This window comes from Lytechinus pictus, chromosome 15 (genome assembly GCF_037042905.1).
Source record: "Lytechinus pictus isolate F3 Inbred chromosome 15, Lp3.0, whole genome shotgun sequence".
In the NCBI taxonomy this organism is placed as follows: Eukaryota; Metazoa; Echinodermata; class Echinoidea; order Temnopleuroida; family Toxopneustidae; genus Lytechinus; species Lytechinus pictus.
In genome coordinates this window covers 1,176,073-1,320,251 of record NC_087259.1, presented here as the reverse complement: position 1 = coordinate 1,320,251, position 144,179 = coordinate 1,176,073, and the positions used below count along the sequence as shown (strand labels likewise).

Here is a 144,179-nt window from a genome sequence, read left to right as displayed (position 1 = left end):
TCCTTATTTATATAATGCGAGCACGATGCGCGAGCAATTTTTTAAATAAAATTTTATGTATTTTTTTCCTAAAATTTGGACATTCTAGGCAATGTTTGTTATCCTGAAAAAAGATGTGTATGCAAATATACGAATGGACAATTTTAATCAATATTTGTAATCGTGCACAGATAAAATTCGAGATTTAGACCTAAAAACTGAACACGGCGCTTCATGTTTTGTAAATTATGAAAACGATGAGTAATGGGGGATCTTCCTACATTAATAATGCGAGCACAAATCGCGTGCAGATGCACGCGCGTTTTTCAGATTTAATCCAAGAATCTAGGCATTCTAAATACATCTTTTATCATGAAAATCAAAGCGAGCACGAAGCGCGAGCATGAAATATTTGATATCCCGATCTAAAAAAAAAGGTCAATTTCAGCTCTCTTCATGTACTTTGTAGGAAAATTGTGAGGTGGATATGGATCGCATTTAATAAAGAGCTGATATTTTTCATTATTATTATTTTGAGTTTTGACATAGGACCGGGACATCCTTAGGACATGTCATCATATGAAAACAATGACTATCTTTCGATTCCTCTTGCTAAGCGCGAGATGAAACAAAAGGGGCAATTTAATTATTAAATTGATATCTTATATTGACCATACATAACTCGCCATCAAAATGCGAGCGTGCACCGCTAGCTGATACGTTTTGACAATCAGACCTGAAAAGGGATATTTTGAAAACTTTATGGAATACACGAAAATAATCAGTACCTGATAAATCAAAATTTGCGAGCGCGCAGTGCGAGCAGAAAATGTTAATATTCAGACCATAAAACTGACATTTTCACAGAGCACTTTATAAAAATCAATTTGTAAAACCTCGGTCACATTTGCTCTACGGCGGCCGTACGGCAATTCGAAAACAGCCGTTTTTATTCATTTTTATTTCAAACCAGCTATTTGTAGCTGGTAAAAAAATGTTATAGCGACTGTTTTCGATTCGCCGTACGGCCGCCGTAGAGCAAATGTGACCAGGTATAAATCACACAAAATAATGAAAGTTCGATTTCCGAGGTGAAATATGCTTTGTACATTTACTTCCAAACTTGACATTTAAGCTTCATATTGAACAATTTATGTAAATCACCTAATAGGCAATGTGAGCGCGAAGCGCGAGCAAAAATTTCATTTATTGACATGAAAGATTTTTTTTTTTCCAAGTCTTCCCCTCATTTTATTTACTCATCTTTCTCCTCCTCCTTTTCTCCTCTCTTTTCCCTTTTTTCTTCATTTATTTTTGGCTCCGCCAGTAGGGGGAGGGGGATCCGCCTATGTAATGTAAATATGCCATTAGTGAGCATCCCCCCCCCCTTGGAAAGCGAGGACCCTTTTTTGTGGACGAAATGACCTTAAATTTGTGATGAAAACCTTTTTTTTGCCTGTCAAATTTTCCTCGGGAAAATGTGTACCTTCCTATATTTCTTCCTTAAATTAGGGATTTGTGAGGTGTCAAGTTCTTTTTTTTTATTCACACAGTATAAAAAAAAAATTCATCACTTTATGAAAACTAATTTTGCTTAGTACCTTGTGTTCATCAATCCTGGTGCTCACAATGTCTGCTTAATGAGATAAATAATCATGTTCAAGGGGATTAAATGGTTAAAAAACATCCCGTTTTCAAGTCAATATACACATTATATTTCCTCGCACTTTGACATGTGCTTCTCTTCATGAGTAGGCCTGCTTTAAGTGATTGCCCCCCTTTTAAGGTCTGAATATAATACATTCCTAGTCCGTGCTTACGTTCGCGTTAGTCTGCTCTTCATGAATTCCTAAAAACAGTCCTTAAAATGCTCCTTATTGGTCTGAACATCAAAAATTTTCAGCCGAGTCGCGCTTCGCGCTCGCATGGAATGCGTATGGTCTTAATGAATTCCTACAACAAACAATCCTTAGAATGCTCCTTTTCTGGTCTGAATTTCAGACATTTCTGGCTCGTGCTTCGCGCACGCACACTCTAAAAATTCGAATGTTAAATCAACAATTGAAAGGTTGGAGGAGTGACAACCTTTTCCAAATGTTACATCCAACCTTGTATAAAGCTGAATCCAACATTTTAAGTGTTGGGTAGAACCATTTAAAGTGGTAAATGCAACATTTAGAAAATGCTGTCACTCCTCCAACCTTTAAAATGTTTAGTTATCATTTCTTTTTTTAGAGTGCAATGGTTTTTAGTTGACTATGGTGAGATATGTATGCTCATGAATTCCTAAAAAATTGTCCCTAATTGAATGTCTCTGTTGGGATCAATACACACACAAAATTTCAGCTCGCGCTTCGCGCTCGCTTTGTTTGTTGAGTGAGACAGGTATGCATCATGATAAAAAAAATCTTTTAGTTATAAATACCCCCTTCAAAATTCAGCTCGCGCTCGCGTTATATGTTTAGTGAGATACATATCCGTTTAATGGCACAGTCCTAAAATGTCTCTAGTAGGTCCGTATACCTGGCTATCAGCTCGCTTTGCGCGCCCACTAAAGGGGCTTTCACAATTGCTCGTTCGATCGTTTGCGATCATTTGGTCACAATACATGTTGCACAGAATCGCAACGGTTGTAAGCAGTCGCACCACCTATTGTGAAAGGGGCTTAAGTGACTCAAATTTTTTGCTAGTGCCCCCCAATGCCGTGACCCACGGCACGCCACTGCTGTCAGTGCTTTAAGGTCATGGACACTTTTACATGGTATAGACCTAACTGTAAAGAATTCTCATTTAATTGACAAGAGATATAACTTCACCCTTGTAAAATCTGTAAATTGGGAAGTAAATTTCAATGCCCTATTGTTCTAAAGGGAATATTTGTAACAATCTTTGTTGATCAAGCGGCCTTAATGAATTAGTTTGGTTTATTCGATTGCATGCCCTCTGGAAATTAACAAAAATAGACACGAGATGGTGGATATAGCGAAATTTATATGTCACAAGACTTTTTAATATAAAAATCTGTTTTTGTGATAGATTTTGACGTGATATTGAAAAAAATGATAACACATTTCATCCTCTTCCTTTTTGGTCGTGAAATGTTTTTTGGGTCCATGGCCCCCAAGCCCCCACCCCATCTGTGCGCCAGTGGCTACGCCACTGATATATTCGGCATGTCCCAGGGCCCTGAGAACAATTTTTTGTAGTGGGGGTTCTGACATGGGCTGAAATCTCTCCTCAAAGGTGCATGGGGGGCGGCACAAGAGAGTTTTCCATATTGTTCTTTTTTATACAACAAGTACATATGAATATAAATATATATATGTATATGACAGTCAATTCTTAGCTTTATTCTTATCAAAGAACGTAATTAAATAGTGCGAGCGCAAAGCACAAGTTAAAATTTTATGAAATTTCATGTATTTTGTCCTAAAAATTGAGAACATTTTATGCCATTTCTGTGGTCTTGAACAAGATTTCGATGTGACAAATATAACGGGAACTGTCATTAAAGAAAACTGTTTGCAGTTATCCATAAAGACGATACGTATTTCAACAATCAAATAATGCGAGCGTGAAGTGCGAGTTGAAAATTTTGATATTCCAACCTAAAAACTGGACATTCTAAGCACATTTTGTAATCAAAAACAGGATAACTATACAATTGATGCAAGCGGAAACAAAACTGAGATCTCAGACTTAAAAACGGGATATTCCAAACACTTTTCTAATCATGATCAGGATAGGTATATAACTATACAATTATTGATGCGAGCTCGAAGCGTGAGCGGAAACATAATTGAGATTTCAGACCTAAAAACGGAACACTCTATTCATGTTTTGTAAATTAGGAACTTGAGGGTGGGTAATTGGGCATCATCCTACATTAATAATGTGAGCGCGAAACGCAAGCAGAAAAGTTTGGATATTCTTTTCTAAAATTTGATTATTTAAAGGTCAAGTCCATGCCAGGAAAATTTTGATTAGAATAAATAGAGAAAAATCAGACAAGCATAATGCAGAAAATTTCATCAAAATCGGATGTAAAATGAGAAAGTGATGATATTTTAAAGTTTCTTTATTTTTTGACAAAACGGTGATATGCACAATTCAATGACGTGCAATTGAGACAGACGATGATGTCCCTCGCTCACTATTTCTTTTGTTTTTTATTGTTTGATTTATACAATTTTTCATTTTTTTACAGATTTGACAATAAGGACCAACTTGACTGAAACTATAGTACTTAACAATGCCAATTCCACATGTTCAGGGAGGAATTAATTGTTGTTTCATTTGACCGAGAAGAAAATTAGAATATTTCATATTGCATATAATAAAATACAAAAGAAATAGTGAGTGGATGACGTCATCAGTCTCCTCATTAGCATACTGAATAGGATGTGCATATAACTGTTTTGAGAAATTAAGCGAAACTTTAAAATGTCATAACTTTCTTATTTTGCATCCGATTTTGATGATTTTTCAGTGTTATGCTTGTTGGATTTTCTCTTTTTATTCAAATTTAACTTTTAGTTGGGGTGGACTTGTCCTTTAGCACGTTTTAAATAAAAAAAAGCTGCGTATCTGCATTTTTTTTTAATTATGAAAATAAATCATGCAAGTGCGAAGCGCGAGCTGGAAAATTTGATATTCTGATCTGAAAAGGGGTGAATTTAAGCACTACTTTGCAGGGGGGTTCTTACAAAACGTCTCTCATTTTCATTACATTTCTTTCATTTATCATACCTACCAGATTTCAGGGGGTGCTGCCTATGAAAAAAAAAACACGCAGCACCAGCGGCGTACCCAGGATTTTCCTAAAGGGTGGGGGCAATGATTTTTTGGAGGATATTTCGTCCGCGAAAAAAATTGACAAGCCAAAAAAAAGTCTTAAACCACAAATAAAGGATTTCGTACCAGAAAAAAAAATTCACAAGCAAAAACAAAAATGGCATGTGCCTGTCCGAAAATGGAACGAAATACATTGTCAGCTATCTAATCCATTTTAGATTTTGAGTTAATTGCGTTATGGATCTCTTAAATAACAATTTTAGAAAGAAAAATGAGGAAAGTTGTGCTAGTGGTTGCAGTCCTACTGCTTTTACGAGATTAGGGCTGCGTTTATGCGACCTCAAGCCAGAATCATGATTTGAATCATGATTTGAATCATGATTCAAAACACAAACATGAATCACGATGTCAGAATCAGCGTTTAGACGACCTTCATTACAATGCTGTTTCTCCTCAGATTCGGGCCAATCCAGTGCGCATCACTGGTGCGCAGTTTGACAGAGGAAGTTTTTCGCACGTGTTTCGGCTCTCGAAAAATATTTTGCTTCCAGAATTCAGTCTATACCTAATTTTGTTTACTTCTATAGGGTCCATATGCTTCTATTCATCTTGTTAGTTTATCCAAAATGGTGTTCGGAAGTGAATTTCAGCGTAGATCCAATTTAATATTAACACTCTATACTCAACAACAACTGAGATCATTGTCTGTCCAGTTAATTCATTCACTAGAACTTGAAGTTGAAGACATGACCAAAAAATGAAAAGTAGTGGACGATGCGATGACCAACACAGAACTTGAACATGACAAGAAATGCATGCAGAGTAACCATGTACATACAATGAGCATATAGAGAGCCTTGAGCTTGGCAAGAGTCAAACCGAAAGTAGCCCGACACAGTGAGGTCATATAATCATGATTCAAATCACGATATCGTTTATTCGAACATTTTCATACGTGATTCTGTAGAAACGTCTTTCCAAACGCCCCTTTTTTCGTAGTTCATGTTTGTGATTCTAATCATGATTATATTCAATTTCGACTAAACGCAATTGTGATTCTGCAGAATCGTGATTTGAATCATGATTCAGATCATGATTCTAGGGTGAAAAAGTGGCGGATAAACGCACCCTAGGCCTATCCCAGTATCTCTCTTCAACATTGAGTATTACAATAGTGTTGAGCGACCCAAATTGAGTCATTTAACTTCAATTATGTTTCACCGTTCTAAATTAAATCAATTTGAAAAATCCACTGAACCGACTCTGTCTCCTCATATCTGATTAGAAGGAAAACTATGATACCTTTGGTAACCTACTTAAAGGTCAAGTCCACCTCAGAAAAATGTTGATTTGAATCAGTAGAGAAAAATCAGACAAGCACAATGCTGAAAATTTCATCAAAATCGCCAAAATAAGAAAGTTATGACATTTCAAAGTTTCGCTTATTTTTCACAAAATAGTTATATGAACAAGTCAGTTACATCCAAATGAGAGAGTCGATGATGTCACTCACTCACTATTTCTTTTGTTTTTTATTGTTTGAATTATACAATATTTCAATTTTTACGAATTCGACAATTAGGACCTCCTTGCCTGAACCACAAAATGTTACTATGATGGAATTTCACGTGTTCAGGGAGGAATGAAACTTCATTTCACATGACAATGACGAGAAAATCAAAATATTTCATATTTCATATAATAAAATACAAAAGAAATAATGAGTGAGTGATGTCATCAATTCCCTCATTTGCATACCGACCGAGATGTGCATATAACTGTTTTGTGGAATGAAGCGAAACTTTAAAATGTCATAACTTTCTTATTTTACATCCGATTTTGATGAATTTTTCAGCGTTATGCTTGTTGGATTTTTCTCTTATTATTCAAATCAACTTTTTGCTGGGGTGGACTTGTCCTTTAAAGGACAAGTCCACCCCAAATATTTATCCCCTAACGTATATTTATCCCCTAACGAATGGCTTGCATGTACTGTTTTGAGTGGCGGATTACGATTGACAAACTTTTCAAATTCCACCCCCTTCTGTCTTCTCCTCTTTCTCTTTTCTTTCATTTAAAAAAAATGTTTTCTCCTTCTTTCCATTTCCCTTTCTTTTCCTTTCCCCTCTACGGTGATTCGGCTTCTTAAACAAACAGTCCTATTCATTGAAAGATAAATGAATCGATTGAGTGGTATAGTTGCGGAGCTTCTTTACAAACTTCCCTATAGTTATGCAAATCACATTTTGGGGTTCTTATACATAGAAAGGTTTCTCCCTCCCCCATCACGGAATGTAAATCAACAAGAGACTATTGGATATTCAACCGTATAACCCTTCGTACAAAGTTTGAAAGCTTCGATCATTTTGCGATTTCGTTCTGTTCCTCTGTCGTAATATCACATTATAAACTCATTGCCATAATAATCATGCCAACGGTACGTAGTTTCACAAGCGTTTCAAGATCGGATTTGCCCAATGACTTTATGGTTAATTTCATAAATCAGCTTGGGAAAAGCTTAAACCGTGATCCAGAGGTAAGTTAAGTTCTTTTTCTCATTTTTATGTTATTTCATTCACGTTCCTTATACGTATTTAGCCCAGTATTTAGATTAGATTTAGAATTAGAATTTATTTCAGTTCAAAAAATGATATAATCGAAGTAACGGTGCAAATACGTGTTCAAAATATTACATATAGTTCATTGACATTTCATAACAAATATTGAAGTTGAATTAACTGAACGAAGGGACTTAATTGCCAAGAAAAGCAGAGCTTGTAAAAAAGGCTAGTCCCTAAACTTAGTTCCAATACTAATTAACATAACCTATATAACAAGAGACGGACGGAAAACGAACTTCAAATACGTAATCTATAAAATACAAAAATAGAGCGAATAAGCGACAACAAAAAATGAAAAGCAATTTAGATAATAATAATGATAACGATAATAATGATAAATTTTAAGTAAAACTTATAAGAGGGAAAAGGGGAGGCAAATGAAAGAGGAAAGGCGAAAAGGGTGGTGCAAATAAAACAGAAAATGAAAAGAGGAACATGGCAGGTACACAGGTCATTAGGCACTGTAGTGACATTATTTAGAATATATAATATTTGACATATTTATTAATAGTTAAAGATTATATTTAACTACTTTTAGTTACAATTATTATGTTAGCTTGACTTGTTGGTGTGGAGTATTGAAAAATTAGCATCCTTTTAAGTTTGCGCTTGAAAATATTAATGCTTGGTGATTCTTTAACATGTTTAAAGTCATTGGACAGTGAATTATAATTGGTCCAAAAAGACGAAATAGTTTTTGCTAATAGAGTACGGGTTGTGGGTAGGTGATAACAATTACGTTGTCTCGTGAGGTAATCATGTATGGAGGAATTTTTACAGAACATATTTGAAAAAAAAATTGTGGGGAGATCATCTTGACTTAGTTTATACATAAATTGGGCGAGTTGGAAAATATATAAATCATTCACTTTCAGAATATTATTTTGGAAAAAAAAGTCATCTGTGTGTGATCTGAAATTAGTTTGAAAAATTATTCTAAGGGCCTTCTTCTGCAGCAGCAGACTCCTTTGTAATCAGTGGCGTACCTAGGATTTTTAACAGGGGGGGGGGGCAAAACCGTCCGCCAAAAAATTTGACAAGCAAAAAAAAAAAAAAAAGGTCTTCAATCACAAATGAAGGATTTCGTACGAGAAAAAAATTTGACAAGTAAAAAAAAAAAAAAAAAAGTCTTCAATCACAAATGAAGGATTTCGTACCAGAAAAAAAATTGACAAGCAAAAAAAAAAAAAAAAAGATCTTCAATCACAAATGAAGGATTTCGTACCAGAAAAAAATTTGACAAGCAAAAAAAAAGAAAAAAAAAAGGTCTTCAAGCTCGTCAGGAGGGGCAATAAAGGTCTTCAAGCTCGTCAGGGGGGGGGGCAGGGATACGTCCTTTGCATGGGTTTTTGCTCGTCAGGGGGGGGGGCAGGGATACGTCCTTTGCATGGGTTTTGGCTCGCCAGGGGGCAGACTGCCCCCTCTGCCCCCCCCCCCCCCGTAGGTACGCTAGTGCTTGTAATTGTGTTTGGATTGCACAAACCCATAAACTAATTTGTTTACGATCGACATTGTCTATGAAGTTAGGGTGTATGTTTTTTCAAAGTCAATTATAAACAAGGCAATATGGATTTGACTAGGAGAATGCTGCCACGTCATTTTATTCTGATCAGACTGTCAGGTGTCCCGGTCAGAGAGCAAAAATTAAATAAATAGATAAATAGATAATTCAGATTCAGATTCAGATTCAGATATTTTTATTGTCCAATTGCAATCAAATACAAATGGAAATTCAATTTGTTCGCACAAAATAATTTAGAATATTACATGATACACACAGAAGATTACACGATACATATATTAAACATTATACAAATCAACAAGAAAAGATAAGAGAAAGTAAGATAAAGGCAGTGGGGTAACATAATTTCAAGTATGGCTATTAAATGCACGAATCGAAACTGGAACAAAAGAATTTACGAAGCGTGAGGTTCTGCCGGGAAGGGATCTCAGACGTTTGCCTGACCTCATCAAATTATAATATTTATGAAGGGCATGGTTCTCATTGGTCAGGATCTCTTTGGCTTTTTCAAGGACTCTACCTTCATTCTCGTCTACAAAGCACCCTTTTTCTTTAGATAAATAGATAAGTTAGTAAATAAATGAATGGATAAATAAATAAATAAAAAATCGAAAATGATTATCATCGTTTCAATTTAGTTAACCTTTTCTTTTTATACTGACAACGCTATTTCAACTGTTATTTCCTTCATTGATGTCAGAATTGTTTCGTTTTTTTATACATGCATCTATGTACATTAGTTTATCCAATTCTTGGAAGTTTTATACCAATAATGTGTGTTTTGTGTGAAAACTACACAATATTGGTTGAAAACTACCCAGAGTTGGATAAATTTGTAAACCAATTGTTGCCCAACATTTTAAGAGTGTATAACGTATGGAAAAGTTTATTGAAATTTATTAAATGACTATATAGAATGTCGCAAGAATTTTCTTTTAAAGAATTGTTGAGATTTTCCCCTTGACATACTTATGATGGGGTAGGGTGCCATACACATTTTTTGCTGACTTTTCAAATATTATTATTTAATTATGTATGTCTGACTTTTTAAAAGTGATTCTATTCCCCATACTGACCTGGGGCCCATTTCATAAAGGACTTACAACTGTTACAAATCTTGATTTTGATTGGCTGCTGAGCCCTGTTACCATGGTAGTTGTCATAATGGCAAAGTTACAACAGTTGTAAGTCCTTTATAAAACGGGACACTGGTTTGCTGTGTGGTAACGCAACTGCATTTAAAAATATTTCAATATAAACGAATATGTCAATATCTTTGGTATCGTATTTTTTTTCTTCATAGAGCGTTACGTTGCACATGTTCTGCGATCAGATGCTATGTCGGGGTACTACCAATGACCCAATGTGCTATGTTGAGATCTTCAATACTTGTGGACATGGTGAACCTGATGAGATACGTCAGAAGGTGATAGGGATCAGTGACTTTCTTAAGACTTCACTTAAGATCACTGATGGCGAGATGTAAGTTAGATTGTTGGTAATGGGAAGGGGACCATGCAGGGCCATTTAAGGGGGGGCTAACGTGAGGTCACTCCAGAGCCCCGTCTTACAAAGAGTTACGATTGATCCCATCAGTGTCATAATTTTTTTCTACAGCATTTGCAAAATGTCCTTATAAACAAAGGAGACCACACCAAATAGTCAAGAAATCAATTAATTTATGGATATTCATATCTAGAAAAAAATGAACAAACGTGCATTTTATATGTTGACTTTGCTGGCTTTCCATAGTTGCGATTGATCGGATCAATCCCAACTTTTTGTAAGACGGCTCCAGGTGTTTTAATCAACAGTTACATGAGCTTGTACAGTTTTTATGTAATGATATCCTCTTTTCTTTTTTTCTATCTATTTTACTTTCTATTACTTGTATATCAGGAATATTGTTTCTCACCTCCGCATCCTCTTATCGCCGTCTTTTCTCTGAGCATTGGTTAGAAAATTAAATTGTTCGTGGGTGGCGTAGGTGTCAGTGTATGGGGGTGGGGTGTCACACGAAGCTTTTGGGTGCTCATCCCCTCCATCTTTCTGGGAGAAACAGAAAGAGAAAGTAAAAATATAAGAAATGATGAATATTATATGTCAACCAGAATCTTAGTTCAGAATAATTCAATTCATTTCAATGCAAAAGTTTATTGATATAAAATCATGACATTGACCTAACATAACATAGTAACAATCAGTAGGCAAAATCATGGGATTCAAATTTTAACCTCCCCCCCCCAAAAAAAAAAAAAAAAAATCTTGGTGTTAAATAAGGTGTTAAATGCGAGGGAAAAAAGATCTATATATATATATATATAGATATACATTATACAATATGAATACATAATGCTATATACATATATTTCTATACATACATAATTATATGAATGCATGAATATACACACACAGATACTTCTATACAGATGTAAAACAATACATTTAAATATCCTTGGATATACCCCTACATGATATATATACACACTTATTGAATACTGACAATTAGTTGAAATAACACAGCAAAAAATGTGGTGTTAACCGGTGTACATAGAGGACCACACCAGTTATTTTACACCGGTATTGACAGTATTAGTTTAACACCTATAGGTGTTATTACAACACCTTTGGTTGCTACATTTGCACACTTTGGTGTTATGTTAAATCTCCAGGGTGTAATTTTGACACCTCATGGTGTGGTCCTCTTTTAACACCAACTGGTGTCAGTTTTAACACCACAGTTTTTACAGTGAACAAATAGGCCTATACGTCGGAAGTCTGAAAACTGCACAGAGAATACATACTTTAAAGCCGGCTTTAAAGAAAGAAAGAAAAAAAGGTATATGTGTACACATTTTTTCTTGTTCTTTTAAGCACCAATCCCCTGTTCTCTCAATCTCTCAACGTACATGTCACTGATTCGGACAACACAGAATTTGCTGATATCGATGTTATTGCTACCTAATATCAATTGGAATTCGTTTTTGTTAGTTATTCTCAAACTCCGGCAGCACATCCTTTAACTTGTTATTTAATAAATAATTCATTTCGGGGTTCTTCGAGGGCCTTACAGTGTGCAGTGAAATGGTATTCACCCTCTACAGAAGTCGTACAAACAGGGCATATTATACAGATATGGCCTACCTAGAGTTTGAATATAACATTTCCTCTCCCTGACGGAGTTATATTTTTCCCAAGGGATTATATTTTGCACGAAGCGCGCAGCGCTGAGGGAAAATATTATCCCGAGGGAAAAATATAGCTTCGGAGGGGAGTTGAAATGTTATTTATTAAAACGATAGACCAGGCAATATCTGTTATATTATATAGTCTATGTGGATTCGCCATCAGAATTGCATTCATCATCTGGCTCAAACCCGAAATTCTTGCTACAGCTCTAATCCATCTACGTCATAATATATTTTTTTTTGAAAATACATCAAGCGCGTACTTCATGCAATCGACGCGTTAACATTAGCGCGTACATCAATAACTACCTTGTTACGCAACTTGTATGCAGCGAGTGACGTCACCTTAGTGAATATAACGCCGCAATTGACAATACAACGCAGTATATTCCCTGAGGTGACGTCAAAACCTAGAATATAACAAATGCGATCCTCGCAGTTATGGTCACGTGATTGTGTATTGACCTATCACTGATTCGAATCTACATAACCTATGTAATATAATATCCTATCTGCTCTTTACATATTATATTGTTGTCTTCTGTGTAATCATTCAGCCTATTGTAAAGAATTCTGGCAAAGAGCTTGCCCAGACAACTCGTTAGAAAGATACTTATACTTAAAGTTATTAGGGTTATCGACTGACCCTGATTTAAATATTAGCTTAATCAAGTTCAACCTCCAAACTCTCTGGATAAATTCCCGTTTTTTAAATTGCAATAAAATGTTTGTTATTACGTCAACATCAAAATTACAGAAGATGATAAGCATTTTATTCAGGATATTATCCATGTTATCGGGCCCACAGGATTTGTTCTTTTCGGTGATTTTATGGCATTCAATATACTTCTTGTTTTATTACATTAAAATTTAAAACATTAATTTGTTATCCCTAAACGTAGGATCTGACTGGATGTTTTTACCTTGTTCAGTATACTGGTTTTCATAATTCGTGTTCATTAATTGTTTTATGTAGTCATACCATTCAACAGGGGATATATTTGAACTGGTTTTCCTTTCTTGTTTGTATTTTAAAATATCCACTAGGTTCCAGAAACTAGCTGTATCTTTGCTCTCTAAGTTATTTATTTTCTCTTATTCCTTTTGTAGTTTATATATACTTTTACGTGTCTCTTTTAAATGCTTTCCTTTCATGTAGGATTTTTAGTCTTAATTCTGTGTCCCAGTTTCAGTTTCCTACAGTAACTCTTAATCAATCTTATTTTATTTTTGCGTTCAGGATCAAACCATGGTTTGTTTTTCATTTTATTGTGCATCTTTTTTTCTCTTACTTCTTGAAATACCCCAGCTGCCTTTTGAAGCATATTTGTAAAACGATTCACACTCTGATCAATTTCGTCTTTTTGATAATTACACATGTTTATTTCGGGTATATCCCTAATAAGGAGGTCTATTTCGTTAAATTCTGATCTGCTCAGATTATTCTTAAACGTTCTTTTTGCATTTTAGACCATTTCATTACTGGTAAATCATATATTTCAATATCGCATTTTATTGAAAAAAATAATGTCTGTAGTGTGGCTATAACTTGGCAGTGATCAGAAAATAAAGGTTGGAAATCAGTTTCCTCAAAAGTAAAAAAGGATTGCAAGAGAGACTCGCTACATATTAAATAATCAACGATGGACGATCCGTGTTTATTAAAGAAGGTATATCTTCCCCAGTGTTCTCCAATTGAGTGTTCAAAGTTGTGCGCTCACGCACAAATCTATAATTTGTCTCCCACAACTATTTGTCGCTTGTTTAATTAATATACGCCTGAGGGTATTTCGCCTTGGGAGTATTTCATCAGGAATATAAGTATTTTGCAAGTATAATCTATGGATTCGGCATGTAATCAAAGTAATTCCTATTTATGTGAGCGTTTAAACTGATCCCTCATTATCATTTTATCTCCTTTTTTTGTCCATTTTGTTATGTTTTTTTCCCCAAATTGTCAAATATTTCTTTGTTTTTCCCAGTTCTCGCTATAAAAATATAGTTTGCGGGAGCGATGTATATAAAACATAAAAATATATTGCCCTCTAGTCCAAAGAAACGTTTATCCGGCCGTAACCAGATGTGTTCACTGCATGTCATATCCACAGTATTTTACCCCTCTCGTAATAATCGAATGCTTTATGTATATCCCCAACCCCCCTCTCGCGCTTCGATTGACAGAGGTACAATTCCCAAAATATATATAGTCATCGAGTGATAATCCGGGTGATAATGGTTCGTTTCTTTTGTGTTTCACACAGAAATATAATATCTGCCGTAAGCCTACTTCGAAAATCAATCTCATCAAGTTTAGAGAAACGTTGTCCGTCTATCCGTTGAAACAGACCGTTGACATTCCGTGAGCCAATAGTTAGTTGTTTGGATATTTTTGTACCCACTTTGATTATGATAAGATGTACCAGAAGTGATATATATATATTACATTTATCTTATCTTGTTTCTTATTTAAAACATATTATGAGCTAAAGTACATAAACGGATAATGTAAGCGAGTATTCCATAAAACATCAACGAAGATATGCATACTCCCTCAAACTAAACGAGACATGCAGTCAGAGCCAATAATTATATAGGGGTTTCCTTTTTAACATCGGGTACAATCAAACATTACTCTAATGAGAATAATGATATAAAACAATGATATAACAAAATATTTACATGAGTAGAAACGCCATCTGATATCTTCAATAATATAGTAGTTAAATAGATTCCCGAAACATTCCAGCCAAAGCCACTAGAGGGGAGAAATTCCTCTTTTTTCTTAGACGTTTGTCCCAAATGACGACAATGATTTATAAAACAAATGACAAGTGCAAAACTTTATAGGACATATTCAATGATGTGACATTGCATGACACACATTTTACACAGTATGAGCTAAATTAAATTGAAAATGAGAGAGAGAGTGTGTGTGAGAGAGAGAGAGAGAGGGGGGGGGGAGAAGAAGAAGAAGAAGAGAGAGGGTGGGGGGGAGGAAAAAGCATCATAGAACAACTTGATCACAATCGATTTCAAGAATGTTGACCTGGACAAGTAAAATTGCATCATTTCTCTTTTAAGTATCGAAGACCTAAAGTATGGGGTCTATGGAGACTTGTTTAAAGGGATAGAGTTAAATTCACAGAGCAAAATGCTGATAATTTCATCAAAATCGGATAACAAATAACGAAGTTATTAAATTTTATCAATATTTTGTGAAAACAGTCATAATGCACATCGTCATGGATATTTATTAGGTGGGCTGATGGTGTTACATCCCTACTTTCCCTTTTCTTATGTTATTACAGGAAATCATAATTCTTTCTTTTTTTTTTCATGCAAGTGTAAATGATGTGTCTCCATTATGATGAAATAAGTTGTGGCAATAAATAACTAATGCACATAATCAGTTGTCAATCCAATTGTTTTAGTTCTTGGTAAACAATTTTTGAATAAACCTAATTTCATATAACAAAATACAAAAGAACAAGTGGGGATATGACATCTTCAGCCCACCTAATGAATATTTATGAAGACATGCCAAGAACTGTTTCACCGGAGTAATGCAAATCTTTAAAATTCAATAACTTTGTTATCCGATTTTGATGAATTTTTTAGCATTTTGTTTCGTGAATTTTACTCTATTTATTTAGATATAAATATTTTTAGAAAAGTAAAGAGGAATGTAACTGAAAGTTGGTGTGGTTTATGGCGTCAGAAAGATAAAATTTCTCAAGATGCCAAGGTAGCATCCATTGGATTCTTAATATGCACTCTCAAACATAACCTTTGCATCAATTCATATTATACCTCACTTGTTTGTATGGTATGTTCCGCAATGTGTGTCTTACTTCATGTACATTTTGTAAGGCAATTTGACCTTTTATGACCTTAAATGACCTTTAACTGACCTTTGCTTAATTAAATGCCCAGTAATCCATATATTTGCATTTGATTTTTCATGAGCTTTAAATTGATACCAAACATGACATGTTCATTCCGTAAAATATTAAAATCACATTTTAAGAGGTATGTAAAAAAGTGGGCGTGGCCTCTGACGTCAATAAATAAAAATGCACAAGGGTGCTCAGGTGGCACCCGTCTGATTCTTGAAGTAGACACCGTATACTATACAACTTCCAGAAAAAAATGCAGTCATACCCAACTTGACGGTTATTATGTTGGGGTTCTACTTGACTAGCAGTCCAACTTGACGGTTATGTTAATTTGGGGTTCTACTTAACTAATTCCAAGTTTCCTTCTCATTCCCATTTCCATTTGACGTAGATTTTGATTTCACTTTTTCACTTTCTAGTGGCATTTCTTGTTCTATATCGTTCGAATTAACATTATTACTCACAGCTGCATGGATCCATGGTTTGGCTACTACTAATTCGGAAAGCGAAACTTCTTTCGTGGGCTATTGTTCTGTCTTTATCATTCAAATTCTCTTCTCATGTTTTCTGTGGATTGTTCTTGTTCAAATAGTCTTGCTACCAGTTTTACATTCTTCATTTCACAGCCTATATAGTTGTTGCATTGCAACTCTTCCATTTCTTTCGCACGATTTCTGTAATCCTATTCTGGTGATCAGCTAAAAGTTTACTGTTTGTTTTCTCTTGACTGTGGTTCTTTTTTCAAGTCATTTTTTTCTCTTTTTCTTTTAATTGACTTTTCACCAGCTGTACTGACGGTGTTGATTCTAGCTTCTCGTTTAACAGCACTATTTTTTCAATTGCATTGTAATTGTCTTCATTACACTTGGCCTGCTGCTGGGTGATTTCATGGGACAGTGATTTTGCGAGGTTTACGATAGACGATATTCCCGGCCGACCTTTCGTTGGAAGAACGCGAACGCCTATTTACGACGTTAGTTGATTTTAGAAGAGACTTTTGGGCCCGTCGTCATGGTCTTAAAACTCTGTCCTGCAATGCAAATTGTGTGACATGAGATTTTTTTTCGTTTCGCATCTGGAACGGAAACATTCAATTTGCGTTTCGTGTGCAAAATTCTGGTTGCTACTATGGTAACAGCGATATATCCGATTTAGGACGACTTTCCAAATCCACATTTGGTTCCTCCCAGAGCTCGAGAGGCCGCCCGGGTAGTCTAGTTCTAGACGATATTAAACGAATTTATTTGCACCGATATATACGTTCTATTCCGTGCGTACGCCCAGCCGAGTGTGCGCGCAAAACCGAGAACCTGTACTCCGAGGAAATATCGTCTAGATCAGTTGCTCAGCGGTGACGTCAGAGGTCAAAGGTCAACGGACGAGTGCTCATGAATATGCATGAGTTACTTGTCAATCTCGCTGCGCCGAACAGTGCAACGTTGTTTACGTTTTGCACACTCGTTATCAGCTGTGTGCATACATTGTGCACGTGGGATTGATGTAGTAGATCTATGCAGGGACGTGAGCGTCCGTGATCTATGTGATGTGAATACATGTACATGTATCATACGACAGTTTAAGATAGTTCATTACTTTTAAGGCTACAAATAGACATTTCATTGTTGGGAAATTACTGTTACATGCATAATAGTTATTTCACTCTATGTGCATATCTTGGTTAAATCTGTGGGTATGATGTTACCATCATGATATATGAAAGAAGGTGCTAATGTACCAAACTTCAAACTTCAAAACAATACAGACTAGTTTTTCCACTTTACTCAGATGGAATAATTAATGTACATGTTTGAATGATATATTTTATATTCTTCTTCATCTACACATGTAATTACATAAAGGCATTTTGTCTTAGTATGGGTATTGAAAATTTAGACTCATACAATGTAATTAAAGTCTCATTCTTGTGAATGGATCACATCACGGTACATTTTACTGTGGGCACTTGTAAATATATCATTTTCAAAGTCTTCTTCACACATTTCACTGTCAAAGACATGGGTGTCGATCACCGGGGGGGGGGGGGGGATGGGGGGATATATCCCCCCTAATATTTCAAGTGGGGGGATGGCCTGTATTATCATCCCCCCAATAATTTAGGGTAGAAAAATTAAATAATGATGATCAAAAATGAAAAAGTATGATCATGATAATTATAGTGATGATTATAGTATGCCATCAATCAGTTTGTTTCCGTCGCAATGTGTGTATATTGTTATTAAATAAGAACATTCTTTTCCAGGACTTTAAAACAGATGGGTGGAGGTTCAAGATGACAAAAATTTAAATGTTTATGTATATGATATTTTTTAACACATGACATAAAAGGACCCCGATGAACTAAAAACAACTTTTGTTGATAGGGTGTTCTATCCCACCAGGCATTGGTGAATAAATACATTTTAATAAATCAATTAATTCAAAAGGGTGGGAAAATAAACGGGTGGAAAAATAAACGGGAGTAAACAGGGAAAACCCCATGGACGTAAATCCCAGAGGGCCGCAATTTTGAAAAAGTACAAATAACTTTTCTCAGATTTACCCCTCCCCACATCCAAGTGCATGATGTTTGTTCCATTTAATCTACAACCCTTTTGAATATCATTTCATTTTTGAAGTTATGTAAAATAAGTAAATCGCCAGGGATCGCTGTCATAAAAAGTTATTTGCAATGAGGTCTGACATGAGGCGAAAGATTTTCGGACATTATTGAGACTACCTGAAATAGATGTTGTTCTATTTCACCTTTTTCTTATTCATTCCCAGAAAATTCAGAGAAAAAGAAAAATACCTTTGCGTTTCTATAGAGTATAGGCTTATCACTTCATTTATTTGCCTGGTTATACACACTTTACCGATGTATGTCATGGTAGTTATATATATTAAGTTCGGCATTCAGTAACTTGAACAAGAAAATATACCAAAAGCAAGATGTGCACAAAACGAAAGTCACCCCTACTTGTATATCCAAATACCTTGACTTGAACGATAACTTTTGGTCAATAATATTTTGCAGGAGAGCATCGATGTCCTCATTATCTATCTATGTGGAAATGAGGTGCCTATAGTCATGAAAGAGTGAGCCCACATCAAATGCAAAAATTTCACTTTAAAAAAAGTCATAATGGTCGTTTGGTGATCAGTAGCTCATATATGGTGCCTTTGTTGTATGCGGTTGGATGTAATTGATATTAAAACATTTTATCATGTGACCCCATCAGATACCTCTCATGAAAATATTGAGGTTCAGTGAGCTCAATATAATATGATCATATTTTTACAATTTTTTTAATAAGTGAAATCAATTGATGGTTTCAGAAAGAATAATCATTCATTCTCTCTAAAGCGGATATGAGGATATGAACATCGGATGTTTTTTTCATGTTATTCTTGTTATTGTTATGGACTTGAATAACTAAACTTGATTATTTTTTTCTTATTTTGGCAAAAAGAAATATCTTTTGAGTTTGGAAAGGGATGGCAGTTTTACATTCTATATGAGCACACTCATGCGGTACGTAAATTTCATTTTAACACATAATGTACATTAGCTGATATTACACACTGATGGTTCAAGAAAATGTTGGAGAAATATCATAACATGACAGTTGAGTTTTGATTGTTTTAATGTTTGTTTTTGTTTCATGCACTTATAAAGTATTTAAAACATGTTAAAATCCAGGGTTAAAATCGTCTAAGGAATGACGGTAAGCCCGATGGCACACGAGAAGCCACACAGTTTGTAATTTGTGCTAGTCTTATATTTTTTGTCCGAATGTGCATTTTATCATGATCATGCATTAAGAAGAAAAAAGATATTGCCAGTCGGGTTAGATTTAAGAGAGAAGTTGTATACATCATGCTCAATAAACATATCACTTTGTACATGGTCCAGACAATTTTTGTCATTTTTCTTTCGTATGGGTTTATAATAAGCTTACTTGTAACACAAATTGAATTTAAAAAAAAATTATATAAGTAAAGTACACTGCAACAATCCCCTACTTTTCCCCTACGTCCAGTGAAGAAACGCTAGTTCATGCTTTTTGCATTAAGCAATTTCCAAGAACACCATGCATATCAACCACTCTCAAATGTCCTAACTTGTAATTTTAGTGGGGGTAATGTTGAAAGATCCCCATCCACAAGAACATTTGTGTCAATCACCCCCCCCCCCCCCAACCAAGCATACCGATCGACACCCATGGTCAGAGAGTATGACAAAAAGGGTTGAGAAGTACATGTACTTTGTACAGATTAGTACAGAGCTGTGAAAGGGATAAGGAAAACAGAATAAAAATCATTATTGATTTTTAAAAGTAGATTAATCTCACAAATGTGGATTTTGATGCGTGCATTAGATTTTGGAAGAAAATCTTTACAATTGTCCTTGGAACTTTTAGTTTATTTATTTACTTTACATGAACATGTAGATAATGCGTACAATTATTTTTGTTGTTCAGCTACATTATTATCTAGCTACAGGTAGCCAGGAAATGATATTGCCAATGATGTACATGAAGCCTCTTCGATAAAGACCCTGACCGGTGTAAAAACAATCATATATTAAAATAAAGGTAATGATTCTTCCAATAGTTAAAAATATTAAATAAAAATCAAAGAAACTACTCCTCCAAAGTACGCTTCGATTGAGCACCCCCATGTCGCCTGGAAATGATGACGTCACGTTGTGTCAGGAGGGTTGTGGTTCCATAGGTTTGTGTACAAAAGCATTGGGTATTTTCTTCCATTTCCATGTTATGAATCCATTTTTTTTTCGTTTTCAGATGAAAATGGCACTCAAAATTATTCACTGTTCAAATTGTTGTAAACCTACAACTATTCACTACTTTTTTGTGATTTCTTTGTTTGGCTCTTATTGGGCCTAAATTGCTATGTCAGGAAAAGTTATTATACATAATCTAAATGCAGATAGAATTGAAATTTGCGCCAAGTAAGCAGGAAATAAATATGGCAAAAACTAGTTCAAAACTGTAGATTTCATAAATTCAAGCTTGTGGGTAAAAATATATGTGATATCCCTCTGTGATAGAAGTGTTTCTGTGTACAAACCTATGGAATCACGACGCTTCTTACACAACGTGACGTTAGGGTCTCGAGGCAAGTGAAAAGCACAATAAAGCCTATTTTCTAAGCGGGGTTCGAAGCCCGATAATTGGAATATTCTTAAGCAAAATACTCAGCTGGGAAGCGGTGAAAATTAATATAGCATACCTTGCTGTATTTAGTAGCTTATAAGCTTTCGATTGGTATATAATTTATGAATTTCATTTTCGGGTCCGGTCTGGATCTATAAATAAAGGCATCTTTTCTCATTACCTTTGAAGTACAGTATTTATGAAATATATTTTTTGCAGCCATTATGAAAGAGCATTATGTTCAGATCTACATGTACCTTGCCAGTTAATTAAATTGCTAGTAACTATTCCATTGCAGTGTAACTTTTACATGTAGTTTGCATAGGCGGATCCAGCTTTTGGCGAAGGGGGGGGGGACCGCCGAGCGGCGCACATATTTTTGCACTATAAATGAAAATGAAAAGGGGAAAAGTCAAATTCAATTCAAATTCAAATTCATTTATTTCACTTCCATCAAACAAAAACAAATTGTATACCATATATAAACATAAATATTTGTATCCGTTGCAAACAAAATTAATAATACATATGTTGTGAAAAAAACACTTAGACGATTTGGGCAACACATTGTAGGTTTTAAATATATATACTATTTTTCAATAGAAATTAAATTAAGATGGAAATGGAGGAACCCACTAAAAAGCAATGCTGGTACAATGTGGGCCCCTCAAGAAATAGATAACACAACAAATAACAAAATAACAAAGTATAAATACAGATAATCAAATGAGAAAAGAATGAATAAAGGAGAGGGAAATACTCACAAAATAAATACAAAGTAATAAAAAATATACAGTTTGGTGAAGGACAAAACAACCCGTCCTAAAAATATCTACCCTTCCCACCCCCCCCCCCAGAAAAAGAGAAGAAAAAAAGGGGGAGAATGCCCTGAAAAGATGGATGGGTGCTGCTGTACGTAGATAGAACACATGCCGTCGTGGACTCAAGCAAACTGGATTCAATGATGTGTATAAAAGGAGAAAAAATATATAAAATAACCTGGAAAGAATATAATGGACGAAAAATGTGATTGATGCCGTTAAAAAAATAACCGGTAGGAAGGCGGATAAGCGGAGAGGAGAAAATAGAGGAGAGGATAGACACAATAATGAGCACATCTGAGAAGGACTTGTGTCAGATTTTTTTTTTTTTTAAAGAAACAAAGGATAATAATTATTTTATGTTTTAATTGTAGTTTAAAGTAATAATGATGACTTGACAGAAGTCTGACCCTGTCAAATGCTCTTTTCAAAATGTAGGATTTCCAGTCATGCCATTTTGCATGACCACACGCAGATAATATTTCCGGGGGGGGGGGCAAATCTCGAACATATTTTTGAAAAATAAAAACGGACCGAGCTGCTCATGTGGCGATTATTATTTTTTTATAAAGTGTAAAATTTGGTACACATCTCACATTTGCACATTTTTCACAGTTTTCATGAAATGTTAAGGGAAAAAATGTGTTTTCACAACAACTGATCGGGAATTTGCCCCCCCCCCCCTTCCCCCTTGCTGCGTACGACCATTCTCTGAAGTCCACTTAAACATATATCATTACAACATAAAATATACATGAATTTAGACATATAATCTTTCTTAGACATATATAGAGAGAGATTGAAAAACTTATTAAAGAAAGAAACAAGCAAAAAGTAACACAAAATCTCGTGTACTAACCCTTTTATTGCGATGAGGCCGATACTTGTGTATATTAATTGAGATGCAATTTTTTTACTATATATACACAGGGGCGTCAATCTTTTTTTCACATTGGGGGGGCGGGGAATCATGAATCAACTTTCCAACGGCGCTCGATCACACAAAACAAACACACTCACACACACTCATATATATATATATATATATATATATATATATATATATATAACTGACATTTTTTAGTAAACTGACCTGAAAATAGGAAAAAGGTGCCTTTTAAAGACTGTTTGTAGTAACTCATGAGGAGAATACATATCTCACTACACAGATAATGCGAGTGCCGAGGGCGAGCTGAAATTTCTTTATATTCTGACCAGAAAGCTTGATATCCTCTGCATTTTGGTACCTATATGATTAAGATGGGTATCTAAAAAAGACAAAACATGCGAGCGCAAAGCGCGAGCTTAAAATTTTGATATTTCGATCTGAAAAAAAATGACAGTTTAATGGACGTTTTTAATAAAGAACAAGATTATATCCAACAAAATATTATTGCAAATCGAAGCGGGACTTCTTTTGAGGCTTAGAACTGAGAACGGGACATTCTATTCACCTATTTAATGATGAAAAGTGTGGGGTTTTGCTACAGAAATGGTGCGAGCGCGAAGCGCGAGCTGAAAATTTTTGTATTCCAATCTGAAAAGCGGACAATTTGAGCACGATTTTAAACAAAGAACGAGTTGTGTAGCTCAATATCGCTTGCTGATTTCTGTGTAACATTACTATCTTATTTTATTTTTGTACATGCGGAATTATTGGAGGAGGGGGGGGGGGCAAAACGATATGTTTGCCCCCCAATCATTTCTATTGGTGGGGCGAAGGACTATCTTGGCCCCCTGACGAGCTTGAAAAAATAGCCTTTTTTGCCCCCTGACGAGCTTGAAGACCTTTATTGCCCCCCCCCCTGACGAGCTTGAAGACCTTTTTTTGTTTTGCTTGTCAATTTTTTTTCCAGGTACGAAGTCCTTTATTTGTGATTGAAGACTTTTTTCTTGCTTGTCAATTTTTTTGGCGGACGGTTTTGCCCCCCCCCCTGTGGAAAATTGTAGGTACGCCACTGTTTAAAGTGCTATACTGTACGTACAAATATGACCGACTTGTGAGTTTTGTTTTGGTCATGGTTCTTTAGGATTTTTTTTGTTCCAGAGAGAGTTTACTCAGTCCACTTCAATATATGCAAAAGGGAGACAATTACTGTATTCTTGTTCTACTGCAAATTCCAATTATTGTTTGGTCAGCCATATTATGAAAGAACAGTAGGGGAAGGCGGGGTAAGTTGTGACACTTTTTGCATTTTGCATGATATAATTGATATGACTAATAATATTGTAGAAATAAGTACCTTGCCTTTAAATATGATTCTTGGGAAATCTTTTTCACCTATATACAACTTTCTACCCCCACACTGAAAGTCGTTGTGACCTTTGAAAAAAAACGATGTCAAGTGGCACAACTTGCCCCATCTATGGGGTAAGTTGTGCCACCTTCGAGGGTAAGTTGAGCCACAAAAACTATGTACAAAATGTATGCAGGAATAACCAGCATGTCAATTTTTTATTTAAAGTCTTTTCACTTGCTAATTCTCTAAAAATACCAACATTCTCTAAAAGTAAAAGAACTGTCCTGTGAATTTGCTCTTTTCTGCCTGCATATCGATGGCTTTTTAAGGTTTGATTGTGTTTTTGTTTACATTACCATAAGAATTACCATGGCTCAACTTGCCCCATGTTTGCTGGCTCAACTTACCCCAGTCCGAACTTAATGCGATAATTTCGCATCCACACATTTCTTATGTATCCATCATGTAAAAGACTGTGACAAGAATGAAGATCCATACCTGGACTGACAATGTTGTTCTTATGCTTTATTATATGTAAAGAAGTGTGTGTGTAAAAAACACTTATCTATTTCACACCCTTTTTTACTTTTTTGGCTGAAATTTGTATTTTTCCCTCTAAAAATATACTTTTTGTTTCAAAGTTGAAAACAATGTGGTGGGGTTAATGGTTATGTAATGGGTCATCAATACATGACACCACCATAATGTCTGACTCATTCATTATTGGCCTGGGGGCGGTGGCTCAACTTGCCCCTATGCTCAACTTACCCCGCCTTCCCCTACATTTCAGACCAAACTTGCCAGTTAAAGGACAAGTCCACCCCAACAAGCTGACTTGAATAGATAAAGAAAAATCAAACAAACATAACTCTGAAAATTTCATCAAAATTGGATGTAAAATAAGAAAGTTATAACAATTTCAAGTTTCGCTTAATTTTTCAAAACAGTTATATGCACATCTTAGTCAGCATGCAAATGTGGGGACCGATGACATCATTCACTTACTATTTCTTTTGTATTTTATTTTATGAAATATGAAATATTTTGATTTTCTCGTCATTGTCTGTTAACAAAGTTTCATTCCTCCCTGAACACATGTAATTCCATTATTCTAACATTTTGTGGTTCGAGCAAAGGGGTACTAATATTGTCGAATTCGTAAAAATTGAAATAGTGTATTATTCAAACAAAAACAAAAGAAATAGTGAGTGAGTGACATCATCGTCTCTCTCATTTGCATATCACCGAGTTGAGTATAGAACTGTTTTGTGACAAATAAGCCAAATTTTAAAATGTCATAACTTTCTTATTTTACATCCGATTTTGATGAAATTTTCACCATTATTCATGTTTGATTTGTCTCTATTTATTCAAATCATTTTTTTTCTGGGGTGGACTTGACCTTTAATGACTTTGCCATTATTTTCCTGCTATATATTACTGTCATGCGAACAAAAGAAGCAACTCTGTGGAACAAGTTTATGAGGAAATGTGTAAAATTGTCATTGTCATTTTACATGTGGAAATATAGAATTTCTTGCTTTTTAAGTGACTCCATTTATGAAACTTGGGGCCATGTGACTTCAATTAAACTGGCATCATGAAGAAATTACATAATTAACCCAAATCAAGGGGAGTGTCAATTTTGAAGGATATAAAGTCGCTACCCTCTTTCCATATATACCCAGTAGATATATTCAAGAAGACATCGTGGCCTCGGAGGAAACTTTCGAGAGCTAGCTTTGTTCTGTAGGATCTTCAAAGTCGTTGTTCCCAACTGTTTCGAAATGTGCAGGATGGAATCTCTGATAGAATGACGTTAATTTCCCGTCGCCATCACACCATATATGAAAAAAAACGAAGATAAGTGATCAATACTTGTCTGATTTGGTAAACACGCAAGAAACTGAATTTGGAAACCGCGCGCTGTATAATTATGTATAGGCCTACAGTACACAATACAACCAGGGAGTTGGGAGTCTCCCTAATACAACAGCACGGCAGACGGTACAGTACACAAGTCTATGGCTTATGTTGTGCTGCTTTGTGCGATCCGATTGATTATGTAATCCATATACGATAGTCTACGCTCGAAAACCTTATTGTAGGTATCAGGGGAAACATACACGATGCGATTCATTTATGATGTTTTTGTGTGTTTAATTTGATTTCTTTTATAAATTATTTACAACGAAAAGTCCTTTCTTAGGTAATTAATATTCATTTTATCGGTAGATCACACCATATTTCTCAACCCAGTAATCTTCCCTGCTGTTAACAAAGACTAACAGCTGAACGGGAGGCGTGTCCACTTTTAACGACTTTCCCTCAAAAATCTGAGGGAGTGACGTCACCGCTGAGCAACTGATCTAGACGATATTTCCTCGGAGTACAGGTTCTCGGTTTTGCGCGCACACTCGGCTGGGCGTACGCACGGAATAGAACGTATATATCGGTGCAAATAAATTCGTTTAATTTCCTCGGAGTACAGGTTCTCGGTTTTGCGCGCACACTCGGCTGGGCGTACGCACGGAATAGAACGTATATATCGGTGCAAATAAATCCGTTTAATATCGTCTAGAACTAGACTACCGCCCGGGGGGCCCACTTTCATTGAAGAGTAGATACCAGGCGCAACAACGCGTAAAAGGGAAAGAGTGGGTAAGTACGTTACGTATAGGCCTATGTAACGTTATAAAGGTGTAAAAAACGATGATTAAAATACTGAAAAAAGGGATATATTTCCAATACTTGTATGGTTTCACAGGCCAAATAATTGTTAAAAGATGCATTTTCATAATCTGGAAAAGATTTGCTTCCTAGCTTGTTTAGGGTACTTTTCGAAACCCCATGGTCGTGCCTGGTATCCACTCATCAATGGAAGTGGTCCCCCCGGAATTTGAATCTAACCCCCCATTTCTGGGGAAAGTATAACATAATACCCTTTACATCGTGTGCTAGAGGCGTATCGTTTGTGTAGAAGGAGTGAACAAAAGAAACAAAAGAAACCCGCATGCAAACGTATTGCATACGCTGTGTACATATGCGAAATGGGTTCGGCTAGAGAGGTGATCTGACAGATGGAATCAATTGCGAGAGATCCACCAATAATCCACATTAAATGCAATATCGATTCGATGGACTGTAATGATCTATATCTAAGCCTTAATTTAGTAAGTTTTTCCTCACTCAATATATGTACTCGATTTGTTTGAAAAAACACTTTCTTATCCATGTCATATTCTATTTTAGGTCCTGCATTTCGAATATCTCCAGTCATCAGTCGTAATACATGCATGTATGGCGTGTCGCGGGAAAGAATTTTGCACACGAAAAGCAGATCTGTAGGGCCTGTAACCCCCCTGTAACACAAATCTTAGCATTGATTGTAGAGCAGTTTTCTACGTTTGATTCTATTGACTATAATGTACAATCAATCTTAAAAATCAAGTGTATGATTAAGCGTCAACTTTTGTGTAAGGGGGCCCTAATATTAGCGTCCGTGATGATTGCGAAAGGTGGCAAATCCTCAGGAGGTCGTCTGTAGTATCATGCAGATTGTGTCATTAATTTTTCTTTACCATATCTCGACTAGACATGTTAGACAGGAATTCCTCCTTACTCCAGACATCGTAGTGTTTACCCTGAATAAGGATTTTACCCGTTGTGATGTAAACGATTATATTAGCCCATCTTTCTCGGATCCAATCCATTCTCTGGCAATGAATTCAATCTTCATTGGGTCACAACTGTTTATTGTCACTGACCAATCTGATCGCGATGAAAATCTTTGACCGATCGCTTTTATCCAAGTATCGTTTCTATTGTTGTAAAGCTCGTGCAATTGGCGTTCTTCTTTGAGGGAGCAAGGTCAATTTGCTCGAAAGGGACATTTCTCCCAGCTGGTTTCTTTTGATTAGAATTAGATGGTCCCTTAATTTGGTATCTCTGCCTTATTTCGTCGGTCGACAGGTCTGAAAGCGCCATTTTGAACTCTTGGTCTCGCATAATCCGACTGAATAACTTCGAAATTATGATGTCTATATATTCCCAATACATTCCTCGGATAAAGTTTTGCAGCACATACAGTGACCAATATGATACAGTTCCGATTCAGATCATTAATCAAGTGGAATGCCTCTGGCGGTCTCACCTGCATCACGCGATTCAATATAGCAGCAGTGCTGACTTTGAAAACTACTATAACTCGCACAAGATGTTCAGTGATACTTGGTTACTCTTACTTCCACGTTTTATGAACTAGACCAATACACTTACAGAGATATGATGGTAATTCAACAAATACCCCCAACGTGGCCAAAGTTCATTGACCTTACACAGGAGCCGCGGAACGGTTTTCAAAGTGGGGGGTCTGAGCCAAAAGTGGGGGGGCTGACCATGCAAAAAATCACAATCCTATGGTCATTTTTAAGTTTTTGTACACGGTTTTGGAAAAAAGTGGGGGGCTGAAGCCCCCTAGCCCCCCCGCTTCCGCGGCCCCTGTTACATGACCTTTGACCTTGGATGTTCAGTGATACTTGATAACTCTTATGTCCAAGTTTCACGAGTCAGATCCATAAACTTTCAAAGTTATGATGGTAATTCGGGTAATTCAACAGATACCCCCATTATGGCCAAAGTTCATTGACCTTTGACCTTGGTCATGTGACCTAAAATGCGCACAGGATGTTCAGTGATACTTGATTACTCTTATGTCCAAGTTTTATGAAATAGACCAACATACTTTCAAAGTTATAATGGTAATTCAACAAATACCCCCAATTTGGCCAAAGTTCATTGACCCTAAATGACCTTTGACCTTAATCATGTGACCTGAAACTTGCACAGGATGTTCAGTAATACTTGATTACTATTATGTCCAAGTTGCATGAATCAGATTCATAAACTTTCAAAGTTATGATGGTAATTCAACAGATACCCCCAATTCGGCCAAAGTTCATTGACCCTAAATGACCTTTGACCTTAATCATGTGACCTGAAACTTGCACAGGATTTCAGTAATACTTGATTACTATTATGTTCAAGTTTCATGAATCAGATCCATAAACTTTTAAAGTTATGATGGTAATTCAACAGATACCCCCAATTCGGCCAAAGTTCATTGACCCTAAATGACCTTTGACCTTAATCATGTGACGTGAAACTCATGCAGGATGTTCAGTGATACTTGATTAACCTTATGTATAAGTTTCATGAACTAGGTCCATATACTTTCTAAGTTATGCTGTCATTTCAAAAACTTAACCTCAGGTTAAGATTTGGTGTTGACGCCGCCGCCGTCGGAAAAGCGGCGCCTATAGTCTCACTCTGCTATGCAGGTGAGACAAAAACGAAAGAGTATATATCTTTCAAAGATATATATGATTTCAGAAATTTTGCGGAATACGTTCCGTATATTCGCCCCGGATATTCGCCTTCTAGAAGTCTCGTAATAATGTACAGTTCACAGTTGTTGATTATACATGGCGAGTTTCAGATGTAAACTATGCCCAATATTAATTCGATTCACGTCACATATCGGTAGCGAAAAACAAAATTATAATCAATTCAATTCAATTTACTTTTCAAATATTGAATAAAAAATATACAATATCAGTACAATCGAATACATACAATAGATAATAACAATACAAGTATAAATAGTTACAATATATTACATAAAAAAAGACATAGAAGATCAAAATGTGGAGGGGATTGACAAAGGCCATATTGATCTATCAAGGTCAATCCCCAATGAAAAAAACATGGAATACATAAATTACATATGAAAAAAAAAAATACTTGACCTCAAAACCCCAGACAAAGCAAAAGAAAGTAAAAGACGAACAAAGGGGTGGAGGCAAGTATAAAACTACCTTAAGGAATAAGAAGGGAAAGTTTATATTTTCGTTTGATATTATATTTATTGATATAACACATTTTGAAAGAAGACAATGAAATCTGGCAGATAAATTGAAGGTCAGTAAGTAACATTCTTATACGACCTAAGTTTGAACAGAAAATGAAATAAAATTAGCGAGTGTGGAGGTCTGGTTGGTCTACATCTGAGATTTTGAGAAGTAACAGCGGTCCTTATTTATCTGAAATATGAGAAGTGTTAAAATACTTTATTTAGACAGAGGCTAGATTTTCATTAAGTTTTTGTGTACAGAACGACATAAGAAAACACAAATAGGAGAGCACATTATAGGAAAACAGATCAAGGAGAATATACGGATGATACAACGTAACGCAGTTACCGGAGGAGTTACTTTCTGATCAGTGTATATAACGTGCATGTGTGGGCAAAAAAATGTATACGAAATGAAGACCTGTTGTGTGCCGATTACATGTGTGTATTTAGCAATTACTGATGGAACATAATATACTTTGATATCGGTAGCTTACACACAATAATATAATAACTTAATTGTATATATATATATAAATCAACGAAGTAAAGAGATAATGCAGAAAAGCATACCTGTGTTAAGTGGCTGTGGCGTCATGTTCATGTGCTTGGTAGTGAGGGGGTGTGTGTGTGTGATTTGAGAGGAGGGATGTGGGGTCCAGGGCTATGCATGCATGGTTAGGCGTGAGGGGTTATATGTAGTTTTCTGATTCAAAATGATTCTCTATGGATGATATGGTTTGGCGGGATTTGTTGTGAATTTTAATCGCTTCAATGCCCATTATGAGAACGTCATTTATGGAGCAGTCAGTCGGCAAGCCCCCCAAAAGTAGCTTCCTTTATCCAAGTGATATTCATGACTAGAGGGGTTTTGCATTGTTAATGTTAATGAGCTTGGTGCGGATCAAAACACCTCTTTTTATTCAGCCATTGCATGATGCTTTAAATATTCTCTCAGGTCATGTGTTTGGAAAAGAAAAAGAAAAAAAAAGAAAAAGATTTTGTAATATAGGGGAAACTTTTGATCTAAAACATGAAATCAAGTTATTATTTCTGTTTGAGCCTAAATAGATTATGATAAGGCTGAAGATCTTTTAAGCTTTTTAATAAGAAGAGGTATTTAGATTGGTCAGCACTTTTTGAAACGGTTCAAAACAGTCTTTCAGCGGTCTTACATGAAAATTGTCTTTTGATGGTCTTTCAGTGGTCTTTCGATGAACTTTCAAAGTTCGTATTAGACTTTTTATGATCTTTCGACACTCTCTCAAGATTTTTTGCGGAGATCACTGTATAAGGCTCATGAGAGATCATTGAAAGATCAGGCAAAGTCCATGGAAAGAATCTGAAAGATTTCTTGTTGCATAAAAGATCTCTGAAAGATGATTGAAAGATCTCTAGTATAAGCACAGCAAGACAAGAAGTACCAATCACTTTTTTTTTTGAGTTCTTTGAGGGGTCTTTCTGAGCCATTCCACAGAGATGACAAATTTCAGTGATCTTGGAGACTGCTGCAAGACCTTGCCAAATTTTGGTCTTTCAAAGGTCCTTCAAAGGTCTCCGCTGTGTGGAATGGAGGCCTCAGCAAAATTGTCTCCTTTAAGATGTTTTCCACTGAAAAAATATTGTGATGTCTTCCCCTAAACACAGTGTTGTCGAATATAACATTACATTTCTTTAGTATTGTAGAAATCAATGAACGAGCAATAATCAATTATATCACATTTGTTTGTTTGGGTTTTTTTGTAAAAAAATATATGTGAGTAAACATTGTTTTTGATAATGCAATACTGTGGCGTAATGAGTCAAAAGTTTTGATTGGGCCAGATATGGCATATCGGGTAATGTTTATAAAAAGTTGTGAGCGAGCAAAAATTTCGAAATCTGTATAACCAAAATCCAATTTTGTGATAGATTTTGACATAATATTCAAAAAATGATAGTTTCACCCTTCTCTCTTTCATTTTCTTTTTATATTCTTGGTCGTGTTTCTTTTTTTTTTGGGGGGGGGGGTGGGCAAGCACTCAACCCCCACGCCATTGATGCAATAAAACTTTAATATACAGTATATTTATGATCCCACACATTAAAGGTCAAGTCTACCCCAGAAAAATATTCTTTTAAATCAATATAGAAAAATCAGACAAGAGTAAATTGAAAATTTTATCAAAATCGGATGTAAAATAAAACAAATATCACATTTTAAAGTTTCGCTTATTGTTCACAAAATAGTTATATGCACAACCCATTGACATGCAAATGAGAGAGTCGATGCTGTCCATCATTCACTATTCATTTTGTATTTTATTGTTTGAATTATGCAGTATTTCAATTTTTGTAGATTTGACAATAAGGACCAACTTGACTGAACCATGAAATTTTGAAACAATGGTAAATCCACATGTTCAGAGAGGAATAAACCTTCTTTCACAGGACAATGGGGGAAAATTTGAATTTTTCATATTTCATGCAGAAGAAATAATGAATGGATGACGCCATCGGTTCCGTCATTTGCATAGCGACCAGGATGTGCATATAACTGTTGTGAAATTACGCGAAACTCGGGGCGAAATTTTAAAATGTCAAAACATTCTTATTTTACATCCGATTTTGATTAAATTTTCAGTGTTATGCTTGGTGTTTTTTTTCTCTTTTTTATTCAGAATACCTTTTTGTTGGGATGGATTTGTCCTTTAAGACTTTAGGGGTTGAATTCCAAAACAAAGGTGATTTGGAAATATATTGGAACTGAAAAGAAATTCAGAGCAGTGTGGATTAAGAAAAGTACACTCTAAAAATTCAGAAGGTGCACGGAAGGGGTGGAAAGGGCCGAGAGTGAAAGCGTTTTTAGTCCAGGATAGGCCCCATAGACAAGGGGTCGAACCTTGTTTTTTAGATATACAATGTTTTTTTATGGTTTCTTGTCAATTCGAGGGTGCTGATTCCGAATCTGAATGATGCCACTCTTGTAACCTTGAGCATTTTCCGCAAATTGGCAAAATCCAATATGGCCGCCAAAATATGCAAATTACCCATGAAAATCATAAAATTGCCCACACATTAGCTATAAAATGCATGTAGTTGTTGTGCAGAAGTGAAATACCAATTGGAAAAGCGATATTTGACAAAATATTTATTTCATTGATATTCAAAATGGCCGCCATAACCCCTGTATACTTTATTATGTAGAATATGAATGGGGAAATTTTTTTTTTCAAACAAGAGCACTATTATTGCAGGTGATTGTGACCTGCGAGTGGACTACTGTCTGAAAACATGACTATTAACAAAACTATGTCATTTGTATACTATCTAATGTGATAAATGCTGTATTATGATATTCAAAATGGCTGTCATAGACCCCTTATACTGTGTACAATATATAAAAGGGGACAAATAATTTTCACAACCTTTGAATTTGTTTGACTTTAAAATGCCAATAACTGCGAAATATTGGTGTAACACTGTCTGACAAAAAGGATTTCTAACGAAACATATCATTTCCCTTGCAATTTCGGTAATTATGCTGCATGTTGACATTCAAAATGGCTGCCATAGGCCCTATCTGTATGATGAACAAAGCGAATGAAGAAACTAATTTTCACAAGAGTAAAAACAATAAAATGAATGTAATTGTAATCTACGAGCGAAATATTGTCTAAAAACATGTTTTCTGGCGAAACATATCATTTCCTTTTTCATGCATGAGATAAATGCTGTATTGTAAAATTCAAAATGGCCCCTATGGGCCCTTACAGTATTATCTAAAATGTAAATGGGGACAAATACTTTTGAAAGAATTAGGATTTGCCTGACTATGAAATCCATATAATTATGTTGTATAAGGAAAATATTGTTTGAAAACGTGATTTTTTTAATGAAATATAAAATTTCCTCTCCCATGTAGGTGACAAATACTGTATTTTGACTTTCAAAACGGCCGCACAAGCCCCTACAAATTCTGTAACATGCATATAGGGAAACTAATCATCACCAGAATGAGAACCAAAAACGCACGTAACTATGTGATGTATAGGTAAAATTTGGTCTTGAACATGATTTCTGACTAAATACATCACATAATGGTTGAAAAGGTAATAAAGGCCTTACTTTGAAATTCAAATTTGCTGCCATAGCCCAAAGTAGTATGTACATTGTAACTGGGGACAGATAATTTTGACAAAATTTTTACTATGAAAATGGCTTAATTTTGATGTAAGTGTTAAGTATTGTCTAAACCCAATGATTTCTAACGAAATATATCATAGCTTGTGTCATAAAGGTGATGAATGCAGCCTTTTAAAAATGAAAAATGGCCGCCATAGTTCCTTATCTTAATATGTAAAATTTGAATGGGGAAAGATAATTTCCACAAAGAAACATATTGCAGCCATTTTGAAATTTAAATATAGCATTTATCACCTAAATAACATAAGAAATGATCTATTTGGTTAGAAATCATATTTTCAGACGATATTTCACTCATACATGCAACATCATTTAGTCAAGCTAAGCCAAATTCTGTTAAAATTATATGTTCCCATTCACAAAGTACATAATAAGCCTACCGTTAGGGCCTGTAGCGGCCATTTTGACTTTCAAAATACATTATTTATCACCTACCTGGCAGAATGAATGATATATCTTGTTAGAAATTATGTTTTCAGACAATATTTTACTCTTAAATCACAATTATATGCATGTTATGGTGCTGACTCCTGTGAAAATTGGTTTCCCAGATCGATTGTACATAATACAGTCAATGTCTTTTGGCGGCCATTTTGAAAGTCAAAATACAATATTTAACACAAATATGAAATCCGAATAATATATTTCGTTGCAAATTATATTTGAAGACAGTATTCCACTAATTTACCACAAAAGAATACGTTTTAGTGCTCACCTTGTGATTATTTTTGTCCTCTCTCACATCGTAGATCATAATTTTAGGGCCTTTGGCGGCCATATTAAATATCAAAATACAGGGTTTATCACATACATGGCATGTTAAATAATAAATTTAGTTAACAATAATGTTTTTAGTCAGTATTCCACTCGTTTATCTTAACAAAATGCATTTTAGTGCTCACTCTTGTGATTTTTTTGTGTCACCATTCACATTGTACATAATAGTGTTAGGGCTTTTGGAGGCCATTTTGAATATCAAAATACAGGATTTATCACATAACTGACATAACAAATGATATATATCGTTAGCAATCATGTTTTCAGACATTGCTTCACTCATAGATCATAATTACTTGCATTTCAGTGCTCAATTTTGTAAAAATTAATTTTCCCCATTCATATTGTACAGGGGTCTATGATGGCGGCCATTTTGATATCAAGAAAATAAATATTTTGACAAAAATCATTTTTTCAGATATTATTTCACTCCGGCAGCACAATTGCATGTACTTTATAGCCAATGTGTGGACATTTTTATGATTTTCATGGGTAATTTGAATATTTTGGCGGCCATATTGGATTTTGCCAATTTGCAGAAAATGCTCAAGGTTACACGAGTAGCATCATTCAGATTCGGAATCAGCACCCTCAAATTGACAAGAAACCATAAAAAAACATTGTGTATATAAAAAAACAAGGTTCGACCCCTTCTATCCTGGACTATTTCCACTCTTATAAAAAAAACTGTTCTTACTTAATAGTTTTCAGGGTAGCATAGGATTGCCCCAACCAGTGGCGTACCTACGATTTTCCACAGGGGGGCAAAACCGGCCGAAAAATTTGACAAGCAAAAAAAAAAAAAAAAAGGTCTTCAAGCTGGTCAGGGGGGGGGGGCAAAATAGGTCTTCAAGCTGGTCAGGGGGGGGGGCAAAATAGGTTTTCAAGCTCGTCAGGGGGGCAGGGATACGTCATTTGCATGGGTTGTGACTCGTCAGGGGGGCAGACTGCCCCCCTGCCCCCCCCCCCGTACGTACGCTAGTGGCTTGCCCATATTCAGTGTCGCTTTAATTCGCTTGGATTCCATTATCAAGAAAATTTATCAGTTCACATAAATAATAGGAATAAAAACATTCACATACATGTATAAACAATTTTAAAGTGCGCCACGTACAGGTCTCATACATATACCTTTTTCTGATTTAAAGTTTAATAAAGACATTTTTTTCATATTTCTCTTTTCAGGGTTCGGATCTTATTTCACGTCATGCCTCCTCATCACGTCGGTATTGGAACTGGGAAGATCTTAACTGACTTCATGAAAAAGTGACAACACAAACGGTTCTCGAAGATTCAACTTACTGCAACTGAATGCTGCACGAATGATGCCAACTAAACACTAAATATAATCGAAAATTTAGATTTACTTGCAGCTGTCAACCTTTCCATGAGGCAAAGAGAGTTCGCGAAATAGAACCCTTGACACCAATAGAATAAAAGTTGATACCTTCATTAATTGATATTCAGAACTCATAATAATGTGAATAATCGATCTATACTCTTACCTACATCGAACATTTAGATTGCATGGACTAAGCTGACCATTCTGAGGTGTTTAATTAATTATGACTGATATGATATATACATCAAATATATTTCTGGATTTTTTGTGGTGGAAATATGGCATAAACAAACACTTTAATACTAGCTAAATTTTTTGTTCATTTACTGTTGTAATGAATATTCATGAGTGGAGTCCGAATCATGGGATAAGGAACCCAGAAAGTTCATCTGAGATGGAGCCATCTGGGGCCTACATTTTCTTTTCTAAAGCGAAATCAACACATAATGCATCCCATTAATAAATTCCCACTTGTAACCCAGTCGGGTTATATGGGCACAGATAACAATGATTGGCTTTTATATATATCGCTTTATCAATCTACGACTGCAAAGCACTTCACAATTATTATTACCCGGTCACTGGATTCATAGATTTTCTAGCAGCCTGTTAGGCGCACACTTGCTAAACCAACCACAATGATAGATGTTTCCTACACCCCGGGGGCCATTTCCATTGACAAGTGGATACCATAAGTGAACATGGGGTTCGAAAAGCACCCTAAGCAAGTATTTTTCATTTTCTGAAAATGCACCCCTTAAAGGGATGGTCCGGGCTGAAAATATTTATATCTAAATAAATAGAGTAAAATTCACTGAGCAAAATGCTGAAAATTAGATCAAAATCGGATAACAAGTAAGTGAAATAACAAAGTTATTGAATTTTAAAGATTAGCATTATTCCGATGAAACAGTTCTAGGCATGTCTTTATGAATATTCATTAGATTGACTGATGATGTCACATCCCCACTTGTTCTTTTGTATTTTATTATATGATATTAGGTTTATTCAATTTTTTTTCCAATAAATTGGATTGACAACTGATTTAGTGCATTAGATATTTATTGCTGCAACTTATTTCATTATTTCAACGGAAAGTGGGGATGTGACATCATCAGCCTACCTAATGAATTTTCATGACGACTGTTTTCACAAAATATTGCTGAATTTATTATTTGTTATCCAATTTTGATGAAATTTTCGGCAATTTGCTGTGAATTCTACTCTATGTATATAACTATTTTCAATCCGGAGCATCCCTTTAACGATGTTGCAAGTGTAGGCCTTTCATTTATTTTTAAAGATCATTAAGTGCTCCAAATACTACGTTCACTTCAAACATTTTCTCCCTGGTCACCAAATTCCCTCGTAATATTTTTAAGGAGTGTCATTGTTCTATTATACCTCCTACGTTCAAAGTCTTAAAAAACGCCACAGGAGAGAGTGACGATTAATACAAACCCATTTTCTGATAACCAGTCCTACCCCCCTCCTTTATCGTTAAATGCCCTCATCTGCATCTGTAACATTAATCAGGCCCTGATGCATAATATAAATTAAAAATTCTCAAGCATTTTGAAAATGTTATTTTTTTTTCGCTCGGTCGCTACGCTCCCTCGCACGATGTTAGAAAATATTATTATAGGAGGGGGGACTTGCTGTTTGGTGTGTGTAAGGCTATCCACAATAAGCCATTTTCATTGTATTGAAAAAAATAACGACGTCGAAAAATTTTCAAGCCCCCAGAAGCCCCCCCCCCGCAAAAAAAAAATCTTGTGTTAAATTGTAGTATACAGTTTTACCTCTGATTGTAAATACTTCCTTCTTTGATCTTAGAATGTAGCAATTTATATGCTAATGCACATCATTTGTGATGTTCTTCTTGGTTTTGAATATAAACTGAAAAAACACTGGATTTTTTTTGTTGAGAGTGATCATTCCGGTTGAGCGTTTTCTGAAACACAAATGTGCACATTTACCATAATAATTATGAGTCCATTTAGATGTTTTAATTGCTCATAATTGGGCTATGGCGAAAATATATATTTTCAGATTGTATTTTTCTACATAATATATCAGATCATATAACCTTTTGAATCTTGAAAAGGAAAGGAAATGAAAAGGAGAAGAAGGGAACAGAAGAAGAATAAGAAGAAGAAATATAAGAAGAAAAGCAGAACACAGGAAAAATAAACCACTCTATTTTATCTTTTTATAAAAAAACCCACACGTTAGCGTTTGGAAGATAATTCTTATATAACGTCCCCAGTCCCGACACCACATCCCCATTCCTCGATCCCCCTTAATATTCCTCTTCCAAAGTTTCACTTTCTTTGTCTTCTTCACCCGTATCTTCTTACTGCTTCTCTCGATATTTTTTTTTCAATCCCACTCTCATGCACCCTTTCTTTCCTTCAGTTTTTACCTTTTTACTGTTCTAATACTATATACATGAAAACAGCTTTCATCCATGTAGTTGAGTCGGATTTTTTTTAACCAACTTTTTTTTAATTGGCTGAAGTGTCTAGTTAATGTATCTTGGTGTTCCCTTTGCCAAATCGTGTCCAATGGGGTAAAAATTACAATTTTGGCGGCCATTTTGGATTTTTCATGAAAATCAATTTTCCACAGACAATGGGAAATTCTTAGATGAATACGCTTTAAAGGACAAGTCCACCCCAACAAAAAATTGATTTGAATAAAAAGAGAAAAATCCAACAAGCATAACACTGAAAATTTCATCCAAATCGGATGTAAAATAAGAAAGGTATGACATTTTAAAGTTTTGCTTAATTTCACAAAAAAGTTATATGCACATCCTGGTTGGTATGCAAATGAGGAGACTGATGACGTCATCCACTCACTATTTCTTTTGTATTTTATTATATGAAATTGAATTGAACTGAATATTAGTCACTAACATAAGTCTATCTATTTGGCTAATGGCTTGACTAATATCTGGCTTAAAATGACTTGTTTAAGCAGGGACTAACGAACCTTCGGAATTACGAACCTCATTTCGTTTTCGGACTTACGAACCTTCGGAATAACGAACCTTCGGAATATCCGAACCTTCGGAATAACGAAGCTTCGGAATTACGAATGTATGCGAAGCCATAAAAGGGCACTTCTCTGTCAAAATTGGTATTTTGATGCAAACGGTTATTTTCACCATGAGATTATCATCAACGTGAAGTAGTTGTGTGTTTTGCAGTAATCAAGTTGAGCAAAGCCCTTTTGTAATATACATGATGAAATATACATTTAGGCTTTGTTTTCCGCGAGTGAGCGGTACTCATCTCACCAATCGAATAATGAGAGCGCGAAGCGAGAACTGAAAATTTGTGATATTCCAATTAAACTGAAAACTGGAAATTTTAAGCACTTTTTGTAACCAAGAACAAGATGAGTATCTTATTATAAAAAATGGATGCAAGCGTAAAACGCGAGGCAAAAATTTGTGATATACCAACATGAAAAATGGACATTCTAAGCACTTGCTGTCGCATACATTCGTAATTCCGAAGCTTCGTTATTCCGAAGGTTCGGATATTCCGAAGATTCGTTATTCCGAAGGTTCGTATTTCCGAAGGTTCGTAAGTCCGAAAACGAAATGAGGTTCGTAATTCCGAAGGTTCGTAGTCCGAAAACAAAGTGAGTTTCGTAATTCCGAAGGTTCGTCAGTCCGAAAACGTAATGATTAACGAACCTTATTTCGTTTTCGGACTAACGAACCTTCGGAACAACGAACCTTATTTCGTTTTCGGATTAACGAACCTTCGGAACAACGAACCTTATTTCGTTTTCGGACTAACGATCCTTCGGAACATCGAACCTTATTTCGTTTTCGGATTATCGAACCTTCGGAATAACGCCACAAATGTTCGTATATAAACGAACCCTTTTACGTTTTCGGATTAACGAACATCGAGGTATAGGCAATTTGCGTGTTTCGGAATTACGAACCTTCAGAATAAAGAATCTTCGGAATTAAGAACCTTCGGAATTACAAAGTGTAACCCTTGCTGTAACCAAGACAAAATGAGTACCTTATTAAACAATAATTAATGCGAGCGCAAATCGTGAGCCCAAAATTTGTGATATTCCAACCTGAAAACTGGATATTTTTTTTGTGTGCATTTTTGTAACCAAGGAAAGATATCTTACTAAACAATAATTGATGCCAGCGCGAAGCGCGAGCAAAATTTTTGTTATTTTCTAACCTAAAATGTGTTGTTTTTCTTCAAAAAGGGCATTTCATTGTGAAAAGGGGCACCATTTTGAAAAAAAAGAATTTTTCCCCTACGAGGGCAAGTCCCCGGTTCCGTCGCCCCTGCTTAAACAAGTCATTTTAAGCCAGATATTATTAGTCAAGCCATTAGCCAAATAAACAGGCTTATGTTAGTGACTAATATTCCGTTCAATTCAATTTATTCATTTCCATATTCAAATACTAAAAGTGTTGGGACCTAAATCAGCTAACAGTGACTGGATGAGAAAGTTTTTTTTTAATTTGAAGAGAGAGAGAAAATATGTTTTGAAGCATTTTACAGCTTGAGTAAAAAGAATGCTTTTATGACAGCATTAACTGTACATCTCCCCAAGTTTTTCATTTTCCCCCCAAAATACATAGATACATAAATTAAACATTCAATGATGCGTGCATCAAATAAGAGGTTAGAAAAGAGCAAGAGAGATAGAGTGAGGGGTGATCGAGAAACAGAGTGGGAGGTCGAGAGAATTGAATAGAAATAGAGAAACATGAAGAGAGTACTAACAATTTATAAAATACAATCATGGTTTGAGAACAGAGACTCGTTGGTAAGGTATTTTGTTTGTATCATAATAATCACAAACAATAGCAAGAAACTACATAATATGTGTGGTGGTATGTTCCCCGGTATGTTATGTATCCCTGCAATGGTAATACAACATATATGACGTTATATTATCAGCCTTGTGTTTCATATTTTGAAAGAAGGAAATTTTTAACTTGCCCTAGCTCTTAAAGGAATTTTTCGTTGGGCACTAACCATGCTAACAAATATAAAATGAAAGAGAATTCCAAATGTCCAGTATGTCGAATAGATCTACCTGTCAACGGGAAAGAGCTGTTCTTGGGTTTTCTAAGGTCCTTTTCACACGTGAATCATCATTGTAATGATGGTTGCTATTGTAATCGTGACTGTGATTAGCGTTCGTGATTCCAATCATTTTTAGTCTGGATTCACACGTGCTTAATATTCGTCATTAGCCTTATTTTTCACTGGAATCATCATTCAAATTACGATTTTTTTTACCGTGTGAAAGGGTGGTAAATTAATATTTTTAGAGGTCGGGTTGGGTAATTATGAATAAATGTATTGAAACGGAATATTTTAAAAAGGTTGTCTGGAAGTTCGCGGATTTGGAATCGGAACATAAAAAGAACAATTTGAAGGTAATGAATGTCATGTATGGTCAGGGTTCTCAGCTTACAATCCGGGGGAACAATGGGTTTGAATGAGCTCGAGAGTCTGACCGCCTTTTGTGCACACGGTACCAAATCGCAAATTGAACGATGATTCCAGTGAAAAATAATTCTAATGACGAATTTTTAGCAAGAGTGAAACCAAACTAGAATCAAGAACGCTAATCACAATCACAAATTCAAGTCATACTCCGGAGGTGAATTCCAGGGCCTTTTTACACTGAATCTTAAATCATCTTTGCAATGATGATGTTATGGTGACTGTGAATAGCTTACGTGGTTCCATGGGCGGAAATCTGTCCCGAAAGGTAGGGGGGACAAAACAGGGGCGGATCCAGCCTTCGCCAATGGGGGGGGGGGGGCGATTTTTTTCCAGCCATATGTTAATCCCCGATCGGCCGCTCGAAGACGATTTTTGTTTGTTTCATTGAAGGAGTATATAGTCCTCATGGCCACTTTTTAGCTTTATTCTTATAATTCAACATAAATATATAATATCATAATCCTTATCTATATAATGCGAGTGCGAAGCACGAGCAAATTTATTTATTTATTTTTTTTTTTGGGGGGGGGGGAATTTTTTGTATTTTTTCCTAAAATTTGAACATTCTGCATGGGCAATGTTTGTTATCCTGAAAAAGATGTATATGCAACTAAATAATTACTTCGAACGCGAAGTGCGAGCAGATGTTAACTGATGGAAAAGGTTAGCCATGAATACGTTACATATTTCAACAATCAAATAATGCGAGCGCGAAGCACGAGCTTAAATTTTTGCCTAAAGAATGGAAATTCTAAGCACTTTTTGTAACTGAAACATATAATAGGTATATAACTAAACAATTGATGCGAACGCGAAGCGCGAGCGGAAAATTTTGAGATTTAGACCTATAGGAACGAGACACTCAATTCATGTTTTGTAAATCATGAAAAGGATGGGTAATTGGGGGCATTCCTTACACCCGGTCCTTACCTTAATAATGCGAGTGCAAAGTGCAGCCATAATTTTTTTTTTTTTAAACTGATCGAGAAGGTACTTGTTAAGGACTGTTTGCACTTAGCCATGAAGACGTTACATACATGTATTTCAACAATCAAATAATGCTAGCGCGAATCGCGAGCTGAAATTGTTGACATTTCTACAAAAAGAATCAAAATTTTAATCAATTTTCGTAATCGTGAACGGGGTAGCTATATAACTAACCAATTGATGCAAGCGAAGCGCGAGCAGAAAAATTCGAGATTTAGACCTAAAAACTCCCGTTTTCTCTATTCATGTTTTGTAAATTATGAAAAAGATGAGTAATAGGGGATCTTTCTACATTAATAATGCGAGCACAATGCGCGAGCAGAAAATTTTTGATATTGCGATCTGAAACTGGATGATTTAAATAGAGAACAAGTTGAATATCTGAATAAACATGCGCGTGTTTCAGATTTAGACCTAGAATCTAGGCATTCTACACCTCTTTTATCATGAAAATCTGAAAAAGAGTCCATTTCAGCTATATATTTCAAGCACTTTGTAAGAAAATTGTGAGGTGGATATGGATAGCATATAAATAATAAAGAGCTGATATTTTTCATTGTCATTTGAGTTTTGACATAGGACCGGGACATCCTTGGGACATGTCATATGAAAATGATGACTATCTTCCTATTCCTCTTGCTAAGCGCGAGATGAAACAAAAGGGACAATTTAATCGTTAAATTATTATATATCTTATATCTTATTTATTAATGCCTAATGAGGGCGAGAAATCTGATGATATTATGGCCTGAAAATTGGACATTTCAAGCAATTTTGTAATTATGAATTATTCATCAATAGAATGCATCAGTCAAAATATCTTTTAACCATTAATGCGAGCGCAAATCGCGAGCCAAAATATTTGATAAACTGTCACGAAAATCAATATTGAGACATTAGTGGAGCGGTTATGTGACAAAAAATGGCCAAGATGCTCGGATCTGGCAGAAAGTGTGAATTTTGGCATACAGGGGTATTTTTGGGCGCTGATTTCAAAAATTGCCGGCCCCACGCGATTTGACCATCGGGTCGGCCGCCATTTTGAAATCCAAGATGGCCGCCATGAAATATCATTAAATGTCAATTTCTTGAGTTTTACATGGCATGTGACACTGAAATTTGGCATATAGGGGTATTTTGAGGCACTGATTTCAAATATTGCCGCCCATCAGCAATTTGACCATTTGGTCGCGGCAAAATGGCCGCCATCTTGAAATCAAAATTGGCCGCCATGATATATTATTGCAATCATTTTCTCGAGTTTTATATGAACTGCGGTATTGAAATTTGGCATATAGGCTTAATTGGGGTGCTGATTTCAAATATTGCCGGCCCCAAGTGATTTGACCATCGCGTCGGCCGCCATTTTGAAATCCAAGATGGCCGCCATTTTGAAATCATTAATGTCATTTTCTTGAGTTTTACATGACGTGTGACACTGAAATTTGGTATGTTTGGGTATATTTAGGCACTGATTTCAAATATTGCCGGCCCCCAGCAATTTGACCATTTGGTCGGCGGCTAAATGGCCGCCATTTTGAAATCCAAGATGGCCGCCATGAAAAATCATTAAATGTCATTTTCTTGAGTTTTACATGATATGTGACACTGAAATTTGGCATATAGGCTTAATTCGGGGTGCTGATTTCAAATATTGCCGACCCCAAGTGATTTGACCATCGGGTCGGCCGCCATTTTGAAATCCAAGATGGCCGCCATGAGAAATCATTGAACTTATTTTCTTGAATTTAACATAATATGTGCCCCTGAAATTTGTAGTATATCGGTATCTGGGTGAGTTCATTAAAAAAAATTGCTGGCTCCAAGCAATCTGACAATTGGTCAGCGGAAAAATGGCCCACATCTTGAATTCGAAGCTGGCTGCCTTAGAAATATTGCAATTATTTCGTTGAGTTTTATATGATCTGCGGTATTGCACTTTGACATATAGAAGTAGTGTGGGGAGCTTATTTCAAATATTGCTGGCCCTCAGCGATCTGATCCCCTGAGTCAGAGTTATACGGGCCAAAGATATTCATTCGAGCCAACCCATTTAATTCTCAATTTTTAATTTTGATATTGCTGATTGACAAAGATGAATGAATATGATTGATAATCTAACACTGATTCTAGGGAGGGTAACTTTACTGAACTTCCTTTTTTTCAAATTGGGAAGATATATCACCACTTTGGAACTACAATGTATTTTTATACTGGCGGGAGAAGTATTGCCATTTTACTGTCTCAAGTGATGAATTTGATCCTGTCAGGTGTAGTCTTCATAAATGCCGATTTATTTTTAAAATGAGCTGGTCGAGGTACCCTTTTCTGGTCAGATATGGAATGTCAGACATATATCCTATCCACTGGACAGGTAGTAAACATTCAATTCTCGAATTTCATCCTTCTTTTTTTTAGAGCGCCTCTTTAACACACGAGTCTATGGGAAATGTTTTAGGCCCGTGATACCTCAGTTGCCAAATGGCAGCCATCTTGAAATCCAAGATGGCTGCCATAAAAAAAATCATTGAAAGAAATCAAGTATCATAATTATAACGTAGGTATTTTTTTGAAATTTGGCATCATGGGGTATTGAAATTCCCCCCCCCCCCCCAGTTATCTGTCTAATAGATATGCTGCAAAATGGCCACCATCTTGAAATCTAGAGAGGATCGACTGTCATGAAAATTCATTGAAATAATTTTCTTGAGTTTTAAACAATTTGAAGCACTGCATTTTAGACATACAGGCAGGTTTTGGCCTGTTGGTTTTAGAATATTGCTGCCCCAGTGATTGATCCACCGGGTGAGCTGAAAATGACCGCCACTTTGAAATCTAAGATGGCTACTACGAAATATCTTTCAAAAATGTTTTCCTGAATTCTACATTACCTGTGACACTGTAAATTGGTATGAAGCAAAAACTTGTATTGTATGATTTCAAATATGGATAGATAATGAACATATAACACATAACACACTTTATCTGCCATTTTAAATTCCCATATGACCCACATGACATAAAGGACATGATTACCTAGCTTAGTTCTAAATATTGATTATTGTGGGGGAAAATAAGTACAATATGATAGCACGAATCAAAATTAATGTATGGTATAACTGATGGTAATCCATTTATTATTGCTATCAATCATTTATATGCTAGGCAGTTGACAGTGAATCTTACAGATCTCCAGGAATTACTTTGGAACGATTCAATTGATAACCATCGTGTGTTCGACAATCTGACAATGGGAGCATGTTCGCCTCACGATCGGGAGATCAAGCTCCGACAGCATCAGACCAAACGATGTTAAAAGAGGGGAGTTGCTTCTACCTTGTTTGGCGGTCAACGAATTAAAGGGGAAGTTCACCCTGACAAAAAGTTTATTGAAACAATAACATAATAAATAATGAAAAAAATATTGAAGGTTTGAGGAAATTCCATCAAATATTTAAAAAGCTATTGGAATTTCATTTAGTGTATTTGTGACGTGAGATGCAAGCAGTTCCCCCATGTTTCTTACAGTACAAAAATCAATGAAATGTAGCCTCCTCAAAAAAATGAAAATGTTTTTTATTGAACCCTCAGTATATCAACAAACAAATGATTTCACACCTGCTCCAGAAAGAAAAAAATTACCCATGATGAATCATTTATGCATTTTTATATCACACAACATAATGGGGCAGCTGCTCGTACAGTATATGACGTCACAAATCAAAAACTTAAAATTCTGATATCTTAGATGGATTTTTTATATCATATTTTCGTGTGTTTTTACAACAAACTTTTCTCAGGGGTGAACTTCCCTTTTTAAGGGATAGAGCAATGTCCGATGTGGCGCTGCTAAGTTGCTGCTGGGCTCACGATCTACAGGGTATGGGCGAAATAAATTTTCGGAGCATTTCTGTTACTGAATTCTATTTTGAACAATAAAATATGTATTATTATCATCCATCATTAATATTAATTCATCATCGTCATCATCATCATCATACCACTATATAACCATCAGTACTTCAAGTCTGGAGCAGTTTTCTTCATGTCGATTTGTAATAAAATATCACAATTAATGGAGCAATATTCTGAAACCAGCGGGCCAAAAACCTGCCTGTATGTCTAAAATGCAGTGCCTCAAATTATTTAAAACCAAGAAAATGATTTTAATGAATTTTCATGACAGTCGATCCTCTCTAGATTTAAAGATGGTGGCCATTTTGCAGCATATCTATTGGACAGATTACTGGGGGCAATTTCAATATCCCTAGATGCCAAATTTGAAAATAATACATTACGTGATACTAGATGAAGATATTTTTTTTCAATGATCTTTTTTAATGGCAGCCATCTTGGATTTCAAGATGGCTGACATTTTGCTTCTGACTCAGGGGATCAGATCGCTGAGGGCCAGCAATATTTGAAATAAGCACCCCGCACTCCGTCGATATGTCAAAGTGCAATACTGCAGATCATATAACACTCAAAGAAATAAATTACAGCGTCTCAACAGAAAATGATTGTTCCGGATGGTTATTATTCAACCAAAGCCACTTCAAATGTGTAACTGCAGAAGAAGCTAGCTGGTTTGTGTATGCATGGTGCTTCATACTTACGTAACATCTATATCAGCAATTAAGGGTGCCAAAGTATTGTAATCCTTGCAACGGACAAAGATGTGTTGGATTTGTTTTCAGTGCCAATACAATGGGTTTTACTCACCATTATAATGTTGTACATCATTCAAACTTGGTAACCATATTGGAATTCAAAATAGCATATATTTATTATGTTTTTTTTCATTGATCAAGGATGCAAAGATCAAGTTTTTCTCCAAATTCAAAGTGTTAAAGGCCATACGTAAGACTTGAGCAAATTTTATCTTTCATGGCGGCCATCTTGTATTTCAAAATGGCAACCAAACAGGGGTCTGACAATAATCAGTGCCTAAATATATGCCTATATGACAACTTTCAGGGCCAGAGTTCATAAAAAACTCATGACAATTATCATTGCTTTTAATTCATGGCGGTCATTTTGCCGAAACCCGGTGGCCGGAAAAAATTAGTGCCACGTACTTCTGTTTGCCAAAGTTTGGTGTCATATATAATGTAAAATCCAAGAAAATTATTTTGATATGGTTTTTCATGGCAGCCATCTTTCCGCTAAACTGGTCAGATAACTTGTGGCTGGCAATATTTGAAATCAGCACCCAAAAATAGGTACTCTATTTGCCAAAGTTCAGAGCACACGTAAAATTCAAGAAAATTATTTTTAGTGATTTTCATGGCGGCCATCTTAGATTTCAAGATGGCGGCTGACCTGGTGGTAAGACTATTTGAAATAAGTGCCCTTAACTACACCTACACTGTATATGCTAAATTTCAATACCATAGCTCATACAAAACTAGAGAAAATTATTGCTATATTTCATGGCGGCCATCTTGGATTTTAAGATGACGGCCATTTAGCCGCCGACCAAATGGTCAAATTGCTGGGGGCCGGCAATATTTGAAATCAGTGCCTAAAAATACCCCTATATGCCAAATTTCAGTGTCACACGTCATGTAAAACTCAAGAAAATTACATTAATTGATTTCTCATGGCGGCCATCTTTGATTTCAAAATGGCGGCCGACCCGCTGGTCAAATCACTTGGGGCCGGCAATATTTGAAATCAGCATCCCGAATTAAGCCTATATGCCAAATTTCAGTGTCACATATCATGTAAAACTCAAGAAAATGACATTTAATGATTTTTCATGGCGGCCATCTTGGATTTCAAAATGGCGGCCATTTAGCCGCCGACCAAATGGTCAAATTGCTGGGGCCCGGCAATATTTGAAATCAGTGCCTCAATATACCCCAACATACCAAATTTCAGTGTCACACGTCATATAAAACTCAAGAATATGACATTAATGATTTCAAAATGGTGGCCATCTTGGATTTCAAAATGGCGGCCGACGCGATGGTCAAATCACTTGGGGCCGGCAATATTTGAAATCAGTACACCAAATTAAGCCTGTATGCCAAATTTCAATACCGCAGTTCATATAAAACTCGAGAAAATTATTGCAATAATATATCATGGCGGCCATCTTTGATTTCAAGATGGCGGCCATTTTGCCGCCGACCAAATGATCAAATTGCTGATGGGCGGCAATATTTGAAATCAGTGCCTCAAAATACCCCTATATGCCAAATTTCAGTGTCACATGCCATGTAAAACTCAAGAAATTGACATTTAATGATTTATCATGGCGGCCATCTTGGATTTCAAAATGGCGGCCGACCCGATGGTCAAATCGCTTGGGGCCGGCAATTTTTGAAATCTGCGCCCAAAAATACCCCTGTATGCCAAATTTCACACTTTCTGCCAGATTCGAGCATCTTTTTCACATATCTACTGGACTACATACATAAATCGCCAATTAAAATGCGAGCGAGTAGCCAGCGCTATCTGATACGTTTTGACAATCAGACTTGATTTTTTTTTCAAACTAAATGGAATACACAAAAATAATAGGTACTTAATAAATCGAAATTTGCGAGCGCTCAGTGCGAGCAGAAAATGTCAATATTCAGACCATGAAGCTGTCACTTTTACAGAGCACTTTTAAAAAATCAGTTTGTAAATCACACAAATAATGAAAGTTCGATTTCCGAGGTGAAATGTGTAATGTATATTGACTTCCAAACTTGATATTTAAGCTCCATTTTGAAAAATCACCTGACAGGCAATGCGAGCGCGAAGCGCGAGCGAAAATTTCATATAGTGACATGAAATATTTTTTTTATTTTCCCAGTCTTCCCCTCATCTTATTTTAGTCACTCTGGAAAATTTGACAAGCTCCCCCCCCCCCAAAAAAAAAAAGAAGTTTTCACCCAAAATGTAAGGTCATTTAGTCCAAAATACATGTATTATTTCGAATGTGAATGATGCATTTTTCTCCATCATAAAAGACCAAAAATAGTAGGGGGACATTTGATATTGTGTCCCCCCTACTATTTTTGGTAGGGGGGGCACGTCCCCCCTGGGATTTCCGCCCATGCGTGGTTCTAATCATGTTCTAGTTTGGTTTCACACGTGCTAAATATTCGTCATTTGCAGTATTTTTCACTAAAATCATCATTCAAATTACGATTGATTTTTTAACGTGTAAATTAAGGGCCGCCAGTTGAGTTTCACTCTAGTAAACGCTTGACATCCAAAACATCTTTTGGGGGCGGAGCTCAGGTGACCTTTGAGCATTGTATCACGGAACGGTGTATTTGCGATGCAGTTCTTTGATTGAAAAGTCACCAAGGGGCCTTTTCACACGTGAATCTTGAATCACCATTGTTAATGATGTGATTACCGTTCGTGATTCTAATCATGTTCTAGTTTGGTTTCACGTGTGCTGAATATTCGTCATTAGCCTTATTTTTCACTGGAATCGTCATTCAAATTACGATTTTTTTTTACCGTGTGAAAGGGCGGAAGGACATGTACCGCCATCGCTCGGGAATTCGAATTCAAATCAGTTTTCGAGTGAACGTGCAGACGAATTGAATCAACATTCTCGTGTGAAAAGGCCCTGAGTTTGTACAAATGCGACCAGTTTTTTTTTCTGAAATCAATTACAATATTGAAATGATTCAAAATATAGTACAAAAATACCAAAATAATAATGGAAAAGGGTCAAAGCATATAAAATATCAATCAGTGGTTCGAAAAAGAGTACCCCAAGTTCCATGACATAAATAGGAAGGAATTATGAAAGAGAAAGGGTAATCATGTCGGCGAAATAGGCCCTTTACACTCTTGAAATCAAGAACATGTAGGCCTAGTATATAGCCCTATAACTGATTAATGGTGAAAATGAAAAATAACCAAAATAACACAAATCATGTATTATTATGATTATTAGCCTGGTTAAAAATAATGACGAATTTTATATATTTTTCATATTCAAGTCTATCTCTGCTATTTTTACTCTCTATCATAACATGGGGCCAATTGCACGAAAGGGTCTTTGCAAGGACCGTCTTTCGTGTCGCCCATATTTTATGATGCGCCATGTGAAACACATTTTAAATAAATTATCTGCAAACATATTTCATTCGTCCGTTTAAATAAACAAAATATTTGTTTATAGAATGATGTGATATATCAAGAAATTGTATAAAATTTGATTTAAAAGCAAGCTAACGAATCTTATCTTTTATCATAAATTTAATCAGAAACATCCCGGTTATATCGTATCATAAAAGATGGGCGTCACGAATCGGCCCATGATATCTGACTGTGTATCTATTTACAGAACCATAATTTTCAAAACAAAAGCAACAGCAGATTATTTTTCGCTGAACCCCAGACCTTCGATTCTCGTTGTATTGACTGTGTGCGCTGTTTTACCAATGTATTCGGAATCATTGAAAATTCCGTTCACTTGAATCATGCACGGCGGTTGCAAACTGGAAGGTCGATGATGAGATGGGGAGACATGGAGAACTAAATTCACAGATTTTTTGTTGAATCGGAAACTATACATCAAGAATCATGGATTCTTTGGTAGAGGATGACCCAACATTACCGGTCAACTTCGGTGAAAGGTAAGATTTGTATTCATTGGAATAAAATCTCCCTTTGTCAGCACTTGGCAGTATAATACTAATCGAGCAGAACGGGAGCCATACGGTCCACCGCCCGGGCCCCGGGCCGCGCCCGCAAAGCTATGCGATGCATAGACCAAAAGCTTCAGTCTCTGTATTTTGGTTGTTCCGCTGAACTACGTTGGCTCCACTCACCATACATAGACTGAAGGGGATGGGGCCCCGTACCTACAGCCAACGTATAGTGAACTAGCGTTTTATAGATCGCGATTTAAAACTGTTTTTTAAGCAAAATTGAAAGTTTCATGGTTTCCATTATCAGGTAAATATAAATAACTTAAGTAATTGCATACCTTGGGCCGGAGTTATTGAAAAAAATCCTCTGGATGATTGAGAAATCTGTCATCTAAGACATTTTCACCTGACCTGACGGTTTTTCTTGCAAGTTGCCATCTTGAATGACGTCATTATCGTATTAACTTAATGTCTCGAATCGATATATCGCGATTATAACTAGTAGTGGTAGTACTAGTAGTACTAGTAGGATAACTAGTATCGTTTATCTTCGGTTTCGTTCGCATATGGAGCAGATCGTATAATATCGAAAGCAATATCGATATCACATTCGTGATGTTGACGTTCGTTTGTAAATATTTTATAGTTTGGCTGCCATTTTGACCATTTTTATCGTGTTCAACCCAATTAAACATCGGTAAAGTATATTTTTCATGCCTTTTTCATCTATATCGTTTAAAGTATTTAAATGTTAAAACATGAAGTTTTAAAAGTTTGTTGTTTATACATCCTTAGATTGTAAATTCGATGTGTAAAATTACATCAAACTTTGGACTGTGAATTGACAAAAGGGAGGGAATGAGAACACATGCGAGCCCACACGTACACCCTACCGTCGGTAAATGGGGATTACAGTAAAATGTCAGAAATTGTTGAATAAATCCCCAGAAACGACGGTTATTCCTGTCTATGCGATGCATAACCCAGGGAGCTCCGGCCCGCTGCTCTGGCCGGAGCCCAAGGGCCTGTTGCATGAAAGGGTCTTTCGTAGAACCATTCTACGTAAGAACGAGATATTGCTCAACTGTTTCACAAAGCCGATTTGGGCGATACGAAGAATGGTCCTTGGAAAGACACCTCCAGCTCCAGACATGTCCTACGTAGGCATGATCTTCTTTGCACACCGCCCGCTAGACAGGAATAACCGTCGTTTCTGGGGATTTATTCAACAATTTCTGACATTTTACTGTAATCCCCATTTACCGACGGTAGGGTGTACGTGTGGGCTTCTTCTTCTTCTTCTTCAAGCTACACTGCCTCCTTCAATCCTGAAGATTCTTGCAGTATTGTAGTACCGGGGACCGGCAGGTGCAATACACCGGGTGAACACCCTACTCTTTGACGAATAGTGTATTGGTTTTAACGTGCATAGGTTGTGACTCTCCTGTACACGGGACCAACATTTGCGTCCTTTCCGATGGACGGAGTGTTTTCCAACTGCATTCACACCCGCACTGAACACAGCGGTGAGGCACGTTAACACACAACGCTAGCATCAGTTTTTTTTGTTAGACGTCTTCCGGCATGCTGCGGGACTCGAACCCACGCACGTTGAGATCTACGATCTTATCCGGAACAGGCGCTCTAACCGACTGAGCTACACTGCCCCTCAGTGAGCTACACTGCCCCCTCACTGGCTCGCATGTGTTCTCATTCCCTCCCTTTTGTCAATTCACAGTCCAAAGTTTGATGTAATTTTACACATCGAATTTACAATCTAAGGATGTATAAACAACAAACTTTTATTTTTAAAACTTGATATTTCAATGTTTAAATACTTTAAACGATATAGATGAAAAAGGCATGAAAAATATACTTTACCGATGTTTAATTGGGTTGAACACGATAAAAATGGTCAAAATGGCAGCCAAACTATAAAATATTTACAAACGAACGTCAACAATCACGAATGTGATATCGATATTGCTTTCGATATTATACGATCTGCTCCATATGCGAACGAAACCGAAGATAAACGATACTAGTTATACTAGTACTAGTACTAGTTATAATCGCGATATATCGATTCGAGACATTAAGTTAATAACGATAATGACGTCATTCAAGATGGCAACTTGCTAGAAAAACCGTCAGGTCAGGTGAAAATGTCTTAGATGACAGATTTCTCAATCATCCAGAGGATTTTTTTCAATAACTCCGGCCCAAGGTATGCAATTACTTAAGTTATTTATATTTCCCTGATAATGGAAACCATGAAACTTTCAATTTTGCTTAAAAAACAGTTTTAAATCGCGATCTATAAAACGCTAGTTCACTATACGTTGGCTGTAGGTACGGGGCCCCATCCCCTTCAGTCTATGTATGGTGAGTGGAGCCAACGTAGTTCAGCGGAACAACCAAAATACAGAGACTGAAGCTTTTGGTCTAACCGCCCGCCACCGTCGGCATTGAGAGAAAATGCGTTTACGGCAAGCCACACTGACATATCACCTTTAAACATTTTTGGGGGGTTGCACACTGATGCATTTTATCTGGGATGGCGCCAAGTTATTTTTTATATGGGGGCTAGTTGTAATCAATTTCAGGTCGTCTTTTTGCACGGCAAGACGACCAAAAACATGTCATTTTAACTTCTCCGGGCATTATGTCCGGGGGTAATGTAGGCCCAAATATATATTTTTTATATGTTTTCTTTTGTTCTCCGTCCTATCCCCACACCATTTCCATTAATTTTTATTTGAAATATCGAAATGGGCGGCACTATCTCTCGGACCCCTCATAGTCCGGGTTATAATTGAGCAAGGTGCCACACGGAAAAGGAGAAATTTTCACATAGTGCTTCTAGACCAGTTTTTTACGTTGAATATGAATATATGAGGTAACCAGGCTGTATCCTGAAAATTAACCCGTGAGGGCGCTTTTTTCAAAATGGCCGCCAAATTTTCAGAACATTTGAATTTTCGTACATATATTTTGACATAAACATTTCATTGCCATGAAATTAGTGTCATGTGAAAGAAAAATAAATTTCCTACAATTTGGTACCATTTATAGTGGATAAGTAGGTCATTTGGCTGAGATTTTAAGTAGAAAACTTCATTTTTTGTCATTTTTTTCCAAAAATTGAAAATTTTGCAAATACATGATTTTACATAATTCTAAGAAAAATGAATCAATTACCTTGAAATGTTCCAGAAAACTTTATTGATATACTATTATCATGTGGATGAAATTTCAACTCTGTATCATTCATCTTAGCAAATTTATAAGGTATCAAACTTGAATACCTCAATTTCAGAAATGTCGCTTTTTGTATGCATTTCCATAGACTAATACGTATAACATGTATAATATGTATAATGTATAGTTACAAAATAAATGCAATTATCTCTGCTCGTTAATCACTTGGATAGTTAAGAGTAGGCTTTTCTCTATCAGCTACATAAAACAAAATGTTGGCACATCAAGGCCTAACACTCTCATGGGGTGGGGGTGTCGAAGCCCCCCCCCCCCTGGCTATATCATGTTGTTGTATATTGCCTATTTGTTGGAAAAAATCACTGTTTTTTGGAGCACCCATTGAGGCAAAAGGCATTTCTGCTATACAGTACAGCCACTTTAATTACTTTGAAACCACTTGGAGAGAAAAAGAGTAAGCTTTTTTCTACCAGCTACATCAAAAGAAGTGGCACGTACATCGTAGCCAACCCCTATCGGGGGGGGGGGCTGGGGAAGTCACCCCTCCCCCTTTTGCTTATTGCCAATTTATTTGAAAATTCACCATTTTGGATTCAACATTGAGTCAAAAAAGCGTTTGTGCTTTATAGTATTTTATTGACTTGAGAGAGTAGAGTTTGTTCTACCAGCTGCATAAATAAGCGCTAGCACGTCGAACCCTAGCCCTCTCAGGGGCTGTCTAAGTCACCCCTCCTCTATATCATGTATGTTGCCTATTTATTGAAAATGTCACCATTTTGGATCACCCATTGAGGCATAAGGGCGTTTCTATATCATACAGCCAATTTTATTTTCTTGCAATTACTTGGAGAGAAAAGCTTAGACTTTGCTCTATCAGCTACATATTACTAAGAAGCGCTGGCACATCGAAACCTATCCCTCTCAGGGGCTGTCTAAGTCAACCCCTCCCCCTCTATATCATGTATATTGCCTATTTATTGGAAATTACACCATTTTGAATCGCCCATTGAGGCAAAAGTGCGTTTCTACTTATAGTACAGCCAATTTTATTTCCTTGCAATGATTTGGAGAGGAAAGAGTAGGCTTTGCTCTATCAGCTACATGTAAACAAGTGCTGGCAAAGAAAAGCCTACCCCCTCCGGGAAGCTGTTGAAATCACCCCATCCCTTTTGCATTATAGCATATTTATTGAAAAAAAATCACCATTTTGAAGCCCCCATTTACGCAAAAAGGCGTTTCTGATATATAGTTCTGCCACTTTTACTGCCTTGAAACCACTTAGGGAGGAAAGAATGGGTTTTGTTTTATCAGCCACATATAAAGAAGTGCAGGCAAATAAAAGCCTACCCCCTCCGGGAGTCTGTTGAAATCACCCCATCCCTTTTGCATTTTATTGCCTATTTATTGGAAAATTCTCCATTTTGGAGCCCCCATTTAGGCAAAAAGGCGTTCCTGATATATAGTTCTGCCACTTTTAATGCCTTGAAACCACTAAGGGAGGAAAAAATGGGTTTTGTTTTATCAGCCACATATAAAGAAGTGCAGGCAAATAAAAGCCTACCCCCTCCAGGAGGCTGTCGAAATCACTCATCCCTTTTGCATTATTGCCTATTTATTGAAAAAAATCACCACTTTGGAGCCCCCATTGAGGCAGAAAGTCATTTCTGATTATATTTCTGCCGTTTTTGTCTCACCTGCATAGCAGAGTGAGACTATAGGCGCCGCTTTTCCGACGGCGACGGCGGCGGCGACGGCGACGGCGTCAACACCAAATCTTAACCTGAGGTTAAGTTTTTGAAATGACAGCATAACTTAGAAAGTATATGGACCTAGTTCATGAAACTTGGCCATAAGGTTAATCAAGTATTACTGAACATCCTGCCTGAGTTTCATGTCACATGACCAAGGTCAAAGGTCATTTAGGGTCAATGAACTTAGACCATGTTGGGGGAATCAACATCAAAATCTTAACCTAATACCCCTTTCATATTGCGCTTTTCACCGGCGAACTTCACCGGCGAAGTTCGCCAGCGAAGGGGAAAGTGTCCAGTATGAAAGGTACACAGGAGAACTTCACCGGTGAACTTCGCCGATGAACTTCTCCACCTCTAGAGGTGGAGAACTTCGCCGGCGAAACTGTTTCACCGGCGAAGTTCGCCGGTGAAAAGGCCAGTATGAAAGCAAACCGGAGAACTTCTCCTCTTTAATGACGTCAGAGGTCAATTTTTTTCTCTCCCGAAGTCCCTTGTACCGAGATTCCGCGTGCGATAGTTGCAAGCTCAGCTGAATGCTATGGCCAAGTAGATACCCTCGAACATAATTTTTTTTTACTAACAATATTTATTAAAAAGCACTTTTTACATGTATAAAATGCGCAAAAATTTAAAAACAAGGTGATATTGTTTGTTTTTATCGTAATACTTCCAAAATATGTTATAATTATTTTTTTGATACCTTTTTGTAATAGGTAAGAAGTAATGTTTTACAATTTTCTTTCGTTTGTTCTGCAATCACTTGTTGACTTTCGCCGGGGAAGAAATGTCAGTGCGAAAGGGTACATTTTTTTTCTTCGCCGGTGAAGTGAGGAATGCGAGGCGGAGAAGTTCGCCGGTGAAGTTCACCGGTGAAAAATGAAGAGGGCAGTATGAAAGGGGTATAAGGTTAAGTTTTTGAAATGTCATCATAACTTAGAAAATATATGGACCTAGTTCATGAAACTTATACATAAGGTTAATCAAGTATCACTGAACATCCTGCATGAGTTTCACGTCACATGACCAAGGTCAAAGGTCATTTAGGGTCAATGAACTTTGGCCGAATTGGGGGTATCTGTTGAATTACCATCATAACTTTGAAAGTTTATGGATCTGATTCATGAAACTTGGACATGATAGTAATCAAGTATTACTGAACATCCTGTGCAAGTTTCAGGTCACATGATCAAGGTCAAAGGTCATTTAGGGTCAATGAACTTTGGCCAAATTGGGGTATTTGTTGAATTACAGCCATAAATTTGAAAGTGTATTGGTCTAGTTCATAAAACGTGGAAATAAGAGTAACCAAGTATCACTGAACATCTTGTGCGAGTTATAGTAGTTTTCAAAATCAGCACTGCTGCTATATTGAATCGCGTGATGCAGGTGAGACGGCCAGAGGCATTCCACTTGTTCACAATTGAAAACACTTGGAGAGAAAAAAAATTGGCTTTGCTTTAACAGCTACATATTATAAAGACATGCTCACAAAAAAGGCCTACCCCCTCCGGGAGGCTGTTGAATTCACCCCACCCCTTTTTCATTATTGCTTATTTATTGGAAAATTGACCATTTTGGAGAACCCATTTAGGCAAAAAGGTGGTTCTGATATAATAGTTCTGCCACTATTACCGCCTTGAAACTACTTGGAGTACCTCTAACAGCTACATATGAAGAAGTGGCTCTACTATATACCAGAAACACGTTTTTTGCCTCAATGGGGGCTCCAAAATGGCGAGTTTTCCAATGAATTGGCAAAAATCGTAAAAAAAGGTGGGGTAACATCTATAGTCCCCTGAAGTGGGTTAGGCTTCGTTATGGCAGCAATTCGTTATATATAGCTGAAAGAGGGGAACCTACTCTTTCCTCTCCAAGTGGTTTCAAAAAGAGAAATTGGGTGTTTTATACAGCAGAAGTGCATATCGCCTCAATGGGGGCTAAAAAATTGTGAATTTTCAAATAATTAGGCAATAATACAAGAGGGGTGGGGTAATTTGACAGCCGCCCAGATGGGTAAGCTTCAATGTGCTAGCACTTCTTTATAGAGCAAAGTATATTCTTTCCTCCTTAATTGGTTTCAAGGCAGTAAAAGTAGCAGAACTATATATCAGAGATGCCTTTTTACCCCTTCTGGGGGCTGTCGAAATCAGCCCCCAGAAGGGGTAGGCTTTTATTTGCCAGCACAAAATTATGTAGCTGATAGAGCAAATCCTTTTCTTTCCTCTCTCAGTGGTTTCAAGGCAATAAAAGTGGCAGAACTATAATATCAGAGACACCTTTTTGCTTCAATGGGGGCTCCAAAATGGTGACTTTTCAACAAATAGCCAAATACCGAAAATTAGTGGGGTAACTTCTACAGCCGCATGAAGGAGAAAGGCTTCGATTTGCCAACACTTCTTTTATGTAGCTGATAGAGCAAAGCCTACACTCTTTCTTCTCCAAGTCATTGCAAGAAAATAAAATTCGCTGTACTATATAGTAGGAACGCGCTTTTGCTTCAATGGGTGATCCAAAATGGTGAAATATCCTATAAATCGGCAATATACATGATATAGAGGGGGGGGGGGGTGACTTAGCCACTGAGAGGGCTAGGGTTCGATGTGCCAGTGCTTATTTATATGTAGCTTGTAGAACAAACTCTAATCTTTCCTAAATGGTTTCAAATCAATAAAATGGGGTGTACAACAAAGCACAAACGCTCTTTGGCCTCAATGTTGGGTCAAAAATTGTGAATTTTCAAATAAATATGCAATATTAAGCAAAAGCCCCCCCCCCCCCCGAGAGGGGTAGGTTCGATGTGCCACTTCTTTGGATGTAGCTGGTAGAACAAAGCCTACTCTTTCCTCTCCAAGTGATTTCAAAGCAATCAAAGTGGTTGTACTGTATAATAAAAATGCCAGTTTTTGCTTCAATGGGTGCTCCAAAAAACAGTGATTTTTTCCAACAAATAGGCAATATACAACAACATGATATAGCCAAGGGGGGGGGGGGGGCTTCGACACCCCCATCACATGAGAGTGTTAGGCCTTGATGTGCCAACATTTTGTTTTATGTAGCTGATAGAGAAAAGCCTACTCTTAACTATCCAAGTGATTAACGAGCAGAGATAATTGCCTTTAATTTGTAACTATACATTATACTGTACATATTATACATGTTATACGTATTAGTCTATGGAAATGCATACAAAAAGCGACATTTCTGAAATTGGAGTATTCAAGTTTGATACCTTATAAATTTGCTAAGAAGAATGATACAGAGTTGGAATTTCATCCACATGATAATAGTATATCAATAAAGTTTTCTGGAACATTTCAAGGTAATTGATTCATTTTTCTTACAATTATGTAAAATTATGTATTTGCAAAATTTTCAATTTTTGTAAAAAAATGACAAAAAATGAAGTTTTCTACTTAAAATCTCAGCCAAATGACCTACTTTATCCCCTATAAATGGTACCAAATTGTAGGAAATTTATTTGTCTTTCATATGACACTAATTTTATGGCAATGAAATGTTTACGTCAAAATCTATGTACGAAAATTCAAATGTTCTGAAAATTTGGCGGCCATTTTGAAAAAAGCGCCCTCACGGGTTAATTTTCAGGATACAGCCTGGTTACCTCATATATTCATATTCAGCGTAAAAAACAGGTCTAGAAGCACTATGTGAAAATTTCTCCTTTTCCGTGTGGCACCTTGCTCAATTATAACCCGGACTATCATGCTTTAATAGATAATTAAACAACATGAAAACAAATTTCTTTAAAAGAAATGATGTAAGGTACGTAAAAAACGTGTTTATAACCTTCAGCTAAAACAAAACACGATACAAAACTAAAATGTTAAACATGGTAAATTATTCATTTATTTTTATTTCATTTTCATTATAGGCCTAGTTATTTTTTGCTGAGATTAATTTTAATCAATGAAAATTAATTGTCGGATTTGGGCTAACTAATTGAGATGCGAAACAGTGAAACAAAACAAAAAAGAGCCTGCATTAACAAAATAGCTAATTGAATTTAAGATACAGATTTGGCCTATAGTTAATGTTTAATGTTATTAAGCAATAATGTAGTCTCTACTCCTCAACTTTGAAATGTTGAACATATATATTTTTTATATTCTTAAACTATATTCTTATATAAGCTTCCATAAATTAAGTGATCAACTTTAAAGATGACCAACGTTTATGATCATTGTAATATTTAGCATTATTTCTGTAAATAGTATTTTTTCCATTGCGGATTGCACACCTTTTTCTATGTTTTAATTGTTATTTCAAAGCACTACTTTCTAAGTTATCCAATTGGACATGTTTGCAGCAATTTTCATAGTTTCCTTGTCTTCGGTTACTCATCATGCAACTGAGGTATGTTTATACTCTAAACACTCACATTTGTATTTCTTGCGTTATATCTGACAAATAAAATAAATAAATTAGATTTTTCACAGGCAGCCTCTCATATTTTCCTTTTTAATAATAATAATAATGGTGGCTACTTATATAGTGCACAGGTCCACCTTTCGGTGCTCATGGCGCTTCAAGGAAAATAAACACAAAACACAATAGAAAACAAAAAAGAATAGAGTTTGAATTCTCCTGAATAAACACAATATTAAACTGCTAATGGGAGATTAAATAAGTTTTCAATTGGGACTTGAATGCTTCTGTTGATGAAATTTGGCGTAATTGGATAGGCAGTTGATTCCATAGCTTTGGTCCTATCACAGAGAATGCATGGTCCCCCCATTTGTGTTTTGTTCTGGGTGTCTGGAGCAATGGAGAATCAGATGAGCGAAGACTACGTGAAGGCTGATATTTTGAGATAGAGCTGCTGAGATATGTGGGGAAGAGAGAATAAATTGAATGATGTATTAGTAAAAGAATTTTGAAGGTGATTCTTTTACCAACAGGCAGCCAATGTAAGGACTGGAGGATTGGCAAGATGGAGTCATACTTTTTAGTGTAGGTTAGGAGACGGGCAGCAGAGTTTTGTAGACGTTGAAGTTTTGTCAAATCTTTTTGTGGGAGGTTACAGAACAATGAGTTTGAAAAATCTAAACGGGAGGAAATTAAAGCATGGATAAGTATCTCGGCTGCAGGTTTAGACAGTGACTTTCTGATGAAACTCAAATTACGTAGTTGATATCTGACATTTTGTTGGACTTGAGTGATATGGTTGCGAAAAGTCATTTCCTGATCAAATATAACCCCAAGATTACGGGCTGTTTTAGACGGAGTGATACAAGAGCTACCAAGATGGACACGACATGACTGAAAGTCAATTTTACTAAGCATAAACTTCGATCCAAGTATTAAGAATTCTGATTTATCATCATTCAGTTTCAGGCAATTAGATACAAGCCATGTCTTAAGGTCTTTTAGACATGCTTCAAGTTTTGTGATAGCAGAGTTCAGTGACGAAATTGAAGGTTGAAAAGACAAATAGAGTTGTATGTCATCGGCATAACAATGGTATTTTATGCCATGTTTACGAAATATCTTGCTGATTGGTTGCATATAGAGAGAATAGAGCAGTGGACCTCCTACAGAGCCCTGGGGTACCCCAAACTTCAGAGTAGTTAAACCTGAGATAGAACTACCGATTCTAACATATTGAGATCGTTCTTAGTCTCATACAATCAGACACTGTTGATTTTGTTTACTCCATTCAAACCCTATTTTTACCTCAACAGATAACATATTAACGCATAATTTGCAAAATCATCATTATATATATATATGCATAAAAAAATCAGTATATTGAACCAATAAAATGTCGAAATTACTTAGTTAAATCAATTTTTATGTCGGACAAGGGTCTCTTTCGTCGAAATATCAATGAAAGGTGTCTCTAAAAGGACACCGTGTTCTAAATAAGGGAAATAATGAAAATTTCGATTTTATCCAGTTATGTTTGTAAATCTTGAAAGTTTTTTCTCTTTTTACCTCATAAAGTACGCTCCATACATCAATTCTACAATCAGTAATAAATAAAACATTATTTGATCCCCTTTTATTGAAATATATGATTTTATGAAAAGTCGTCATTCCGAAATAAAAGGTTCAGGTGACGATGAAGACTAAATATTTTCCCGATACTATCGATATCAAACGATGTCGCGGACTTGAAAGACAAAATTGCCTTCGTGAAACGGAAAGCGCTGATTGGTCGCCAATCTTCCTATCTCAGAAGAATGGTCCTAGGACGTTCCTACGTATCGCTCATCTCGTCATGCAACAGGCCCCAAGACTCGTCCGTGTAAGGCCAGCAGGGAAAAAATTAATTTTTTTTTTTCGGGGGCTCCATTTAAAATTTTTTGTCAAATTTCGGGGGCTCCATTTCTACCTTCGGGGGCATTTTGGGGGCTCTTTTAGAATGCTACTTTTTGTATTTGGAGGATTACCTGTTCACTTATTAATGAATTATTACTTTTTGTTTAATATTGTATGATTTTTTAAGTTATTTTTTTCATGCTTAGAATCTTGGGTGTGTGTGTGTGTGTGTGACTGTGAGTTGGACTTGGATATAAATGAATTCAATATGTAATTTCTACTCAGTCTATTCCAGTACAATACCCTGTACTCGGCCATGTACATGTAATAAAGGCCCACATTATCACATACCCTAACTTTTCGTGAAGTTCTTTCAAAACGCAGATCTCCATGAAAATTGCATTTCTCTATGGGGGAGTCTAAATTTGGTGAGAATGTTTTCATTAAGAACTTAAATATACATGACAATGAAGAAATCATCAAACTTTATTGGCAGTTTTGAATAATATACCCGAAATGTAAACTCTGTCTGAAACAGAAAATCACCATCATTGAGGCCTTTACTGAGCGAATTGTCCCCCAGAGCTCTGGCAGAGAGACAGAGCTCAGACTGGCTAGCTAATACAAGCGCCAATGCGTGCGCCTGCCGCCGGCCTTGCAAAATAGATGGAGCTTTGTTTGATGAATTATTGTCTGATATTTAGGACATCCCCGAGAAAAATAAAACAAATGATTTTTAAGTTATAATTAATAAATAAGGTAAGTTATTTTGGATGTTAATAGGCCGTTTTGAAAAGCAAAGCCGAATGACAACTCACCAATGATGGGTTACGAGACTCGAATTATTTTATCACAGAATTGTGATAACTGTAGGGGAAACATGTGCATTAGAAATTGCACATGGTGGTAGTCACAATGGACCCCGGGCCCTATACATGCAACTGTTTCCCGACCGTCGCGTTCATTTTTTTTCCATACCTGGTACCATGTGTGTGGAAATACGTGGTACAGAAAAAAAGACGCAACTTCGGAATTTGAAACTGCGCTCCTCGCTATTTTCAAGGCTTTTTCATGATTTTGAGTGTGGATTTTTGATGATTTTTAAATGGTAAGTGGAGCTCGAGCATATGGCGCTAGTGGGTGTTGAGTTGTTATCACTCGGCAATAATTTCGGGGGCGACATTCAGATTTTATGTCGCCCCCGAAAGCATGATTTTGGGTGATTTTGAGGGCGACTTTAGGCATTTCCGGGGCAAATTCGCCCGCCGCCCCCGTGTATTTTTTTCACTGAAGGCCAGGCAGACATAGAGTGATTTCAAGTATGGTGGTTGGTGTTGGTGTTGAGAGCGTAAAAAGTCCGCTGAACCGAGCTCCAACGACGAGCTGGGTTCAGCGGAACGATACCGGTTGCATTTATCGATAGCACATGACGTCACGCCTCTGCGCTGCGCTGCTAAATTATCTCAACTTCACGCGGAAAGTCTCGACGACAAAAATGAAATCGGAGAGAAATACATTAAATTCTCATCGTACAGAATACCAATGCTTAAATTAATTCAAGAAGAATTCGAAAAAGTGAACATTATTCTTCATCAAAATATATTATAAAGCTCAAATGATTTGTACTCATCTTAACTGTAAAAGCTAATTTTACGGGGATGTTTCATCGTGTTCGCCGCCTGTTCACGAGCTTGAGATTGCCAACACCAACACCGAACTTGAAATCATGATTTTCCCAATCCCTGGGGGTTGGTGTTGGTGAATGGGGAAATTGCACGTAGATCGTCATCACCAGCCGCAGTGCTGGGTTTAGCAGACGACATTCAACACCATTCTTCAACACGAACTGCCGGAAATACGTCATATTTTTTTAGGTCAATCCCAACACCAGCCTGATTTCAAGTACAGTGTTGAAACCTGGTGTTGGTGTTGTCACAACACCAACACCAGGTTTCAACACCGTACTTGAAATCACCCATACTCTCCAAAATGGGGACACATAATCCTGACATCCAGGCATGACATTGAGGCACAAACTGTAGCTATCAATCACTGCACAGCTGGTTCGAGTTTGACATTCTCGTATCTGTCACCGTGTTAACTTGGCGAGATCAACATAATTTAATACAAGTTTACAACAATAAAACTTTTTTTTGAATAAAAAAGACATGCACAGGAAAATAATAGGTAACTAAGAGTTCCATATGCACCTCCCACTAAAGTTGAAAATAAAAACATGGTCATGGAGAAGGTTCAGAATATATCTAGCCTCACCCATGGGTTCATATCAGTCATATGCACGCGACACACGACACATCCAAAATATATTATTGGGCTTTTGCCCACATAAAATATCACGCATAATCTGGTATTTCACATTCTGCTATGACACTTACCGAATCATTCAGATCCTTCCGTGACTTCTCCTTGAAGTTTCTTTCTAAAAATATGTATATTTTCTTGATCTTTAGTGAAGATTTCACGGAGATAAAAATTGGTCAGCGTGGATATCAATTTTCGCCTAAAGACACGACAAGGGAAAGACTAGGCACCTACACTATTTAACACGCAAATGGACGCAAGGCATTACGTGAAGTCCGTGAAGTGTCCAATCTTTTCATTGTATACCCAGTTGTTGTGTGTCCGGACAGGTTGTATGTCCGGACGATCAATTTTAGTCATTTGAAAAAAATTTACAGGCGAAGTTTCATAGGACTTGAAGATCATTTTTATGTGTTTTTTAATGACAGATTAAGAGCTTTTGTGGTCTTATACCACGGAGCCAGGGATTGCGTCCCATTCCTGCGCGTATAGAGCGAAAAAAAACTTTAAAAAAACTCACCCCCGAGGTTTCTACTTTTCTTCTAAAAGATCTAGCCCTAAACACAGTAACAAATTGTATAGAACGGATAGCAGTGCGTTCACCGCTAGCAGGCGTGTACATTTTGCTTATTACATGACGTCATCCAGCCACTGCCGAGAGCCAATTTATGAATGAAAATATAGTAAACATGAGCAGTGCAAGCTTTCCATTGCCCCACACAGTATTTTACCTAAACAAGTGTGCAATTTTCTATCACCCTGTACCAAAACCAACCTAGAATTTCACTTTCCTATATTTTATATGAATTATGAAAGGTATTCTCGGAGGATCTATTTTCTCACTGTTACCGCACAGGTACATGCGAATTTCAATTACTTCTTGCTTTTCGGTCAAAATTGTACAAATTAGTATCGATATGGCATCGTGTTCGTTGGAGTTTGCAGAGTCTATCGCAACGTGTACGTGTACAAAGTCAATTGATTTCCGGGTTTCGGAGCGTCGCCTGAATATGCATGAAATTGCCGAGTCTCAATAATTTTCTATTGATACGGGAGCGATCCGATCACGAACCAAGACCATTTCCCGCATAGACAATGTGACCGGATATCGTTATCACTATAGATACTTTCGCACTCAGTTCGAAGGAATTATTTTGGTGACCACGTAGTCATGACTTGATCTGCACGATTGGCCAATCAGCGGACTCAGATTCGCTGAGCCGAGATGGTCTATCCATTGTACACAGTCTTTGGACAATTTGCCACTGTGCTAAATCTAACTCAAGTGTAACCCAGGGAGCTCTGGATGCGGCCGGAGCCCAGACATACACTGTATACTCTCCAAAATGGGGTAGAATGGGGTCGCAGTAGCAAGTAAATAAAAGGGGGAAAAATAAATTATGCACTTACCTCGATTATATGGATGAAGGTCTATCGTGACACAGAATCCTGACATCGAGGCACAAACATGACAAACTGGACCCTCAAAAAAAGGAAAAGTTCTGTCTCATTTGTTCTCCTTCTGTCAAAATTGACAACAAAATGGCTGATCGATACCGAGAGCGAACGCGACATAGAGGTCTAACTTTTGCTTTTTTGAGGGTCCAGATTGTGCCTCGATGGGGGGCCAGTGTGAGATTACTTTTAATCAATGAAAATTGTTTGATTGGTGTTAAGGTGATAAATGAAAAAAAAAATGCGGTATCAAAATGACAAATTAATACCTGATGAATATAAAAAATAAATTCGCTTTTTCACATGCAGCCTTTCATATTTTCCTTTTTATCATACAGTCGGACACATTGATTTTGTTTACTCCAATAAAACCCTATTTTTACCTCAACAAATAATATTTGAAGCATAATTTGCTAAATTATCATTGGAAATAAGCATTCAATAAAATTCAGAATATTGAAATAATGTAATGTTGAAAACACTTAGTTAATTCAATTTTTTATTTTCAGACAAGGTCTCTTTTGTTGAAATATCAATGGAAGGTGTCCTTAAAAGGGCACCGTGTTCTGAAAGGAAAATAATGAAAATTTCCATTTAATCCAGTTATGTTTGTGAATCTTTAAAGTTGTTTCTCCTTTTACCTCATAAAGCTTCATACATCAATTCTACAAATTGTAATAGATAAAAGAAACCATTTGATTGCCAGTTATTAAAATATGTGATTTTACGAAAAGTCGCAATTCCATAATAAAAGGTTCAGGTGACGATAAAGACTAAATATTTTGCCGATACTATTGATATCAAACAATGTCGCGGACTTGGAAGACAAAATTGCCTTCGTAAATTTGAAAGCTCTGATTTGTCACCAATCTTCCTACATACTGTACATGTATCTCAGAAGAATGGTCCTTGGATGTCCCTGTATCGCTCATCTCGTCATGAAACAGGCCCCAGTCTTTTCATTTTTACATTCTGTAGACTTTGGTGGATTGACAAATGAACAATGACTCGCACTGCTGGTTTCAGTCAAAGCATGTAGAATTTGTCTATTTTTTGTTAATTTGTCACCACTTTGAATGATTTCCAAAAAAGTGTCATCATCAATAATAATAATCCAAAAGTATGCTTCATATGTTTGTTTGTTTTTGTTTTTTTAAATGAGAGTTTGATGAGTCACCTTGGTTTGGACTGTGTGGGAAGATGATATCATGTTTTATAGCAGAATTAAGTCCTCTTAAAGCTACACGTGGAACTTGTGCATCCATGCCTGACATCCTTCAAGGCTGATGGTGTACATACTGACATGTCCAGCTTCTCTTTAGTTTCCTGAACAGAAGTGATGGTGATATGATTCTTTCTTGCTTGCTTTGGATGTTGTACATGTACATGTAGGAGAATTAACAGGATCTTTTTGTCATTGCTATTCCTTGGAAATATCACCAAAGAATATTCATGTGGTTGTGAAACTTGTGATTTATAATACAATAAAAAGTTTATTTGATTCTGTAACTTTTTAGTGGTTTGCCGATATTGAATTTTGAGAGCAAAAGAGAAGATTCTTTCATACATGTAACTTCATGGTACTGTTCTTGCTTGTTGTACATGTACATTTGTAACTGCTTTGATGGAGCAGGAACAGATAAATTTAAACAAAACATGGCCATTCTATGATTGATGAAAGCTACAGAATGTCACAAAGAGAACATAGGTAAGTACAATGTAATATTTATCTTTGCCTTAAATGCATATTTTTTTCTGCTAAGTACATGTATATACAGTACAGTACAGTGTCGGCACTCAACTTGAAGAAATACATTTTTACATGTTCAGTATTTGTATACAAAATCTTCTGGATCAAGAGGATTTTATTAGAAAGAGGAGGGAGGGGGCCGGGCAAAATTACATGTATCTTAGAAACGACATCAACAATAAGAGGTCAAAGGTCAACACCAGTTTCACCTTTTTTAAGTTTTGTATAATTCTAACAAGTATCAAGGTTTTTTTATGTCACATAAAATATCACAGCTCTACCTGTAGGACTGCAGGAGACATTTATTTATTTTTTTAAACAAGACAAAAATTGACCATGAGGCAATAATATAAATCTTCAAAGTTTTATTCAAAGCATAAATAACTTTGTCTGGATTCATTGGTGTTTATCTCTTTGTCAGTGAAATTGCTGCAAAACCAAGAAAAGAGTAATAAATTTGAGGGTTGAAAATATGGTACAATGAGGTTTTTCATCTCACTCTCCATACCATACTTGAATCTGAACTTATGAACATTTGCTGAGCTTTGTACTACAAGTGCGGATCCAAAATACACATGTGTTTTGGAGTGATGACCTTTTTTTTTGCTTGTCAAGTTTTTCGGGAAAAATACGTGCCCCATGGAGAAACCTGTATTACCTGTATTAAGCACCCTGTAATAGATCCGGCTCTGGATCTATGCCTATACGAGTCACAATGCCAATTAATAACAACTTGCACTGAATATATTCTAAACTTGTATGGTATGAATGAAAGTCTTAATGTTCTACTCTCATCTAAACAAAACACTGCCACCAACTGTTGCATGTAATTTCAAGCTGAAGGCAATTACACCCGAGAGAGAGATATAGAGAGAGATGGAAAGAGAAAGAGAGAGGGAGGCAAATACATCACTCAGAAATGAGCCTCTTCCTGTCAACAGGAAAGAGCCGACATTGGCCAGAAGTTTCAACCCTGGTCCTATACGTGTACCCTCTCATGTAATTCTCACCCAAACCCAGTGGCAGACAGTGAATGAAAGAACATTTTCCTCTGTAGCTATCCAGGGCTGTGCATATTGGCTGCTGTAACAGTGTCTTTGGGTGAATCAACTCTATCGCTTCCTGTTGGGAATTTGAGAGAAAGAGCGCTCATTTCCTGGACTCCTAGAGCCAGCGAATCCTCACAAACTTACAGTGTGTGTTATGCACTACAGATCTTTAGGATGTTGTGTTGATAGTTTGTACTAACTATGTCTGTGTGTTAGTGTATGTATAGTGGATCTGCGCTTTTGATAACTTGCACTGGAGCTATTTTTGGACACTTAGCATTTAACCATAATGACAGGGCCCCCTTTGGATTATTAAACTGGAATCTGTTTTTAGCAGCAAGAGTGATATTACATCTGGAATAACATTGACTTACTACACCTGTACCTGGGTTAATATTTGTTGACTACATGTAATTAGATAAATATTGGACAAATCTTGAGGTGGATTCACTGTTCAGAATGAAACCTTCAAACCAGTTTGAAATCTAAAGGTATGGTTCAGTCCCAGTTTTTTATGCCATAGATTTTAGTATCATAACTTGGTGAGAGTTCAAGTTTGTTTCAGACCTGTACAAGTAGGCTCTTTCACCCTTATACAAACTTGATTGTTTTCAAATTGGTACAAGTTGCCTTCCCATTAAATTGCTGTCTTTTTTTATTGTATTGTAATTGTTTAAGGTATCAATGAACTACTAGCTTGGTGAGGATTACTGTAGACAATAGAGATTTACACAAGGATTAGCACCTTTTGTTTGGTGACAAACAAGCATTTATACTTGTTTGGCTACTGTAGACTTGATTGCATTGCTTTCAAGTTTTTAAGTTGATTTAAGAAGTGAAAAAACCCATTCATCTACAGCTAAACTATGGATGGTTTTGAGTGTTCCAGGCATTGAATCAAGTAATTATAAAAGTGGAATTAGTGGCCATGGGTACACTTCAGCTTTATTCAAAGGTCAAGTCCACCCAAAGAAAAAATGTTGATATGAATCAATATAGAGAAAAATCAAATCAGCATTTTTGAGAGTCTATGATGTCCCTCACTTTAATACTGTTTCTTTTGTTTTTTGTTGTTGTTTGAATTGTACAATATTGAATATTTTTACAGATTTGACAATAATAATCAATTTGACTCAACAACAAAATGTTAAAACAGTGGTAATTCCACATGTTCAGGGAGAAACAAATTTTGTTTCACATGACAATGAGGAGAAAATTGAAATATTCCATATATTATAATAAAATACTGTAAAAGAAATAGTGAGTTTGTGATCTCACTAGTCCGCTCATACTGACTAGGATGTGAATTTAAGCAAAACTTTGAAATATCTTTCTTATTTTTAATCTGATTTTGATGAAATTTTTCATTTTTTTCTCCTTGTTTGATTTTTCTTTTTTTTCATTCAAATCAACTTTTTATTTGGGTGAACTTGACCTTAAATGCGAAAAGCTCTAAAATGTTTAGTTCAAAATCAAGATCAATTAGAAGTTGGCACTTGGTTTGTTGGTTGTCCATCCATGATTCGCCAGCTCTTGGAATTTTAAAGGAGAATGAAACCCTTGAAACCAGCTGAATCCATATCAAAGAGAAAAATCAAAGAAACATATTGTTGAAAGTTTGAGGAAGATTGAATGAATAATAAGAAAGTTATGAGCATTTGAATATTGAGATCACTAATGCCATGTAGATCCTCCCATTGGCAATGCGACCAAGATCTGTGATGTCACACACGTACAACTCCCTCATTGCTTTAGTACTTATTTCACTTATATTCTCACTTTTATAGAATCTATCACAAGGTGAGGTGTTCTCTTTATGAGAGGACAAGTACAGAGGTTTCACAACATTATATCATTGATGAATCGTTTGTCATATGATTAGAATGAGCACAAAGAGATGTTTTGGGGTATATTTTCAGTGTCCAAAAGGGGAGAGTTGTTCATCTGTGATATCATAGATCTTGGTTGCGTTGCCAATAGGATGATCTCCATAGCATTAGTGATCTCGACATTCAAATGCTCATAACTCTTCTATTGCTAGTCCTATTTTACTCAAACTTTTGTTGATCTTATTCTTTGATTTTTCTGCTTTCACAAAAGCTAACTTGCTCCAAGAGTTTCATTCTCCTTTAAGTTTTTAACTGAAGATTAGGAATCTCAGTCATATACGGTACAGTGTATATGACTGAGAGAGTTTCCTATATAGGGAGTTGTACTTAAGGAGGGGTGGGAATAATGAATATTTTAAGGTGCTACTTTTGGGGATATTTCTTTCATTTGGAGGACTAATTTCTAGGGGTAAAAATCAATTGTGTATATATCAAATATCATTCTTCAGCCACAGATGGAATATTGGTTCTCTAAATAATCTTGAATAATGAGGTATGGAACAGATCTTGGGGTGACTCAGGAGAAATGGTTGCCCCAAATAATGCATTTTGGGGAAATTTTAGGGGTAATTTGGGTTGTTAGGAGCGCCAAATCGCCCATCACCCTCATACATGCATATTTCCTACACTGGAGGTGTTCCTGAGAGAGTTTGGCCCATGGGAATGGGGATTTCCCTCAAAGAGCTACTCTGTAGTGGATTTCCCAGGTTGTGAAGTTGTGCTATTTTCAAGAATAGAACCTACTTATTAAATACTTTCTTTCATTTCAGTATTTCAATTTGAATTCCATATAACATAAGATATAGTTGTTTTTACACAGGAAGTAAAAATGAGAGCAACTGTTTTGATGCCAAAGAAGCCATGACATTGACTATGTGACCAAGTATTGATCACAAATTTATATTACATGTAAAAAATCTGATGGGGTGTTGCAAGCGAGACCAATTTTTGGTCCCCAAGACCCCAAATCAATTGAAAGTTGTGTATTTCATTGCATATTTTCAATGGCTTGATAGTCTGCTTCTTGCATCAACAAGTATGATAATTGATACATGTACAGTACATCACTTTTTCATCTGGAAATGAACTTTGCAGTAAATAACTAATATTTTCTTGTAACAGCCTCCAGGTCATTGATATTGATTTTTTTTCTATTGAAATTTGAAGCAAGGTTTGCCTCTTAAGATGAATTCATGAAGTATTACCATGCATGAAAGCTCTACTACATAGTTGGTAAACAGTATCATGGCTTTCTTGATTTTATCAGACACATGAAGGATAAAGAGATAAATAAAAGCATTGGAAAGTACTCAGATAAAGTGAAGGAAAAAAAAAGAGAAAATATTTACAGGTAGCACAGGGATAATCTCAAGGTTCATGTTGATAAACAGCATTAATATCAAAACACGTGAATGATAGATTGAAAAAGAGAAATAGAACATTCTCAGACTATTTTCCAGAAAATCTAACTGAATGACCCTTGCTTGAAAGTTTTTTTATTTAAAAAAATGCATAGTGCCTACATTTTCAATATAATTATGACTCGGGATGTTTTGAAATTAGAAAAATATTTTAGCCACAAAAGCGTTCTGTGAAGTGTGGGTATGGCTGGGGTACGATTCCTTGTCCAAATTGGGAAAATTCTTTTTTTTTTTTTTTACTAGAAAGAAATGCACATCCCCTTTAGCAAATGGACTTTGAAATGATTCCAGTCATGGGAAAAATGAAAGAATTATATTTTTATAATATTAATTGGAAATTATTCTTATTTTTGTACTGGTCTTTTCCCAGAATGGCCCAAGGCGTTTACAGTAAGGAAATGAAAATTTTGTTTATAATGCCTTCAAGTTTATATCAATTATCCAATGCCTTACACACTGTAAAAAATGAAGTGCTATTTTAGCACTTAAAGTGATTGTATAGTGACTGCAATACGAGTGATGATTTTCTTGTTCAAATTTAAATTTAAAAATCAGCACTCGTAGTGCAGTCACTATACAAGCACCGGAAGTGCTAAATTAGCACTTCATTTTTTACAGTGCCTTTAATGAAAAGCTAAATGTTGGGTTGGCAGTCTGTATTGGTTCATGAACTTAATCATCAATTTGATGAGTTCAATATAAATAATACAGAAAATATTATGGATTGTAAACTACCTTTCCCACTCCCTCTGAGATGGAATATTTCATGATTCAAAGTTTCAAACCAAATAAAAGAACTCAAATTTGTAATTTAAATGATAATTAATTGTGAATTTTAAGATTGCTCAATCTTCAAAAAGTTTGAAAATTATGTCATGTAAGGTAATTTCTGCTTTCAATTTCTTGTGTCTGGGTATGGGTTTGTATACATTTTTGTACATGTTTTATGTTTGTGTGTGTGTGTTAAATTCTCTGATACTGGATTACTATTCATGCCAATTTGATAGTAAAGATTGTGAGGATTAAATAGCCCTGTCACCAGCATTACAGGAAATACACTGCTGACCTCTGGTCAGTGAATTTTGACCAAATAGGAAATTCATTCAGACCGATGGAGTAAAGAGATAGTACATGTAGGTCAATGCTCAGTGTTACTGCTGATGGAAAGAGAGTCTGCAATGTAGGCATCTTCACTATCATTTTGAGAATGACTCTTTCACACAGGAATAAACTACATGTAGCACATATATGAACGTTAGATTTCTAAAGAGGATAGAATTGACACCTACTGTATTTCTGGTACAGAAGAACAAAAGGACTCAGTATTTTGTATTGTTTTGGGTTTTTTTCCTAGCTCCTCTCTATTTTCCCCGTGGGGGGAGGGGGTCAATGGGTCCAGTCTAAAATTTTCAGTGTTATATTTGTTTGAGTTTTCTCTTCTTATTCAAAATCAAAACAACTTTTGTTGGGGTAGCCTACATGTACATGTAAGTGTTAATCATATGCCAGAAAACCACATAGGTAAAATATATGGAACTACACTTTAAATGAATGGACATTTTTACTTTTTTTCTGATCTTCATTTGCTCATTACTCTGTGCTTAACTACAAACATTTTCCTGAAAAATTGTAGAGCAGATATAATTTTTTTTTTTTGTGTTTTTTCTGTGTATAACTTTTATTCAATTCTGTGAACATTTTATTTTGTGTGGTTACAAGTACCAGAGTTTATCTTTATTAAAAGAAAAGGTATGCCAAAATGCCATGTTTAAGTACATGTAAGTGAAAGTGTTGGCTAAACATTATTTCAAATTTTCCCATCAGGTATAAAAGACAGGTCATTCAAACAGCATCAGGTATGTCCTATAAAGACAGTGGTGGGTGATTTATAGAGCAAAGCCTTGATTGGTTTATACAAAGTGAATTGATACCCAGTAGCTACAGGGTCATGTTCAGTTGACCTAACTGACAGGTAAATGTTACCAGTTACCCACCAGTGACGTGGAAGGTCTTCATACTGCTATCCAGTCTCTCTGATCCCGTAGTATATTATCATGGAAGTTTGGATGTTGAAACTACAAATACTGCAAAGTTGTTGGTGCTAATGGGATTTCTGATTTCAGCAACAGCTGTGCTTTCGATCTATTGGTTGTCTGGATCTCTTAGTGTTCTCTTATACCAGAATATTTGGTAATGGTAGTATTAAAGGTCAAGTCCACCTCAGAAAAATGTTGATTTGAATCAAGAGAGAAAAATAAAAATAGCATGATGCTGAAAATTTCATCAAAATCGGATGTTAAATGAGAAAGTTTTGACATTTCAAAATTTCACATATCTTTCACAAATCAGTGATACGCAAATGAGACAGACAATGATGTCTCTCACTTTTTCTTTTTCTTTTTTATTTTTGAATTATACAATTATACACGCCACGGTATGCAGAAATTTACTTCCGAACACCAATTTTGATAAACCGACAAGATGAATAGAAGTTTAAAATGAGGTATAATAGATTGACTTCTGGAAGCAAAAGACTGATTTTTCGAGAGCCGAAACTCACATGAAAAAGTTGACCTACATGTACTGTATACATGTACTTCCTGTGTCAAACTGCGCACTGTGATTTGCACTGGATCGGCCGAATCCAAGGAGAAACAGCATTGGAATGAAGGTCGTCTAAACCCTAATTCTGTGATTCTTGTTTGTGTTTTGAATCATGATTCAAATCATGATTCACGTCATGATTCTGGCTTGAGGTGGCACAAACGCAGCCTTAGATGCTTTCAATTTTTTTAATGAAGTTTGATGAAATATGTGCAATGTAGCAACTATAGAAAAAAGAGATACACCTGTATCTTTGAAAAGGATAGGCTTTTACTTCTCAACAGAGCAATGCGTCTGCAAAGTCCAAACTCCTCATTTGTTTCATGAATTAAATTTTTTAGGTAATCTATATTAATGGAGATTTCAAGTTGATATGTTTTTATTTAAATGTGTGTTTTCCAATATCATATATCTTTGAGCAGAATATTAATATCAGTATTGAGAAAGTTCATAATGAGCAATGATTTTATAGACAGTGAGATTCAAAATCGTACTAATGTGTGTGTACTTGCATACAGTAGGCCTAATGATTATGATGACCATTGGACATGGGATAATGTTGTTATTAATTATAAAGCCCTGTAGACATGTTTCAGCAGTTGATTTTGTAAATTCCTTTTCAGTTTTTATCTCATATACGTTTCATATGTTAGTGTATATCACTTCCAATGAGCAATGATTGAGTTGATTAATGCTGCGAGTGTGTAGGAAGTACCATCTTCAGAGTAGAAGGAAGTAGAGATTTACACTGGTTGCATGAGTTCCGTCATCTTCATGCCACTTAAGAGCAATCTCATCTTCCTGTGGCATGAAATCTTTCCATGAAATAATTTCCCTTTACAAACTTTGTAGAGGTGTACACGTAGGACCTGTTTGTTGAGTGTTTTTTTAATGTTTGAAGACCAAAGTATTTGGCCGTTTCAACTACTATCACCATCACCACACCATGCTATCATAAAAAATAACAATAGCAGCAACAAAAAATATGACTGGATTTGAAGAATGTTTGAGTAATTCTTTTATTTCATTATAAAATTTCTATGAAATGGAATATATCCAGTATGTAGGGATGTACTACATATGTTGTTATGAGAGACAACAGTGTTGGCCATTAAAAAGAAATACATGTAACCTCAATTTTCGTCATACATATATTTAGTCCTGCATGAGTATTACTCTACATGTATGTACAGTAAATTGAACATGAAAGTTTTATCAAACAGGAATGATATTATTACCAGCAGATTTATGAGGAACAAGGAAGAGATTTTCACAGACTACAGTGAGTGTATCACAAACCTTGTGAGAAAAATAAGCGAAGAAGAGTGAGGGAGAGAGAGAGAGAGAGAGAGAAAGAACAATGTTTTCCTTTTATCATGAAAAAAAAATTGGTGGTTTTGATGGCTTTCACATGAATGTAGTTTCCTTTATAAATGTATATACTGTTGGACTTTGAACAGTCTCAATTTCATGGTCACTTGTTTACTGGTCGCAAAGATTTTTTCATGTTTTCTGGGATTAAACGCATGTATTTTGGAAAACTGTATGCTGGGTGTACGTACTTGAATTTGGTGGCATGTTTTTCTTTTGTTGCCTATTTAAGCTCTGTTAAAAGTTTGATAATGTGATTTACCTACTCACCTTGGAGTATCATGTAACATTACAAAATTGAAATTGAAAAATAAAGCTTGACCATTAATTTTCTGTTGATTCTTTATGAAAATTTTGAATTGGTCAGTACACATAAATGTATCTTCTTAGGACTGGAATCAATCAAAGCAAGGAGATATCACTCCTTGATCAAAGGCATGGAGGGCTATGGCTTTGGATGTCCTATACAGTGCGTATAATTAAAAAAAAGGACAGTTTTGTAAAGTTTATCAAAAATATTGTTTCAAATTATGATGTCTCTATTTTGATGTCTATAGATGCTCTGAAGTCTAACCTTTCAAATGCCATTCAAATGAAATAAGTTTTGTTAATGCTTGAGCAATCATGGAATGTTTCTGTTGGGGGTTTAAATAAGACTTGCGCCAACTTTCAGCAAAATTAAAATATGATCATCAGACTTGGTATTCAGCAGGCTCCTCTTAAACTTTTCATTATTTTGCCATTATTTTTTAATGCTATCAAAAATTCATTTACAAAACTATTTATTTACCTTAATTTTACAATTTTCGTCTTGCCTGAACAAAGTTCAGCGAAGACCTACTGATTGCTTTTCCTGTTCTGTTTAGTCTTTTGGTCTGCATCAATTATGCTTCCACTTGGGTCAAAGGTCATCTATTAAATGTACGTGTCAAAAGATCAAATGATATGAGGTCATTTCCATCCTTTTAAAGTTTTTGCTCATCTTGCTTTAATTTCTTAATTTCTGTAACATTTTTTACCACACTTGGTACAAACATGGAGGTACATGTAGAAAGATTCATGGTACAAATGATCCCTGGGTAAAACCATGTGTTAAGGATGATGGGGTCAAAAGTCATCTGGGATCGAAGGGTCAACTTTTTGTTCAACTTGCTCTCATTTCTTTATTTCTGCATCAATTATGATCACACTTGGTACAAATGATCCATGGGTTATACAAGGCTCCACATTAACTTTTTTTGGTGGTGGCCCGTTCGGGCCACCAAAACCATCAAATATTTTTTTTTGGTGGCCCGATATTAAAGTTTGGTGGCCCGAAAAATATAAAGAAAAACATTAAAAATGAATAAAACAAACTTCTGAAATATTAATTCTGCAGCCACTACCACTAAGTTCCTTTCACTTTATACATCTTGTATGTAAACCTTGTTTGCTGTTATTTTACTTTGCTAATTGATAATTGTTTCTATCGTTGTAAAAATGAAATGATTGAAAGTGAATAAATGAATTTTATTTTTCGCAGGTTGTGTGGACTTTTTTAAAAATCTCTGTATAGAGATAATGGTAAAGTAAATAAATAGTGCATAGCTAACTCAGATAGATGTACAAAACAATGGTTTTTCCTTCCTTCCTCTTTGAATCCTAAAACCTAGATTATGCATGCCCCAAATCCAGTTTATTTCTGTTTTCTCTTTTGCAGCATATTATAGAAGGAGAAAATCACAGAAAAATATGCTGCAAAATTAGAACAATGCATAAAAGGGAGAAACAAACGAAAATAATTTTCAAAAAGTATATAACAAAAAGAAAACAAAAATAATAAAAGAAATTAGTGAAATAAAACAAAAGAAAGAAAATGAAGAAAGAAAAAAACAAAGAACAGGGAACAAAAGAAAAAAAGAAAAGAAAAAAATTAGAGAGAAAAAAGAAAAGAAAATGAAAGAAAAATTAATAAAACAAAGTTAAAACAAAGTTAATATAAAAATGGAGAAAAGGGGAAAATTAAGAAGCCATTACATATATTTTTAACAGCTGTGGCAACAGTCTATTCTGACTGGAATATAATTAAAAGCCAAGCATATAATTTTCACTTACCTTTTGGGAATGGCACATTTCTATTTTTATATCCTTTAGTTTGTATTATTTTATTTTCAGTAGAAACATATTTTTTAATCAGGCATATTCAATGGGAAGGGGTATAAATGGTTTAACCACTGTCAAAAAAAAATGAAAGAAAAAAAAAACGGCAAAAACTATATCTGGAAAAAAAGTGTGAGAAAAGTCATTCCCTATATTTGCCAAAATGTTGGGGAAAAAAATCACATTTCATATCAATGAAATGCCTTCCCAAAGTATTTACTTTATCAAGAGTGGTTTAAGAAGTCATTTATAAACAAGAAAGAAAGAAACTGTCTGTTTGTTTAAGGCTAGAAAATACACAGCTTCGAAAGAAACCAAGTATCAACATACATACAAATGCACACGTGGGACTGTGATGTACTTGCCTATGTGTTTTTATGTGTATTAATTCATGTGGAAATCGGTCTTTTTGAGTCAAAAGAGAGGTCATAATTCCTCTTCTTAATACTTGCAAATAATCAGGGTACACCAGATTTTCGTAATATAGACTGTAGAATTGCATTTCATTGGTGTAAAAGGTGACTTTGACTTAGATTTTCAAAGTTCTGTGGAAGATTTCTCAGCAGCAACATTTTTTATCGCAGCTCCCTGAGTCTGAATAGGCTGAGCTAGATCTAGAGCACAGCTGTATGCAGTGGCTTCATGCAAAGCTCACGCCAGCCGGCCGGCGCGGCTGGCTGGATAATAGCTACTGTATGCTATAGCTGTAGGCCTAATATGCAAACTGTGTGTGTGTGTATTTGTGTGTAGATCAACAAAAAAGGCGCATGACGAACTGGCTTGCAATTTGAGCTGTAGAAAGTTGATAAATGCGTGCAAAATTGGGAGAAATATTGCGCTTCTTTGAAAATTATTGGTTGCCCGATTCGGGCCACCAAAACTTAACATTTTATCAATAATGGTTGCCCGAGGTGAATTTTTGGTGGCCCCGGGCCACCGGGCCACCGCTAATGTCGAGCCTTGGGTTATATATACCACATCATGTGTGTTCATACGAATGATAAGTTCAAAGGTCATCCAGTGGTCAAAAGATCATTTTGCATATTTTATTGATCATACATGTAAAATCAAGCCAGACTCGTGGTACGCGAGCCACCTTGTAATAGGTTATCTATCAGCAATGAATATATTCCTTCATATTAAAAAAACAACACCCTTTTTCAACCCAAGTAGGGAGATATGTATTACATGTATTAATGGAAGAGCTTGTAATCTATTAAAATCCTTTCAGAATTGTGTGCCACAAAGGTTTTTTGAAAGCATTCAAAAATAATGGCAAAGATAATGAAAAGGTTATTAGAGGAGTATGCCTGCTGATAAGAGATAACCAAGTCTTTTGGTCATATTTCTCATTTTTTTTCTAATTTTGGCGCAATTATTTTTTTGAACTGCCAACAAAAAAGTTCTGTGTTCGCTCAAGCATGAATAAAACTTAAAAAAAATAGCATTTGAAAGATAAGACTTCAGAGCATCTACTGTATGAACATCAAAATATAGACATCATAATTTGAAACAAAATTTTGACAAATATAAACAAAACTGTCCCATTTTTTCTTATACACACTGTATTGATTGCCTTTAATGCTTTTCTTATTGACCTGGGATATTTTGTGTCCTTTTGATTTTTTTTCAGATTGAGATTGTGCTGTAAAATAAAAAGATGTCCTTTTTAATAGTGGTCTGTCCTATAAAAATGTATTTTGATATTAAGTTCCATTTTTTAGGTCTTACCTGTATGAAAATTATGTTTTATCTGAATTTCTGTACATGTACAAAAGTATATCCAGAAATTTTCAGCCCATTTCCAGATAGTGGATCTCGACCGTTTCCTTGCTAAGTATTACAGACATAATTTTTTCAATAGTCTGGGAGGGTGGAGAATGAAACAGCTGTGTGTGATACGCACCACTGGTCATTCAGCTGCTGATACTGTACATGTATGCAATTTACCCCTCATCACAGCTGTATTAAATGTACACAAAAGTCATCCTCTTGTGTGTGTGTGTGGAGGGAGGAGGAGAGATAGTGGGTGATAGAGATGGAGATGTGTATGGTTTAGCAGGATAATATTGATTTCATAGAATGACTTGATCCTCAATCTGAAGTTTCATTGGTAAGAGTTTATTGATTTTCTGTACATGTTTGGCATTCAGAAACAATAGCCCTTGCTTGTGTCTATACCAAGGTACCAATATTTGTATGCACATGCTTTTTGTGTTACATTACAAGCTTCCTTTGTTCTCATGCTAATGATGTGTGTGAGTGTGGTCATACACCTGAGAAGCAGGGAATTCCCTGCCTGAAGTCTGTGGTGGTGAAGGTTGTGATGTATAGTAACCCAGTATGGTAGAGGACAGTGGAAAGTTCTTAATGAGAAAGTATATTAATTTTAATACAATGAATAGGGCATAATGAGAGAGCTAGGCCTACATCCTTTATGATTTTTAAGGCAAAACACTACTAAATATTTTATTCTGTCTGTCATTTTATGTAACTCAACATTGAGGTGCAATGGAGCCTATATCAAGAGGCAAAATTTAAGTGATAATTGGCCAATATTCAAAGAGATATTGCCTTGTGATAGGATGCAGAGAATTGTTGTCATGACGGGATTTTATTTTTGTACATGTAAATGATCTAATAATGACTTTATGATGGATTATAAGAAAAAAAAACAATGTACATCCATCTAGATTAGAAACTTTTTTTTTAAGCTTCCTATTTTTGGACTGTCAAGAGACAGTATTCCAAAAGATGATGTATGCACTGTTTTGTCAGACAATGGATACATTTTATTTCAGATTTTATAAAAAAAATTCAAGGGAAAATATAACATAATATTTTCCCCTGTGTGACTATTGTTCACATTTCTCTTCTAACTATATACAATTTGTGTTGAAGTCTAGGGGGGGGGGGGGGTAGGGGGTACATTATGTACTTCCATTGAAGAGTGGATACCAGGTGCGACCAAAGAGACGTGTATAAATGATCTCTTTTTCAAGATTGGGCACGTTACATAGATGTAGATGTAACATAATGCAGGTGTAAAAAACACTAAAATATTGAAAAAGGGTACATATTTTTCGCTAGGAAAGCTATGTCCGTGTTAATGGTCAATTTGTGATGGTATAAAAATGACAAATGCTTTTAAGGATGCCCCAACACTACGTGTTTAGAGTCTGATTTGAGCAAGGTGTAGGAAGTGGGGCGGTACTAAACTCAATGTAAGTAAAGGTAAAGCCGACGTCCGTGATCTCGTCCATGACTTAACAATTTACAGATAAATATCGCTGTACTTTTTTAGGGGGTTGATTCAGGGAAAACTTGTCAAGTCAAGGGCACTGCTTTGTTTCCAATACTTGCCAAGGGCAGGGCTCGACACTAGCGCCGGTCCGACGGTCCCAGACCGGTAAAAATCACTGTCGGGCCGGTAGATTTTCAGAAATAGCAAGATTTACTGGTCCGACAAGACCAGTAAGAAAATATCATTGTCGGGCCGGTAATTTTTCCAAAAATAGCAAGATTTATGGGTCCGACATAAACAGTAATAAAAACCATTGTTGGGCCAGTAACTTTTCCAGAAATGGTCAAATTCACTAGTCCAACATAAACATAAAAAATATTCCATGACTCAAATTGCAAACCATTTTCCTCCCGTTAAATTTGGTCATTCACACACAGAATACACACAGAATGAATCGCATGCAATTTTTACTAGGGTAACATACAGTGTACATATGGCTAGCCAGCCACACAGCCCACATGGTGAATTTTCTACTGGCTGCACGAACGAAGCTTGGCGAAGCTTGGCAAACCTCTGGCAGAAATCTCTCACAGAACGGTCAAAATTCACATTTCACACTAATGAAAAGCTCTTATAATGTCCATATTTCCAAAAAATTGGGGTAACTGTCATTTGTAAGCAGTAAAAGGAGAAATTTTCACTTCTGTTTTAGTTCAAAGAGATCGGGTTTCGAGTGATATCGTCTGACTACATGATAGCCCCACATATGCATTTGTGTGTGTGTTGATACACTTGGTTTCTTTCGTAGCTATATCTGACTTAATTGAGCCAAAAAGAAACTGATAATTTATTTATGATAGTTTTAGCTTTCTTCCTCTGTTTTCTTTCTATCTTTCTTTCCTTCTTTCTTTTCAATCTTTCTTTGTTTCTTCCCTCTCTTCTTTAATTTTTTTTGTTACTGTCTTTCTTTTTTAATTATTCTTTGTCTTTCGTTCTTTCATTCTTTCTCTCCTTTTAACATTTTTCTCTATTTCTTTTTCTCTTTCTTTTTTGATTTCTTTCTTTCTTTTATTCTTGAGTCCATCCATCCTATATTTATCTCTTCTTTCTTTCTTCCTTTCCTTCTTTTTACCCTTTCTTTCCTTCATTCTTTGTTTCTTTCTTCATTCCATCCATCCTTTCTTTACCATTTCTTGTTTTTTATTTCTTCCTTCTTTCAGCCCTTTCTCTCTTTCTTTCATTCATTCCTTCCTTTCTGTTCTTTCTTTTTTCCCTTCATTCCATCTATCCTTTTACTTTTTTTTTTTTTTACTGCTTGCTTCCTTTCCTTTCTTCTTTCGTTCTTTTTTTCCCTCATTCCTTCCTTTCTTTGTCTTTCGGTCTTTCTTTTTTTTCTTACTTTCATCTATTTTACATTTTCTTTCTTTTTTCTATTGCTTGCTTGCTTCCTTCCTTCTTTCCTTCTATCTATCATTTTACCTTTCTTTATTTCTTCCTTTCAATACTTTCTTTCTTTTTTCCTTCTTTCCATCTCTCCTTTTACCCTTTCTTTCTTTTTTTATTGCTTCTTTCCTTCTTTCTGTCTTTTGTTCTTTCCTTCTATATTGCTTGCTTCATTTCTTTCCTTCTTTCTTTCTTTCCTTCATTCCTTTATTTCTTCTTTTTCTTTTGTTCTTTCTGTCTTATTTTTGTTCTTTCTTTCCTTCCTTCCTTTCCCTCTTCAGTTCTTTCTTTTTTTCCTTCCTTCACATTTATCCTTTCTTTACCCTTTTTCTTCCTTTCTTTCTTTCTTTCTTTCTATCTTTTTTCCTTCTTTCCATCTTTCCTTATACCCTTTCTTTCTTATTTTATTGCTTCTTTCCTTTTTTCATTACTTTCTGTCTTTTGTTTTTTCTTTCTTTCCTTTTTTTCTTTTGTTCTTTCTTTCTTTCTTTCTTTTTTCCTTCCTTCACATCTATCCTTTCTTTACCTTTTATTTGTTCTTCCTTCCTTTCTTTTATTATTTCTTCCTTTGTTTCTCTTTGTCTTGCTTTCTTTTTGTCTTTCATTCCTTCATTTTTTTTTTGGGGGGGGGTAACAAGAAAGGACAGCAAAATAAACTCACGCCTTTTTTTAATGTTTTCTTTATTTTGGGGACCAGTAGATTTTAGGTTCGGACCAGTAAAAAATGGAAAAACTGGGTATCTACTGGTCTGACATGAATAGGTTGGACCAGTAGAAAAAAAGGGTTAGTGTGGAGCGCTGCCAAGGGTATCGTTTTTTGTTTCCAATACTTGTTAAAGAGTGCATTTTCAGAATATAGAAAATACTTGTTTAGGTGCTCTTTGAAACCCCATGGTTGCGCCCGGTATCCACTCGTCAATGGAAGTGCCCCCCCCCCCCCCCGTGGGGTTGAAGTTGAAATCAATATTAATATGAGTGCAGGTTGTCATTTACCTTCATGTGTACCTTTTTGCTTGAAACAAGTCATGTTTAAGGCTAAGAAACTTTGAACTTGAATCCTTTTGTGTACAAAAATGTATTATTATAGTTCTTGTAATTTTGAGTAATTGTTTTGCTTAATATTATGTATTTTGTTTGTTTTGTCTTTACAGCATCAACTTTTCCCAGCTTCCCAATGTGACAGCTGGGGCTGATATCACCGCAGCAAACTTCAATGATCACTTCCCAGATACTTCTGCACCAGGTAAAGCATAAAGTAGTTTTAAATTCATTGACAGGTGCATTCATATTTACTTTCTTTTCTAGTCAGCATTGCACCACATTTGAAAGTATCTGCAAGCACACACAAATATTTGACTCTAATAACCAATAATACTGTGTCTGGGGTGGAGTCCAGACTCTACATCTTCAGCGAGCAGTCATAGTACATGAGTGATTCTAGTCTCCTAGTTCAGACTATATATTCTGCACTGGTTGAAAATCAAAGATATGTGTCTGTAGACTACATTTAAAGTCTGTCTCAAGACTACATAATATTTGGATAGCATCTGACCTGTGTTTAATAGCACACATATTTCAGTTGCACAATCCAGGTCTATTTAAAGGAGAATGAAACTCTTGGAGCAAGTTAGCTTTTGTGAAAGCAGAAAAATCAAAGAATAAGATCAACAAAAGTTTGAGTAAAATAGGACTAGCAATAGAAGAGTTATGAGCATTTGAATGTCGAGATCACTAATGCTATGGAGATCCTCCCATTGGCAATGCGACCAAGATCTATGATGTCCCAGATGAACAACTCTCCCCTTTTGGACACTGAAAATATACCCCAAAACATCTCTTTTTGTTCATTCTAATCATATGACAAACGATTCATCAATGATATAATGTTGTGAAACCTCTGTACTTGTCCTCTCATAAAAAGAACACCTCACCTTGTGATAGACTCTATAAAAGTGAGAATATAAGTGAAATAAGTACTGAAGTAATGAGGGAGTTGTACGTGTGTGACATCACAGATCTTGGTTCTATTGCCAATGGGAGGATCTACATGGCATTAGTGATCTCAATATTCAAATGCTCATAACTTTCTTATTATTCATTCAATCTTCCTCAAACTTTCAACAATATGTTTCTTTGATTTTTCTCTTTGATATGGATTCAGCTGGTTTCAAGGGTTTCATTCTCCTTTAAGGGTATTGTAGATGTTAGCCTGTGATTTTCATTACAATTTAAAACAGCAAAATACTCAAATCATGGTGTTTTGATTGGTTCAAAACAGATTTGTCATTGAGATTTGCAGTTATCGTACATGTACCAATTTTTTTTCCTGATAAATGTAATTTGGCATACTATCATGATCTACATGTACTGTAGCAGATCAGTTGTCACACTCAACCTAGGAGAAGATGGCAGACCAAACTGTAAAAAAAATCTGTAAAAAATATCCATTGTTTTTGTAAATGATATTAATTTCTATGGTAACCAGTCTAACTGCTAATAATAATCTATTTTCTCTCATATTTTGATAGCAATCCAGAAGGTAGGTGGAAGTGGCAGGATGTCTCCTGTAAGAGCACACACCATGAAGGAGTATGAGCAGGTAATACAAGCAAAGCTCTCATATTATGACTGACAGTATAATTTACACTACTCTATTGTCATGAAGAATTCTGTAGAAGAAATTCTGTGTGTTTAGAATGGTAAACTGGATCTGTTCAAACCCCTAGAACTGGTTTTGATTTAATGATCACATTTACAAACTATTTGTCTTCAAATTTGCAACATTATTTTTCTTATATTGCCGCAGTATTTTTGTAGAGGTTTTCAGACTCAGTGGATAAGTCTCTAGACTTTGAACCACAAGGTCCAGAGTTCGAATCCCACGGCAGCACTCATGTCCGTTGGCAAGGCGTTAATCTACTTTTGCCACTCTTCACCCAGGTGCAGTAATTGGGTACCTGGTAGGAAGGAATTCCTTGAATGCTCGAGTGTCCGATCAGGATAGCTGTGCTAAAGCCGGGATAATAGTATGCAACACTTACATGTAGAAACATTGTATAAAGCACTATATGAATGTCGCATATCATTTGCATCATCATTATCATTATTGTTATTGTTGTTGTTGTTATTATTATTATCATTGTTATTAATTATTATTATTATTATTCATTGTAATATCTCTTGAAAAGATATGCTTATTTTTAATTGATGAGTTTGACAGAGTGAATGGAAGATTAAAAACCTTCATACTAGATTACATTTATCATTTTATTTGATCCAGATTTTTTCTAAACATGTTTGGGACTAACTTTTTGACACATGTTATATTGAGATACATCTATGAAATAATACCAATAAACAAACACATATTGTGTATTTTCAAATTTCAGCTCTGGCATATATCAGCTTCCCCAAAACACAAATGCCATCTTGAATCTTTTTTGTTTTGTTAAAATAAAACATTTTTTATTGTAAAAACAGGCAGTGCATTACCCAAATGAATTTTAAGTTGGCTTGCACAATTTAAACTCATTTATTTTTGTTATCTTTGCTTTTATTTTCCTTCACATATTCCATTCCTCTTCTCAGCAAATCTCTGATCTGAAGAAGGAGAACTTCAGTCTTAAGCTGCGAATCTACTTCATGGAGGAAAGAATGCAGCAGAAGTTTGAAGACAATGATGACATCACAACAGTGAGTACTTAAAGGGAAAGATGAAATTAACTTTAGTGTGCTTCAAACTGTTGTTACAATGTTCAAAAAGAATATTGTAGAAAACAAGGTACATACTGCACAGACTCCCTCTTATTAAATGTTTTACAAAACACTGAAATGTTTGGGCCGAACATTTGTATGAAGTCCCATCTATACATTTCTTTTTATAGTGCGAGTCTCAGCAAAATTGACTTGATTTCTGATTTATTTTGTTCATACCAAAATCATATAGCACACACCAACTTGAGACATTTTAATAAAAATCATTATTCATTTAAAACTGTAGGCCAATTGTTTTTGCTGTTTTTGTTTATCATTGGCTTGTACTTCTGTATTTCTGATTTGTATGTTAACCCTAAAATGGCCGGGGGGGGGGTGAATCGACCCCCCCTCAACATTTTCTGCGATCATTCCGCCGCGCAAAATCTTTTGACCGTGCCACTCGCAGAGTTTATACTTTTAAGTCTCGCGCATCTTTTGAGACCAAATATACGACGCCCAGGTACGCAGTTCCGAAATTACGCAACATTTTGTAAGTGCATGTCAGACCAAAAATTGTTCCAAAACGTGATTTTGTGTACAAAGTCAATGCAAATTGAGTTTTCTCATCTTATTCATAAAGATATGATTATTTCTACTTTAAACAGCTGAAAGCAATTGATTTTAGCATAATTATGCTTCAAAAGGTTGTGCAATAAATCTGGTGAAAAAAACAAAGAAAAACAAAAGGTTGAAAAACAGAAATACATAAGAAATTCATAAAACAATAATATACATAAGAAATTGATTTCCAAACCAAAGTTTTTTTCAATTGTCATTGTTAAGAATGCTACAAAGAAAATTTTTACCCAAAATTAGCATTCTAGGAGCTTTATTTAGTGAATTAGAGCAAAAAGTATGATTTATGCATAAATTAGCATAATTAATTCATATAAAATAAAATCTCATTATTTTGGAAAATTTTACCATACAGCCTTGTAGATTACATCGCACACTACCAGCGTGCAAATTTTTGCGGCGCTCGCGCGATCGGCGGCCGAGATCTCAGGGGGGGATGAATCAACCCCCCCCCCCCCCCCCCCCCCCCCCGGCCACAGAACAGCCAAAAAAGCCTGGCCTAGTTAGGGTTAAAATGGATAAAGAAATGAAATAAACCAGTAAATGCAATTCAAAGTTATTTTGCAAATCACTTTGAGGCAGTTATTTCCATGAATCAACATTGCAGCTGCATTAGTTTTCAAGTCAAAAGCACTCTTTAACTTGTTGTTTTCTTCTCCTTTCATACTACAATCATATAATACATAAAACTGAATAAAAAAGTGATGTTTTGTTATAAATCAGATTAATTTAAAAAAAAACCCAAACAAGATCTACTGTCGAAATGATTACATTCACATTGTGCAGGAGAAGGATTGTCATGATATTGCTTGGAAAAAAATAAAATCATTTTTAGACACTTTTCCATAGACTGCCAGCATATCATATCAAGTGGTTTTAATGTACACAATAGGTTGACTACCATTACTTACAATTGATGGCAATGTTGCAGTTTCTACAAGTTAAATCTAACACAGCTTGTGTTGTGTGATCCCATGTATTGAATATTGTGAAAGTTGTTTAGAAGAGAGACGTGATAAGATCAATTGATTTTTGCATTGCCTTTTACATATTTTCCCATAATTTCCCCAGCAGAAAATTCTACTTTACTTTATTATATCTAACAAACATTTGCACTACATCTTGTTCATTTAATCATTCCACATGACCATATACTTGTGCATGCTTAATGTAGATTTAAAAAAAGAACCTGAACATACTTTATTCCATTTGTCTGATGTGCTCCTTAGCGTTTCCATGGTAATTATTTACTTCAGAAATCAGATGATCCAGAAAACTGACCCTATGATATCATATAGAGCAGATAAGATATCCTGTCTCAAATCTCTCCCTCAGATATCAAGATTGGTTCATATGATAGTATGCTTTCTTGAAGTTTTGGCTTTAATAGGCTGTCCAGGTTTGTAAGAGTTATTCAAACATACATTCTATTTGTAGCTTGGGACAGTATGAACACAGATATATTGCATTTTAGGTAAGTTTTATAGGGCATATGAATGAGCAATAGAAACAGCTCCACCTCAAGTACTGAACTACATGTTTCTTGCCAGGTTCACTACCCATAATGCAACATTCTGTGCAGTGTAGTCTTGTAATATAAGCCCAAATTATATGATAACACACTAATTCACTACTTGATATATTAGTAAGTAGTGAAATAGGTACCTTAGTTTCCATTCTAAAAGATTTCAGTTTCATAAATTAAATTATTGGCTAATTTATCCTCTTATTATCTCAAAAGGTAAAATTTTCAGACTGTATACTAGTAAGACACAGTTGGTCAGGTCCTATCAAAGTGTGTGCATGAACAGGTCCTCAACTCACCCACACACATCCTCACATACAACTGATCGTCTCTTCAATTAATTTACCTTCTGTACATCTGTATTCTCTTTGTTTTTCTGAAATGCTGAATAAAATGATAACAATAATAAGAATAAATAATGATAATAAGAATAACAAAAAATTGTCTCCTCATAATGATCTATGTTTAATAGCATAGTCCTTTAAGGGGTAGGCCATACACCTAAAGTGGAATGTAGGACGGGGGTCTTTTGTGATTGAATGTATGGTCAATTCAAACTAAATGAAATTAAAAAATTTGAGCAATTATATAAAAGATGTAGAACACTTTGACTCTAGTAAAATGTACATGTACATTGTAAACCTTTTTTCTTTGAAAGTTTGAATAAAATGGTGTCATTTCAAGATGATTTATTGTAGTTGATTGTCATTTGAAAACAAAGTTAACATTTCTGGCAAAAAATGAAGGAAATATCGTGGTGGGTGTTCATTGAACTTCATTCTATCTTAAAAGAATATCATGTGATCTCTGTTATCATTCATTTTAATGATGAATTGAGAGAGGGACAATGGGTGTGGGGGCAATATCTTGAATATACAGATTTTAAACGGTGAAAACTTTATTGAAATCTAATAAGAGAGAAAGAAAAAGAAGAGAGAACAAGAGAGAGAGAAGGGGGGTGGTGATGGGTTGATCTACATTCAGTGGCCCTGGGGGTGGGGGAGTGCCTCTGAAAAAGGAATCGTGTCTGACAGTTAGTGTTCATGTAAATTTGCAGTGATGATAAACTGTACTTGTGGACCTAGGAATTTTCAAGTGCTAACAGTTTCACTTTTCATTTTCCCACAAAAAAATGCTAGATAGGTGTATGTAGCTACATTTACATCTACTGAAAGTTCTATATGTATCATTACTGACTTTAGCACAGAGCCCTTGATTAAGTGCTAGTGCATTCAAGGCATTCCTTTTTATCGAGTACCTTTTTACTACATTCGGATGGAAAGTGGCAAAAATGTATAAACATCTCATACGACAATTCATTTGATACATTAAACAGATTTAAAAGAAATACGTATTTACATGTACATGAGGATAAATTGCTCATCAAAACCAAAATTAGCAAACTTTATTTGTAAATAAATTTCATTTGATAAATGTGAATATTATATAAATGCCCTTTAATATTGTCAAGATCACTCAATAGAGACCACCTATTGGTTGTCATGAGTCATGTGATCACCCAGAGGGAAATAGGTTACCCGGGAAATGAGGCAAGATTTATATACAAGGTGAAGGTGAATTTAATATGATTCTGAACTCTCTGGCCTATATAATGAACTCAATGGTTTATTTCAGTTTTGCCATAATTAGTTTACAAACTTTGGCCAACTGAGACACACAGTTTAAAATGTATAGGTTCAATTTAACAGCAAATTAAAAAGAAATTATGGGAAATTTGGGAATAATAGCAGACATACTTCTTCATATTTTAAAGAGCATTGGGAAAGGGCAATGCAAACTTAATTTTTTTAAATCTAATGTTAATTAAAATTACAGCTTGATTCTTAAATGTCCGTAGACAATATGGATAATATTGAGTTATTTTGATGAAACTGAATTCCCAAACTGCCAATGAAATGCAATCTTACTTCTCTTCCTCAAGGATTATACAGAAGGGAACAGTGGCATTTTCTTACATCACAAATCAGCACATTTGAACAAACAAGTAGATTGCATTTCACAACAACCATGGCCTGTTATAACATTTTAAGTGACAAGTTTGACATTTATATAGTGAATATATTATTATTTGTTGTTTTTACAATATCAATCTTTTTGTTATTGGGAATTTCTGTATGAGTTATTTATTCATTTATTTATTTATCCATTTACATGTATTTATTTTTGGTGTCATTTTAGAATGTTGGCTCAGTCAGGAATATTTAATGTTATCTTTAGGGGCACTATATATATTACACATTCTTAAAAACCTATAAAAACTAAAAAAAATCATTATTGTTCTAAATGAATTCAAATCAAATTGAAATATATAATAGATGTGTGAGAGTTGTAGATCATGAACATGTACTGTAGGTGTACATGTCTCGGTGGTCATCTGAACCGTCGTATCACACATACGACGGAAAATTGACTTCAAAGTTTAATATAATTTCCATGTTTTGTCCTCAGCCTTACAAGATATTCATTGCTAAAAAAAAAACACGGTTTGAAAGACCAAGACAATTGCTTGGCATTTTTACACAAAGCCAAGGATCAGAGAAAATATCGCAAAAGAGCTACGTGCTTGTAATTTCGGTTTGAGCGACTTAGATTTTCCCTGTTCAAAAACACCATAGGGAAAAAGCGATACGACATGTAGACTGACCGCGATTTCAATGCGTGCGATCATTCAAAAATGATTGACTGATATGACGTTTCGGATGAACGTCGACGATGTGTCAAGTTCACATTACTGAATAGAGCATTTAAGGACGTTCCACAGTTATGTTTGTGCGCATTATGATCTGCGCATAGTTTACACTCTGCGCGCAGACGTCACAATGGATGAACAGGTGATTAATTAGCTGCGGGTATGAGCTAATTTTTCTCATCTTCTGCACTTTAACTGCAGATCCGATGCGTTATTTTATGAAGCTAAAAATATGAAATTATTCCATGGACCATTCCAAAAAAATTATCTACAATTTCAAAATACTTTACTCTGCAGTGCTGCCAAGAATCACGAATATTACCCCGAGTTTGAATAAATGGTAGAGTGGTTTTGATTTTTTCTTAACATAGATACAAAGCATTCGGCGCATTTTTGGTGTTTTAAAAAGCACATTTGCTTTAAAAACAAGCACATGAACCCCTATTTTTTAATGTTTGTACCTCTTAGGTATACCTTCCTCTACAACTTTGCAAATTTTGGTGAAAATGACATGGATTTTGAACAAAGTGCAGCATTTATTGTACTTTTGTAGTTTGTTACTGAAATTTTACATTTTTTAGATTGGGATTTTGTTATCTTTTACGCCATTTTTAAGAACTGACAGTGCTGTTAAACCTAAAATTGCAAACTAATAGCACTATAAATAGATTCTCCATTCTAACGATACAATTATTAACTCTCTTGCGAAATTTGATGACTTTTTCATGTATTTTGACTGAGTAATACAGGTTTAAACTCATTGTAGTAATCTTGGGCGGTCTAAAAATGCCAAATTCTTTTGAATGCGCAATTCTTAAGAACATCAATTTGGGTGAACTTTGAAGCTCTATAGCAAAAAATCAAGCACATGGACCTATGTTAATTTTTGCATATTTCGAATATTAAGGTTCTAAAGTACATATGTGCAAAGTTTGGTGAAAATGACATGGATTTCACTTTAACTGTGGAACGTCCTTAATATTGCATGTATTGTCCTGGAGAGTGAAAGCATGTCAGCAGGGGGACATGGAAGGTGTGGGTGCACACCTGTAGAATATGAAAAGAGAATGGTGGTGCTCCCCTTCATTGTGCACCTTTCAAATATGAAAAGAGAATGGTGGTGCTCCCCTTCATTGTGCACCTTTCAAATATGAAAAGAGAATGGTGGTGCACCCCTTAGAATACCTTCATTGTGCACCTGTAAAACATCTTCATTTTGGAGTGAAGCTGCCCCATTTTTTTGCTTGTCAAATTTCTTGGACAAATTAGCAACCCGTGACAGTCTGACTCTGGATCTGTGTCTTATCTCCCTTGTAATGCTCATGTGTAAAAATGTAATATAAATGTTGTTTTTTAAGGTCGTCAGGAAAGAATATGATGGTTTTGAGAAGGAAATGGAGTTTAAGTGGTTATAACGTAGATCTTATTTCAGGCAGAGCTTTCACTTTCGTTAGCACTTATGAAAATAGATGAGAACCTGGATTTGTTATGGGACTTACAACATGGATCATTGCCAACCTTCAGATTCAGAACTTTCCTACTTTCTCCATTATTATATGAGACATGTAATTTTAAAAATGAATACTTCATCATTCTGCAAATGTTAATTAATGAGCCAAAAACATCCATATAGTTGATAGTCATTTTTGACTCCCTAGTTCCTTCAATCTGCCTTTCCATTTTGACAAACTTCTCTCTGATGTGAATACGTGTAGCCTACTGTAGGCCTACATGTTTCCATAGCTGATAGCTTACAATGAGAGTTAGTAATGTACAAGAATACCGGGTGTGTAAAAAAAACTTGATACCTCACAAATCTCCAATTTAAGAAAAAATATATTTGGCTAGAAATAGTATTTTCTCCCACATAATGTGATACCATATTAATTTGGTATGTCTTCATGCTTTGATAATCAGGAGGTATTTTTTACTGTGATGTAAATTTTGATTTGTGCCAAAGTATTAAGGCATGACTGCAATGAAATAAACCCCAGATGTCAATGATGTCGAAATCCTACATGAGTTAGTAAACATCTTTGAAAATCCTTTTTCAATTAAATTAGCTTGAGAATTGATACTCAATAAGAGTGTGTATTAAACAATAAATGTAAGTTACTGAAAAGGTGTTTTGAAAGGGATTTTAATGCGACCCTTGTAGGATTATGACTTCACTGACATATGGATTCATTCATTGCAGTCATGCCTTAATTTGGTGCAAATCAAAATTTACACCACTGCAAAGAATACCTCTGTCTGATCATTCAAGCGTTAACACATACCACATAAATATGGTATCAAATACACTGTATAATAATTATGTGTTTATGACATATTTTTTTCTTAAATTGGGGATTTGTGAGGTGTCAAGTTTTTCTTTGACTCACACAGTAGTTTAATCTGAATTGAAAACAAAAAGTCAAAACATATTTTGTGCAGTTGATTTTGAGTGTAAAGAATATTGAAGACTTGTTTTGACAAAATTTTACCAGCCATTTTATGTTTATCTTTTTCACCCTTTTTATACTTCCTGTGCTTAAAGGTATCCCTATGATGTCATTTCCCTCATGGCTTTTGTGAGGACTTACCGCAAAATTTATAGGATTGTTTGAAAATATTTTTTTTGTAATGACCTGAAAATCCTGTGGTTTCTTGATTTGTTGAACAGAGTAACAAACATTTTATGAAGAGATAATTAAAATTTAGGATGAAAACAATCTTAAAGTCATTTTGCTCCCTTCTTTCTTTTTCTCTTTACTTCTCCCTGCTGCAATGATACATTTTAACCTGAGTGTTGGATATTGTATAGGGCTACATGTAGCAAAATATATATCACAGATGAAAAGCATTTATTGTGACTAATTCTACAATATAGTAGAACTTCTTTAAAGTATGTTCAAGATAATTGTGTATGGTTAAAGTGCTATTTACTTTGACCTCCCATTCATTAAAGAAGGGATCATAATACTTGTGTTGAAAATACCTGTATGTGTATACTAGGAAGAAGGATAGAAACATATAACTATGAATGAAAATATGTGGGATTTGTGGAAAATGAAAAAATATAAATGAAGGTGTTGTGGCTCAGTGGATACATGTAAGTCTCTTGTCTTTGGACCACAAGCACATCCTATGCTTACCAAAATTACTTGATTGAATATAGAAGAAAGTCAGCTAGAAATTCAAAGAATATAAAATGAGAAAACAAGGTTTGAAGTTCAGGGTTCACTCAAGGATGAGATATGCACACTGAAATCGCTATGAAACTTCCAAGCTGTCCAGGGGGAAAAATGGTGTAAAACTCCTACATCTATATCTCCTCTTTTATTCATGTTGACAACTTCAACTTGTGACAGTGTAAAGAAGAGTTACTCTTTGAGATGAACTAATTTTCTAATGTTTACTTTTTATTAAGACCAAATAATTATGGCTATTTACAGAGAAACTTCACTGGCAACTTCTTGTTGGTTTGGGATTGGCTTGTCACATACTTCCTTCTGTTTTTTTAAATTTCATTCAAAGTGTTATTTTGCCTTTAATTTTTTAATCCTATCCACAGAACATTGAGCTGAAAGTAGAAGTTGAGAGCCTGAAGAAAGAATTGACAGAAAAACAGCAGCTTCTTGTCAAGGCATCGTAAGTCATGGGGAATTTTGTTTTCTAAGAATATTACAAATGTTGTGTCATTTTAAGGTTTCTGTCTTTAAAATTATGTTGATTTTTCTGTGCAAGCAAACTTGTTACTTGCAATATTGAGTAATCTTATAGTATCATATACATGTACCAGCTTTTTGTTTTATGTTTTATCAATCATTTCAGTATTATATCATTCAAAATTTCTGCTCCAAGAAGAATATGTGTAGGATTGAATTATAAATCAGTTTGTATATAAGATTATCATTGCTTGTAAACTAAACGCGTATACAGTATGTATTTGATATTAATTATTATTCACTCGTTCATTGCATAAATGTATTCATGTACATGTACAATTGTGTCTGAATGAAAATGCCATCTTCAATTCTTTTCATCTGATTTCAATGAAATTCTCAGTGTTTTGTCTTTTAACTTTAATCTATAATTCAAATTAGTTTATTCTAAGCCGGGGTACCTCTTTAAGAAAGTAATTAGTAATTATTTATTTTAATCTTCTGTTTTGTACATGACTCACGAAATATGACATGTTTAGTCATAGGCTTTAGTGTTGAGGAAAATTACCTCAATTAACAAGATCATCAAACATTCAATGTGCAAAGGTGATTCCCTAGTTAAAGGTTCCTTGACATTTGCTCCGGCGACAATTCCTCTTCTCTAAATTCCACAGACTTATCAAGTGACAAATTCCAACCCTGGGTTTAACCCTACATGTATATCCTACCCTAAACCTAACCCTAAACAAGGGCTCCACACTAACTCTTTGTCTAGTGGTTCATGTCGGTTCAGTAGATACCCAGTATTTCAATTCAATTCAATTCATTTATTCTTTTCCATTAAAAAACAACAAAATATGTACATTTGAAATACACATATGCATATACAAAAAAATAGATCAAATACATAAGCATAGTAAATTAATATTGTAAGTGACAGAAATAAATGGAAAATGGAACAGCTTGTAAATGGCATGAGTCCAAAAGTTAACAAAATACAAATATAATGATGATAATAATAATATTAGATGGTGCATGTATTTGAATTCAACGTCTTACCCCCTTGTCCCCACCCTGTCCCACCCCCTACCCCATCTCTCTCTCAGGTAGAATTCAAAATTAATATAGGCTAAAATTTAAATTGAAAAGAAATAAATATGATAACAAATAAACTTTAAGATTTTTTTTAAAGTATTCAAAAAGACATTCTCCGTAATAGAAGTTGGTAATGAGTTCCATACTGTGGGCCCTCTATTTCCGTTTTTTACTGGTCCGAACCTAAAATTCACAGGTCCCCCATAATAAAGAAAAACAAAAAAAGACTTGAGTTTATTTTGCTGTCTTTTATTGCTTTCATTGCCCCCCTCCCCCCAATAAAAAAAAAACACAAACAGTACACACATACATGTACACAAATTTTTGGAGAGCCATTTTACAATTTACAAAAGAGGAGAAAATATCAGTTTGATATATTTTTTACTGGTCAAGTTCGACCAGTAAATCTGCTATTTCTGAAATGTTACTGGCCCGACAGCAATTTTTTACTGGTCTGGGACCGTCAGACCGGCACCAGTGTCGTGCGCTGCTAAACCTAACATAAAACCTTATTGCAACCCTAACCGTAACCCTACTTCTTAGCTGAAGTTGAGCCCAGAGTAATTGTTGCAGGAGCAAATGTCGTGTCACTCCTAGTTTTGAGCCGATTATCTAGAAATCTAACATTGTTAGTACAAGACGCATTGATAGACAAAGTGTTCATCTGAAGAGTATCTCCTATTGTGTAAATGAATGATAATAAAATATGTAGCATCTGAAAATCAAAGCAGACAATCTAATAATTCAAACAAAAAACGCAAAAAGAAGAAAACAAAACACAAAGAGATAGTTTATTCATTGTTTTCCTGAGACTGAGCATTAAGAACATTAATAATCACATTTCAAAACATAGAAATACATGTGCACATGCATTTATTCCAAGCATATATGTTCTTCCTTTTCAAAATTCTGAGTACTTTAAACAGAATAATGTGGAGAAATCTTTCAAATTCTTTCTTTGATGTCCCAACACTTTAATTTTTAATAAATATGAATAATGCAATGTACCTGCATCATTCTAGATTTAAAGGTCATTGGAGGTGAAACATGTGATAATCATTCATTGGTAATATGACTGAAGTAGATACACACTATGATGGTACTTTGTGGTTACATTATTGCTCAGATTATTTTTGAAATATGAAATCTGAGTATCTTACCTGACCTCGGTATCTTAAGGTGTGGCCTTCCAATAAGGAATTTAATTTGCAGACATGTACATGTACCCCCCCCCTTCCTCAGGGCATTAACACTACAACAACAACAACAAAATAATAGTTTTAAAAGGTACATTGTAGCATTTAGTAACAACAAAATAATCAAAAGAAAATGACCCACCCCCCCCCAAAAAAAAAAAAAAAAAAAAAAAAAAAAAAACAGACAAACAAAGAATTCAGCAAGATCGTTGCTTTCATTTTGCATCTAGATTTTTCATGTTTTATATTTTGCTCTTATTACTACCCTGATTGGTACATGTACATTCCTTTTTTTAAACAGTAGAAAATATTGAAGAGTTAATGATTTGCCTCAGATCGTGAAGTCAAAGAGGAAATGCATGAACATGAGACTGGAAGGAACCACTTTTCCTATCAAGCTACAGTGTAGGCTTGAAACGGAAATGTTGAAATAAAAAGAAAATGGCTTCTTGCCAGAAACCTTTTCCAAGATATCCTTGTACAGTACTGTATGAGATGAATTCAATACCACAAACTTGTGCATCAAATAACAGTATAGAATAGCACAGAGTAGATTTAGCTCTACATGTATGCTACATCATTGCTATTCTGCTAAACTAAATGAGAGCAGACATGTGGCTTTGAAGCTTGTCTTTGTTATGAATCATGTATTTTAGCAATAATCATCAATCAATAGTCTTAAGATTTTCTTGTGATTTTCCCTTTTGTTTTAATAATTAAGTTTTTTTTGTCAAGCTCTGATCCCTTATCATCTTAAAAGTCTGATTAGTATGAGTATGAATGATGATAGCAGGAATACATTGTAACATCAAAATTAAAAAAAAAATCTTTAATTTTTCTTTTAGTGTAGTTTTTTAATACAATGATCCTAAATAATTGCTGAGTTACAATTTACATAACTTAATTGAGACTTTTGATTTAAAAAATTGTGCTTTGTACATCTGTAGAGAGGTTTCAAACTTTCATCATTACAAATGTAGTCATGTACATGTATAATCAACATCTAGGTATACTATATACACAACATACAGAAAAAGTGGTCTGTAGATTTTATATTACATGAATCAAAGTAAAGTCTTTAGTTCTGAGAAGTTAACCATCCATTCAGGATATTGTCATTTCTCAGTTTCACATCCTATTACTGGTATACATTTTAAAGCGAAAGAAAAAAAAATGCTGCAGTTTTTATTGATTTTTATAGAACTGTGAAACAGCTTCTTTCTCTATTCATGGGTAGCCTTATAGAGAAATAGTGAAGTAAAGATTATGCGATGGTATTTTTAGCATTGATGTAACAACATGAATTCTTGACTTGATTCTTAGCCCAGGTCCATGATATATTAAGGCAATAGAAAATATTTTTAAAATAAAAACTCTCTGGTACTACAGTTGGATAAATTCTGTCACATGAGTAATTGTGAACAATGTGATAGAATTTTTTTCTTGACAGGATTATGGCAGATTGGTTGGTTTGAATTCCAGAAATAACAAGTACATTATACATGTAGCCTATACTCTGAAAAAAAAATGTAAGAAAGGCAATTTGAGTGTTTATGGATCTCATTTGACTGATTTGTAAGCAGCTTCAATACCATTACTATCTTGCACCAGCTGTCATAATGACAACACAACATATTCTTCTGAATCCACCCCCAAAAAGAAAATGAATCGTTTTAATTGATTAAAAACATAGTGGATCAATAAACAAATAAATAGAAGTAATTGAATAAAAAATAGAAAAGAAATAAAATATAGAAATATGAAAATAAAAAATTGATAATCAATTTGTTTTTGTTATTGTGTTTGATGTAGTAATGCTGTAGAGAGTCTAGCCCATGAGAAGGATGTTATAGCTGAGAAAATGAAGGAAGAGAAAGATGATGCCCTTAGTCAACTCAAAGAACAACTTGATGGGAAATGCCGTAGGATACAACTGGTAGGTTATCAAGGGTCTTATACCTCTTCGCATTTTGTTCTTCTCAAAAGCACATTGCTATCAGGTTGACAAAGTCAAATGTTCTAAGGTTTGTTGCCATAAGAGATAGAGATGTACCATAAACTGCAATTTAAAAAAAAACACAAAAACAATGCATGTCCCAAATTCACGCAGAAGAGATTAAAAAATAAAAACCCTCCCAGTCTTCTTTGACATGGCACAGGTGTTCCATATTTCACTCTAGAGAGTGGACTTTTAGAACATCATTTTTCATATATTACCTTTTCAGTAACGCAATGAAAGCGACCTCAAACAAAAACGAATTAAGAATTTGTAAGATCTTGTCACCTCAGTTTTAATACCTTTGAATGTGCAATTAAAAAAAATGTAAACTCAAACCTTTTTTAGTGAACACCTATGTAGATAGGTCATCTCTCCATAAAGACCCAATTTAGTTTCTATAAATAATTTTTCCCATTAAAAAATGTATGAGATGAACTTTTTCACAAAGACCACCTGCTCATAAAGACTACTTTTCTTGTCTCCTTTGGGTAGTTTGATTTCACTGTAAATCTTCATTGTAAATTATGTAGTTTGTATACCTGGAAGAAAGATTTGAAATAAAAACAATACACACACAAAAGAAAGAAAAAACTAGAAAAATTGCAATTGTGCTACTCCATAGACATAATTGTGATTATCATTAATTGTTTGGTTTTCTTTAATGAATTATTTTTGTATATTTTATGACTGAACAGGAACTTGATGAGTTACAGCAAGCTAATCAAGGCCTACAGAATCAGCTTGACAATGCTTCCTCAAGTAAGGAAAACTTAGAGGGTGATCTTTACAACAAGAAGGTAGCATCTCAGAAGCAACACATGGACAATAAAGAAGCACTTGCAGAGAAAGACAGGTATGTTGGTAAAACAAAGATAGTAACATTTGTTAAGTATTTGATAATGATAATAGCATAAAAATAACATGCAATATATATATCATATATAGCACTTGGTAGAATGGTTCTGAGTGCTGCAAGCTGCTGTGGCACAATGATTCAATCAGAAAATCCCATACCTCATCAAACTTAAGTAAAACCATTCATTTTCATTCATGGTCCAAATTCTTGATAACTGTTTGTTCATTTATAATATGACCCTTCTTCAGGATATATCTACCTGAGGAAAAGTTAGTTTTAATTCAAGCAAAAACTCATACTCATATAAGCACAGACTACAAAATATATCCTTGTTTCCAGAAGTTCAATGACTTTGAGAGTATGCTTAAAGGCACAATTTTTCCTTTCCCGCCATCTATGTGTCTCTTCTTCTTTTTTGTTTTGTTTATATTTCTTCCATGTGGAATAAAATAAAACATATAGTACAAGATACTCAAAGAGCTTCTATGAATGGAGAAATAACTTTCACACCATGTCACGGCAACACAACTGACAGGAGTCTGCATTTTTAGACTACATGAAGCCTAGTTGTATAACATGCTCTGTCATGATAGATCATGCCAAAATGAAGCTCATTGACCCCATCTTAGTAGGTTCTTGACCAACTGTTAATATCTATCAGGAATGTAAAGGTAGCTTAATGGGACAGGAATACATGGAAGGTGGTCAGAAAACAAAGTCAAGTGACTGTGAGTTCATCTACCTACTATACTAGGTAAGAGTTTAACCCAATCACTGCCAAATTATGCAAACCCTCTTTGAGTTGTTACATAGGCAATATGCCTATGGTACTGACAGGGGTAAAGGAAAATAAATGTTTGCAGTAATCTCATCGACCTGGCTAAACTTGCCAATTTTTTATTTTTATTTCAAGTTTGAAGGAAGGAAAAAAAAGGTGTTGACCGACCCTACTTCTCATTATTTTTGGAAAAAGAAGAAAAAAAGTGAATGGTATGTTCTTGATGACCCCCGATCTCCTTTATATGTGCATGTCTCAATGGTAATATGTGAAGAGTAACTGAGGAGTCCCATCATGTATCATATCCAATGAAAGACGAGTATTAACCAACTGCATTTGAAATATTTTTACTCCTAATGTTCTGGTTCTGGATTTGAATAATTGTCTCACAGTAACAATAATAATAATAATAATAATTGGATTTATATAGTGTTTTTTTTCCCCATATGTTGGAATCAATGTGGGATCTTTCATACTCTCAGCTATTTTTCCATCATTGGCAATGATGAGTTAACATTTTATAGTTACTGTACGTCACTCCACAGGCTTTACATATTAACATTTTCCTTGAAGTGCCAGATCCTCATTGGATTTAGTGTTTCCATGATGAATTTGAGTTTCCATTATAAGAAGGCTGAACCCCTTCCTCATGATATGCTAACCATCTGTGGTCAATCTAACTATTTCTTGTTTTCAAGTTTTTCCTGTGAGCTTGCCAGAATCTGACGACATTGTTAATGATATGTGTAGAATAAATAGTACTTTTTTTCTGATTATACATTTTATGAATTTGATTATTTTGAAAACTTTGTAGAGATCATGTAAATATTGTCATTATTCATGGGGTTTTTCAGGTTGCATAGATCTTCAATCTTTAAAGCTAGTGGCTGAATTGTGCACAAATTGAATTTCAGAAAAGATATAAACATGACACATGAGCATGACTATCAGATTTGAAATCCATAATAAAATATCACATGAATGAATAATCAAAGAAGAACAAATTATGCAATTTTCAAATTTGCAAATAAAATGAATAATGCAATCACATGTTTTAATCATTCTTCACATGGATGTAGGAGATGTACATGTACGCTATTGGGTGTTTTCCTTGTAGTTTGTTTTTAGAGAAGGGTTACATGAAAAGTTGTATTTCATATAAACTTCAAGCATATTCACTGTTCAGTCATCACCAGGAATAAGTGTTGTACAGTGGGCCTCATGCCAATGCCTAATCCTGGCTGACATGAAAACAACATCAATCTGATATCCAGGGTAGTTTGAAGGATTTGTTTTGGTTCTGGTTTCATGTACTGTCAGAGGAGTTGATACATTTCTTTTTATACAGTTGAAATTTTTTTTTGATGAGGATGTGATTTTAAGTTGTAGTTTTTTTTCCTTTAGTACGAGTAATAATATGAAGTTTATATATATTTGCTTTGCGTAAATGTGCCCTGTATTTCCATGTGTTTTCTATTACCCCTACAGACTGTTTATTTTACAGTACCTTCCTTAAGCTCCAATCAATATCTTGGTCTGTTTTATGTTTAGAAGAAGTTATTAAGTTGTCTTTCATCAAAGAGCTTAAATTTTTAATTCAGGATAAGTTTTGGTTAGCCACAGAGATTAAAAGTTAGAATCAGAAAATGATGGCTATAAAGAGTAAAGAACTTGTAAGCAGGTAGCATGAACATTATAATATAGATGCAAGTACAATTAATTTTTATACTATAATTTCTGTACTAGTAATCAACAAATTTTTATATTAAAAAATAGATGATAGGTCCTCCCTTTCCTGTGTTTAAAAGTCAATTTTTATAACCACTATAACATATATTCTAAGTTAATAAGTAGATTAAACCATTTTATTATAAAAACATTACTTGTTTCCAAAAAGTAAACAAAGGAAAACAAATAATAAAAAAATTGGAAATACTCCTCATTCTCTAAGGGTTTGCTGAAAGTAGTTGACATTCGCAATGATCATTTTTGAAAAGATTAAAGACATATTGAAAACAATGAAAAAAGCAGGATAATACTGAATGATTTGTTGGAACAAAAGGAAGGTTATATTCAGTAGAAAATATATGGATTGAAACAAATTCCAAATAATTTGAACCCTGTCGGCATTTAGTGATTAGATGCAAAGTTACACTCAGTAGCAGCTTCAATCAAATCCTGTCTGCTCTCTGAGTCAACCTGTTGATCTCATACAGAACACTCAGCTAGTATACCTTACAAATCCATACAAGATCATATTGCTATGGGATGTTTATTATGCTGATTAGGTTTTCTACCCTAACTAAAATGAAATCCTACTGTATTACCAATTATATGTCTGCTTTGAAGGACTAATTAGTCAAAAAAAAAGTATCTGTTTGATTCCAAGTTTTATAACATTGTGAATCAATTGAAAATTCAGTATCTAATGTTTCATGTATAATACTCACACATATAGAAAGAATTTAAATTCACCCAATAAACTGGAAGTATCGAAACAGGTACATGCATTTAATTCTATATTAAAGATCATAAAAAGATGACAAATTGAAAATTTTAATTTATCTCCTTTGCCCTTTAATAGTCATTTGACATTATATTTGTTTTCTCTACTTAAGTTGATCTCGGATCAAACAAGGTCTAAAGAATATTTCTGTTCTCTTTCAAATGTACGATTTGGTAAGGGTCTGTAATCCTTGAGTTGAAGTGCGTGAGAGTGCCTGTCATGCAATCAATTCGATTAGCAAATTATGACCTTCATCATCGGTTACCATGCCAACATGGCATTGCATATTCAGCTTTAGGCAAAAAGACTAAGCAGGGGCCATAGATTCAATTTGGGATATCTAAATTCAGTGATGACTGATACTAGGCACACAGGTGAGACCTGGGGAGAAATTTCATAAAACAAATAGTCAATGATGCCACTCACTATTGTGAAAAGCTACTGAAAACTTATGATCTGATTGGCTGAAAACAAATTTGTGAATAAAAATCAATGACTAGTTGCTTCATGAGATAGCATTCCATTTGAAAGTTCCTGCGCTATTCAAAGGTTTGTTGTCAATCCAAGTTTGAGGTTGATAAGAACTGGCATTGTGACAAGTCATTTTCATCAATCTTTTTGTTTTTATCTCTACCCAAATAATGTTTGGTTATTGTGGAAAAAATGAGCTATTGTCAAATCCTTGAATTCTATGAATCGAAAATAACCAAAATAATGTAACTTCAAATGAAACTTGGTTTCTTTTCAATTGCATTTATTGCCATTACTAATCAAAAGTAAACATGGATCTACATGTACACCTGATTTTTCATACCTTAGGATCTCTCTAGAGATGAACAATATAGGCCTTTTAAAGGACAAGTCCAACGCAACAAAAAGTTGATTTGAATAAAAAGAGAAAAATCCAACAAGCATAACACTGAAAATTTCATCAAAATCGGATGTAAAATAAGAAAGTTATGACATTTCAAAGTTTCGCTTAATTTCACAAAACAGTTATATGCACATCCTGGCTGTTATGCAAATGAGGAGACTATGACGTCATCCACTCACTATTTCTTTTGTATTTTATTGTATGAAATATGAAATATTCTAATTATGTCCTCATTGTCATGTGAAAAACGATTAATTCCTCCCTGAACATGTGGAATTAGCATTGTTTAACACTATATGGTTCAGTCAAGTCGGTACTTATTGTCAAATCTATAAAAAAATGAAATATTGTATAATTCAAACAATAAAAAACAAAAGAAATAGTGAGTGATGGACATCATCAACTGCCTCAACTAGTTGTGCATATCACTGTTTTGTGAAAAATAAGCGAAACTTTAAAATGTCATAACTTTCTTATTTTACATCCGATTTTGATGAAATTTTCAGCACTATGCTAGTTTGATTTTTCTCTATTTATTCAAGTCAGCATTTTCCTGGGGTGGACTTGACCTTTAAATGTATACTAGACTGCTACATTAACCAGTAATAAAAAAATACCCTAAATTTACACACAATAATTAATGACCCCGGAATATTGTTAACCCCATACTGTATACATAATTAACCCCGTTTTAATACCCATAGGGCAAAATTTTCTGCCTAATCCCAGCTAATAAATATTTGTTTTCACACAAAATTCATTAATTTCTAACAAGTGGTAGTCATTCATGAGTGCCTATCTCTGATTGGACAACAGCACTGGTTCCATTGTTGTCCTTATGGCATACACGGAGCACCGTCATTGGCTGGGGGGGGGGGGGGTCTGTTCTCACGATGTCCCTTAACCCTGAACTTTCACGCTGAACATTGCAATTGCCTGGCCAACCCTGCTATTTTGCAGGGCCACTATGTCCTGTACTATTGTCAGGGTTAGCCCACTTTGCAAAAATGTTGGGAGGTCAGAAAGTGGACTAAGCCTTGACTATGTATTGGCAAACTTGCTACCTTTCATACAGGGTTTAGGAAATTTGGTTAATGAGAGAAAAGGTACAATTGATGCAAACATTAAAAATGTTGGCATGTATGGACATGCACTATTTACTTTTACTCTAGTCTCTGTTTCACTCTGGGGGGGGGGGCACTTCCATTGACGAGTGGATACAATGCGTGACCATGGGGTCTCGAAAAGCCCCCTAAACAAGTATATTCCATATTTTGAAAATGCACCCCTTAAAGGTCATGTCCACCCCAGAAAATTGTTGATTTGAATCGATAGAGAAAAATCAAACAAACATAACGCTGCAAATTTCATCGAAATCGGATGTAAAATGAGAACGTTATGACATTTTTAAGTTTCGCTTATATTCCACCAAACAATTAAATCCACAACTCAGCGATATGCAAATGAGAGAGTCGATGATGTCCATCACTCACTATTTCTTTTGTTTTTTATTGTGTGAATAATACAATATTTCAATTTTTAAAAATTTGACCATAAGGACCAACTTAACTTAACCATTGACTGTTAAAATAATGGCAATTCCACATGTTCAGGGAGAAATAAAACTTTGTTTCACTTGACAAGGAGGAGAAAATTAGAATATTTCATATTTCATATAATAAAATACAAAAGAAATAGTGAGTGGGTGACGTCATCAGTCTGCCAATTTGCATACCGACCAGGATGCGCATATAACTGTTTTGTAAAATTAAGCGAAACTTTAAAATGTCATAACTTTCTTATTTTACTTCCGATTTTGATGAAATTTTCAGTGTTTTGCTTGTTGGATTTTTCTCCTTTTTTTCAAATAAACTTTTTGTTGGGGTGGACTTGTCCTTTAACAAGTATTGCCGTGTGAAACCCTACCCTTAACAAGTATTGGAAACAAAACGATACTCTTGGCAAGTATTCCCTGAATTGAACCCCTAAACAAGTATAGTGATATTTTTATTGTTATGTCACGGACGTCGGTCGTCGGTATTACCTTTACCATTGGGTTTAGTACGACCCCACCTCCCACACCTCGCGCAAATCGTACTCTAAACACGTTGTGTTGACTGTTGGGCAAAAAGTACTCCCTTTATAAAACACTTTTGACTTAATTTTTTATACCCTCGCAGATTCGACCCTAAACACGTTAGCTTTCCAAACGAAATAGATACCCTTTTTTCATTATTTAGTGTTTTTACACCCTTATTTACGTTATGTACGTAACATGCTTAATCTTGAAAAAGACATCCTTTTTACATGTTTTTTGGTCGCGCATGGTATCCACTCGTCAATGTAAGTGCCCCCCCCCCCCCCACCCCGGGTTTCACTCTCATACTTTTTGGGTGAGCCTGTCGGAAGTTCCACGTGTACAACAACAAATGGGATATATTTAGTACTTCCACACCAATCTAGGAACTACCCAGGTCCTTGGATTGATAGTATAAAAACAAAATGATACATCATCGCATGCTGCTGTGGTATGTATAGTAGGCAGCAATGAGAAGACAACAATGGAAGCAGGCTGTTCTGAGTCATGCACAGGTTTATCAAGTCGTTGAAAACTAGAGTTGTTGTAGTAGGAAAAGTAACAGGAAGGGAATAAGATTAAAATGGGCATCGAAAGGCTAAATGCTATATTGTACATCATAAAATGTTTGTCTGCAAAGGAAAAACATGTTAATAGAGTAGCTTGATGGCAGAAGGATCAAAGTGTTTCAAAATGCAGGATGCTAAATGTGGGTTGACTGTAAACTATAGAAAAAAAAGTATTTCACAGTAGAGTGAGGCATAGAGAGTTCAGAGGAATGGAAACTAACTTATGAAAAGGTGGGATTATTTGTTTTTAACAGATTCACTGTGCACCAAAGAAAAAAAAATTGTGTTCGTACATGATTGTGAACATACATTTACAATCACACTTAAGGATTTGACTTGTTGTAATAGCCATTAATTCAATTACACAATAGACATTTTTTAAATTCATGGTATACAGAATGTTATTTCATTTTACTTATTAATTTTCACCTTGTATTGAAAGAATATGTGAACATTATTTACAATAACATGAAAAAATGATAAGTCATGACATAATGAGGGATGGGGCTTTGACAAGCACTGGTGCTTGTTGAGGAAAGGACAATTTGTTTGAATAAACAAAATTTTCTTTGAATTTTATAGAATAAAGTAGGAAATTTGATATTTTCAAAGTACTGTATTGGATGAATGTGTAGCAATTTCTTCACTTTATTTTACTAAAAATATTCTTTGGAAGAAAGATTATCCTGATAAGACAATTTTTTTTCTGAAGAGCATGGATTTTAAAGATTCTTGAGTTAAGTTCAGCTGTTTAGGTGTGACTACAAGCTTCATTATAGTATTAAAAAAGAGACCATTCTGCCAGATAAAACTGTCCATCAATTCTCTTTTATTACTCCTTATATTTTTCAAAGAAAGAGATTTAGTTATAAGACTAACATTTGCCTCAAGATATGAATTTTAGAAGGAACATTACCTTGATGCCTAAGATATGGGGAACATTTCATGATAAAGATAGTGTATGATTTTCATTTACAATTGTTATAAGCTGCTGATTTCTTTGCATCTGATTGGCTCCAAGCAAATAAATCACTTACAAAATGCTTCATAAAACCACCCCCTGTTTTAAGGGTTAACATTTTGCCTTGACGCTGAGGGTGTGCCCAAGTCTTTAGCGTTAAATGATCCCCAAGGACTAAGGCCTCACTGTGGGGTGAAAGCTGAGCTGAGCCTGGCATAGGAGAAGGTTCCATGAGGCATCTTTTCTCTGACAAGTCAGCTCTCATCCAATCAGATACCAGGATTTCAGTAGCTTAGAAGATGAAAGTCAATGATAATTTACGTCATCAAACATTCCCGGGGACTATATTTGACAGTGGATTAGGAGTAAATTTGTGATTGCAAAGACATGGAATGTGATGTCATGTCTGCTGAAATGATGTGTCTATTGTCCTATGGGACATATTCCCCCTCTCCATACCATGTACACATTCACAGCCATATTACTGTAAAAACTTGTTCTGTACTCCCCCTTCTTTCATCCATAAATAAGTGATTGAATGGTGATCAATGTTTATAATTCAACAATTTATTTGAATATTACTGAATTGTGTCTATTTAACAACTGTTCAATGAAATTTAAACTTCATGTAATTCAATTTTTTTTGGCTACCATGTATTGTTTTTTTTTAAATAAAAACATTTTACTTCTACTACTAGTAGTGACCACTACTCCTACTACTTTATATTTTTCATTTGTTCAATTTTTATAAAGAGACATTTTTAAACTTTTATTACAAGAAATAAAAAAACCCTTCTTGACGATTGTCAATGTTTAAATGACATTCAGTTTAGACATGTTTGGTTCTTCAAACTGCCATTCATTGAATTGTTTTTCTATAGATACAATAGTGAATCTGTCATTCCATGTAGAATGCCTAATTCACCAATACCTTTATATTTAAGTACCGGTATAAATTCAAGCACGAACAACTTAACCAGGCCATAGATTTATTTTTAGACAGAAATGTTTAGCCTGAAATATTTGTTGGTTTCATTGATCACTGCTATTGTAATACAAAATAAAATATTACCATCTTATTTGTTTTTGTAGGGTGATAGAGCAACTAAACTCTGCTCTGAGAGCCAAAGATCAAATAATAGGAAAGTTGAATGATGAGAAGGTCTTGACTGCAAGGAAGACAGTACAACCCTTACAGGAAGAGGTCAACAAACTCAAGGAACAACTACACGAAAAACAAGACCAAATTGAAGTTAGTCAAAGATTTCTTTTCTCATTTGCTTAATGGCAACCACCTGCATAAAACAATTACCTCTCTATAAAGACTAAATAAAAAATTACTTCATTTCCAATGAATATTATCATCATTGAAGTTTATGTAAATACTGTTAGTTTTTATTAAATGGTTATGTAGGCATTGTTTGTATTTTACAGAGTATGTTTAGTATACTCACGATTGTTTATTCTTAACTAACAAGGTAAGAAACATGTTTTTATCTGCCTAAACTACAAGGGGCCAGACTTGACTAGCATTCATGCTATTTTCTGGTTCCTATTATCCTTGCTTTTCTATGTATTCATAACTGATTGGCTGTTAACATGTTTAATGGTTATTATCATCGCGTTAGATAATAAAAATAAATTCATGCATATATTACAGGAACCTGTTTAGTAAGACCGTCTGCCCATTAAGACCACTTGCTTTGTTTTCTCCTTGGTATTTTCTGTACAATTTTTTCACTTATTTTACATGTAAAATTCAGGTCTACATTTCACTTTTTCAATTAAAATGAATATCTTGTTATGATTTGAATAATTTGTTTTGTAATCTGTGTGATTTGTTTCTTCTTTTTTTTCAAAGTGCTGCATTTCAAATTTCAATTCTGTCATCCATTTTTTTTTTTTTACAGGATATGGAGAAAGATGCAGATAAAGGTAAAGATAGAGACAAGGAGAGGATACGCAAACAATACGAGGTGAGATTTTACACTCGAGTCTAAGTCAATTTTACTTTGGTTGTATTTTTTTTCAAGGGAATTTGACCACAGAACAATCTGAGACTAATATTATATTTACAGTACGTTATGCTGTCCTTGAAAAATTTACTGAGAGAAGTGTTTGAACCTGTACAATAAGTTGTTATAATACTCCAATTACTGTACATCTTAAATTATTAATTGTGATATTAAACTAGTTTTATTTTTCATGTGTTGGCATCAATAATTTACCATTTTTGAGATTGATTTGTATAATTGCAAGTCTATGTTTTACGAGTCTCCAGTATACTTTTGCAATCAATCTCGTGTTAAGATTGATTTTGATAATTGACATATCTTTATGTAACTGAACACACTTGTATCTCTTTAGGATGTATATCTTGAGCAGGAGAAGAGGGTTCGTGAGTTGGAAGATGCTACTGAAAAACTCCAGGATGAAATCAACAACAAAACAAAGAATGTCAAGGTATTTTACTTTAACCTTATTCTTCTTCACATGAATTAAGATGTCAATTTGATGTCTTACTTTTATAGAAAGATATATAGGGTATTAATAATCAGCTTAATGATATTTAAAGGTTCTTTGGTTTTCATACATACGTACATGTAATCTTGATCATTTTTTGTTATGCTAGTGTTTTTTATTCTTCTTTTTTCTTTTGAACTGTTTGTATTTTTGGAAAATGATGAATTTTAATGACATAAATTGAAAAGAATGAATTGAATGGAATTATATCAAATTAGCATATTTATTATGATTAAAACAAAGAATGTTATGACTAGGGAAATGAAAAAAAAAGTCAGTGATGAAATTTTATGTAATCAAAGATAAAGCTCATTTACATGTACAGTATATCAATAATTTTATACAAATCACTCAGTTTGATCACAATTGTATGAAGATGCTTCTCTGTTTTTGCTCTTTCCATTTTCCATCTTTTTTTAGGATATTGGAAATGCTTTGATGGTGTCACAGAAGGTCATCAAGGTATGGAGAATCAAGTTATTATTTTTTCAATTCTGATACTAATCTAATGCCATCAAAAGAAAGGGCCATTGATGTCTTTTTTTATTGGTTTATACAGCCTTCTCGTTAGCCTTAGAGCCGTCTCTGCCTTTATTATTTTACCATTTGTGTTGTAATGTAAAATCAAGCTCTATAGAAGTGTGGCCTTGCCCTAAAGATATGGGGGAGGGGGTGGGGGTTGTATTTTTTCTGAAGGTTATGTATTACTTAGTAAATCTCATATGTTGTACAATTTCATTGAAAAATTTCTTATTAAGATAAAACAGGTCCCATCATCAATGGTAAAACTAAGATTCATTATCAGAAAAGTTTTCATGTTTATCAACACAGCTCACTCAATGGCTACACTAACTGTATATCTATATATCTGCCTCACCAATGGCGAGTTCAGATTCTGCTGCTTCTACAATATTCTACTTTTTCTTCAGATCTATTTTGTGTACATCCAATCCCTGTATGTGTGACTGTCCAGAAGTGACTGTTATGTTTCCTATTTCATATGGACAGTTGTAGTGTCCTTACACTATTGTGATTTCAATAGGACCGGGGGAGCGTTTTATGAAAGAACTTGTCAGACGTTTTATCCGACAGTTACCATAGTAACAGTGCTTCTCAGCCAATCAAAATCAAGGAAAGTCGTCAGATCTGACAACTTTTCAAACTTAAATTTTGATGAAACACTCCCCTGATGTTAAATGAAAATAGAGATAAATGGGGATTGGATAAATGTATTAAAAGGTTAATTACATTGAAACCTGTATGAAGACTATCCAAGGGTGACAAGAAAAGTGGTTTTCATGAGCAGGTTACTGTTATGAATGCCTCATTGGGAAAACTAAATCCCGGCATACAATTATTATGGTCTTTGTTGACAGATTACCCTACTGTTAATGTGTTCAGTTGTTTGTACTGTATTTTGATTTGTATTAGGAGTTGGATAGAAAAGTGAAGGACAAAGATGGTGAGATTGAAACCCTTGAGAGTGAAGGGAAGAAAGAAGCGAAGGCAAAGCAAGGACTTACAGAGATGATCAAAGCAAAAGATAAAGAGGTCAGTCCTAAATGCACCATGAACTAACCTGTGCTATCTTGAGAAGTACAATCAGCAGGGGCCCGTAACACAAAGTTTTGCAATGATCGTAGATAATTTTTCTACAATTGATTGCATTGACTACAATGTACAATCCATCGTGGAAATCAAGTGTACGATTAATCGCTAACCTTTGTGTTACGGGACACAGAGCATGGCTATTCCACATGTACACGCAGTCAACAGACCTGCCAACCAGTACGATTTTCCCGTATTTAGTACGATTTTTGAATTAAAATACGGGCATACGATTTTTCTGTATTTTAATACGATTTTTCAAGTTCAAAAATATCTGTCTTTTACGTTTTAAAAAATATTTACGATTTTGGCATTCCATACTATAAAGCAATTCCGAAGCTCAGTGGCACCACTGGCATAGATCGGCACTTCCGCAAACTGACATGCTAAACGCCCCACAGTCCCTGATGCCGCAAATAAACGGTCTGCCGCCATTATGTGTCATATAAAAACACGTGGCTGCTGTAATTGTTGTTCCAACATTATGTATACGGCGATGCATTGTGGGGTAGAAAGATGGCGGATTATGGTGATCGAGGCGCGCACAATATCCATTCAATTAGATGGCTTCGGTGGTTGAACGGGCGAAGCGAGAGTGCTGGTGCCTGGTGGCCTAGCGGCAGTAGCGCTAGCAAGCGCAGCGGGGCCGGGGAGCGCCGGCGCCTGGCGCTTCGGGTTTACGGTACGTTGTTCGCGGTTCATGTGCGTGTGGTGCATTTCATTGCCGCGGTGTTTGCTTGAATTTCATCTCGGATAATGGATTCATACCAAAGAAAAAGGAGAGTAACAGAGGTGATTCTTACTCTGGACCATCCAAAAGATGGAGAATGAGTAGCGGTGAAAAGTAAAAATGCAAACTCCCGGCCAAGCGGATTAGGCTCTTGGGGATGTGCCTGCTACTGTACTAGTGCCAGGCCGGCCGCGGCATGCCCCGATGATCGCGCTACTGCTGCTGCACTGCACTGGCTCCGCGGCCGTGTTGTGCAGAATGGAGTCTAGCGTACTATTGGATCACGAATTCACAATCTATATGAAGGGTGTACTTCAGAATATCTGAAAAATTTTCACAAATCTTTTAAGTTTTTGAAATGTCATAACTTTGAAAGTAAAAAAGTTAGTTCTATTTTGGTTTATGAAACTTGGACATTAGAGTAATCAATTATAATTTTACATGAGTTTCTGGCCATCTGATTAAGGTATTATTAAGATATTAGTTTTTGATTGACATGTGTGGAAAAAATGACAAAACATGCAGGAAATGGCCCTTTTTCCATACTGTGGGAGGGGAGGACAACTCACCCCCCCCCCCCCCTTTGCGCGTTCCGTGCATTTTTAAATAAAATACAGTTTTTTGGGGGGAAATACAGTTTTTGTTATCACAGAATACAGTTTTTAATTTCCAGAGGTTGGCAGGTCTGAGTCAACATATGCAAAAATAATAGCACAGTAGTGTTATTTTGAACTTTCATAATTGTACAATGTAATCCAAATATATTTGTAATATATCTGTTTAATTTTTTCAATCATGTTAGGAACTATTAAGTTCTTAATATTAGAGGATAAACAGAAACATGTATAGATACTTCAAAATTGGTTTTTCATTTTTCTGTAGCATACGATCTGGTTTCGAGATATTTCTAAATTGTTGAATGAATTCATGTGCAAGATTTATTTCTAATTCCTGATCCTACTGAAATATATTCATTGATTTAGATTCAACAATTATGTGATCAAATAGAGGACATGGAAGAAGCTCTCACTAGAGCGAATGAGAGAGTAAATAAAGCAGAACGCAAGAAACATGAGGTGAGAGTTGAACAATGCTTCATATCTGTCATGATATTTTCTTTGTTTTCCCACATCTGTCAATATCTTGTTATTTCACTTCAAGTAATACGTCAGATTTTTGTTCCGTAGTTATTAAATTTGAATTATTGGTCACATCAAATTGCCCCTGATGTTTAAGACCTACAAAACATGTACATTTAAAGCCTTTATTGTTCTGATTTGTTTTCTTTTGTAATATCTGCTGTTTAATCCAGTCGAATTCAGGAATTTTTTGAGCACCAATATCTAGTTGCCTTATCAAAGGTTCTGATGAGACAAATAAATGCCTCTTATTCTAAATGGGGAGGGGGGCATGCAGTACCATTAAATGCAATATTGATACCAAAGCTTGAAATTGTATGAACTTACCCTATTGGTTTATCCTTTTTATGGAGCCTGCAACTTATGTAAAAGTATCATTGTTTCCATGGATTTCTGTGCTTCTCTTGTACTCCCTTTATATGCATAATGAAGAACAACAACATTTAGGATCACCACATTTAACACTATTATTCCTGCTCCGTCCATCTTCTAATAATCTGAATTCAGATTAATGCTATTATTCAGTGTTCTTCCTCAAATCCTAAAAATGAAAATAACATGTGGATATAATCCAGTGGACTAACATCTGAATAATTGGGATAACTGCACAATTGTAGACATTCATCCAATGATCTCTCTCATTCCCTTTTACATCCTAAACAGACATCATGTAATCCAGTCTCCTGCTACCTTCATCTAACATTTCTTTGACAACCCTCTATTTATATGCATGTTTATTTTTGTTGTATGGATGTTACAATTATCACTGTCACTATACCATCCTTTTCCCTCACATCATTCAAAACAAGCACCAACTTGTTTGCTCGTTGACTCATGAACTGACCAGCCCCATCTTGGTCAGGGGAGTGATTTCACTGACAACTCTTATAAGCTACTGAAATCCTTGCTTCTGATTGGCTCAGAACAAATTAGTTAGTTTATCCTTAATGAAACTCTTCCCAGTTGTGAGATACACCATCACACAATCAGTTACAGAGATGCCATTTGTCTATCTTCATTTCCCCCATTTTTTCATATGTTTACAGGGCCTTGTTGAAAGAGAACTTTGATTATTGACAGTTCTACCGTGTCTGAATAAAAAAAAAACTGAATTAAATGTGATTTTGCAAAATAACATTTTCCCTCTCTGTGAATTGTGATTTTTATTTCTCATTATGAAAAGTATTGAATTATAATGAGTTGGAGAGAAAATATTGAATGTTTTGATAATAAGGCAGGTGTTAAGATCATAACAGTTTTGAATGGGCACCCCATACAACATGACATGTTTGATGTTTGAGGTATGCACCCATTGCTGTAACCTGTCCCAACTTGATCTATTGTGCAATAGTACACTCTCATTCATCATGTATCACTGGGACATAGCTACATAGCAGCCATTACACTACATCATGTCCGTATGCTCTGGATGTATTCCAGGACTTCCCTGCTATATTTGTGGATGTATATTATCAGTGATATATCCTGTTACTTGTTTGATATTTCCCTTTAATGATGGCATTTTAAGGTAATAGGAAGTTGTAATGTGTGTGTATATGATTGTTTGCAACCAAAGGTGTTTTTCCCCTCACATGTTGGTGCCAGTTGGACTTTAAGCAATCAATTATTTGGAAATTTTTAGTCTAATTTAGTTGTTTATTTTGCATGAATGAACTCCATTTATTCTAAAAGCAAAGTTTTGGATGTTATGCATAATTTTAGATGGTTATATCTGTAATTTTCCAAGGGAATTATTTGGTTGAATTTTTCTCCTACTTTGTTTTTTATCTTCCCTTTTTTCCCCTTTTAGCTTCAATTCCAGCTATTTTCCTTGTAATTTGTACACTGTATATTCAGTTATTGCCATTTCTCTCTGTAACATATGTATGACTGTGTATATTGTTATCTTCCCCCTTCAAGCATTTCCTTCTATCAAATTAAGTGTGTATTTCATGTTGCATATTAATACTGATACATTTTTGTGAGCATATTAAAACACCCATTTTCAAATTACAATTCATGTTTGCAGTCTGAAATATAGATTGAATTCATCATCAATCTAGTAAAAAGAAAATAAAGTGATCCTTGAGTTTTATCAGTTTTTGTGTTATATTGAGACTGGGAAAGAAGAAGGTTTAGAAAAAAAAGTGAAAAGAAGTTAAGTGTTTGACAAGGGATTGACAATTAAATATTCTTCCCAACTTCTCAGGACATAATTGAATGTTTTGGAAAAAAAAGTGCAAATTCCTTCAGGCTCAAAATAAAGAATGTTTTTTTTTGAAGACTTGTTAGTTAAGGTCAAGCCTTGGTTGAATTAAAGTTGAATATATTTGAATTGTATTTAAACTTGAATTTGATTTGGAATTTAACTTAATACTTTCTAATCCTTGTACATAGGGTATGGAACAGCAGCAGTCCTCTCTATCAGAATTGGAAGAAAGATTAGCTGATATGAGATCTCAACTACATACAAAAGACCTGGACAATGAGGTGAGATACTGTCTTTCATTCATATACATTTACCACTCTCAAACCAGGTGAAGTAAATAGGTACTTGGCAGGAATTTATTCCTTAAAATACTTAAAGACCTTATTGGAAGCAAAAACTTGAATTGATAAATTATACACCAATGGAATTCCATTACTTTCAGTATTGAAATTGAGGTTTACATGTAAAAGGATGATACTTTTCAGAAATTAGCAGGTTATTGTATCTCAAAGTATTTGTAGCGTTTCATTCATTTATAAGCATAAATGAAAATGTTTCATTTGTGTTTATTTTGTTGAGGAAACATATCCCGAAACTGTTTAAAAGTCATCCTTATTCAGTTTAATTGTATGCATTACATTGGCACTACTCATCTTAAGTTGCTTAATACCTCGGTCACTTTTGATCTACGGCGGCCGTACAGCGAGTCGAAACAGCTGTTTAAACTTTTTTTGTAATAGCTACATATAGATAGTTTGAATTAAAATGAATAAAATGGTTGTTTTCGTCTCGCCGTACGGCCGCCGTAGAGCAAATGTGACCGAGGTATAAGTGATTCAATTCACCAGTCAGCCTTTAAAAAAAAGAGATTTACCATTGTATAATGCAAATCATGGTATGATTTGACCACAGCGATTGCAACGTTCAATGACTCGAAAACAGCATGAATTAGAAAGGCTGAAAGATGACATGAAAGAAGTAGAGGACCAAACAGATGGTATGGCAAAACAAAAAGATGATACAATAAAGGTAAGCTTTATATTCATTTCCTCTATGAGCTTAATCTATTTGGTCTACTATCAATTATGTTATAACACCCCTGCCAAGTGAAGTTTGAAGAGGGTTTGTAGGAATGGGGTTGGCGGTCGGTTGCAGACATCGCGGGTCGAAAATGCACAATTAGTCTTGGGGTAAAGATGTGCAAGACATACTTTTGCATGTGTCGGAAGTCATGTTGCTATGATAACATTATGAGATGAAAATTTAGTGAAAATCTTGCAGTTTGAACTACTTCATAAGTGTTCAACCAATTCTCATGAGATTTAGCTCACATAATTGTATTGGTGTAAAGATGTGCAAGACATTGTTTTTCATGTGTTGGAAACTGTTGTGTAACAGCATATTACTACAATTCATATGTAAACATCAAGTAGAATGATCTACTTCTTCATTCTATTGCCTATGCTCATGAAATTTGGAACACACAACGATCTTGAGCTAAAGATGTGCAGACTCATTTTTTGCATTTTTCAGAAATTGTGTTGCCATGTGAACCACATATTATGGCCAAAAATCCAGGAAAACTCATTGTGGATCAAACTAATTCCCCAGTTTTAGCTAGTGCTCATGAAAGTTGACAATTCATCTTGGGGTAAATACATGGAAGAATCATGTTTTAAATGTTTTGGAAATTGCATTACTATGATAACAGCATGAGGCGAGGGTATTAATCACCTTAAGTGATATTTCTAGTTTATTTACTGTCTACACTACACTCTGTTGGATATCCACTTAGTCTAATTTTCATTCTGTCTAATACTTGGATGGTCTAATTTCCACTTTTTATTTTTTCTCAAAATTTTGATTAGAATTGTTTGTACAACTTGAACATCCATGTATTTACTGGGTATATATTTCTCTAAACCTTTATTATTTTATAAGCCTCACATATTTTGTGGTTAGGAAAATATAGCCAGCTGCAATGCTTTATTTTTACATTAAAAAAATATATTTCTTATGTTTTTTTTTTATCTGTAAAAATATGTGCCAAAGGATTATGGAAGGAATTGTGTAATTGCTGAGAAATAAATTAGCAAAACAAATGAAATTGTTGGCCCTTTTTCCAAGCAACAATACATGTGGTTATCTATGCAATCTTCAGTGTGATCATTTTTTCAGCTTAGATTTCATGATTTCACAAAGTTCTGTTCATGTAACTGTACCAGATCTTGATCTGCCCTGATGTAGTGACAGTTAACCTTGGTTTTTGTTTTTTTTTCACATGAAATCAGTGTTTACTCCAACTCACCTTTTTTTTAACCCAGTGCATATTGACTTTACCATGTTAGTGTGTTTGCTCAGTATTAACTTGCTAGTTTTTTATTTCTTAACTTGCAGCTTTTAAAGGACCAACTTCAAGATTCCAAAGCAAAATCCAAAGAAAATGCAGATGCAATCGAACAACATTACCAGGTAATACAACTTTTAATTTGATTCTAGTTTACTTTCATTATAAAACACAGCTTGAAATAAGTTCCAAGGCACTAGATGAATAATCATTTTCATTTATTATTTTTAAAGAGAAATGTTAAATTCAATATATTTGTGTGCAGATATTTGATAGGATTTTTAAAGCATCATTGTCATGGTAACAGTGGTAATAATAGCTATTAAATTGTTTTATTTTTTTCATGATAGTTAACTAATCAAAGTTTAGAAAATAAGATTTCTGAGCTTTTAATTATTTTACAAATGGTTGTATATTTGTACATGTACATACTATTTTTTTTTCTAAATTCATTTATTTCCATATTCCAAATGAAGAATATCAAATAAAACATGAAAACTGCAAATATGTATTTTAAACAAATACATGTATCATTAACTGCACATAAAATGTAATTTCGGACCTCAATTTTCAAGGGGGGGGGGCAAGGCCATCTTTCTAGGGCACAAAGAGCACAAAAAATGTCCAATGCTAATATGAGGGTCTGTGATACCAATCAATACAGCTATGTAGTCTACAGATACAGACATTTTCACAGAGTGCATAATGCAGAGTCTGAAAGAGTGAGACTAGATTTATTTAAGTAATGTGGCTGTGTCTGTCACACAGATAGGCCCGTATTCTGAAGACAGGTTTCACTTAGACCATGGTCTAACTGCTAAAATTATGGGAAACCAAAAGTATCAAAATTTGTATTAAGTTGTATGTTTCTTATGTTTGCTGTACTCTTTCCTGATTCATTGATGGTGAAGACAATCATCTTTTTATACTTCCTAGACAATTATGAATGATTTGAGAGTCAAATGAGCTAAAATATGGTATCTCTACTGATGTGATTTACATTTTTTATATGTATGTAAAAATTGGCTATCCATACTTTATAAACCACAAATTTTATTATTATTATTATTATTATTTATTGGTATATATGCACATAAAAATTGACCAGCAGCACAAGCTGAAAGGGTCAATTTACAAAAATTCATGAAGTACAGGACTTAAAATAATGAATTTAAAAGGTAGATGTCCTATCATTCTCTTTTTCTTCTCTTCTTGATAACAAGAATCTTCTTGATGATAATCAGCATCAACTTGATCTCAAGGAGAAGAGCATTCAGAGGTTAACTAAAGGTCTTCAAGAGAAGGATAGACTTGTTAAAGTAAGTTATAATCAATGTCAAGTTATAAGCTACTGAAATGGTGCAATTTGATTGGATGATAATTAATTTGTCATAGAAATTATACATTTTTGTTATTGAAAATGATTTATGAAACAGGTCCTGGTAGATGGTTTAAGTTGGTATCAATGTCAAATTACAAGTTATAGCTACTGAAATGAGTCAATTTGATTGGAAGTTAGTTAATTTGTCATAGAATAATTTTGTCATAAAAATTGTTATGACAATGTCTTTGTGAAAGAGACCCAGGAGAGTGTTTCATGTCGCATCTTGTCATTGATTTATGCTGACAAATTTGCTCTGAGCCAATGAGATTCAAGGATTTTGGTATTTTATAACAATAGTCTGACAATTTCTTTCATGAAATTTGTCATAGAATTGGACTATTTGGTTTTGATAAGTTATATGAAACAGGTTACAATTTTTTTTTCTTGTTTCTGTAGCCTCATATTTTTGCCCCACGAAGAGTGATCTCAAATACACAATAGTTTATAAGATATTTTCTTTATTTTGATTTACTCTATCTTGACAAACTTAAAGCATGTGTGTGTGAGATGCAATTCTTGCAATTATAGAAGCAAATGAGAGAAAAAAATTATTTTGTGGTAATGGAGAGCATAATTATTTGTTGAGAGTAGACTAGAAAGATGTGGAGCGTTGTGGCCCAGTGGATTAGTCTTCGGACTTTGAAACAGAGGGTTGTGGGTTTGAATCCCAGCCATGACGTAATTTCCTTCAGCAAGAAATTTATCTACATTGTGCTGCACTCAACCCAGGTGAGGTGAATGGGTACCTGGTAGGAAGAATTCCTTGAATGCTTTGAGCACCTATAGGTAGCCCAGCTAAAGCCGGGGTAATAATAATAGCAGGGCCCGCTGGGAGAACAGTTTTCAGAACTGAAGTGGCTTCCCTGGGTAAATATACCTATATTATTATTATTATTATTATTATTATTATTATTTAGTGGTTTTATTTTGTGAAAGAAATTATATGGGAGGGGTGAGAATGAAATATAAAAAGAATCAGTGGTTGCCATTGTCTATTTTGTGTTGAAAATGTAATGCGTCTTTTGTATTTTTCAATGGAACTTTTTGGTCACTTTAAAATGGAAACATAAAAAGAGCAAATTAACAAATGTATCTTATTAACTGTTGGCTTTTAAGTGTGTGGTGTATTCATTAATTATAGAGGGTGTTGATATTACTGCTAATATTTTGCTTATGTATTTTAAAGGACAAATGATTCATTGGCCTGATGAATATACTGCATTTTTCAAATTGAAATACCCATTCATTTAATATATGAATAGATGTTTTATTGTATTTTCACATTTGTTAATTAAAAAAAAAACTTTTACGAGTATCCCATCAGTACCTGGATATTGTTTGAATACCTGCTTCTCTGATATTTAATTTGATATCTGATTAAATTTGATTTGTTTCACTTGAGTTACCAGTCATTATAATGCATGCTACTATTCATGCTTGATTAATGATGCATTAAATAACAAATATGAACGTGTACCATGCATTCTATAACTCCCATCTATATAATAGCTGTTTGTATCACAGAATTAACAGTGAGAAAATATCTTGTTAGAGAGAGAGGCAGTTGATCAAAGAAAGGCAAATGTCATTATTGAATTTACTATATTTTGGAACAATTGCGATTTGAAAGATATGCAGTAATGCTGCATGGACTAGTTGTGATTTTTATTCTAAGTTTGTGTTTAGTCTTTGAACATTGCGATATATTTAAGAGTCCATACCATGCATTTGCTGTGCACAGAGGATGGTGTTTTGATATGTTATTGAATTGAGATTGACCAGTGGAATTCTGTTGTGGGATATTTCTGGACAGAGGGATCCCAGTTGTCTACGTGGAGAAACTTAACAAACTTTAAAATATTTTGAGCATTAGTCCTTTTTATGTTTTACAGTTTAGGTTCAATTGTTTGGTACTTGTCTTGCTCTTTGGATATGCCTTTACCTAATTTTGGGAACCCCGTAGATGGATATAAATGATAGGCTTTTTTATAAAAAAGGGTTAATCCTGCTAATTGGATTAGAGAATGGCTGGAATTGTTTTTTTGTTGTTGGATGGTGATGTTTGTCACTTTGAGGTGAGAAAGAATGAGAGAAGTGTATTAATTGCATGTCAATGTCATAATTGTCATTTATTATTCTTTTTGGATTACTCATTAACTAATCTGACTAGGAATACATGGAGCTTGCAAAGAATGCCAGCTTGCCTGATGTAAGTTTCTGTGTGCCTTGTGAATTACATCCAAGTTGAAATGTTCCTTTTGCATTTTGCATAATGGTTGTTCATATGTCTTCATATATTAATTATTAATACATTTTGTCATCCCATGTGCATGTTTTGGGGGTCATTTTATTCAGTTTTGTGTATGGTACTGTATCTTGTAACATATATTTATTCATTCAAACTCTCTTTGATGCATGCTTGTTTGAAATCCATGTTTGAATAATTCTGGGAATATGTGCATGACTGAAAGTAACTGTTTCTAGTGTTTGACCCCGTTCTCATATACCGTCTTAAAACTAGTTTTGTGGAAACTAGTTTAACGTGTAATGAGAACGGTCAAAGCAGTCTTGGAAGTGATCTTCCAAACCAGTTCGGAAAAACCACCTCACGATGTAGTTATCAAGATCGTTTTGCCTAGTTAAACTAGTTTTGGCATTTAGGACGCAACCGTTCTTCGGAAGCGATCTTCTCACAGTGAGCACGCTACTCCACACACTATGTGTAGAATGCCTACACTGTGGTTTCAAATTTCATGCGAAATATGTGACCCCCTCTGAGAGCATTCCCATAGTAACAAGACCACTTTACGGGAAGAGGTTTTGAAAACTACTTTCGGCTGATCAAATGGGAATGCTAGCAAAGTAATCTTCCTAACTGATTTTCTGAACTGATTTCCAGTAAACTAGTTTTAGAAAGTGTAATGAGAACGGTGTCAATGAAAACCAGATACACAGTGTACATGTACATGTATGGGATCATTACTGCATTTATTTCTGTGGTATTTTATGGTAAATGCTATTGCCAGGGTTTCTTATCTTAACTTCCTCAAATCTGGATTAATATGAATTCAACTCTGCATTTGAAACTTGACTGTGTATACATTCATTGAGGAAAGTGTCTACATGTAATTCAGTGTTCATAGTATATTGTAAATAATTATAAGTTACTTATCAATATTTGGAAATGTTATTCATGAGAAATTAATATTCTGATAGATTTTTTTTTTTGGGGGGGATGGATAAATTACATTCTTTGTTGATGTTTTAGTCTGCCATAGAATTCAACATGTAAGTTTGAGGAAACACAACATATTGTTTGAAGAAATCTTGAATGTACTTCATGGCTTTATTATACCCAACAAGAATACAGTGCCAGCAATTATCTCCAGTTTGGTTTGCATATTAGACAGAACCCACTCAGCTATAAAACTGGCGATTTTCCCAAAAGTACACAACAATTAACCTGCATATTTGTAATATTTTGTAATATTCTGTGGATGAAAGCTGACTGCTTGAAGAGTTAACATGTGAAAAGTATATAAAAGAATAATAATAACCAAAGATTATTATTACTGCCATAATTTTTGTCTAGATATACATGTAGATGTGTCAATGTGTTTCCAACTACCAAGTTTTTAAAGTACATATTTCGTATTTGATTTATTGATTTATTCCATTCATCATATATAAATATTTCTATACACACAGTCTTCCCTGTGTGCACAATACATACAAACTGTAAAAATGATAAATATCATATGCAAGGTTTAAAATGACATTATATTATAAGATACAACATAAGATAAGGCATGAATAACAAAGAAAACTATTAATATGGAATGAGGGTAAACACAAAAAGAGCAAATAGCCTTCTTAACACCCCAAATGAATACATGAAGGGGGTGGGGGGGGGGGGGGTAATAGAATGAGAAAAACCCAGAACAGATCTAAAAGTAAAATTGACAAATGGGAAGTATGTAAGCTACATAGTACAACAATGTAAGTTATATGCATATTCACTGCTTGACAGCTGAGTATTTTGTTTAAGAAAATCTATACCTTTAACATGTTTCACAAGGATTTCGACCAAAGGCTTTCCTTTTTTTCACTGGCCTCTCAAAACCATGACATCATGTTGTGTTAGAAGCGTTGTAGTTCTATAGGTTTGTGCACTGAAAAATGGTTTTCTACTTTTGGTGCGAGTTTAAAGAAAATCGGAGGGGGTCGGGTGACAAGTACTGGTTGATTTGACATGGATTGACCCATGAATTTAATTCAAAATTCCTGTTTTTTTTTAACACCCAATATGCCCCTTATTGCATGCCATTTACTAGATATTCATCCCCATGCACACATGTACATGTATATTTCTAATCTATGTTTGTTTTCTTGGAGGGCTATTGTTTACACTTGAAACAGTCATGTTCCTACTTAATATTCAAATTACCGTACTGGAAATATTCACTTTAGTACAAACATTCTGATTAGATCATATACCCTGCAGTGTCAATGTACATATACTGCTACTACAGTAGATTATTCTTTTGGGATATTGGTGAGCATATTCACATTAGCATTTACATGTATTTGTAGTTAGATTGTATGAATACATTCTGTTATGTGCTTGTATCATATTCATTGTGCACTCTATTTTGAAATCTCATTCTGTCTGAGTATGGTTTAGATTGCCGAACATCAGTGTTCAGTTTTCAGTGTGAATATGTTTATTGGTTTTTAACGGTGCTCTTTATGCCTATCTGTACTGAACCTGTACCATATTCCCATTACTTTGTGTAATTGTCAGCGTTATGTTTGTTTTATTTTTATTTTATTTTCTTTTTAAATCAACTTATGTGTGGATTTGGCTTGGATAATGACATCATTATTGACATGGAGGAGCACAACAATACTCCCCAGCCAATGATGTCTTCATGTTTGGCATGGTCTTGCCTTTGTGTATAAAATGCATGTAATATAGTTGTAGTTCAAGGGGGAGGACTAAGAGAAAAAAATAAATAAAAGATAAGAGAAAAGGATGAGAAGGAAAACAATGAAAGGAAGAAAAGGGAAAAAACAGACAAAGAGAAAAATAATGTACCTATCCTCAAGAAATTTCCTTCTGATCATTGATAACATTTTGCCTAAGTCATATTACTTTTCTGTTTTTTTTTAAAGCAGATGTTCGTTTTAATATTAGTCAGGAAGAATAAATTTGTAAATTAACCAAAATATTTTCTTTTTATTCAGGCTCAGCAGGCATCAACAGAAAGCATTTTACAAGATCTAAGAGATAAGCTGGCAGACAGAGATAAAGCCATCCAGGTAAGTACAGATAGAAGTACTTACAGATAAATCTCGTCCAAACTAAATCAAAATGATACTCCTCTTTTACTCAGCTAATTCTGACAATAATGTCTCTAAGAACTATATACAGTGTAGTTCTTAGAGACATACAAATATATAATTATCTTGGTCATTAGGTTATGGCTTGTCCACACACAATTCATGGCCTTATTTTTGTTTGTATATAAATAAAGCTGTAATATTCATGAAATATTACTGTGGTCACATTTTGAAAAATACATCTGGTTTATATTAGCATTTCATGCTTTTACAAATTTGTTGTTATTGTTCCAAACTGTATTTTTATTTTCAACGAGGACTTAGATTACTTTTGTGGGTGCTTGTGAAAATGTCTGTTTAGGTGTAAATTCAACCTTCACAGATGTTATCACCTTGTCAAATCGTGACATGTTCATGAAACATGTAGGACCCATGATTACAACCTTAGTGAAATTCATATCATTTTTAACCCAGAAATTGCTTCCTGAAGACATAATGATCATAAAAATGATGGCTGTTATGGTAACACTCCGCTTTTGTATATTTTAGGAGGCAAATGAAGAGAAAATAAAGGCTGTTGATGCTAAGGAGGCTGAATTAAGAGCATTGAAACACAGCCTTAGAGATCATCAAAGAGACCTTGAGAAGGCTAATGGTGATATGATGGAAGATGCGAATAGATTAGGGGTGAGTATGAAAGGAAAATAAGGGGAGGGTGGAGTGGGGAAAGAGAGAAGGGAAGAAGAGAGGGGGATGTTTGTGGATGCATGACTTTATTAAACTGATAAATAGGTGAATGCAGGAACAGATATCAAATCTCTGAAAAGATGCTAAGGAGCTGAAAGGAAAGATGATAAGAAGACATTTTTACCAAATTCATTTTAAAATGTTATCTTTATATTCCTTAGGAACTGGAGGCTAAAATGAAGGATTTGGATAACAAGAACAAACAACTCTCGGACAGTGTCAAGGCTCTAAATAAAGCCAACCATGTAAGTTAAAAAAAATCTTAGCATTTGTTGGTATTTTTTTTGCCGATTTGCAAATATGCACTCATATATGTGGACACTTGTGGAAGATAACCAACCTTGGCGAGAAAGATGCAATCAACATATCGATCACAAATAAATTATAATTGTGTAGAAAGAATATAACATGACATGATTCAGTCAGGTTTGGTTTGATTCTTATTTTATCTTTCGGTAAGGATTCAGATTGTAACCAGCACTGGTGCCTTGGGGACAAAGATACAATCATCACTGTCTTCAACTATTGCAATTAATTTCAATCACAAATAAGCTATAGTTATACATGTGTGAAAAAAAATTGATTTGATTGTTATTTTGTTAAGGATGCTGAAGATAACCATCACCGATCACTTGGTGAAAAAGATGCAATAATCAGTCGTCTGCAGGCAGCCATCGCTAGCAAGGAGAGGGAGCTTGAGAAGGAGAGAGATACTCAACAGAAGAATAGAGAGCATAACGGAGCAGCTCAGAACGTAGCCATTCAACAGCTAAATGAACGACTAAGAGACAAAGACAAACAATTGGAAGTGAGTATTGGGGGATTTTCCTGCAAATTATTGTTTTGTGGATTCAGTAGAGATGCATTTCAACTATGAATGATTTAAAGACGTAGCTAACAGGGCTGAGTGGTGTAACTATTTGTAAGGAAAGCACAACTTTTTGGATGTTTGATGACCCACTTTTGCTACTTGTTTCATTTTAATCAGGTGCAGTTGGAATCTGGGGAGCGTTTTATGAAAGGACTTGTCGGACAAAACGTCCGACGAGTCCAGTTTTATCCGACAGTTACCATAGTAATGGTGGTTCATAGCCAATCCAGAATCAAGGAAAGTTGTCAGATCTGACATCTTGCTGGACAAAAATGATTTTTTTATCTTTCATTATTTATTGAAGTTGGACAAATATGTTGATGTCTTGATGAAATGCTCCCCAGATCTATTAAGATTTGAATTCCCTTTTTTTAACAAGCATTTCAATTGACAATTTACTATTTTTAAAGGTGTTATTATTGCTATAAGAAATTTATCTCATTAAGCACAAGATAGTGACACCGGTTATAAAGTGGAGTGTATCTTAATGGGTGTGTGTTGGCTCAATTGGTAGAGCGTCGACCTGACAACGGAGATGCAAGCCATGGCTGCATCAGACCAAAAGATGAGAGCTGCTGCTACTCTGTTTGGCATTCAGAGGTTTAGAGCAATGTTGATCTGGCGCTGCTCAGTGGCTGCCGGGTCACAATCAACTTGGAAAAATGAATTTTCAGAGGATTTTTAATTCTGATTTCTGTTTCCAACAATAAAAATATATTATTACTACTATAGGATTATTATGATTATGAACAGCTTAATGATCAACCTGGAGTAGTGTCATTATCCATTTATATTGGGGCAAGCTGTTCCATCAAGGTTGGCTAGGAATAAAGTGAGATTAATTTTGGACTCATTGCATCCTTTATGAAGAGACTCACTCATGCACATTCCCATTTTATCCCCATGTCCTCTAATTTACACCCCCCCCCCAAAAAAAAAGGACATATGTAGGAAAATTACTTTTGAATTAATTGTTCAATACAGGATATTGTTAGTGAGCGTGCTCAAGTGGCTGCAGCCAACGAGAAAGCCACACAAGATCTTTTACAAACCATCAGGGACAAAGACACACAAATTAAGGTAACTGAATGTAATATTGTGATGTTTCAAACATAATTTCACTGTGCGTGTTGCAATTTTTACAGAATGGATCGTCAGCAGGGTTCTAGCCACGCCAGGTGGTGCCGGGCGGCCAGGCAAATTACCGTCCCGCACTTGGGTTAAAATTGGATGCGCTACCCGGCACAAATTTTCTGAAAAATAGAACTAAAATTTGCTGAAATATGTACATATTTGATCATCCATCAAGCTAGCATAGTCTTAGATTTTGTACAATGCAAATTTTGCATGCATTATTTTACCAATGACATTCACCATCGATCTCAAGCAAAATTGTTTTGTTGTTATTGCCTTCGTTTGGCACCTTTGCCTCTTCATATTTTACCTGGCTAGAACCCTGATCATTAGATGGAATTATTTTTTATTTATATCTTCAGCCCAACCCTGATAGTTACCACCTCAAAAAGATGTCCCAATGTTCAAATTATGGACCTCGCACCTTCCGCATGCAGTTTTATTACAGGAATACCCCCACGATACCCAGTAATTACATGGATGCATATTTAGAATGGTTTATTTCATTGCTATTGACAGGATCATTTCCACTCATTCCCTGTAACATAAAGCTTGGTGATTGATTGACTTTCAATTTCTATGATTGGTTGTAAAATTATTCCCCATGATAAATTGCTAAGCTTTATGATACAGAGGTCAGCTATCTACTTTCAGAATGTGACTTAAAAGTGTGCATTTTGCAAGTTGCTATTTTATGCTAACAGTGATTTGGGACTCCATCTTTCATAGTTATGAACAGATAATCACTGTCCATTATTTTATGTCTTATAGCTTTTGGATATCTTGAAATACGAATGGGGGCGTCGTGGTCTAGTGGTTAAGACTCTCGTCTTTCAATCTGAAGGACATGGGTTCGATTCCAAGCCATAGCATGTTTTCCTTCAGCAAGAAATTTACCCACATTGTGCTGCACTCAACCCAGGCAAGGAAAATGGGTACCGGCAGGAAGTAATTCCTCAAAAAGCTGTGCGCACCGAAATCGGTAGACTAGCTTAGCCAGGGTAATATAGGAGCACCTTGAGAATGTAGCAAGGTGGATACGTGTGCTACACAAATCCTATATTATTATTATTTCATGATGTGAAGCTAAGTGAAGTGTAAGTAGATATTAATCCTTTTAAGCTCCTAAATTGGAATTGAGTGGATTTGTGTTTGTCAAGCTTTCCTTCATATTCTATTACAGGAGCTGAATGATAGATACAACAGAGCGCTTGTTGATAAGAGCAATGCATTGAGAGATCTACAGAGGCAGGTTAATGAGAAGGAATATGAACTACAGGTTAGTAGTGTGTTGTCTGTCAAATCACAGTGCAATAAAAAAATGCAAGTCAATATTAGTCAGTCACAAGTCCGTTGTAGGTTTCCAAATCAACCACAAGTCACTTTCATATAAAACATGCATTTCTACATATATACATTGCAGCAGGAGACTGCTGTCATGAGTGGCATTGGGCCTTGATTGAATGATGGCCTCCATGTGCCTAATCGGGTGTTGCAAGAAACTTGCGATCAATTGCAAGTCAATTTTTGGTCCCTAAATCAATCATATGTCTTGCAGTTAATTGCAAATTAGTGATTGGTTACTAATCTGCTCCTTGAAACAAGAAGTTTAATCTGATTTGCTACATCTAACGTTGATCTATCAGTTGTAAAATTGAAACAGAATATTTACAATTGATCACAAATATTTTCCTGCAACACCCCCTAAGTATTACAAGGATTAGTGGAGGTAAAAAGAAATTGTTTTCTAATTCCTTATATAGAATGCAGAAGAAACACTAGCAAGAGCTGACCATGAGCATGGTGCCCTCCTTGGTAAGATGAGAAATGCCTTATCCGAGAAAGACAAGACAATAGAGGTATGTTTCAATTGTAATTGTGCTTTTTCATCATAATGATTCTGTTCAGATCATCTATATTTATTGTCTCTCGTTCCTGTGTGTGGTACATGTACATCCTACTTGGTCTCTAGCTAGAAACTTCATTGTGTCCTTAACCAGTTCATCTACTTACCATTAAGTCTATTTGCCTTTTGGCCTTATTACCTGTATCCAGTTTGGCTCATCTTATTTTCACTATGGCTAATAACCACGCAGGAATTAGAGAAAGCGATGATTAGCCCAGATGATCATTAAAGCCTGTGGGACAAAATGAAACCTGAGCAAAAGAGGTTTAGTCTGAATGAAGTTAGAAAGAAACTTTCTGATGAGTAAAATGAATAAGGGTTGATTTGTATACAAGGTTGGTGTTTCACAAAGCTGTTTGTTAAGTTACACAGGATGGAACATAATCTTTGTTGCTAAGTCAGCTACATTATCATGTACATGTACCATAGGAAAGGGTCATTGGTCATAAGATCATTCATAAGTTATGACCAGCTTTATGAAACACCCACAATGTCTGTGTGTTAAAGCTGTGTTATACATGCAGGTGCAAACATAATATAAAATAAGCTAAGTTTTTGCAAATTTAGATACATTTTACCATTTCAGCAATATTACTCTCCACTTTTTTTGTTCAACCACAGTTTTCACTAAAACCAATTTATTGATTGTTTAATCCATGAGTTGATGGTTCTCGTAGCTTTTAATGAATATTGAAACTGCTATCATATTTGGAATATGCAGTCAATATTTCAATTTTGGTTGGCTTAAAGCTATGTTGCTATGGTAACTGAAATCATTCCAAGCAACTTTCCTTGATGACAAACTTCTTCAATAACTGTCCTAACCTCCAACAACCAGACAAAAGGATTCAAACCCCATTCTTTTATCTAAAGCCAAGTATCTTTATTAGGTCCCAGCCAATAACGATATCATGAGAAAGTCTTTCAAATAAAGGTTTATTATCAACACGACATGGTAGATCTAGATCTGATTCATTTACCTAAACCTAACTCTGTAAAATCATGAAATCTAAACTGAAAAATGATCATACCAAAGACACTGGGACAGTGTATTGCTTGGGAGCAAGACCAGTAGCCCGGCTAGAATACCATACATTTCTCAGGAACGACATTCTTTCAGAAGCATTTGGCATATATTTCTATTTATATATACAAACACTGGAGTGTCAATTTGATTGGATTCTGTTTGGACTCCTTTTTAGATTGTAACAACAACTGGCAGTTATGTTAAATGTCTGCTTTTATAAATAGAAACTTCTTGAGAGTGGAAGGGAGAAAGATCGCTTGTTTCTTGAAATGCAGCAGTCGGCTGTGAGAGCCTCACCGAGTCCATCACATAATGCAGAGATGACCAGACTCAAGGATGAAAATGACAGACTAAATCGAGAGATAGATAAACTCTCAGGTATGTAATAATAGAGTTATTTGATTAGCTTTTTTTCTACACCCGACAGCTTTCAATCTAATCCATTGATTAATTGGTGTAGTGCCTCTCTGTGTGGTTACAATGAGCTTCACAATTTGCTCTGCTTGATATTCATGTTGGCCACTCATTAGTGGTAACATTTCAATAGACCAGTTGAGCTTTATAAACAAAGTTCAACATGTTTTAGAATATATTCTGTTAAACCGCTCATGTTTGTAAGGTGTTTTATACTGTGTGTGTGATCATTATGATAGATATGATATATTTGCGAAGCCATAGACCTACTGGGATAGTACCTGTAAAAGGGCTATATGTTATTACAGAACTCAAGTTGTCAATGGGCTGGATGTATTTAGAAATTTCATATTATTTGTTCTATTTTTGATAGATTTTTGTTTTAATTGTGTTTTTCATTCTTGATAGATCTGTTAGCAAGACTGAGATCTCAGAAACCTGATGAAGATTATGTAACTTCACTCAAGGAGGATCTGAACAACAAGAACAAACTTTTAGCCAAAGCAAAGTGAGTTGAAAAAAAGTTTATTAAATTACATCATGCATTGGAATTGTCTGCCAAGATTTTTTTTTCATTTGCTCCGCTGTACTGGCCACCCTTAAACTTTTTTTCTGAGGCTCGGAATGGCTTCACTCTAAGAAGACTGGGGGGGCTGATTCAGCCCCCCCTCGACATTTTTCGCGATAAATCCGCCGCTCGCTGACTTTTTACTTTTAAGTCTTGTGCAACTTTTTAGACCAAAATTGTGACCGCTGGGTACGCGGTTCCGAAATTACGCAACATTTCGTAAGTGCATGCAGACCCCAAATTGCTCAAAAACGTGAATTATTTTTTCCTTTTACTGCTTAAAATCAATTAATTTTATCTTGTTTATGGTCTAAATAAAGTCCCCGACAATTTCCATTGAAAAAACAATTTAAAAAAAAGTCGAAAAACAAAGAAATACATAAGAAATTTAGAAAACAATAAAATACATAAGAAAATAAATGTGATGTTGACATATTTGAAAAATAAATTTGATCAGATGCTTATCTAGAGTATGTGAAACTAGCATTATGCCCCTAAAATGAGCATTTTAGGGGCATTATTTTATTAATTAGAGCAAACTTATGATTTTATGCATAAATTAGCATAATCAATGAGCAATGAGATTTTTTTGCAGAATTTAATATTAAAGTTTTGTAGATAATAACATGGGTAACACGCGTGCCAATTTTCGTCGCGATTGACGGCTGAGATCATAAGGGGGGCTGAATCAGCCCCCCCCCCCCCCCCTCCCCCCCCCCCCCCCCCCCGTCTTCTTAGGCGTCGAAATAGCCCAGTCTATTTAGGGTTAAGCATTCTTCACATTGATTTAATGATTTTTATTCCACAGAGATGTATTTGTTCCTTTTTTGCACTTAGGAAAAACTGTTGGAAAAGATAGTTGTCTTGAAAGATTATTTTGGATAATATTGCTAAAAACAAAAGTAGTTGTCTTGAAAGATTATTTTGGATAATATTGCTAAAACAAAAATAGATGGTATGGAAGAGGCCAGCAGGTATGTCAATTGATTTTATCATAATAGTTTGTATGTTGGGTTGAGTTTTGTTGGTTATGTTCAGACTACACATTTAACTCCCTTTTCCTTGCTTGTTTAAATTGGTGTTTCTAAATTAATATTTACTTTTTTTTTCATTGTCTTTTTACTTTTCAGGGAATCCTTAGAGTCTCTGCAAGATGAGCAAGAAGCAGAGCAATTGGCCAAGCAGAATGCTGTAAGTCCCATTTATCTTTATAGAGAGGAACAAAATAAAAGAAGTGTTTCAGCAATTTTTTCCGTCAAATTTTGCAGTTTAAACATGTACTAGATACTGTAGTAAAGTGGATACCACTTATTTTGGCTTGATGTTTTGATCGGGATCTTTACCAAAACGAAAGTGGTAACTGCATTTTTCTTCCTTATGACATAAAACCACTTCTCAAGCACGTACATGTAATGGGCTGAAATTTTCTGGTTATCATCTTTGTTTATAGCTTTTTGATATGCAATCGCTAAACTTGTAAGATAAGGATTTCATTGGCCCCTTTTAAAAGAAATATGAAAACATTGACAGAGGGTCCTCAAATTTGAAATTCAAATTATCACCAAGTATCAACTGATCAAAAATATTCAACCATCACGCTTTTGTAAGATTGGATGTGGGAGGATACTTGTATATAATTCATATAATTTTTTTACTAAAGTTGTAGATAGCATTTGATCATATACATAATGTCTTTATTCACACATCAATCTGAAATACTTAGGCCAAGCTTCGCAGGAGGATCCTGGAACTTGAAGATGAACTTCAAGCCAAGGGAGATCGGATCAATGAGCTCAACAATGCTGGAAGAATCAAAGATAGTCTGATCAAGGTAAGATCATTTTATACAAATAAAGATTTATCTGCACCCAACTCATAAATCTACAGATAATTGATTCCTGTCATATGCTACAGTCATTCATACCAATGAAACTGATTCCAAATTGACTGATGATATGACATTGGAAATAACATTATAATCTTTAATTGGTATGGAGTTAGCTTCACCGTTGTGACAGTGGCATTATGGGTATCTTTGTTTAGATTTATAGGGAAGATTCTCTTTCAACCTGGGGCCTGTTACATGAAGCTCAGTAATTGATAGTAAGGTTGATTTGTATGCTTGATTGTACATAATAGTCAACCTTGGGCCTGTTACATGAAGCTCAGTAATTGATAGTAAGGTTGGTTTGTATGCTTGATTGTATATAATAGTCAACCTTGGGCCTGTTACATGAAGCTCAGTAATTGATAGTAAGGTTGATTTGTATGCTTCATTGTATATAATGGTCAACCTTGGGCCTGTTACATGAAGCTCAGTAATTGATAGTAAGGTTGATTTGTTAGCTTGATTGTATATAATGGTCAACCTTGGGCCTGTTACATGAAGCTCAGTAATTGATAGTAAGGTTGATTTGTATGCTTCATTGTATATAATGGTCAACCTTGGGCCTGTTACATGAAGCTTAGTAATTGATAGTAAGGTTGATTTGTATGCTTCATTGTATATAATAGTCAACCTTGGGCATGTTACATGAAGCTTAGTAATTGATAGTAAGGTTGATTTGTATGCTTCATTGTATATAATGGTCAACCTTGGGCCTGTTACATGAAGCTCAGTAATTGATAGTAAGGTTGATTTGTTAGCTTGATTGTATATAATGGTCAACCTTGGGCCTGTTACATGAAGCTCAGTAATTGATAGTAAGGTTGATTTGTTAGCTTGATTGTATATAATGGTCAACCTTGGGCCTGTTACATGAAGCTTAGTAATTGATAGTAAGGTTGATTTGTATGCTTCATTGTATATAATGGTCAACCTTGGGCCTGTTACATGAAGCTCAGTAATTGATAGTAAGGTTGATTTGTATGCTTGATTGTATATAATGGTCAACCTTGGGCCTGTTACATGAAGCTTAGTAATTGATAGTAAGGTTGATTTGTATGCTTCATTGTATATAATAGTCAACCTTGGGCATGTTACATGAAGCTCAGTAATTGATAGTAAGGTTGATTTGTATGCTTCATTGTATATAATGGTCAACCTTGGGCCTGTTACATGAAGCTCAGTAATTGATAGTAAGGTTGATTTGTATGCTTGATTGTATATAATAGTCAACCTTGGGCATGTTACATGAAGCTCAGTAATTGATAGTAAGGTTGATTTGTATGCTTGATTGTATATAATAGTCAACCTTGGGCATGTTACATGAAGCTTAGTAATTGATAGTAAGGTTGATTTGTTAGCTTGATTGTATATAATGGTCAACCTTGGGCATGTTACATGAAGCTCAGTAATTGATAGTAAGGTTGATTTGTATGCTTCATTGTATATAATGGTCAACCTTGGGCCTGTTACATGAAGCTCAGTAATTGATAGTAAGGTTGATTTGTATGCTTGATTGTATATAATAGTCAACCTTGGGCATGTTACATGAAGCTCAGTAATTGATAGTAAGGTTGATTTGTATGCTTCATTGTATATAATGGTCAACCTTGGGCCTGTTACATGAAGCTTAGTAATTGATAGTAAGGTTGATTTGTATGCTTCATTGTATATAATAGTCAACCTTGGGCATGTTACATGAAGCTCAGTAATTGATAGTAAGGTTGATTTGTATGCTTCATTGTATATAATGGTCAACCTTGGGCCTGTTACATGAAGCTCAGTAATTGATAGTAAGGTTGATTTGTATGCTTGATTGTATATAATAGTCAACCTTGGGCCTGTTACATGAAGCTTAGTAATTGATAGTAAGGTTGATTTGTTAGCTTGATTGTATATAATGGTCAACCTTGGGCCTGTTACATGAAGCTCAGTAATTGATAGTAAGGTTGATTTGTATGCTTCATTGTATATAATGGTCAACCTTGGGCCTGTTACATGAAGCTTAGTAATTGATAGTAAGGTTGATTTGTTAGCTTGATTGTATATAATGGTCAACCTTGGGCCTGTTACATGAAGCTCAGTAATTGATAGTAAGGTTGATTTGTATGCTTGATTGTATATAATAGTCAACCTTGGGCATGTTACATGAAGCTTAGTAATTGATAGTAAGGTTGATTTGTTAGCTTGATTGTATATAATGGTCAACCTTGGGCCTGTTACATGAAGCTCAGTAATTGATAGTAAGGTTGATTTGTATGCTTCATTGTATATAATGGTCAACCTTGGGCCTGTTACATGAAGCTTAGTAATTGATAGTAAGGTTGATTTGTATGCTTCATTGTATATAATGGTCAACCTTGGGCCTGTTACATGAAGCTCAGTAATTGATAGTAAGGTTGATTTGTATGCTTCATTGTATATAATGGTCAACCTTGGGCCTGTTACATGAAGCTTAGTAATTGATAGTAAGGTTGATTTGTTAGCTTGATTGTATATAATGGTCAACCTTGGGCCTGTTACATGAAGCTCAGTAATTGATAGTAAGGTTGATTTGTATGCTTCATTGTATATAATGGTCAACCTTGGGCCTGTTACATGAAGCTTAGTAATTGATAGTAAGGTTGATTTGTTAGCTTGATTGTATATAATGGTCAACCTTGGGCCTGTTACATGAAGCTCAGTAATTGATAGTAAGGTTGATTTGTATGCTTGATTGTATATAATAGTCAACCTTGGGCATGTTACATGAAGCTTAGTAATTGATAGTAAGGTTGATTTGTTAGCTTGATTGTATATAATGGTCAACCTTGGGCCTGTTACATGAAGCTCAGTAATTGATAGTAAGGTTGATTTGTACGCTTCATTGTATATAATGGTCAACCTTGGGCCTGTTACATGAAGCTTAGTAATTGATAGTAAGGTTGATTTGTATGCTTCATTGTATATAATGGTCAACCTTGGGCCTGTTACATGAAGCTTAGTAATTGATAGTAAGGTTGATTTGTTAGCTTGATTGTATATAATGGTCAACCTTGGGCCTGTTACATGAAGCTCAGTAATTGATAGTAAGGTTGATTTGTATGCTTGATTGTATATAATAGTCAACCTTGGGCATGTTACATGAAGCTTAGTAATTGATAGTAAGGTTGATTTGTTAGCTTGATTGTATATAATGGTCAACCTTGGGCCTGTTACATGAAGCTCAGTAATTGATAGTAAGGTTGATTTGTATGCTTCATTGTATATAATGGTCAACCTTGGGCCTGTTACATGAAGCTTAGTAATTGATAGTAAGGTTGATTTGTTAGCTTGATTGTATATAATGGTCAACCTTGGGCCTGTTACATGAAGCTCAGTAATTGATAGTAAGGTTGATTTGTATGCTTCATTGTATATAGTGGTCAACCTTGGGCCTGTTACATGAAGCTCAGTAATTGATAGTAAGGTTGGTTTGTATGCTTGATTGTATATAATGGTCAACCTTGGGCCTGTTACATGAAGCTCAGTAATTGATAGTAAGGTTGATTTGTTAGCTTGATTGTATATAATAGTCAACCTTGGGCCTGTTACATGAAGCTCAGTAATTGATAGTAAGGTTGATTTGTATGCTTCATTGTATATAATGGTCAACCTTGGGCCTGTTACATGAAGCTTAGTAATTGATAGTAAGGTTGATTTGTTAGCTTGATTGTATATAATGGTCAACCTTGGGCCTGTTACATGAAGCTCAGTAATTGATAGTAAGGTTGATTTGTATGCTTCATTGTATATAATGGTCAACCTTGGGCCTGTTACATGAAGCTCAGTAATTGATAGTAAGGTTGGTTTGTATGCTTGATTGTATATAATGGTCAACCTTGGGCCTGTTACATGAAGCTCAGTAATTGATAGTAAGGTTGGTTTGTATGCTTGATTGTATATAATAGTCAACCTTGGGCCTGTTACATGAAGCTCAGTAATTGATAGTAAGGTTGATTTGTATGCTTCATTGTATATAATGGTCAACCTTGGGCCTGTTACATGAAGCTCAGTAATTGATAGTAAGGTTGGTTTGTATGCTTGATTGTATATAATGGTCAACCTTGGGCCTGTTACATGAAGCTCAGTAATTGATAGTAAGGTTGGTTTGTATGCTTGATTGTATATAATAGTCAACCTTGGGCCTGTTACATGAAGCTCAGTAATTGATAGTAAGGTTGATTTGTTAGCTTGATTGTATATAATGGTCAACCTTGGGCATGTTACATGAAGCTCAGTAATTGATAGTAAGGTTGATTTGTTAGCTTGATTGTATATAATGGTCAACCTTGGGCATGTTACATGAAGCTCAGTAATTGATAGTAAGGTTGATTTGTTAGCTTGATTGTATATAATGGTCAACCTTGGGCCTGTTACATGAAGCTCAGTAATTGATAGTAAGGTTGGTTTGTATGCTTGATTGTATATAATAGTCAACCTTGGGCCTGTTACATGAAGCTCAGTAATTGATAGTAAGGTTGATTTGTATGCTTGATTGTATATAATGGTCAACTTTGGGCCTGTTACATGAAGCTTAGTAATTGATAGTAAGGTTGATTTGTTAGCTTGATTGTATATAATGGTCAACCTTGGGCCTGTTACATGAAGCTCAGTAATTGATAGTAAGGTTGATTTGTTAGCTTGATTGTATATAATGGTCAACCTTGGGCATGTTACATGAAGCTCAGTAATTGATAGTAAGGTTGATTTGTTAGCTTGATTGTATATAATGGTCAACCTTGGGCATGTTACATGAAGCTCAGTAATTGATAGTAAGGTTGATTTGTTAGCTTGATTGTATATAATGGTCAACCTTGGGCCTGTTACATGAAGCTCAGTAATTGATAGTAAGGTTGGTTTGTATGCTTGATTGTATATAATAGTCAACCTTGGGCCTGTTACATGAAGCTCAGTAATTGATAGTAAGGTTGATTTGTATGCTTGATTGTATATAATGGTCATTTTTGGGCCTGTTACATGAAGCTTAGTAATTGATAGTAAGGTTGATTTGTTAGCTTGATTGTATATAATGGTCAACCTTGGGCCTGTTACATGAAGCTCAGTAATTGATAGTAAGGTTGATTTGTATGCTTGATTGTATATAATAGTCAACCTTGGGCCTGTTACATGAAGCTCAGTAATTGATAGTAAGGTTGATTTGTATGCTTGATTGTATATAATAGTCAACCTTGGGCCTGTTACATGAAGCTCAGTAATTGATAGTAAGGTTGATTTGTATGCTTGATTGTACATAATAGTCAACCTTGGGCCTGTTACATGAAGCTCAGTAATTGATAGTAAGGTTGATTTGTATGCTTCATTGTATATAATGGTCAACCTTGGGCCTGTTACATGAAGCTCAGTAATTGATAGTAAGGTTGGTTTGTATGCTTGATTGTATATAATAGTCAACCTTGGGCCTGTTACATGAAGCTCAGTAATTGATAGTAAGGTTGATTTGTATGCTTGATTGTATATAATGGTCAACTTTGGGCCTGTTACATGAAGCTTAGTAATTGATAGTAAGGTTGATTTGTTAGCTTGATTGTATATAATGGTCAACCTTGGGCCTGTTACATGAAGCTCAGTAATTGATAGTAAGGTTGATTTGTATGCTTGATTGTATATAATAGTCAACCTTGGGCCTGTTACATGAAGCTCAGTAATTGATAGTAAGGTTGATTTGTATGCTTGATTGTATATAATAGTCAACCTTGGGCCTGTTACATGAAGCTCAGTAATTGATAGTAAGGTTGATTTGTATGCTTCATTGTACATAATAGTCAACCTTGGGCCTGTTACATGAAACTCAGTAATTGATAGTAAGGTTGATTTGTATGCTTGATTGTATATAATAGTCAACCTTGGGCATGTTACATGAAGCTTAGTAATTGATAGTAAGGTTGATTTGTTAGCTTGATTGTATATAATGGTCAACCTTGGGCCTGTTACATGAAGCTCAGTAATTGATAGTAAGGTTGATTTGTATGCTTCATTGTATATAATGGTCAACCTTGGGCCTGTTACATGAAGCTCAGTAATTGATAGTAAGGTTGATTTGTTAGCTTGATTGTATATAATGGTCAACCTTGGGCCTGTTACATGAAGCTCAGTAATTGATAGTAAGGTTGATTTGTATGCTTCATTGTATATAGTGGTCAACCTTGGGCCTGTTACATGAAGCTCAGTAATTGATAGTAAGGTTGGTTTGTATGCTTGATTGTATATAATGGTCAACCTTGGGCCTGTTACATGAAGCTCAGTAATTGATAGTAAGGTTGATTTGTTAGCTTGATTGTATATAATAGTCAACCTTGGGCCTGTTACATGAAGCTCAGTAATTGATAGTAAGGTTGATTTGTATGCTTGATTGTATATAATGGTCAACCTTGGGCCTGTTACATGAAGCTCAGTAATTGATAGTAAGGTTGATTTGTTAGCTTGATTGTATATAATGGTCAACCTTGGGCCTGTTACATGAAGCTCAGTAATTGATAGTAAGGTTGATTTGTATGCTTCATTGTATATAATGGTCAACCTTGGGCCTGTTACATGAAGCTCAGTAATTGATAGTAAGGTTGGTTTGTATGCTTGATTGTATATAATGGTCAACCTTGGGCCTGTTACATGAAGCTCAGTAATTGATAGTAAGGTTGGTTTGTATGCTTGATTGTATATAATAGTCAACCTTGGGCCTGTTACATGAAGCTCAGTAATTGATAGTAAGGTTGATTTGTATGCTTCATTGTATATAATGGTCAACCTTGGGCCTGTTACATGAAGCTCAGTAATTGATAGTAAGGTTGGTTTGTATGCTTGATTGTATATAATGGTCAACCTTGGGCCTGTTACATGAAGCTCAGTAATTGATAGTAAGGTTGGTTTGTATGCTTGATTGTATATAATAGTCAACCTTGGGCCTGTTACATGAAGCTCAGTAATTGATAGTAAGGTTGATTTGTTAGCTTGATTGTATATAATGGTCAACCTTGGGCATGTTACATGAAGCTCAGTAATTGATAGTAAGGTTGATTTGTTAGCTTGATTGTATATAATGGTCAACCTTGGGCATGTTACATGAAGCTCAGTAATTGATAGTAAGGTTGATTTGTTAGCTTGATTGTATATAATGGTCAACCTTGGGCCTGTTACATGAAGCTCAGTAATTGATAGTAAGGTTGGTTTGTATGCTTGATTGTATATAATAGTCAACCTTGGGCCTGTTACATGAAGCTCAGTAATTGATAGTAAGGTTGATTTGTATGCTTGATTGTATATAATGGTCAACTTTGGGCCTGTTACATGAAGCTTAGTAATTGATAGTAAGGTTGATTTGTTAGCTTGATTGTATATAATGGTCAACCTTGGGCCTGTTACATGAAGCTCAGTAATTGATAGTAAGGTTGATTTGTTAGCTTGATTGTATATAATGGTCAACCTTGGGCATGTTACATGAAGCTCAGTAATTGATAGTAAGGTTGATTTGTTAGCTTGATTGTATATAATGGTCAACCTTGGGCATGTTACATGAAGCTCAGTAATTGATAGTAAGGTTGATTTGTTAACTTGATTGTATATAATGGTCAACCTTGGGCCTGTTACATGAAGCTCAGTAATTGATAGTAAGGTTGGTTTGTATGCTTGATTGTATATAATAGTCAACCTTGGGCCTGTTACATGAAGCTCAGTAATTGATAGTAAGGTTGATTTGTATGCTTGATTGTATATAATGGTCAACTTTGGGCCTGTTACATGAAGCTTAGTAATTGATAGTAAGGTTGATTTGTTAGCTTGATTGTATATAATGGTCAACCTTGGGCCTGTTACATGAAGCTCAGTAATTGATAGTAAGGTTGATTTGTATGCTTGATTGTATATAATAGTCAACCTTGGGCCTGTTACATGAAGCTCAGTAATTGATAGTAAGGTTGATTTGTATGCTTGATTGTATATAATAGTCAACCTTGGGCCTGTTACATGAAGCTCAGTAATTGATAGTAAGGTTGATTTGTATGCTTGATTGTACATAATAGTCAACCTTGGGCCTGTTACATGAAGCTCAGTAATTGATAGTAAGGTTGATTTGTATGCTTCATTGTATATAATGGTCAACCTTGGGCCTGTTACATGAAGCTCAGTAATTGATAGTAAGGTTGGTTTGTATGCTTGATTGTATATAATAGTCAACCTTGGGCCTGTTACATGAAGCTCAGTAATTGATAGTAAGGTTGATTTGTATGCTTGATTGTATATAATGGTCAACTTTGGGCCTGTTACATGAAGCTTAGTAATTGATAGTAAGGTTGATTTGTTAGCTTGATTGTATATAATGGTCAACCTTGGGCCTGTTACATGAAGCTCAGTAATTGATAGTAAGGTTGATTTGTATGCTTGATTGTATATAATAGTCAACCTTGGGCCTGTTACATGAAGCTCAGTAATTGATAGTAAGGTTGATTTGTATGCTTGATTGTATATAATAGTCAACCTTGGGCCTGTTACATGAAGCTCAGTAATTGATAGTAAGGTTGATTTGTATGCTTGATTGTATATAATAGTCAACCTTGGGCCTGTTACATGAAGCTCAGTAATTGATAGTAAGGTTGATTTGTATGCTTGATTGTACATAATGGTCAACCTTGGGCCTGTTACATGAAGCTCAGTAATTGATAGTAAGGTTGATTTGTATGCTTCATTGTATATAATGGTCAACCTTGGGCCTGTTACATGAAGCTCAGTAATTGATAGTAAGGTTGATTTGTTAGCTTGATTGTATATAATGGTCAACCTTGGGCCTGTTACATGAAGCTCAGTAATTGATAGTAAGGTTGATTTGTATGCTTCATTGTATATAATGGTCAACCTTGGGCCTGTTACATGAAGCTCAGTAATTGATAGTAAGGTTGATTTGTTAGCTTGATTGTATATAATGGTCAACCTTGGGCCTGTTACATGAAGCTTAGTAATTGATAGTAAGGTTGATTTGTATGCTTCATTGTATATAATGGTCAACCTTGGGCCTGTTACATGAAGCTCAGTAATTGATAGTAAGGTTGATTTGTTAGCTTGATTGTATATAATGGTCAACCTTGGGCCTGTTACATGAAGCTTAGTAATTGATAGTAAGGTTGATTTGTATGCTTGATTGTATATAATGGTCAACCTTGGGCCTGTTACATGAAGCTCAGTAATTGATAGTAAGGTTGATTTGTTAGCTTGATTGTATATAATGGTCAACCTTGGGCCTGTTACATGAAGCTCAGTAATTGATAGTAAGGTTGATTTGTATGCTTCATTGTATATAATGGTCAACCTTGGGCCTGTTACATGAAGCTCAGTAATTGATAGTAAGGTTGATTTGTTAGCTTGATTGTATATAATGGTCAACCTTGGGCCTGTTACATGAAGCTTAGTAATTGATAGTAAGGTTGATTTGTATGCTTCATTGTATATAATGGTCAACCTTGGGCCTGTTACATGAAGCTCAGTAATTGATAGTAAGGTTGATTTGTTAGCTTGATTGTATATAATGGTCAACCTTGGGCCTGTTACATGAAGCTTAGTAATTGATAGTAAGGTTGATTTGTATGCTTCATTGTATATAATGGTCAACCTTGGGCCTGTTACATGAAGCTCAGTAATTGATAGTAAGGTTGATTTGTTAGCTTGATTGTATATAATGGTCAACCTT

General features: G+C 35.1%; 2 protein-coding genes across 2 annotated transcripts; both read left to right on the top strand.

Annotated features, from left to right (window-relative positions):
• The first annotated feature begins 7,020 nt into the window (after positions 1-7,020).
• On the top strand, positions 7,021-38,368 carry LOC135156829 (uncharacterized). Its single transcript, XM_064110445.1, has 3 exons — positions 7,021-7,309; positions 10,220-10,398; positions 36,297-38,368. The coding sequence occupies exons 1-3, from the start codon at positions 7,202-7,204 to the stop codon at positions 36,379-36,381; spliced, it is 372 nt and encodes a 123-aa protein (XP_063966515.1). The 5' UTR covers positions 7,021-7,201; the 3' UTR covers positions 36,382-38,368.
• Positions 38,369-84,662: 46,294 nt separating this feature from the next.
• Positions 84,663-135,579, top strand: LOC129277172 (myomegalin-like). The gene is made up of 29 exons (XM_064110613.1): positions 84,663-84,750; positions 86,036-86,106; positions 87,096-87,200; positions 95,631-95,707; positions 99,825-99,948; positions 100,707-100,864; positions 109,725-109,884; positions 110,543-110,608; positions 111,000-111,095; positions 111,576-111,617; positions 112,587-112,706; positions 114,477-114,569; positions 117,030-117,122; positions 117,754-117,870; positions 119,239-119,313; positions 120,412-120,507; positions 122,743-122,781; positions 125,820-125,894; positions 126,465-126,602; positions 126,824-126,907; positions 127,267-127,470; positions 128,518-128,613; positions 129,851-129,946; positions 130,431-130,526; positions 131,825-131,978; positions 132,423-132,522; positions 133,713-133,773; positions 134,306-134,413; positions 135,547-135,579. Exons 2-29 carry the CDS (start codon positions 86,065-86,067, stop codon positions 135,577-135,579), a joined length of 2,748 nt encoding a protein of 915 aa, XP_063966683.1. The 5' UTR covers positions 84,663-84,750; positions 86,036-86,064.
• Positions 135,580-144,179: the final 8,600 nt, after the last annotated feature.

Bases quoted from the DNA above. Each gene is read 5' to 3' on its own strand.
- LOC135156829 (XM_064110445.1), top strand. From the start codon at position 7,202: ATGCCAACGGTACGTAGTTTCACAAGCGTTTCAAGATCGGATTTGCCC. The intron at 7,310-10,219 runs GTAAGTTAAGTT...TTTTCTTCATAG, and splicing joins GCTTAAACCGTGATCCAGAG to AGCGTTACGTTGCACATGTT. The intron at 10,399-36,296 runs GTAAGTTAGATT...TTCTCTTTTCAG, and splicing joins AAGATCACTGATGGCGAGAT to GGTTCGGATCTTATTTCACG.
- LOC129277172 (XM_064110613.1), top strand. From the start codon at position 86,065: ATGTCTCCTGTAAGAGCACACACCATGAAGGAGTATGAGCAG. The intron at 87,201-95,630 runs GTGAGTACTTAA...TCCTATCCACAG, and splicing joins ACAATGATGACATCACAACA to AACATTGAGCTGAAAGTAGA. The intron at 132,523-133,712 runs GTGAGTTGAAAA...TTTACTTTTCAG, and splicing joins AAACTTTTAGCCAAAGCAAA to GGAATCCTTAGAGTCTCTGC.